General features: G+C 46.6%; 1 protein-coding gene and 1 long non-coding RNA gene across 4 annotated transcripts; one reads left to right on the top strand and one right to left on the bottom strand.

Annotated features, from left to right (window-relative positions):
• Window positions 1-52319: 52319 nt before the first annotated feature.
• On the bottom strand, window positions 52320-100508 carry TBX5 (T-box transcription factor 5). 2 transcript variants are annotated; one of them, XM_045534749.1, is made up of 9 exons: window positions 99667-100508; window positions 95565-95749; window positions 93779-93873; window positions 91481-91600; window positions 90511-90658; window positions 86711-86863; window positions 79203-79294; window positions 63450-63676; window positions 52320-54500 (listed from the first exon to the last, which is right to left on the bottom strand). In XM_045534749.1, exons 2-9 carry the CDS (start codon window positions 95709-95711, stop codon window positions 53926-53928), a joined length of 1557 nt encoding a protein of 518 aa, XP_045390705.1. In that variant the 5' UTR covers window positions 95712-95749; window positions 99667-100508; the 3' UTR covers window positions 52320-53925. The 2 variants fall into 2 exon arrangements, with proteins under 2 accessions (XP_045390705.1, XP_045390706.1); XM_045534750.1 differs by lacking the exon at window positions 99667-100508 and adding an exon at window positions 97401-97875.
• A 165-nt stretch (window positions 100509-100673) lies between these two features.
• Window positions 100674-104541, top strand: LOC123626009. 2 transcript variants are annotated; one of them, XR_006730716.1, is made up of 4 exons: window positions 100674-100897; window positions 102225-102297; window positions 103605-103701; window positions 103833-104541. It is a non-coding gene; the product is annotated as an uncharacterized LOC123626009 (long non-coding RNA). The 2 variants fall into 2 exon arrangements; XR_006730715.1 differs by lacking the exon at window positions 100674-100897 and having other exon boundaries at window positions 100935-102297.
• Window positions 104542-144179: the final 39638 nt, after the last annotated feature.

Genomic DNA, 144179 nt, shown 5'->3' with positions numbered 1-144179 from the left:
ACATATCTATGATAAAGTTTAATTTATAAATTAGGCACAGTAAGGGATTAACAGCAATAACAAATAATGAAATAGAACAATTATAACAATATGCCAGCTTCACTACTCTTGTGCTTTGGGTCCATTATTAAGTAAAATAAGGGTTACTTGAATACAAGCACTGTGATGCCTCAACAGTCGCTCTGATAACCGAGATGGCTACTAACTGACTAACGGGTGGGTAGTGTCTATAGTGTCTATACAACCATCTCTTTGCTGGACAAAGAGATGATTCATCTCCCAGGTGGGACGGAGCAGAATGGCACAAGATTTCATCACACTACTGAGAACAGAACATGATTTAAAACTTATGAATTATTTATTCCTGGAATTTCTCATTTAATATTTTCAGATTGCAGTTGAGCATGGGTAACTGAAACCAAGGAAAGTGAAACTGCAGGTAAGAGGGGAACTACAGTACTAACTGAAATGCTGTGACAAAAATTGGTATTTGTCTCTCACTATCCATTCTTCTCTTCTTCCTTTAGTAAGGGGGTCCCCCAAATTTTAGGTAGGAATATGTTCATCCACCTAAAGACACATTTCCCAGCCTCCCTTGCAGTTAGTGTGGTCATGTGACCAAGCACAGGCCAATGGGATGCGAGAGGATAGAACAAGCCCCAGCACGTGACACTGCAGAGCCGCCATTTCAGCCCAGGATGGCTTATGCTTGAACTGATACAGGACAGTGGGACAAACAATCTTGTTTAAGTTACTATCAATTTGGGTCTTTGTATCAGCAGTTGAAACAATATGTCGGTTAATTCAGATGTCAAACTAAGCCAGGATGTTTTTGCTTGGAAATAGGAAGGAATGTTCTCAAGGCATCTGAGTATGGAGAGAGGTAAGGCAGGGAAGTAGGAATATCAACTTCCATTTTGGTATCTTCCACCCTGAAATCTCTGGCTCAGATCCCCTTTGCTCTTGTACTCCACTTTGCCCATCTGTAAAATGCAGTTATCTCCCTGCTGTCAGGGTGAGCTTGGCAGAACAGTCATCAGCATCACTCAGGTACTGTAGCCCCAGGATGGGCTGTAATGGGTACCAGCAAGACTCAACTTGAGCTCTGAAGTCAGACAACTTGTGTTCGAATCCTGGCTCAGTCACGTACTAGCTTTTAAAAGAGATTAGTGGGATCTGTTTGATCGTAATTGAAAAAATGGTTGGAGAGCCAAAGAAGAAAGTGCTTTCAAATTCTGAAAGCTGGTTTAATGACACAGATCTGTCTCACGGGAGGAGATGATGGGGTGTGTGAAGAGTCCTCGGGGTGGTGGTCAGAGCCATCAACACCTTCCTCACCATTCTATTTATTGACTTCCACTAGATTTGAGGGAGGAGGGAGGGATGGAATTACTCCAAGATTTGAATCAGCTCTGAAGTCAAGTTCTGCCTTTTGTTAAAGGGGAATCCCTGCTCCCTGGATATGCTAAGGCAGTGATTCAAAGCAGATATGTCTGGGGAATGGAGGGACAAAGGGGGAGTGGTCTCAGCTAGAGTTCTGGGCAGAGTAAACACAGAAGGGTTTCTGCCCCATGAGAAAGAACTTTTAGTGAGTCATCATGCATGCTTTCTCTCCAAGGTTACAGGGAAGGGTTAAATAAAAGAAGGCAGTTGAGTCAGGTTCATTGTGGAGCTCAGGGACCAGGGGAAGAGTATTGATTTCCTCTGAGTCACTTTGGACTGACCTATTAGTTCAGGCTCGCTGAGAAGGTGGAAAATATGCAAGTTGCACTTGGTTGCATTTTTAATGCTCCCTGACTGGGACCATCCGATGTCTTCCAAATGAATGGGTGAGGGAGGGATTCAGAGTGGAGGACATAAGGTGAGAAGTGGTCAGGGTACAGTGAGCTTCTGACAGATACATCTGTGACATCACCCTCCCCGTCCCTGGTGACATAGCGGATGTTCACTGAGCGTTGATCAACTCCTGAACTGAATGTTGCTCAGAAAGAAAGAAGCCAACAAGTCTTAGACATCTTATAACTCTGGGCTTCAGGCTCTATGACTCCACCTTGATTTTCTCATCTTTCACTCACAAAGTGAATCTGGATTCACTGTTTTTTGATCTGGCCTGAAATAGTTTTGTTTGTTGCTAAGGTTGTTCAGAGTCATACTACGTCTGTTAGAGTTCCATTTCTACCACTTACTAGCATTACCATTCCTGAGCAAATTACTCAAATACTTCTATGCTTTTTTTTCTATCCCTAAGATGGAGATAATTATAGTATCACCTTATGATTTTGATTTTTTGTTTGTTTTTAAGATTAAATGATATTATCCGGAGAAGTGCTTAGTATAGAACATGGTTTACAGAAATACTCAATGTATTTTAACAACTTCATGATAGTATTATGTATTTTTTGCATTATATAACAAGCAGATTTCAAAGAATCAAGCACAAAGGAGGAGGAGAAGATGGAGCTATATGGGAGAAAACGTTTTATATATTACCAGAATTAAATTACTCTTAATATGAAGATTATAATAAATTAAGATCGTATTGTAACCCCAAGAACAACCACAAAGAAAGTGACTCAAAAAATATAGTAAAAATATCAACAGAGGAATTAAAAAGTACACAAGAGGTAGTTACAGAAGAACCAACTCATTCTTGCGGGCCAGTCCACACAGGTCACTAGTATTTTGTCAGACAATGGACTGTTGTCCTCTGAATTATCAGTGAGGCTGATGGATCACATGATCCACCCATCTGTGTCATAACCTAATCAGCCGGTCCAATCAGCTATGCTTGAGGAATCACATGATCGAATCAGCTGGGCCCTTAGAAAGAAACCCCATGGTTCATTGCCCACTTAGCCTAGATGTGGATGAGGATTCTTTTAGAAGGAGACATGAGCTTAGCATCTGAGTACGTCTGAGGAGGTGAACACAGCCAGCAGGAAATTCCGCCCCCCCAAAAAAAAATGAAAAATGAAGCCATTATGAAGACTTGCTTCAGTGAGGGACTATGACACAGAGCTGGGGAGAGAGAAAAGAGATAGAAAATTGGGCTCTGCAAGTTTCAGAGAGGAAAAGAAAGCTACGGCCCCATCCGAGTGTTGGGGCTCTTTGGCAATTCCAAGGGTAAGATGGGTCTACCTGGTGGGAGGGCTTCCAACCACGAGCACTCGGTGTCCAGGATCTAAGACTGGGATTGTGATGCAACCTCTGGGTCCCACGTGGAATGGGTCTTGGGAAGTCAGTTAGCACCCAGTAAATGTTTATCACTCTCACTAATGTCCTACCTTGAACACACACACCGGAGAAAGCAGAGAACCAACCAAACCCGGGACTGAATGTTGCGTTCCCCTTGCCCATCTCTGTCCCCACTGGCCACAGGCAGGAGCCCTGCCTGTAACTCCTGCTGCCTGAGCAACTACATTTTGTGCCATGTGATGCCAACCTCGTGACCTCTGTGGATTAGACCTGGGGCAGGGGGCGGGGCATGAACATGAACATGTCTGTGATCCTGTTATGTCCCAGGTGAGGTCACCCAAGTTGGTAGCCTGGGGATTGGGGTAAGGGTTCTAAAACCCTTTCCTCACATCTGCCTTATAGATCTACTTCTCTTTCCCTCTGTATAGAACACATCTCCTCCCCTTTATAGGAGTGACTCCCGCCAATACACACATCCACACCCACCAGGTCTCAAATAAAATGTGGAGCAATGACTACAGCACCTGAAAGAACTGAGATCCAATCCCAGTCCAGCCTTTTCCTCTGGGACCTGGGAAGATTATGTAACCTCACTAAGCTCAGTTTATTCATCTATAAAATGAGTATTATAAAATCTCTTTAGACTATTTGAAGAATGACATTTTAAAAAATGTATAGAATCTGTCACAGTGTATGTGACAAAGCATGTTCTTAGTAAATTATAACTTTGAGGGCCATGATGATGAAGATGGCAGAGATAATGATGATTGTGATGTGTCACCTCTTCCAGGAAGCCTTCCCTGGTTCTGGCAAAGATGTGTCCTCTGTGCTTTCCTGGTCTCCGGAGTATCCCCCATACTTACCCCATGCTTACTGCTTACCACACTACATTGCCATTATTTGCTGACTCGTCTCTCTCCATTAGTAGACAATAAATTCTTTGCAGTCAGCAACTGTGTCTTATTCACCATTGCCAAGCCTAGGCTTTGACAAACACTAGATGTTAAAGTGTCCTTTCAAAGACTTGGCCTCTTGAAGTTCTTTCCTTGTTTTTCCCACAGACTGTTAAGGACAGGGGCTATGGAATTACACGGACCCGTGTTTGCATGTAGAATCTGTCACATACAGGCTGTGTGACCCGTGTCAAGTTACTTAACCTCTCTGGGCTTCATTTCCCTCACTTATAAAATGAGGGTTCATAACAGTTTCCACCCTATTGGGTTGTCATGAACATTAAGTAATAGAATAAATGTGAAAAGGTTAGCCTATTCATTCATCAAACATTTACTGAGTACCAACTATGTGAAAGAAGATATTCTAGAAGCTGGGGAACAACACAGGGAAAAGTGCTTCCCACATGGGGGAATGCAGACCACAAAGAAAAATCCCAATGAATACATAATAGGTTAGAAGGAAACAATATATGGTAAGAGAATAGGGTGGAGGGGGTGCTAATTTATGGCACTCAATAAATGTTTATCATTCTCACGAATATCCTACCCTGAACACACTCACCAGGGAAAACAGAGAAGCAACCAAACTTTGAGAGTTTAGGTCCAGGGCTCCTTCTCCAGCCGTGGGCTGAGGCTCATTCTTACTCCCACACCCATGGAGCTGACTCTGCTGCCAAAGTCTGCCCCCTCCTTACTGGGAAAGAGCAAAAGCCCACTTTTCATGACACCTGTAGTAATCCTGGGTGGAATGTATCTGAAAAGATGCAGGAGAAATTCTTAAAATATATTTCCCTCCGACCACAATATATTCCATATGCTTGGAAACCGTCGGGAGGGAGGCTGGTGTGTTCGGTTACCTCTGGTAAATGTTTCTCTCCCACACTGGGGAAATCCTTATCAGGGGGCTCTCCTACCTGACAGCTGGAAGGAATTTAGGAGAAAATGCAAAGTGCTGTTGCAAAAGAGGAATCAAAACCGCAAGAAGACTTGAGAGCTTCTCTCAAAGTGAAAGGGTTTAAGGCTTCAGACTGTTTAGCTTGGGGGAAAAGGAATTGCTGGCACGAGGGTGTTGAGAGACCCTCCCCCCCCAAGAATTGGCTGTGCAATCTTAGGAAGTTCGCTGGCCTCCTCTGAGCCTCTGTTACCCCATTTGTAAAATGGCTGTGAGCTCTGTTAACTCCAGAGGACGTATTTATGAACGTATGGCTTTTGCTGTGGGTTTTCCCATGGATGCTGAAGGAAATACCCTCCAAGCCGGTGGTGGGTGCAGCACTGAGCAGAAATAAGGGGAAGTGGAAGCCAGTCCGCAGCTGGGAAGGAAACTCTCTAAACTAGTGACTTTTAACCTTAGCTGTACATCGGAATCACTGGGGAGTATTAAAAGTATTGCGATCCCACTATCCAGAGATGGTGATGCCCGGTCATGAGGAAGTTTAAAAAACTCCCCAGGGCCTTCTGATGCTTATACAAAGGTGAGTTTCCAGGACCCATCTCATGACCTTGCTAAATTCAATTCCTTCCCCGTCCCTTGTGCTTTGGAGCTGACAATTAGATCTCCCCCAAGAAGGGCAGTGTATGATGTGCTTTGGAACAGACAGATGTAGGACCTAGTCCCGGCTCTGCCACTTCATTGCTGTGTAACATCTGGCAAGTTAGTGTCTCTATGTGTCAGTTTCCTTATCTGTAAAATGGGGATGAACATCACAGCACCCACTTTGTAGGTTTCGTGGGGATTCACTGAGACAGGCGGGTAAAGCCTTCGGCATGTGCTTGGCACACGGGCAGTACACAGGGATGTTGACGGTGACTAATGATGATTGACAATGACCCTCTTGGAAACCAGCTCCAGGGGACGACAGCAGTGGTTCTCACACTAGAGCGTGCATCAGGATCACCAGTAGGGCTCTCAAAACAGATCACTGGACATTGGAATTACTCATTTGTGGGCTGTGGGGTGGGGGATGAGAATTTCTATTTCTGAGTTCCCAGGGCATGCCAATGCTGCTGCCTAGGGAACCACACTTTGAGAACCACTGTCTTAGAAGGAATATGAAGGACAAGGCATGGTTCACATAGTATAGTTAATCTCCATCTTCATCGAGTTCCTATCTCTTGGAGGTTCTAAGGACATGGAAGCACATAAGTTAGGAACTTGCATACCAGAAACCGGGTTTTATGATTGAACAAAGCCTTAGGAGATCTATTCTTCTCCTTTTATTTTGCACCCGGAGAAATTGAAGCCCAGAGAGGGAAAGGCATTTGCTCAAGGCCTCACAGCAAGTGAGTAGCAAATCTAGTACAAACACCAACCAGTTCTGGTTCCCACTTGTTATGGAGACTGTTCAGAGAGAGAAAGAGACTTTGAACCCTCCAGGGTGGGTCCATCCCAGGCAGTTTCCACAGGGGCTGGAGTCTCAGCGCCATGGCCGGCCACTGCCAAGCCTGGGGCGACCCACCCACCTGAAGAGGTGAGCTGTGGCAGCATGCTAAACAGTACGCTTTATCGCAAATCCACTGGCTGGAAATTAAAACAACGAGACTGGCTAAGAGGAAAAGCAGTGATAGCATTCCACATGGTACAAATGTGGGGGGCCAGCACTCTCATGCATTGCTGGAGGGGGTACCAACTGCTAGAATCTTCCTGGAGGGCAAGATTTCAATAGGGTACCACCCTTTTTGCCTCAGACCGTAATGTGGCTTGGTACCTTGTGTCCTGGGTAAATGCCTCCCTCTTTGCACCCCAGCCCTGGCCCTGTGAGACATCCCAGACATACACGACCTCGGGCATCGCACGTCATGGAGCATTTCAGGGAACTGCCGTTATACGGAGCACAGATTGGAATACACGTTGTGAAATCTATGTTATCATTATATGTGCTTAAAATAAGTGACGTGCCATGAGTTTTGTTATCTTTAAGTATCAGGAAGAAGGACTAAAGGGAGGAAATGAGTAATCTTTGTAGTTTGGAGATTAGGGTTTTGAAGCAACATTTATGGCAATATGGCATTTTCAGATGGCGCCCTAAGGATATAGAAGTCAGACACTTCTCAGTTATCTAGTGCCAATACAATGCCGTGTAACCAACCGCAAAGCCTGGTTGGTGGTATATGATAATGAGTGACTACTGCTCACATGTCTGGGGTGGGATTGATCACATGACTGGAGTTGGCTGGGGCGACTGGGATGGCTCAGTTCTGCTCTCATCCTCCAGCAGGGTACCCTGGGCATGTTCTCATGGCGATGGCAGAGGGGGGAGAGAGAGAGACAGAGAGAGAGAGGAGACACACAAGGGCTCTTGGTGCCAAGGCTCAGTACTGACACGCTGTCACTGTCACTGCAGGCCAAAGCAGAGCACACGGCCAGCCTTGCTCCCAGGAGTGAGCAAACAGACTCTGCCTCTTTAGTGACAGAATCTGCGAAGTCACACAGCAAAGGGCATGAAGACCTGGAGGGTCAATTCTCTTACCCCACATAAATCCTAAAAGATCAGACTTTCCACACCCAAACTTTGGCCTCAAGAGAATTGATCCTTCGTGAGCAAGAATGCCAATTCATGTGTCTTTTCCTCCCACTTGCAGGGATTCCCTTGGCTCCAGACATAATAAGAAGAAACACGTGGAGCTTATATGGAGTGCATGCTTCCTCTTAGAAAAACAAAACAAAAATAATTTACAGCTTTGATTTTTTTTAATGTCTCATTATTTCATTAGTGTTGGGATCAGGAATACAAATGAATCAAAATTCATGAAGATGTTCAACTCCCCTGCTTGGATGTTAAACAGCGTATACCTGGGCTGCGAACTCTATCGCTGTGCACCTGCACCTGACTTTCTACAATGCATGTACTTAGGCGCCATAAGGTTCTTAAAAGATAATTAATCATCGCTGCCCATCAACAACCCTGCAGGAAGAAGCTAGTTTCTTTCCTCTACCTCCGGGCCCTCATGTAAGCTGTTCCCTCTGCCTGAGACACTTGTCCATCCCAAACTCCTCTCGCCTTTCAGGTAACTCAGCCCAATTGTCGCTGCTTCTCAGAAGCCTCCCAGGACCTTCCACACTAGGTTAAAACCATTATATGCTCCCGTATCACCCAGGGCATCCTCCAAAACACTTTGCACCCACAAATTAAATTGTCTATCCTGTATTCACTTGTTATATCGGTAACAACTGAGATTCATCTGCCTGTGCCTTTATGTAGCCCAGCATATGACAAAGTGTTTGTCACACAGTGTTGCTTAAGGAGTCTATATTTCCAGTCCTACCTGTACCAACCTATTGTAGCAAAAATGAAACTCCAAGAGACAAGCCTTGATGGCTCCAAGCCTGTAAGAAAAAGTTTCCAAAAATGAGCGAAGGGGGAATATATTTTTCACAAAGAGTATTTTGATGGGTACCTCTTAAGTGTGCCTTTTCCGAAACATTCATTGTTCCCTAGCCTGAATCAACTTTCACTGATTCCCCGATTCCCACTCTAATACCCAAACCAGGGAAAGATCGTAATTCACAGGAGTGATATTTGCAGGTTAAAACAAAAACAGCCACATTCTGCAAGGAACATTGACATTTGGCAAAATGTCTCCGCCAGGAAAATATGTGAATGTCAGATGCTTCGCAGGACATGACCAGATTCCTTTTATTCTCCCAGAAATATAACAGGGCAGTGCACATTCTGGTTTGGATGTAGTCCCACTTTCTGGAGTAAGGAAAAATACAATAAAAACCTGGACAATGATCTCATGGACTCCTCAATTTGTCAAGATGCATCTCTTCTAAGTGGCTTTTTTTAAAGCTTGAGATGCTTCCAAAATATTTATAAAAAGCAGCAGGGCTCTTCAAAGTTGGGAGGCAATCACAGACCTCCAAGAAAGAGGAGGGGGCCATGGTCGCTTTGCAACTTCAGCAAGGGGGGGGTGGGGGAAGGGAGCGGGGGCAGAAAGCAGGTCTGAGCCCTGGAAGAGAATTGGGAAGCTCAGAACACACTTACTCCTGGCATGTCAGACTTTTCCTTTGGAATCACATTCCACGGGAGTTAACATTTGCTTTCGAACCTTATTAACCCAGCTGGTAATTAGGTCCTAAGTGTGAGTGTTGGCAAATGATACCTGACATTTAGACGGTGCATAAACCATTTTCTTGTCTAATTCTCTCTTTTTTTCCTCTTTATTACACGTGTTCAAGAGAATACATTTTTAGCTACAAAGAAGAAAAGTTTTAAATATTGTCCATTATCTTAAGACCTCAAAGGAAGTTCTGTTAACATTTTAATATATGTCTCCTCTGTCACCTCTGAATATATATATACACACACATACCCTCATTTATACTTTTTTTTAACCAAAACTAGATATTACCACATGCACTGTTTTGTTCAGTGATTTGTTTGTTTTATTTTTTTTTTATAAACCAGCAGATAGTGTGCTCAATTGCCTTTTACTCCCTGTGTAAATTTGAAGACATCATTTAAACACTCTGAGCTTCAACTTTTTCATCTGCACAATGAAGACAACATTAGTACGTACCTCCTAAGGTTGTTTGAGGACCAACTAACACGATACCAAGCAAATAGCGGGCACTATGTGTCTGTGTGTGTGTGTGTCCATATAATTATGTCATCTTCTTCCACACCATTTAAAAAATTCTACGTAAAATTCCATTGCATAGACGGTTGAATTAATCACCCCTTTTTTCAGACATAGATTCTTATGAAACATTTCAAAGTTCTTTGACATATTTATCCTCATTTTATTCTTATGTTTCTACAAACTTAGTATTAGTAATGTGGATAATAATAACAGCTAATATTCTACTGAAAGGATTAATAAGCATTTTCTATAATGGGCCAGATGTCGAATATTTTTGGCTTTTGGGGAGAGAGAGACCCTGTGGCCCAACTATTCAACTATTCAACATTGCCAAGGCGATATGAAGTCAACCATAGATGATGCATAAACAAATGCATGTGGCTGTGTCCCAGGAAGACTTTCTTTCCAAAAACAGGTGGCAGGCACATTGGGCCCATGTGCCACGGCTTGCTAATCCCTGTACTCTAAATGTCAGGCACTGTTCTAAAAGAGTCACCTGGGTAATTTCATTTATTCTCACAATGACCCTAGAGGGGTAGACATGAGTAGTCTTCCCATTTGACAGACGAGAAGACTCGCCAGCATGGCCAAGCCGATATATGGTTGGGTCAGAGCTCACACGCACCTGTGCCAACCCCCAGCTCCTGCCTGTTCCTTTTTCACTCTGCTCCCTGCCTCTCCAACCCTTTCTCCAAACCAAATCCCACCCTCCATTCTTCATCAGCCTCATATGAGCTGCTTGCATTTTCGGTTTACAGGGGTAGCAGTTCTAACAGGCAAGCCTTTTGCCTGCCCCTTCGCGGTGCGATTTCACATGCAGTTTAGAAGCATCTCCAGGAGGGGTGGCTGGGGGAATTGCAAGCCCTGTTTTTAAGTTTTTACTCTCTTCATTATCTATTCCAGCAATAAATTCCAAGTATGATCCTGCCCCAGACCCAATCATGTCAACATTTTTTGCTTTTCTGTGAAGCTCTGGTCTCAGAGATCAAAGTTGAAGGCACTGTCCCGGGGGGGATCTGGCAGAGAAGTTCCAGAAAGATTCATTCACTTCCAGCAGGAACTTGCAGCAACCCCAACTCACACATGCGCCTTTTTGCTCTCGTGAACAGCCACCGAGCACTTCTCTGCAGCAGAGCAGGAGAAAGCCCCTGTGCCTTCTTAATTTATTGCCCGAAGAGCCAGGGTTAGAACATCGGGGAGGATTTCTCGCACGTAGCTGATCTGAGACTTTCAAAGTTCCAAGGAAGGGGTCAAGCAGCAGCTACAGGACATTTTCCAAAATGCAACATAGAAATGTATTTCTGTCCTGGAAGGGAAGGAGACACTCTCGGATGGATGCTTCTCTCTTGTCAGTCTAACTGATGACAGGAAGGGGCTCCAAAGTGTAGATGTCACAATTAAATCCCATCCAGATGAGGACACCTGTCAGGGAACAATAGATCTAACCTTTAGTCTTATAACTACTCAATTAGGTGGCCCTTTAAAAGTCAGGCATAAATCTCTGGGCCAAGCATCTATGTATGACTTCCCCTCTCTCTTTTTTTTTCCTTCTTTTAAGTGTATATATCAATGAACATCTTTAATTTTGTTACAAAATATCTGTGTGAATGTGTGATGCACACATCTATTGAGTAATAGGAATTTTAACAGTCTGAGTCAGATGATATTCCCAACTTGATGTGATGTTTTGCAAAAAAAGAGGAAGGAACATGGCAGAGGATGCTTTATACACATTATGCCAAAGCTTCAAAGGGACCCTGCAAGGGAATCCCATTCTACAGGTGCAAGAATTGAACCACAGAGATGTAAACTGAATCATTGGGTTGTGCCAGTTAGTTGAGATAGTATACTGAAAGTCTCAAATAATGCTTAGCCTATAGTAAGTACTCAATAAATGGGGCACTCAATAACTTTTTAAAGAAGCAGACACGCAGAGATGAAAATATAGAGCAAATAGTAATAGTAATAACAGTTAAATGTATTGAGATGAGGTATCAGAAACTGTGATAAGCATTTTACAGATGTTATTGCATTTAACCACCCACCACTCTATAAGTAAGTAGCATGAGTCTTTCCATTTTATGCATAAGGAAATTGAGGGCTGCAGCTTTTAGCACTGGGGCCATCATTTGTTGGAGCTGGGGTAAAAGGAAGGGTCATGCCCTTGGACTTGGGCTTAGGAGGAAGGTTAGCAGGGAGGGAAGTGAAGGATACCATGGCAAATGCTGTCCAATTGCAACTTCACTTTGAGTGTGCCCTGCCCTCAGAATTGGGCACTAACTCCTCTAAGACATGAGGGACCAGGTCCCCTGTGATCACCTGATCTGAGGCTAGGGGGCTGGATGCTAAGCAATGCTCCCAGCCTGATAAGAGAAGGGGGTGGGGGTGGGGGAGAAGGAGTATCTTAGCGTGGCCGTCCTGGGGCTCCCAGGCAAGGACAAGCTCCCAGTTACCCCACGGTCCGTCTACAAAGTGAAATGGATTAGCGGCTCACTTTCAATCAGACTGAGTTACGAGCTCAGCGATTTGTGGGACATTTACATGAACCAGAAGATGTGTTATCTGATGAAAATTGCTTAATTTAATATCCTGGCTTGACAGGCAAAGAACTGTACCTCTCTGGGAGAATCTGCCAGGGCAGATGATTTTCTAAAAGTCTCCTGGACGTGTTGGAGAAAAGCAACTGCTAACCTTTCCTTACCCATCACGGAACAGAACACAGTTCTTGGGTCCAGCGAGCAATCTGCCATCAGATTGGGGGCCCAGGGAGGCCTCGGAATATCCACTTTCATTGGATGACACCAAGACAGCCACACCAACCTCTACCCTGGGATTTGAGTGGTCTGGTTTTAAGCTGTTGGAGGGAAAACCACTCAAGCACAGCTCTCCTGGGCTGGAAGCCTGGCTGCTGATGAATTATGATTCAGGGCAGAATCAATGTTTTTTAAAGATATAATAAAAGCAGAGGCTACCATGAGTATACTGTGTTTCCATAAGCTTTTGATTCATCGGTTCAATGCAAAAACACGTTTCTCAAACTTTAGCACCTGGAGGGCTTGTTAAATTGCAGATTGCTGGGCCCTGCCTCTAGAGTTTCTGACTCAGTGGGTTTGGGGTGAAACCCAAGAATGTGCATTTCTAACAAGTGCCCAAGTGATGCTGCTGCTGCTGTGCCAGTCTTGGTACCAGGCACACAGCGTCACCTGGCATGTCTTTGTCCCATACGTTCTGTACAAGACTGGCTCAAAGTCCCTATTCTGTGCCTTATAAAAATCCAAGGTCCTACTCAAGATGTCTGCAACTTCAAGACTGTCACTCTTCACCTTGAATGGCGGTGTTTGTTTAAATTGTTTTGTTTGTAGATTGCTGCATTTGTTCTTTCTTGTACTGTTCACCCATACGTGGTGAATGGCCCTTCTTTTTATTTCAAATTGCAAAGAATTAAAACAAAAGCAGTCTCATAAAATTCCTCGTGATGTTAAAGATTTTACTTAAGGATACCAAGAGGGGTTGTATTGCAAAAATATTTTTAAAATTCAAATTGATGATAGACAGCCCTGTTTTTGGAAGTCTGGGCAGCCCTGCTGGGACATCTGTTGTCCACTGGCCCTTCACAGCATGTGACAGCCTGTCCTCATGGCCTTTCCCCTCCTCCTCATTTCTGTTTCCTCTGCTGTCACTTCTCATTTCTACCCCAGCCCACCTCTAGGTGCCACCTTCTAGAGCTCCAGATTCTCCACATTCCATTTCCCAGAGTGATGCCATTCTCTCCGGCTCTGCCCCCAAATTCAGCTCATGGGTCCATTTTTGCAAATGCAAACCGATACCAGCACTAAACAAGTCAAAAGGGCTTGCCTGGAGCAGGAAGGCTGTGAGAGCTGCATATAGTCTGCCCCCTTCCCCTCCTGCATGTGTGCAGAGGTGAGTAGTGCAGGTCTGTGGCCAGGTCGGCGCCGTTAGTCTAACAGGAGAGACTACTACACTATTAGTGTGCATGTTCAAGGACTATAACCTAAGCAAATATTAAAGACTGTAAGAGAAAGGCCAGAGGACAGGAGCAACAGCTCTAGCTACAGGAACCATGGAAAGGTCCCTAAAGGAGGCCACATTCAAGCTGAGTTTTACAGGATAAATGGAATTCACCACTTGTGTGAAGGAGGAAGAGAAATCCCAGAAGACAGAACAGCATGAAGAGAAAGACACAATGCTCTGACAACTCTCTTTGAGGAAATCCTTAGGACCCAGTTATTTCTCCAGATTTGTCACCTTCTGTCCTCCTGGGTGATAAGAACCAGTTCCAGGCCTCCTGTAGGGAATCCTGCCAATAGGGTTCGGCCCCTTTCTTTAGAACGTGTGAGCACTCAACAGCCATTATTATCCTCAGCTTTGAAGTTTGGCCCAAATTCCAAGATAGGAGAAGCTTTATTTATAATCCCATTACACTGGTAAGCAATTCTGGAGCACCTGCTGTTTAAGAATCTGTGCATGCTGAGCATGTCAATAAGAGCCATTGGAGACCCCACAACTATACTGGAGAGGTCTGAAACATAAGGCAGGGGACAGGTGTCTCAAGTCTTTGTAGCCAGTGAGTACTATACGAAACTGTATGGTCTTCACTTAAACCCAACGCTGCCTTATGTCACCACTGGTATCATGGAGAGAGACTGTATTTGGAGAAGAGAGGGAGGGACGGAAATGATCAAATGTTGGTGTTATTTACCAAGACTCTTTCAGTTGCCCAAAACAAAACCCCCACCACCCAAAGTATTGTCTTATGTAACTATCCAAGAAGAGATCAGGCATTGATGGATCAAGGTGACCAAAACTAGCAAAACTTTGGACTCCAACTCTCTTTATCTCTAGTCTCTGTTTCCCTCTATTTTAGTTTCATTCTCAAGGGGGTTCGTTTCTTTGATTACTCCAAAATGTTAACTTTTTTTTGTTTTAGCAATCTCAGCAGAAAGCTTTCTCTTTCCCAATAGTTCCATTGAAAGTCCCTGGGCTAACACTTTATGGCAAGGATTGGTCTGGCTTGGACTATGTAATCACCTCCGAAACCAATCTCCATGCTAGGGGCATGTGGGCTCTGATTAGCCAAGTTAAGGACACACGTCTGCCCATCCCAGGAGATGGAGGCTGAAGCCAGGCTCCTCTGAAGCACCAGGACTAAAGGGAGGAGGTCCTCACGGGAAAGGACATCAGACAGGCCAAAACAAAAACAAAACCAAAAACCCAGATATCCACCTGAGTGTGAAAAATGTGAATTTTTTTTAATCAAGTGTGACATGTCATCATTTCCACAATGAATTATAATCAGGTCATTTTCATCAGGGTCCCTGCATGGCAGTTTGGGGTAGTAACTGGGACTGGGGACACTGGCCTCACAGTCCTGGGTTCACGTCCCAGTTCTCCTACTCAGCAAGCTTGGAAATAGGCATAATAGCAGGGTTGCCCTCATGACGTTTTAATAAAGATTCAATGAGTAAAATAAGAACTTAGTAGAGTGTCTGTGCTATTTTAAATTCTACTCATTGTTATTATTAAAATTTTATGTGCAATTTTATGTATTTATGTAGGTGCACTTTTTCCTGGTCAAGGGACCTATACATTTTGCCAGATTTTCCAAGACATTTGTGATGGAAAAAGAACCTCCCTTCTCTTTGGAGACAATGTTCCCCTGACTTGAGCCTACCCCCCATCACATGGATGAGGCATTGTTTGCATACTGTCAGCGGCAAGCAGGACAGAAAATCTTACAGTTTTTGTGGGCTGGTAAAATCTCAGGGCTTATTTGCAAGGCAGCCTTATCACAGAGATCCAAGCTTTAACGCAAGGCCGTAGGCGTCTCTCGGGGTTGTCTGGCATGCACTTTTAGGTTCGTTAGCGAAGATGGATGTGTTGGATGAATCTTCAGTTGCAAGGCTTAAACAAGAGACTGGCTCCAGACCTCTGAAGAAATAGCTTTGCGGGGCATCAATCACGTTGTCAGATTCCTGGGAGCTGGAAGCACCAGCGTGTATTTTGTGGTAGCCCACATTTGAGATCACACTGTGTAGGCGCACAGCTAAACAGGTCTTCAATTTCAATTAGACACTCTGTCCAGATAACTCGGGGAGGGGGAGAGAGAAGGAGGGCGCTATTAGGTGGGCACGCGGAGGCAGTGGCTGATAGAACCACAAGGTCTCCGAAATCTCTGCTGCTCTGCCTTTTGCCCTTCCATCCCTGCCTCCCCTGTCCCTTCTGACTTCCTCCCACCACCATCAGAGACACCCTCCACCCCCACCAACCTCCCCACAGTGGAGGAGAGGGAGAAATTGCTGGACTAGAGAGAAGAGCAGCCTGTGAACTTGCTCTATGCTACCTGTTTCCAACACGGGGCTTTTACAAGAATTAGCAAAAACGTCTCCCTCCCAGGATTAGGAATGTAGAGCCGTGCCCTGTGCCCTGTGATTTTGTAGGTCTCTGCTGTTTTTCCAGTGCCTAGAAGTGTGCCTGGCACATAGTAGGTACCCATTAAATGTTTGCTAGATAAAGGCAAGGCTTGTAAATGAGGAACTGCAGACTCACTTACATAGCACCGCTTTTTTCAACACACGGCTAATAAACAGGTATGAATCCAGTTCTGTCTGACTTCAAAGCCAATATGCCATACAACCTCTTATTGAAGCAGATATGTATATCATCAGAATCCTGTTCCCCAAGCCAGGAGCCAACCAATGGGGAAAGGGAGACAGATGATCCACTAGGATGCAAAAATAAAACAATAAAACTTTTAGACCACCTCATTTTATAAGATGTCTATGTCTGTCTGCATGTGCTTTATCATGTACAAAGCATATTACTGCAGTGGTGCATGTATATTTTACATATATATGATGCATGCGCAAAGATTTCTTAATGACAGGGTACGTGATCAACAAAGTATAAATATCTGTCAATGATAGAATGGATAAATACACTGCGATCTATTCATAGAACAGAATGTGAAACTATGGAAATGAATAAATACGTTCACACTCAACAACATAGCTGAATCTCAAACATAAAGTGAGAATGGCTGGACGTAAAATAGCAGGTGTTTTATGATTCCACTTGTATAAAATATGAAACCAGGCCCAATTACCCTCTGGTGTTAGTAGTTGGGATAATAGTTACCATCAGGTGGGAAGGTGGGTGATATGGGAAAGGGGGTGCCGGGGGAAGCATCTCAGGAGGTGGCAAGGTTTTATTCCTTGAATCTTGGTGGTAAATACGTGGGTGTGTCCAGTTTGTGATGGTTCACTGGGCTGTGCCCTTGTGCCATGTGCACTTTTCTGTTGTATGTTATGCATTAATAAAAAGCTGATGCTGCAGGTGAAGAGGGCGGGCACTCTCTTTGCTACTTCTCGTGTTGAGCAGTGGGGTCTAATTCTCTCCTCCTTACATCTGCCTTTGCCTTAGTGTGTCAGTTTGGGTCCCCTGAGAAGCAGACGGTGAGCTGGAGTTAGGAGTGTGAGAGGTTTATTGGGCATAACCCAGCACCCCTGAAAGGTCAAGGGAAGAAATGCAGCATTGGACAGGGACAACCTTATATCATGGTACGGATCTGATAAAGTCTTGAGCAGCTCAGTGTGGCAGTCTGGAGCAAAGATCGCTCATGAGAGGGGTCCTGCGCTGGGTAGAAATGGCCGGGCCCCGGGCCCCAGGCCCCCCACCATGCTGTCATTGGCTGCAGGCCCTCTTGGCAGTCTGAATTTTTGATTGTCAGCTGTATATTCCTTTTTATTTAAAGTTTATTGTCCTTAATGATGTTAACATTAATGAGAAAGAGAAATCAGTTTTCGAGGAGCACTTATTGCTAGAGAAATCATTTCAAAACATGGCATACACATGACAGAAGTAAAACGAAATAAGTGGACTTTGAGACTCTGATAATGAGACGTGTGGGAACCTCTGATTTTGTCCAACCCATTATGCTACAGATGGGAAAACTGAGGCCACTAGAGTGTAGAACTGAATCGCCAGGAGCTGCCCAAGGTTATCTGGCCGGATTCTATGCCGATAGGATGCTTGAGACTTGCTGACAAGCACAGGTAATGGATTGTTAATAAAACCAGTTACCCAGGGCCTGAGACTGAGTTTACAATCCCAATGCTAATGGACCCCAGAGGGGCAAAGGGTGCTGGAAACCACTTTCTTTCCCCTCAACTCCCTGGGCTAATGGCTTTATGGAGGTTGTAAACTACTGAGTATTTTCAACGATGAGAGTGACCTCCCTTGGCCCAATGACCCATGGTGCCTTGATTGACATGTAAGCCTGGAATTCCTTAGAGCTGCAAGAACCAGTTTTTCTTTGGGCCTGAGGTCTGAGCCACAAGACCTAGAGATTCCCCTGGGAATTTCCCAGGTGTCTCTGGGAGTTGGAAGTTTTTGCCTACCTCTCCTGCCTCAAGCCAGGAATAGTTCAGACTGGCAGCTTCAACAGCAAATGCATAGCTTAGTCTGAACTCAGTTCTCAGATGATTACCCCATCTCTACATAGAACGTTTTGGAAGGCATCTTCTAGTTCTGAGGCTATTGTTCATCCATTCAATAAATCATTTATCCAGCTCATTTTAATGAATGTGGCAGCCAGCCTTCAAAGTGGCCCCGGTGGTCCCCAGTGGTCCCTGCCTCCTGCAGTTAATAATGCCTTTGTGTAGGATCCTCCCACACTGAATAGGGCTGACCTATGTAGCCAGTAAGATGTGGCAATAACAGCATGACTTTCGAGGCAAGGGCATAAAAGAGACTGTGGCTCTCACATTGCCCTCTCTTTTAGATCACTTCTCTGGGGGACACCAGCCACCATGTTGCAAAGACACTCAAGCAGTCTTGTCCAGAAGTCCACATGGCAAAGAACTGAGGCTTCTTGCCAATGGTTAAAGTAATAGCTGTATGAATGCACCATTGTGAAAGCAGATCTGCCAGCCCCCATCAAGCCTCCAGGTGAGACAACAGCCCAGCTGACATATTGTCTGCAACCTCATGAAAGACCCTGAGCCAGAACCAGCTGGATGGCCCATTCCCAGATTTCTGACCCACAGAAACTGAGATAATCAATGTTTACTGGCTTAAGCTGCTAAATTAGGGGATGATTTGTTATGCAGCAATTGATAGCTAATACAACAAGCATCTGTTGTGTGCCAGACCCTGAACTAGGCAGTAGCATGGAAAAATGAACAAAGCAAATACAGTCTCTGCCTCCCAGAACGTATAGACCAGAAGCAAGTCTTACCATGGGGTGGTGTTTGTCTGGAAAGATTAAGAGTGCTTGGAAATTGGGATCTAATATCAGTATACAGTAAAATTATAATCTCTCTAGGAAGGAAAATTTTAAAAATGCCTTTTACTTTGTATTTATGAATTGTCTGTCTTTTTTAAAAAAAAATAATTTTTATCAAGGCATCTTCTCATGAATACTTCTCATAAGAATTTAATTAGTATATCTTTTCAGAAAACCTTCTTGGCAACATATATCAAACAAAAACTCATAGAAGTGTGCATACCCTTTGACCCAGAAATTTCACTTATTATAAATATACAGAAATGGATGTAAAGAGGAAAATAAATGGGTGCCCACTACACTGTTGTTCATCAGTGCCAAAAATTGGAAAGTGCCTCAATGTCAACGATAGTAAGTTGGTTGAATTAGTATTTAATCTTGAGCCATTCGTACATTGGAATCCTATGTAACAATTAAAAATGATGATGTAGCCCCACATTTCTTTTCAAGGAAATATGACCTGACATATTGCTAAGAGAGAAAGACAGGTCACATAACAGGATACACTATATAACTCTATTTTAATAGGAAACATATATAGTTATATATGAAATTATTGGAAAGCTAAACCACAACATGTTAATGATGTTATGTCTAGGCAGAAGGATTAGAAATATATATTAATATATATATTTTTTATTTCTTTTGACTTGCCCATTTTTTTAATTTTTATTTTAAAATCATGGATTACTTCAGGAATCCATATAGAGTTTCAAATATATTTTAGTTAAGACTCCCTACATGCTCATTAATTATGCTCACCTTTACTGTTCTTGGGCGGTTTGTCAGTCCCTAACCCACCAGGGCAGACCAGCCCCCAAGTTCTGATTTCCTCCCTCCCTCTCTTCCTGACAAGCTCCTGGGGAGCAGAGATATGCCTGGGTCCTCCAATCAAAGAAAGAATACAGATCTCCCTTGGGGCACCCCGAAACGACCCCCTCCACCCTCCACAGGGAAGACCTGCCTCCTCTCCGGAGAGCCCTTGGCTTGTTGACTAACTCTGGCGAGTAGCTGCTATCTTTGGCTTTAAGGGCAGAACGGACGGAGGAAACTGATTTAGTGCCCACCAAGGACCAGCACAGAAAGCTGGCTGACGGCGTTCCCCACTTGGCAGGGCCCTTGAAGGATTTGTGGCTTCGGCAGAGAAGCTTTTAAGAGATCATAAATGGACTTAAGTGATCAGGAATTTTATCCGATTAAAATGAAAGTCTGCAGGAAGGAGGCTAGACCTTAGAACTTGGCCAAGGTCCACTTCGGGGCAGGGAGAGTGTAACAGGCAGATCGATGTCTTCTCTGCGTACCTCAAGGAAGAGATGTTCACCCGGACCCTTTCTGTCTCTTGAGTTCACCCACAGGGTGCCCTGCTCTGGCTAAGACAGCCTCTCTCTGTTCCCATGACTGGTCTGACCCCCAACCAACATTCCAGCAATTATTCTCGTTCCTCCCCTTCACCTCCTATCCCCAAACGAATCCATTCATCCATTGGCCTATAAGAGGTCCGCAATGACACATTGAGAGGTTTAGACTTTCTTAAAACAAGGAAGAGCTCATTATTCCCTCAAGGCAATTGAGCGCTTCCTAAAGCATGAAGATGGAGCTTGCCCTGGACCAAACACTGGGCATAGCACCGTACACAAGTCCTGTAGCTGTGGGGCTCACCTTCTAGACAGGAGAGACATAGTAAACAAATAAATAAGGAAGATTATTTCCGATGGTCCTACGTGGAAGGAAACACACCTGTGATGAAGTGGGAGAATAACTGACACTTTGGTCCAAAGTCAGGGAAGATCTTTTGGAAGAGGAACATTGGAGCCAACACCTGAACAGACCACTGGAATCTTTTACAACTGCCCCAGTTCAGTGGAGAACTTGGGCTGGTCCTATTCAACTGGGGCCAGGCACCATACACACTGGGCTTTCTGGTGCTCTGGACCACGGCCCACTCAGTGATGCTCAGAGCCCTACCCTCCATCTCTGAGACCTGCAAGTGTCCTGGGAGGATGGAAGGAGAGGCTGTTCATAGGAGAAAGCCATGCAGTGAGCCAGCAAACTAGCCTTCTGGAGGCTAGTGAAAAGGAAACAGAATAAATGCTAAGAGCCTCCAACTCATCAACAAAGCCTCGGTCAACACACGGGGAGCTCCAGGGCAGAGATCATTGGACAAAAATGGCCAGAGCATGACTTGGTCCTGTGCAGTCGTCAGCTGGGGCTACCTGGAAAGGGTGTGGCTTTAGCTAGAAGCCAAGGTGGCTCTTGAAGGTGCCACAGCTAGAGCTGTGTGCTACTGCACTGATCCCAGCTGGGGCAACAAGTTCTTTCTTTAGAGGCGATCTGGCATGGGGCACCACTGTGACTCTTTCCTACCCTGTTGAGGGTGATTAAATGGGCGGATGAGGTCAGAAGAGGACCGAGCAACCTGGCCCTTAGGGCTGTCTCAGATAGCGTCCATGACCAGGTAGACCTACAGAGAGACCTGCAGGTATAGGAAGAGCCAGAGGAACACAGGGAGTAGTGAGAAGTACATAGAATTTGAAGCCGGGCTGCTCTGGGATTTGGGTTCAAGTCCAAGCTCTGCCACCCACCACCTGAGGGGTGGAAACAGGTTACTTCATTTCTTTGTATTTTAGCTTCCCCATTAGTGGAAGCTAAACCAACATCATGATGATGATGATGATGATGATGTTGATGTTGAGGATATTACTAACCCTATAGTTTTACTGGAAGGATTACAGAGATAGCACTAACCCTATAGCTATTTGGAAGGATTACAGAAGTAAATGTTCTAGAAAGCATGTAGAAAATGCCTGGCCAGGATACAGCGTTGTAACTGTTAGTAAAGTCCCAGGTGAAAAATGAAGGCAAACAGTGCTCTGGGCAGCGGCCACACCCGGGGAGTAGCGTGAGGACGGGAACAGAACAGAACGGAACCCAGATCAGTGGTACGAATCCAGCCAAATGACCGGTTCATCCAATTCAACTCAAGCAGTATTGAATTTATTTTTCAGGCACCAATTTTTAAGGAAAATAACATTCTTGGGTCTTGTCAAACAGTCCACCAAGATGTACCATGTGATTTTTCTCAAAACCCCATCCAGATCTTACCCAGATCGACTCAGAACTGAAAAACAACAAATGCCCCCGCCCTTCCTGCAGCCGCACATCCCTTTCTGGTTAAAGCTGCTATTTCTTTCAAAACGACAGATGTTGACACAAATTCTTGCTGCCACCCACAAGAAAAATTGGGTGGACTCCTGCAATCCCCTCCGCCCTGTCCAAGACTCAGATCCGCTCTCTCTCCCCATTCCCTCCCGGTCCCTCCAGAGTGACGGCCCGTTGGCCTGTCCCTCGCCAGCTGCTCATTCATCAGCGGGTGCTGCCCCTCACGCTGCCGTGGACCCCGCCGGCTCCTTCCCGGCCCATATGGAACGAGTTGCTGTTTTTACTCCTTATCAGAAATGGAACTACTTCTGCATCTTTGTGGAGTTTTTCTGCATCTATGAGCTGGATGGATACTTAACCCTTCCCATTCTGGGCTGCAGCGGGGCTGCTGCCTCCCAGAAGGTGGGATCCCTGGATGCAGAATCCTCAGGTCACAAGGGGGGCGGGTGGGGAGGAATCCAGTTACATCCCTGTGTGACTTCAGAAAGCTTGTTGAAGTAGCCTCTCCTCCATTTTATTAATCTTGAACCTGCGCCTCTAGGATAGAAATGACAACCGCCAGCATGCTTTGGGCGCTTACTATGGACACATTTAATTCATCTAGCAACCCACAGAGATAATGTTGTTATTATCCATTTCATAGATGAAGCTCAGAGAGGTAAAGTAACTTGTCCAAGGTCACACAGACAGTGAGGGGCAAAACTGAGCCGCCTGAACCACGGCTAGAATCTGCATCCATGACACTGGACACCTGCAGAGGATCACAAATGATCATGCCCTGTGATATAGATAGTCCTTCCATCCCAACCCACCGAATTTTACAGATGTGCTAGCTGAAATGGGGGGGGACACAATAGGCAGGTAATGTGCCGACGGGCGTACAGCTAGTAAATGAGAAAGCCCGTCTAAAAAAGACCTAGACGCTCTGCAGCACCCATTTATCCTCACTTTCTCCTTTAATAAATATGGGGCTGAGGCCTGGTTATCTGTAAGCGAGGAATGAACAAAACTGTGCAGCCAAGAGCCTGGAGTCTAGAGTCACGCAGAGCTAGGATTGAATCCCGATGCCACCATTTACAAGCTGCGTGCCCAGGGGCGAGTTGCCTCCCCTCCCTAAGCCTCCACGTCTTTAGCTGTACAATGGGCTCAACAACAAGGACTCACAGTGCACTGCAAAGGTCACGAAGTGTGGTCTCTGTCCTCGAGCAGTTCACCGTCCGGTGAGGAAGACAGATACATAAACAAACAGATGAAATACAATATGCCACCCGTGATGAGAAAGCTTCGCACAGACCTCTTTTCTCATACCCAGCTCTTGTTTCCCATATAAAGTTCCCTGAGAACTGCTCCTTCTTTGTGTCCCTGATGTCGCACGGTCTAAGGCACTACACATATACAGGTTGACTATAATTATAGACGGCCAAACTAACAGTGGTTCAGACAAGATAGAATTTTATTTCTCCTACACATACAACTCAGCTAAGTGGGCCAGGGCCAATGTGGTGGCTCTACAATCACCAAAGACCCAGGTTTCTCCCGTTGTTGCTTTTCCGTCTCCAACATACAACTCTCACCTCATGACGCAAGATAACTGCTTGGGAGCCTGCCATTATGTCTGAATTCCAGCCAGAGGGAGGGAAGGAAAGGGGAAGTGTAGGACATGATGTGGTTTGGATATTGGGCTCCTACAAATCTCATGTTGAAGTTTGATCCCCAGTGTTGGAGGTGGAGCCTAGTGGGAGGTGTCTGGGTCATGCAGGTGGTCCCTCATGAGTGGCTTGGTGCCCTCTCTCTCTCTTAACCTGGCCAGAGCTGATTGTTTAGAAGAGCCTGGCCCCTCCTCCTCTCGCCATATGACACACCTGCTCCCCCTTCACCTTCCACTTGAGTTGGAAACTCCCTGAAGCCCTCACTGGAAGGAGATGCTGGCGCCATACTTCTTGCAGTCTGCAGAGTCGTGAGCCAGATAAACCTCTTTTCTTTGCAAATGACCCAGTCTCAGGTATTCTTTTATAGCAGTGCAAAACAGACTAACACGGGGCACATCACTCCCCTTTAAAGGCACAAATCAAAAATTATACAAATCCCTTCTGCTCACACCCCATGAGCCAGGACTTAGTCACATGGCCACATTTAGCTGCAAGGGAGTCTGGGAAATGTATTTTTTATGCTGGAGAGCTGGGCATAATGCTAAAGATGCTGTTACCATCACAAAATGAAGAAACCAAATAATCAAGACTCTGCCACAAGTAGAAATAATTTTAAAAGCAATAATACGAATAATGGTAATAGTTAACATTCATGGAGTGTTTATTCTTGTGCCAGGCACAGTTCCTTTAATCCTCACAGCAACCCTATGTGTTAGATGCCATTATTATCCCCATTCTACAGAAAGGGAAACTGAGGCTCAGAGAAGTGCATGTGATTTACCTAGTTGCTCAACTGGTAAAGTCAGGATTAGACTGATTTAGTAAAAAAGAAAGCTCGGCTGTTTGTAACCCAAAAAGATGGGACATTATTACCCTCTCAGCACTGGGGAGCCATGGAAGGTTTAGACCAGGGTAGGTAAAGTCATAAAAGTCTAAGAGTTTTATGTGTCTTATCTCATTTCAACCTCAGTTCTGTTAATATCCCCATTTTGGTTGTGTCTGTTTTGTTTACTGCCATCTCCTCAGTGCCTAGAATGGTGTCCAGTACATAGTAAATGCTCAATAAACATTTTTTGAATTGTTGAAAAATCACATCTGCAATGAAATTACTACATGTGTCATTACAGTTTAAGGTCTGGCTCTAATAGATGGCAAATTCCATTTAGAAATTCCACTTGGGACAGGGTGTGAGTCACAGCCATGCTGTGTATTGCTTCCCCAGTTCTCGGCTCAGTGCTTGGAACGTGGTAAGTGCTCGCTAAATGCCTGCTGAATGAGCGATCACCCTTGTTACAGAGAATGAAGAGGTTGGGAGGAATCTCTTTAAAATACTACCCAGGGACTTATCCTTTTCTCAAGTTGGAAATGAAATAAAAACGAAACAACACGGCTGCCAACGAACTGATGAGGCTCCCAACTGCCGGGCTCCAAACTCATTCTGGATTCTGTTCAGAGCTGGCAGAACACCGCCGGCTGGTGCAGGGGCAGCTGCACGGATCGTGAGGTTTCTGGGGTACCAAGCAGTGTTGTGTGGAGTTCGAAACCAAACAAGTCAGTTTTGATGAGTTGGGTGCCAATGAATCCAAACCGTAGGAATTAAAATCCTCTGGATCATGAAATGGCTTTGGACTAAAGAAGGACTCAGCTGGAATACCTGCCATGTCCCTGAAAAAAAAAATTGTTTTTAAACTGCTTTCTGGCATGTTCCTGAACTTACCCAGTGCCTGTGGTCTGCCCCGACAGAAGGCACTTTTCAGTGAGTCGCTGGGACTCACTGTTCAGCAACTTGGAATGATCCATGGTGCCGCAGCTCCTTTTCATCTGAAAACCTCTCTGCTAACTGACACCCTGAGACAGCAGCATTAGGCAAACGGTCTAAGACCACCAAAGCCTTAGGAACAAAATACTCCCCAACCAGACAAGTCGAACCATTGAGCCGGGAAGGTAAAACTCTGTGCTTGGTGAGATAAAATTTTAAAGCTCGTGTTTCCACCACTGCACAGGCTTGGAAATTGTTACTTCTTGGTGAGAAACCTGGCGATCACTATTACTACTGACAGCCAGCCACATCACTCTAGACACAAGAAATCGTTATTTGCAACAGCGTAACCCAAAAGTCCCATGCTCCTGCCTGTGCCTCCTTCTTTACGTTTCCCCATCTGCGAGAAAAAAACAAAGAACATCTGGAGAATCTTCATCTCCACCCAAGTCCTTTTGTGCAGGACTCCTATCATACTCTCCTTGCATTTTCTTGAATTCCGGAAGCTCTTTCTTGCCTTGAACTCTTAGCATCCACCGTTCCTTCTGCCACCAAGCCACCAAGGCTCTTCCGTCCAACTTAACACAGAAACCAGAGACTCCTTCATATCTCAACTCAAATGTCACCTCCCCCAGGGACACTTCCCTCTACCCCGCCGCTCACACCTTGTTTTCCATTGTATCATTTACCCATATCTGCAATGATTTATTTGCCCTTTTTAATCTGCTAAACATCTCATTCTCCCACTTGTCTATAATCTCCTTGGGGAGGGGGCTTGTGTGTTTTGTTCATCACTGTAGATCCCTCTGCCTCACCCACTCATCTTCCATTTAGAAACCAGACGCTGCCAGCCAGAGGGGCTGGAATTCAGTCTTGGGGGAAGACACAGACGCAGCCAGCGCTAATAGAGTCAAGAGCCATCTATCACTCCCCCATCCATGACAGCTAGATGGATGAATAATCCTGGTTGGCCTGAAACTAACCGATAGACCCAACTGGTCTGGCCCACACTTCCCCTTGGCTCATGAATTCCTGCAGTGGCACAGGCGGGAGTTTGCCCACCTCATCCTTCAAGCCCTGTGCAAACCCCTTCCCCTTCATCATGCCTTTCCTGTTGTCCCCAGGATGAAGTGTTTGCTCCCATCTCAGATTTCCCAGAGTAAATCCCGTCTATTCCCTGCAATTGACAAGAAATCATGCAGGGGCCTGGAGCGACCCTTCCCATCTTATCTTGAACTCTTAAATCTCTTTTTGTTTAACTTTCAATATCCATTCATTCTTTTACCTTCTAACATTCACTTATTCTCTGGCTGATATGTAAATTATAAACCACACAGGAGAATAACAATCTTACGTTGCTCCCCACCACACAGCAGTGATCTGATCTAAAACATATCTGATCTTGTCTCTTTTCTCCCCAAAGCCTCCAATGGCTCCCAAGTCACTCAAAATGAAATCCAGAGTCCTTACCACGATCCTCAAGCATCTAAGGGAATGGCTTCATGCTGATCTCTTGACTTCCGCTACTATCATTCCCATTTTCCTTCACCCCACTTCAGGAATACTAGCCGCTGCTGTTCCTCCAGCATGCAAATTACACTCCTACCTCAGGACCTTCGCACTTGCTGCACTTTGCCTGGTATGCTCTGCCCTAGATGTCTGCATTGCTCATTCACTTAATTCAGTCAGGTCTGGGCTTAATTGTCACCTTCTTAGAGAGACCGCCCTTGACTACACTTGCCACACTCTAATTTCCTTACCGAGCTCTTCTTTTCTCTTTAGCCCCTGTACTTACTGGTTTCTTATGGACTTACTTATTTCCTTACTCCCCTAGCATTAGGATATCCATGCTTGCTTACAGCAATGACCTTCTCTGTTTTGATCACCATGATATCACTAGCAACTAAAACAGGGCTTGACACGAAGTGGGTGCCCAGCAGATATATGTGGGATGAATTTAATTAATTTGTTCAATGGGTTGTTATTGAGCAGCTACTATGTGCCAGTCTCTGTATCAGTACAGAGTATTCAGAGATGAATAACACATTGCTCCAACCCTTGAGGAGCTAAAAAGGTTTGGGGTGGGGAGAGAAAAACAGATATGGAAACAATTAAGTGTTTGCAAGTGTTTCAAGTATGACAGAAGATGTAGAGATGAGGCACTCTGGGGCCCTGAGGGTCAATTCTACCTTTTCCAGAGAGTTCCTGGAGGAAGGGAAACTCATAGAGTTGGATTCAAAGGAGGAGTTGGGTTCAGCGCCCACCAGGCAAATAAGGTTGGGAAGAAGATCATAGGCAGAGGTGTGAAATATTCCTGCCCAGTTAGGAAAGTGCGAGTGGTTGAGTAGGATCGGATGGTAAAGTGGGAGTGGGCAGAGCTTACATCATGGGGTGCTTGTAGGCTATGGGAGGAGTTTGGGCTTTGTCCTGAGGACAGTGGAAATCTTTGGGGTCTCAAATAGGGAGATACTTCAAAAGTTAAGTTTCTGCCTTAGTCAGTTCAGGCTGCTATAACAAACTACCATAGATTAGGTGGCTTATGCAACCAACATTTATTTCTTACAATTCTTAGGAGAGCTTGTATTAAGAGGAGCTACCCTGTAGGGCCCATGGAGGGACTCAGAGAAAGCTGGAACCAACAGGAAGTACAGCCACTGCTGGAGTCTCCACCATGCCCAGAGGGGCCCCCCCAAACTGGACGTGGTGTGGAGTGTGGGAGAATGACCTTAACATCTCCCACATCCCATCCTCCAATCTGCCCACCCCCCTCTGCAGCCGTCCACTGGCTGAACCCAACCAGAAGCAATGGACACGGGGAACTGTCGTCTGTAGTAGTCTGAGGAAGGCCGGAAATGGATTTGAGAAAAACAGGCACAAAAGGGATGAGAGGTCCCTCTCTCTAATTTGTCTCTTTTACACCCTTGTTGGCTTTTCAACAAGGCTTTTCTCAAAGGGGGAAAACTCAGACGGAGAAAGAAAAAGGCACATTCTGTCATCGTGCTGTCTGGTACAATTGTACCCTCCAGCAGAAAGTCTCCAGGTAGCCCGTTTGCTGTCTTCCGTCTGGGCCAATGGTCTGGCCAACCTCCTCCCCGCCCTCCCCAATCCATCGAGTCCACCGGGCCTGCTGGTAACCAGAGTCCCGGCTTTGGCTGCGTCCCAGATAACTGGAGGTGACTCAACTCCATCCTGAGCTCTGGGCAGTGCCAGGGCAGCCGAAACCAAGCCCTTTTCCTGTCTAGAGTTTGATGAATTCTCTAACAGTTGCTTCTACCCTCAGAATTAAAAAATAATGTTTGTGCAGCCCGGCCCATTAGCGTGCCTCCCTGGTGACAGAGCTCCCTCCGCCTCTCCATGCAGGCCTGCCTTCCCGCGTTCCAGCCAGAGCGCTTGTTAACATGCTCTCTGAAAGTCATTTTTGGACCAGAAATGAGGAAGTGGGGCCAAAGCTCACTTTGTGGAAAGATTTTATTTCCATCTGAGTCCACTTCAAGGAACAGCCAGGGATTAGTTTTGTTAGGTTTTTTTTTTGTTTTTTTTTAACCTCCAAAAAAAAAAAAAAAAAAAAAAACTGCTGGGCCTTTCTGAAGCAGATTTATAGAATTGCCCGGCAATCATGTTTCAAACTATGGAGACCAGAAGCCCCTTCTTTGGGGGATGTCTCCAAATTGGCTGGCACCACTAACTATAGGCAAATGAAAAACATTCATCAAGCTCGGTGTGGGGTGGTCTGTTCCGAGGCAGGTTTTATAGAATCTGGTGCAAGGCTGGAGAAGTCCAGCTAATTACCTATACCCTAGAATTTAAGAAGAACTCATCCAACCTCAAGGAATAAGGAGAAGGTTTAAGACAGATAAGCAAATTTAAAATTTAGGGGTCCTCCCAGTTATGTTCTCGAGACCAGTGGCCCCCAAACTTTAATGTGCACCAAATCGTCTGGGAATTCTAATTAATTCAGCAGGTCTGGGGTAGGACCTGAGATTCTGCATCTCAGACAAGCTTCCAGGTGATGCTGGTGTTGTTGGTCGAGGAGTCACACTTTGAATAGCAAAGACCTAGACTGCGGTGTGCAAAGTAGGGGTGCGTAGAATAATCCTTTGGAGTATGTGAAAAACATCAGAACTTCTGTTTATTTTGTAGCTTATCCTTTTCATTTCTAATTTTTGCATATAGTTGTGATAGTTATATTAACCTAATAGTACATAAACATATGTATATGTGTCTCCATATAGATCCATCTTCAATTTTTTATACTGATAAGAGTGTGTAATTTTAAAAGTTTGGGGACCTCTCACCAAGTTCACGAAGAGCAGACTTCCTCAGACATTTGGAGAAATTCTATATAACACAGAAAACACCTTCTCCAAGTTGCTCATTAGTTTTTCCTATAATCAAGAGCCACTTTATATGAATAGGAACTACTCAGTGAGCACCTATTATGTGCCTGACACTGTGCTAGGTGTTTTAACCCTTTACCTTTGGGGGTAAATAGTATTATACCCATTTTACAGATGAAGAAACTGAGGCACAGATAGGGAAAGTAACTTACCTAAGTTCCCTCATCTAACCACCAGCAGAGCATCAAACCTAAGTTTGACTCAAACAGAGAAAGTAGGAGCAGTCCCCAAGTTAACCACTGCTAAGAAGGGATGACAGGAGATCCTGAACTGTGGTGTCCACACCTTTACTTGCTTACTTATGTGCATCAAAGTAAACATCCGGTATGACCTGTCCTTTACCTCCCTACAGCAGCTTCTCAGAGGCAAACTCACAAAATTCAAAAAGCAGCTGTATGTTGAAATTGGTAGACTTTCTTATATTCAAATCAGAGACAAGACAGCATCATGCTTAATAACACCAGCATTGGTGTTGGATAACTCTGGGTTTAAATCCCAGCCCTTCCACTCTCTTAGCTCTGTGGCCTTGGGTAAACCACTTGGTCTCATAAATTTACTTTTCTCATCTGTAGAATGGGCGTGAGACCTACCTTACTGTCTTCTTGTGGGTATTAAACAAGACTTTCCAGCCTCTGGAACTGTGAGAAAATAAATTTCTGTCTTTATAAATTATCCAATCACAAATACTTTGTTATAGCAGCATAAATGGCCTTTACTATTTAATGAGATCTCTAAATCTTCAACGAGGAGGTATCGCATACATTGTGTCCTAAACATATCTGCCTAACATCGCTTTTATTCCAACAGAAATAACAATAGCAATAGCAGTAACAGCAATAGCTATTTATTGAGTACCTACAATGTGCTACACCTTGTGTCAAGTGGTTTATATTGTGTAATAGTCAGCTATTGTGTGATGATGCTATGTAACAAACAACCCCTGAACCTCAATGACTTACACTGATAACATTCTTTCTCACCCATTGGCCTGTGCCATAGCTTCAGATTGTGGATTGAGTTCAGTTCTGCTCTATGTATCCATCACTTTAAAATCCAAGTCAAAGCTTCATCAATCATCCAAGGCAAATTCTCATGGTTCAGGGCAGGAGTACAAAAGAATAAACCAAGTTTATATAAGCACATTTAAAGTTTCTACTCAGACGGAATATACATTACACCTGCTTGTACTTATTAGCCAGAATAAGTTCCATGACCAAGACAATGTGGGACAGGGAAGTATACTCCTGACACAATAAACCATGGCAGGCATGGGGAAGGCAGAAAGAATGATAAACAAATAATACAATCTATAATCTATAACTATCATCTATATACATTACCTCATTTAATTTTCATGATAACTGTATATGATAGGCAATTTTACCATTTGACAGGCAAAAAGAAAAAGACAAAAACTGAAGCCAAAGGGACTAAGCAGCTTGGTGAAGTTTACAAAAGTGTCAGACCTTGGACTTGAACTATCTGAATCCTAAACCCAGGCTCTTAACCTGTAGGCTGGCTACAGGAATCTAGTTTGATTTTGATGTTCCTTAATTTCACATTTCCCTTTAGTTCCTCTGCCACATGTTTATTTTCTACACGATGAAATATTTTACGATGCTTCAGCCCCGCAGCTCACCTATAACCCCACAGCATTTGTATAAATATTCATATCATTAATATTACATGAGTCATGCTCCGAATGTATGACAAAATCCAAGGTTGTCATCTTTAGAGCTGTGTCTCCTGGAAGTAATTGTTCTCAGAGATGAAAGAAGTACATGTGAGTTTATGGACGTAGCAGACACCAGCGGCAGTTCACCCACACGCTTTCGGCACACGCCCTTCCTGCACGTGCTGATGGCTTTTCAAGCACCTGTGACTCTCCACCAGACTCTCCTCTGGCTTCTAGCTCCCGGGGTAGACCAGCAGTTCTGGGCAGTTGACACTCCCAGGAATATATACTCCAGCTTTTTATCCTTCAGGTGGGACAACTCCAAGACATGTTCTGTATCGTGTCTCAGAGTTCCCCAGCATGATTGAGCCTCAGTTTCCCACAACAGTAACCTGCTCCTTTGCACATGCCGAATGGGCTGCTACCGCTTCCTACTTCCCCACGACCTAACTGGTGCTTACTGGGGTCACCTCCAAAAGCAAAACAACATGGAACAAAAATTGCAGGTTCTCAGATACATGTCTCAGGATTTACTTCTGGGGGAACTCTACCTAAGATAATTACTATTAATAAAAAGTAGTCGGTATGCTCTACCTAGGGTGTAACTGCTTGCATTTTTTTTCATTTGTTTATTCCAACGAGGTATATAACTTTTTCAAGGAGAGATCGCAGAGCCTCCAATGCAAGCTTTGGGTACTCGCAGAAGAAAAATGCACATTCACATAAAAATGCACCTTCCAGAACTTTGATGGCCCCAGATTGATGTAGTCAATATGCAGAGGAGAGAGAGAGTGAGAGAGAGAGAGAGAGAGAGAGAGCTATAGGCAAGCCAACAACCGAGGCGAGATCCCAGAGCTCTAACGCTGGGGAAGGCTCATAGACTACTGCGGAGTTCACACCCTCTTCCACTCCCGGCTTAGCCGAGTTTAGGAACATCATCCTTCATAGCTCTAAAAACTAGACTAAGCAAAAGCCAGGCAAGGACCCGCTGTCGGAAATTCCTCGTTCTGCGGCCGGGAGGGCGCTCGTGGTTGTTTAGGTTGCTTATCTGCTGGCCCCGCGTTCACCCCTTCCCCAGCTCCCCAACGCCTTCGCCCTCCACCGTCACCACCGACTTCAAAGGCTTCTCCACCCTTGGAAGTGACTCGCGGGTGTGTAGGTGGCGGGAGGAGGCTGATGCAGGCAAGGGAGGGAGGGCTGCCGCAGGGGCCAGAGTCCCTTGTGCTAGCCAGGGGGCCAACGCGTCAGAATGCGCCAGAATGCACCAAGCACGCCCTGCACACCCCACAAAGCGGCCTCCCTCTCCTTGGGGTAAGTCCCCCCACTCCACATTTATCATCCTGGCTCTGCAACGTGATAGTGGGCGGAAAACCGGGCTTTGGAAGCAGCCAGCCAGGCTCGGATTGGAATCCAGGGCTCGGTGGAGAATGACCTCACTTTTCTAGGCCTTTCTTCCCTCATCTACAAAAGAGAAAATGAGTCTCTCTCTTGCCGGGTTGTTTTAAGAATCAAATGAGAAAACTAAAATAGTCAGATGTTAATGAGAGTAGAGCACACAGTAGGCGCTTCATCATTACCAACTTCAATCACCGTCACCGTCTTTACTGCTTCCCCCAAGGCCCTTGGCCTTTTTCCCTCCCCGACCTTAATTCCATTTCTCTGCTTTCCTTGCAAATGAGAGAGAGCACGTCATTCATCTTGCTCCCTTCCCAAATCCTTCCCTGCTTGAGATATTCTCCTGGGCTTTCCCAGACCCAGGCTTCCACCTGGAATTAGCCCAGTGGCCTCTCTCGGAGGAAATAAGATCTTTCTTTATGAAAAAGACAGCCCCAGCCACAGCCAGTGGAAGCATTTGAGATGTGGTCTGACCACTGCCCGCTCGGCTCCCCCAGAACAATGTCCCTTCTATGGAGGCTGCGTCGTAAATATCTTACTTGCGTATCTGAGGCTAGGAAGTGGTCTCCGGGGCCAAGAGATTGCTTTCTTCTCATTTATTTATGGGGAGGACTTTTAAAATCCCGCTCTCTGTGTGTCTGTGAAGCCCATTATTGACATAGGCGGTGGCAAGATTTGCCTAAAGCAAGTTACCTTAACCAAGTGCCTTGGTTTCCTCGTCTGGAAATACGGCATGCATTGATGTCGCTAATTATGATAACTAGTAAGACTATTACTACCATCAATAACATTATTAAGAGGAAGCATAGCTCTCAGTTACTGAGGGTTTACTATGTCGCAGACACGGCACTAAGTGCTGTGTGTCATTCACACCTCCATTAACCCTATGAGATATGTCATCATTACCGTCCCCATCTCTCAGATGAGGAAACTGAGGTTCAGACCGGTGACATAAACCTAGTCAAGGTTGCATGCGGGTAAGAGATGGAACCAGGATTCGAATCTAGGACAACGCGACCCCAGAGGCCAAAGCCTTAACCGCCCCAACAATCACTCAGTGACTATGCTACCATAGTTACCGTAGTGATTGCGAATCCAGTCGGGAAAACCCATCGGGCATGAGCGGCAGCACTGGGTGGGATGCAGTTTGTCTTTCCTTCTATTATTTTTATTATGAGATTAGAACACCCTAGTAACTACTAGCCCCTGCAGCCCAAACAGGCGGTAACCAGGACTCAGTGCGTGTTATTATGGTCAGCCTCACCCAAGAGCTAATAATATAGCATCTGCGCCTTCCCGTGACCCTCCGGTCCCTTGGAGCTATGAGTAAGCTCATTCCCCTATAAAAACAGAGAAGCCAAATTGGTTTTAAAGCAGCTTTTTCTATCTGGAGGCAGGGAAAAGCTTATGATAGCGTTCTTGGGAGCCGAGCCTGGCTTGGCTGTCCTTCTGTAAAAGACCCCGAGGTGAGGAACTGGTGAGTTCATCCTCTTAGCCCCAGTGGAGTGTGGGCACCAGCTGCCTCCTGAAGCCTTTGCTTCAGGACTGACATGTCCCCGTGGTCCTCTGGGAAGCTCCAGGCTGGCCTCTGGAAGAACCAACAGACAGAGCCTTGAAAGCCCAGCGGGAAGGGCCCAGACTGCCCCAGCTTGAGGGAGGCAACTGAACAGGGAAGACCCAATTCTCTTTGCTCTTGGGCTGGTCAACATAATCTCTACCCTTGAAGCTGGGAGCCTGGTTTCTTCATCTTTCTCCCCTACAAGGAAGACAAAGCAGGTGGGCAGTCCCCCAGCCAGAGGCTCCCCTGGCTCTTCCCAGAAGTGCATCCTTCTCAACCGTCAAATTCTCAACCCAGCTGTCACCTCCTCCAAGAAGTCTTCCCTGACTACTCACCTTAGAGTAGCCTCTGCCCAAGAACACTCTGTCCCATCTCCCTGTTTATTTCCTTTTCACTATGACAAATTACCTTGTTTGTTTAGACATTTGATGGCTTCTCGCCAGTGTCCACGTGGCCCCCTCTGGGATGTAAGCCACAAGAAGGAAGAGCCCTTACCTGTCTGGTTCATGTCTGTGTTTCTAGAATCTAAAACAATGCCTGCTTCGCTGTCAAACAAGACCTGGTGAATGAATGACTTAAACAAATGAATAACTGATTGAATGAAAGATGGAAGAGGAGTGCCTGTTTCCATTCCATTCTGGAGGAGAGGGAAGGCTGATGACAGCAAAGAGAAAAGGACAAGCCAGCCATCTTCTGAGCTCCATGAACCCTCACCCTGCTCCCCCACCTACCACCCCTGGCCCTTCTCTCTGTCCCTGCTGAGCAGTCAGTTCTCCACCCGATTCTGAGCTCCTGGAAAGAGGGGCATTGTTTCATCTTTTTATTTTATTTTTATTTTTTATTTACTTTTTATCCCCAAAGCCAGGAGAGAACAAGGCATGACCAGGGCAGAGCCTCAGGCTTTCTGGGTTCAAACTCCTCTTACCCATGTGTGATTTGTGACAAGTGATATGTGTTCTCTGAGGTTTGACTTTCTCACCAGTAAATGGGGATCCTAACAGAACTTCCCTCGTAGAATCAATGTGAGGACTAAACGAGACAGCTGTGTATAGTCTAGGCCAAACTCAATAATTATAATAATAATTATGGTCATCACTAAATGTTTTAAGGTCCTAAACGCATTATTACAGTACAAAGTATTTTAATATGTATAAGGATTACATAAATATTTAAAACATTATTATTATTAAATATTTTCATGTCTTAAATGTATTATTATAAAATGTTTTACTGTTTAAAATGTATTATTAAATGTTTTAATGTTTCACATATGGGACTTTTTAATGTCTGCTGGATAAATAAATTTTTTTAAATGAGTCATTTCATTTCTGCCTCTTTCCTGTCTCTCTGCAAATTGAGGACTTGGATTCTGAAACCTGGACTATGGTGGCTCCATCTCTGTTTTTATGCTCAAGCCCGCTCCTTCTTTCCTTGCAGAAAGGTCTAAGATGAGCATCCTTAAGACAGAACAGCCCAGACAAGAACTCTGAAGTCTAACAGACTGGGATGTGAAGCCTGACTCTGCCGTTTATCTCTCTAAGTTCCTCTTTCTTTATTTGCAAAAAGAGAGTCGGGAAGTCTACCTGCCTCACAGGTCCATTTTGAGGGTTAAAGGTGAGAGTGTATAGGAGAGGGCTCGGCCAAGGCTACACATTTATTGAGCACATACTATGTGGCAGCTCCAGTGGTAGGTACTCAGGATACCTCAGAGAATGAGAACAACCACTACAGAGTTTGTGCAAAAAAAGTCCAGCTTACAATTTGGGTTTGTTTCTCTCTCTCTCTCTATCCATCACTCATGCTTCCCAGGACTTAACTTTCTGGAGAACTTTCAGTCTCCTCTGAAAATACAAATGGCACTATCAGCCAAGAAAATGTATGGGCATTCTGTGCATCAACTGACAGAAGTTTCAATAATCAGGGACCTAAAAACGTGCCTGGCAAATTCCTGGTATCTTTGCAAACTCAGCTCTAAGGTCACCACCTCCTGAAAGTCTTTCCTAAGTCATTCCAGAAAAGCATCCTCTCCTCACCCTCTTCAGGGTTACTGTCCCCTCCTGTACTGACTCCAAGAGATGCTCTCATCATGCTATATGGCTATCTGTTTATTTCAATGTTTCCTCCACCAACCTATGAAGCTATGCACAACTGAGCTTCTGGGAGAAATAGTCTCCAGATAATGGAAGCCAAGTATGGACTGACTCAGGCTCTGTTCTCCAACCGGCCCAAAGGAGTTTGGCCAAGGGGTGTGGAACCTGCTAAAGGAATCCTTACAAAGGTTTGTGGAGATTCTAGAACTTTTCTGTTTAGCAGAGCTGGCCAGGATCCCTGGGTGTGTGGTCAATGGTAGCAATTGCTTATGTTTGTGAACACTTCCTTGTGCATGCCCTTTATCCATCCTATTGTCACCAGCGGTCACTGTTTTATGTCTCATGTGTTGAGTGCATGATGGGTACCAGCCCCTGAGGTATGCCCCTGACCTATGTCATCATACTCATTCTTCATGACCTTAAGAGGTAGATGTGATTTATCTTATAGATGAGTAAGCAGAGACTCTCTCAGAGAGGTTAAGTGACTTGCTCAAGGTGACACAGCTAGTAGGGAGCAGAGCCAAGGCTCCAATGCACATCTGTTTGGCTCTAAAACCCTTAATCTTAAGCATTAAACCAGTATTACCATCTTGTCCTTACAAAGCCCAGAGAGGCAAGCGAGGAAGACGACCTATGTAACCCCATTTTACGGATGAGAATCTAAAGTACAGACAGTTAAAAGGAAAAGTACAGACAGTTAAAAGGAAACGTACAAAAGGTCACAAATATGCCCAAAAGGGCATGAGGATCCACTAGGCCTCAGTGAGAGAATGTTCCTACTGATTCAGAAAGAAACGGGGAGCGAGCTGCAGAGAGCAGCCAGCCCCAGGAACGCTTGCTCTCCCGGAGCTGTCTGGCTCCAGACACGTGCGTGAATTAAGCACTTGGCACAAAGTAGACTCTGGATTGACGTGAGCTGAGGCCGGAGTGACGGACGCCAGCAAGAGCAGAGGGCGCCTGAAGACGTGATATTTCACGCGGGACCATTCGTGCACATGACGGATGCGGGGCAGCGAGGCTGAGCGCGGGGTCCCAGAGAAACCAGCATCCGCGGGGAGCTGCCCCACATCCCGCAGCCCCCGCCCAGTTGGATTTGGAGCCCGGGTCCCAGTAGGGTCTGCAGCCTCATGCCCCTCCTTCCTCAGCAATGGGCTCCACCCTGGAACCTTATCAAGTGCCCGTGCCCTTCCTACCTCCCCCTCCCACCGCCCGCGCACCTTGGCCACGATATCTCATAAATCACACAGCCGTATTAACTGTCTCTCAATCAATCTCTTCCAGGTGTTGGCTCAGACGGTCTCTCCAGTACCGTGTCTCTCCCCTGGAGGCTTCAGGCGCTAAGAGCCTCCTCGTCTGGGAACAGTTTAAAGCCAGATAGCTTCTCTTCCTCCTCAGGGGTTTTGATTCAAACTTGAGACCCCCAGGACCCTCAGACAGCAGAACGCTTTGAAAAACCCCAGGAGAGGGTCAAACAGGCGCTCAGAGGCAGGAGACAATGGTCTTTATCAACACCCAAAGGCTTGGTAAACACAGCCAACATCTGATTTTCCCACCAGCACATGTTCCACACGGGAAATCTAAACCCCAAAGCCGGGGCACGATGCTGAAAGCGTTACATCTTCCAAATCCAGCTGTAAATATCAGTTTGTTTTACAGAGTTGCTGCTTCCCGTTGTCTGCTGTTTTTATTGGACACTCTGGTGGGTATGGCAGAGACGATGCTATGTGTTCACAAAGTTCCATGTCAATCTTCCATTTCCCACGATCCCTAGTTATGTTGAAGACATATGCCTAGGTCCTGGCTGATGGGAGGTAGACAGAAGCATATTGACTACTTCTGGGGTTGGCCATGGGACCCCCTGCACAAACATCCATAATGTTTAGCCCTCTCCTGGATGAGCTAGGAGACTGTATCCAGATGGAAGGAGCCTGGATCCCTGGATTACCACCTGGAGGAAAACTGCCAAAGATGGCTGCTTAACGCATAGTAGACTGTGATGAATGTGAGTGTTAAGCCACCGAGTTTTAGGGGTTCATCGCTGCAGCATTACCTAGTCTACCCTGACTAACACAATTCCATAAAGAACAGTCCTCAGCTTGCAAGGCATGACTGCAACCCACTTACATACCTTCCATAACCCACCTTACATTTGTAAATGCAAAAGCAGCTGTGATTAGCAGTATTTCTGGTGGCCAGGAACATTAACTATTGGAGTTATTGCAAATCAGGTATCAGTTTGCCCAACCATTAGACTTTAAATTCTATCAGGGAATCGCCAGTGGTTAAGCATGTTGGCTTTGGAATCAGGCGGACTTGGGTTTGAATGTGGCTTAATCATACACTAATGTGTGAACTTGGGCAAAGCTTAAGGTTCAACTTCCTCATCTGCAAAGAAGGACAGTACCTGTGGCAGATACCGTCAGCTGCATTCTGTCGTGGTGACTGTGTTCCTAGAAGCCTCTGGTGGGATTGATGCTTCCCCCGCCCCCAGAAAGGCTGTCAGCTTGCAGCCCCCAGCTGTCAGAAATCGCCTCACCAGGAGAAAGCCAGCTCTTCCATGGCCACAGTCCTTTGCTGGGGCAGCCCATATCCAATGATGGATTAATGAGGAGATCCAATGGCCTGACCTCCTTACCCCTGTCCCCAACTTGGGACAACCTGGAAAGGCCACCCCAGCTTCAGAGCTTGTGGTGGACAGACACCAAGCTGGTCCCCAATTATCTCTGCCTCTTAATTCTGGTGTCCCTGTACAATCCCCTCCCCACGGGCACGGGAAGGACTTGTGCCTTGATTCAGGAATAGAATTGCCTCAGGAATGTTTCTGCCTTGATCAGAGCAGGGAAAAGAGATGTCTTTGAGGGAAGGGACGGCAGGGGTCTGCCAGAGAGCCCTCAAAGGTGGGTATCTAGTCATCCACACCCGAGTCCACTGGGTGAGACAGGCAGCCACGCATGGAACAGTTTCAGGCCACACGTAGGCACATATGAGAAGACAGGCCAGAAACAGAGCCCCTGAGTACCCAGTGGCTGTGGTTGGGGGAACGGAGGTTGGGAGGGATCACAGGTGTAGGCTGGATGAATAGAAAGAGAACCCTGACCTCTGGCTCTCCCTGCCTGGGTTAAGGGCCTCTCCTTTTGTCCCCACTGTTACACTTACCATACCAAAATCTTCCATGTCCCCTCCCAACTGAGGTCAGCAGGGACTTGCCACAGTGCTCCCTTGCTGAAACCCCTGCCATGGTTGTCCACGTTCTGAAGCACAGAGAGCAAATTCCTCAAGCCAGTCTCCAACGCCTGCTGTGATCTGGTCCCTGTCAACCCCAGGGGCTCTGTCCACCCCTCACCCCCAGCTCCCTGTGCTCCAGCCATACTCACCTCTTCCTCTTCCTAGAATTGATTGAGCTCAGTCCCACCTCAGGACCTTTGCACATGCTGTTCCCTCTGCCTGGAGAACCACTAGCCCCTATTTTTGCTAGTTAATTCCTACTTGTCTTCCTAATTGCAGCTGAAAGAATACTTTCTCAGAGCAGCCTTCACGACTTCCCCACATTGTGACATAAATCAACCGTATTTACAGGTGTTAATCTGAGTCCATCCCTACTTCCCTCACTTCCAAACACATCCCCCACTTCCCAGACACTTTCCTTTCAGCTCCCAGAGGGCAGGGACGATGTCCATGTATCTTGCTAAAAGCATGATGGAGTGGTTAAAAGCAGAGGCTCCGGGGCCAAGCTGCATGGGTTTAAATCTCAGCTATGCCACATACTTGCAGTCTGACCTTGAGCAGGTTCCTTACCCTCTCTGTGCCTCACTTTCCTCATTTGTATAAAGACAAGAATAAAATCTACTTCATAAGGATTAGATGACTTATATATATTAAAAACTTTGTACAACACCTAGCATATTACATGTTATATAAGTAGGTGATATTATAATAATAATAAATTAGTATTATTATTGTTACCTCTATGGTCTCATATCTAACAACTGTTGGCACATAGTAGGTGCACAACAAACACTTGTTGAATAGATAAGTGGTTGTTTATTTCTCTCACGAAAGGCAGAGATAATTATACCTTTTCATTTCTTTATCCTCATTCCTTGGAACAGGGCTCAGCACATAGTAGGTGTGCAACAAATGGAGAATGACTCAAAGCATGAAGCTGGGAATGATTCCCCTGCTCCCCGACACACGGACTCCCAACGATGCTGTCTGCTTTGAGCCGCTCCCCTTCCTCCTTGAATCCAGGTGGGGATCTTCAGCTGCCTGGCCACAGGACAGCCTCCCCAGCCCCCTCGGTGTTCCTCCACCCCAGCCAGAGACACAGGGCAGCTTTGATCACTGACAGGAGCCTTTTTGGAAGAAAGAAAGAGAGAGAGAAAAATCTGGCAATTTAAGATCCCTGGATGTGACACTTTATTAAAAGGAACGGCTGTCAGCCTGTGCTCCAATTAGCCATCCACTGCTCGGGCAGACCCCCAAACTGGAATTGTGGGGTGGGGGCTGGGGAGTGAGAAGCTGCTACCGCCAGATATCAAAGACCTGAATAAGCTACTCTACCAAGAAAGGCCCAGTGCCTTTAGTACTCTCCGATCTCATTGGATTTTGACAGCCGTAAGTGACCACAATCCTAATTTTCTCCTCTTTTCCTACTATCATTAAGTTTTTTTAATTTTAATTTTAATTTAATTTTTTTTGCTAGAGACAGGGTCTTGCTATGTTGCTCAGGCTGGTCTTGAACTCCTGGCCTCAAACGATCCTCCCACCTTGGCCTCCCAAATCGCTGGGATTACAGGCATGAGCCGCTGTGCCCGGCCTAAATTTGAACTATACAATTAATACGTGAATATGTTCTCCACACTTGGCCCTACAGATAAGGCCACAGGGAACACCACCCCCACCTTGGTCCCCTGACCATTTCCCAAGAAGTGGCCTTTAATAGCATTTCAGAGTATACCTCTCTTCCAAGAACTCACTTTGACATTCCCTGCACCTCATGCAACAGGGAGTCTTGTTTCGCATGTGTATATACTGACATGCAGACTCTTCAGTTGGGCTGTATTGATTTATGCTTTTTTTTTTTTTCCCTGAATGGGACCCTCTTGACCACATGATACCACAACCGGTTTCTTTCGTTCAGTGATATATCTGGGGATCCTGCCTATGGGTCCATACAGAACAACCTCATTCTTTTTCCCTGTGGCATAACATTCCTGAAGGTGGGTAAAACCTAGTTTATTCAACCCTGGCTACATAATAATCACCAAGGGGTTATGTGTACATTCGGGGGTGGGGGTGGGTCCTTTGTAAAATACAGATGCCTGGGCTCCCCCCAGTAGCGCTGTCTCAGGATGCTGAGGGTGGGGCCTGGGCCTCAGTGAGCCCCGCCCTGTAATCTCCTGGTGGTTTTAAAGTGCAGCCAAGGTCAAGCCTTACTCACTTAGCCAGTCCCCTATTAACACCTATTTAAGCTGTTTCCAAGTCTTTGCTATTAAGAAACAAAAAAATAAAAAAAAAAAAGCCTCCTGGGCATCTCTTTGTTCTTTCTTCCCTGTGCATCTGTGCTGGTATTTCTACTTCCCTCCTCCTGCCCCCACCTCGAATTTTACAGAATCTGTTCTCAGTCTCTTTAAGGTCACAGTGTGTGTCCTGGTTGCTCTCGGAGCTTTATAAGGAATGAGGGTAAAGAGGACAGGAGGGAGGAAGGCGAGGGAAACCGGATGGAGAAACAGAGGGAAACTTCCCGGGTGTCCGTGGGTGGGTGTGTGCGTGTGTCTTTACGTGTCGGAAAGAAAATGAAACTCACAGGCTGGGAAGGAAGGGAGGGGGGGAAGCAAGAGGGCCCAGCCGGTCGTGTCTCTTTAAGCACGATAAGCCGCCGTCCCATCCATCTCTCCTGACACTATCGGCCTGTTGTCTAAAGTACTTACAGTCCTCTCCTGGAAGGAGGAGGCCTGACCGGGCTGCTGGGGGAGGGGAGGACGTGGGGCCTTGGGACAGGGCACCCGGCCTGGCCTGCTCTCCCCAAGAGCAGGGACGCTTTGCAGACTGAGGAGGTCACCCCCTCCCCGGCCCCCGCCCAGGTCTGGCCTGTTTTTAGCTCAGCCCTGAGTGCCGGCCCCCCACCTGGGGCTCCCTTCCCAGGGGAATGGAACCACTTGAAACTGCAACTTGTCTTTCTCAAGTGGCCGGAGGACAGTGTGAGGCACAGGAAAGAGAGAGTGAGCAAAAGGGAAAGGTGACCCGCCAGCGCTCTAGCCGACCTCGGCTTTCCTGCCCCTTGACCGTTTGAAAAATCCACAGTGATTCTTCCTTATGCTGTGAAATGGGTACGATTCATGTCCCTGTCCCGGAGATAAGGACGGTGAGACCCAGAGAAGTTAAGCAACTTGCCTAGGATCACACAGCTAATCGGAGGTGTCAGTGGCAATAGGACTTGGACTTCTCTAAGTTCCAAAGCTGACGTTTGACATCTTTAACAAGAGCATTGCATGCAAGCCCTCTGCGAGAGGAAACCATGTTGGTGAATGATTGTCTGAATCGAGGCTAACAAAGCCTGTTTGCTTGACTAAACTTGAGTTAGGGTCCTGATCCTTTCCCTAGGCCCGTCTGTCTACTTCCTTCGATAATCCATCTTTAGCAAGAGCCCTGCCATGTCAGTCTAGACAGAACCCCCTGCCCTCCATATCTGATCAGGGTCCCCAGGTGATGTCCTATGACGCTGGCACATCTTCAGCAAGAATCCTGTTTAGTGGCTTTATCCAGAATCCTCCGATCCCTGATGTTTCCTGTTAGTAATTTTCCATCCGCTGCCCCCACCTGCTCGTGGCTATCAACTCCCTCTTGCCCATGCTGTGCTCAGAGTCGGGCCCAGTCTCTCCCCCACTGTCAAATCCCATTGCAGTGGGCCCCACCTGTCCCTTTGACAGTGTACAACCATTTTTTCTTTATTCACTTCACAAAAATTGCAAATAAAACATTTCGCTTTTGGGCCAGGCTCTCCTCTGGGTACTCGTGCTAAAGGCCCGGCCTCCATTGCTTAGCGGTTGCTATAAAACATCTCCCTAGATTAAAGCGAGGCCTGCAGAAACCCTGGGAACCAGATCTTATCATTTTGGCCTCTGGAACACTTTATTTTGCCAAACTGTGACCTGGAATTTTGGAGGACGTCAAGGAAACCCGGGAGAAGCAGTCCTACCGTGCTTGCCAGTGGGTTTAGTTTCCCATGCTAGTATCGTGAAGAGACATCACCAAAAAATTAACACAGCATTGCATCATCTTCACAAGAACCCCAGGGAGAACTCCCTCCTGGTGTTTTGTTTGTTTGTTGAGACAGAGACTCACTCTGTCACCCCAGGTAGAGTGTAGTGGCGTCATCCTAGCTCACTGCAACCTCAAACTCCTGGGCTCAAGCGATCCTCCTGCCTCAGCCTCCCCAGTACCTGAGACTACAGGCATGTGCCCCCACACCCAGCTAAATTTTCTATTTTTAGTAGAGACAGGGTCTCGCTCTTGCTCAGGCTGGTCTCAAACTCCCAAGCTCAAGCAATCCTCCCGCCTCTGCCTCCCAGAGCACTAGGATTACAGGCGTGAGTCACCACGCCCGGCCTCCCTCCTGGTTTTTAGCAAACACCTCCATTTATTTCTCATTTACGAACTTGCAGACTCTCACAGCTGACTGTAATTCTCTCCTTGTTTTGGCTGCTAGGAAGCTCAGAGCCAAATATCTTACTATTAACTACACAGGACGTTCTAGCTCCAAAGACTGAGAAGCAAAATACCCTAAAACTCATTGGTGTAAAACAACTATTTATTAGGCTTCTGGGATCAGGGGTCTGGACAGGGCACAGCAGAGGCACCTTGTCTCTGCGCTGGGATGCTGACAGCTGGGAGTGGAAGGATCAGAAGACTCTTCCCTCACATGGCTGGTGGTGGGTGCTGGCTTGAGGCTGGAGGTGTCACCTCCTATCCATGTGAGTCTCTCTCGTGGCCTCTCCCTGTGGCTAGTTTGGGCTTAATCCTAGCAAGGCAGCTAGACTTCAAAAGTGAGTATTCCAAGGGGCAGAGTTAGACAGAAGTTGTACCACCTTTTATGACCCAGCCTCAGTGTCACACAGGACTGAATGAAACTCATCGATAATGGCTCTTGGCTTTATCATTTTGTCAATCGTTGTCTTTGTGGATTGCATGTATTTTTGCAAACAACCTCAGATCCTTCATGGAAACAGGCAGGAAGTAGCCAATAACTGCGACCTATGTCATGTTTATAATGTGCTTGGCACTGTGCAAATAATTCTCTCCTGGTATCTTTACTCATTTAATTCACAAACAACCTCTTATCACTATTTTGCACGTGAAGAAACCGGAGTGCAGGAAGTTGAGGAAATTTGCCAGATCTGGCATCACGAAGTGTCAGAGGTAGGGTTTGATGCCAGGCAGTCTGATTTAGCTCTGCCCAGGTAGCCACCCCATGCACCCCAATGCCTGTCCTTTGAGGCTCACCCCAAACTAAGAGTCTGGCATGATGTTGTAATATGAAGGCTACACAACATTGAGCCCTCTCCAACCCCAAATGTCTCCCCTGACCACTGAGTGTTCTTAAATGCAACATTCTCTGGGAAATAAGAGAGAATTCAATGACCTCTGCTTATATATCAAAATTCACATTCTCTCCCACTTAGATCAGCTAAGCCGATGGAAAGTTGGCAGAACGTTTCTGAGCCCCCACTTCCTGCCGGGCGCTGAGCTAAATCTCAGGAATCTAAGCACAAGACATTCAGTGTCACACTGGACTGGGAACTTGAGGGCAGGGACCCTTGTCGTTTTGGCTTTGTAGTTGGGCACACGACAAAAATGTGCCTAGTGTGAATGAAGAAAGTGAAAGTGTCTGTCTATTTCAGGAATGAAAGCTTTGGTAAGTGACAACCCTCTGAGACTCTATTTCCTCACCTGTGAAATGGGGATAAGAGTATTTCCTGCTCACCACACAGGGCTATATTGGGAATGCTTTTAACTGAGTAGGTCTCCCTTTTTGCTTTGACTTCTAAAAAGCTCAAAGGCAAATGCGGGGCCTATGCATGATAATCGTATAAAATATTTAGCACATCCCCAGCCCTCAATAAACAGGGCTTGGGAAGAGTTCTGTGTCTTGAGCCCCAAAGTCCAATGCAGTCGATGGCAAGAGGGAGAAGAGTGAATGAAGTCATTGGTCTTTTCCCTTCCTCCCCTCTCAAAGTGACAGCCTTAATGCAAGGGGATGGAAATTGGGGGTTTGGTGTTGTAAGAACAAATGGAAATCTTAAAACTATTTTTGTAAACCTTTGATCCCCCGAGCCAAGATCTCTTGGCCAAATGTCTGAGTTGGTGGATCTAACCAAATGCGGTCAGTGATGCTCCGAGGTTGCAGCCTCATTCGTGTGTGCCCAGCTGAGGAGTGTCAGGTGAGCAGGTGGGAATGGCAGGCAGCTCGTTTGCAGAACACGAGAAATTAGCTCCAATGGGGCTAGGTGTTGCTTTATCTCTCTTGGCCCAATTAGCACCGGACTTCTATTTTTATTTTTGATGTAGGCTGTGGCTGGTGAGTCAGGAAGAAAAGAGAGCCTCATTATTTGTTCTTTTCTAGCTCTTGGAAATATCAAGAATACTTGGCCCTCAAGACAAACCCCAGCTCTGGGCCTAAAAGCTAAGTCCAGATATGTTATATATTTATTCAAGGGAGCAATTGGCCAGGAAATGACTATAAAACACACATTTTGAATAAAAGAGGGAGATTTATGGTGCATTGGCGAATCTGAGTCATATCTCTCTGCCTCCCCCGGGCCAGGATCCCTTAATCACTAACATACCCCCAGCTTGTACACTCGGTGGGCACAGAATTGCTTCCTTCTGGTCCCGTCCTGGTTAAAGATGTGGTGGGGATTGTGCTACTTTATCTGACAGTTGGTCAGTAAATGAATTGCCAGTTCATTCTGAGCTTAGATGGGGGCTGCTTTTTTCCTGGGGAAGGAAAAAAAGTGGGGTCCTTTCATATGTATCTTTGATCAGTCGGGACTTGACAAATTATTTTCCTAGGAATTTCTCTATCCGTAATTCCACCGGGGGAAAAAATGGACTCACTCTAAAAGAATAGCTTTTATGTTTCAGAAATTAGAGCAGTGTAAAAGCTTTTCTTAGGTTCCTTTATCTCACTCTCTTTCTCTCCCTTCAATTGTGTCTTTCTCCAGGGAAAGGGGGCAGGCAGCAGATAGACCTGGGGGAGATCACTGGTGATAACTGGGCTTCCGGCTGGTGGTTTCAAGTATATAAAAGTAACAAGAAAATAAATCTCAACCCTGTAATACAATTGGTACTGAAAAAATGAAGTCAAATCTTCTGCCCCAAGTTTCCCTTGTGATAGCAGGTTTCTTTCTCCTTTGAAGTCCTGTTTTAGGGGCCAACTTTAACCTGGAGAATACCTGAATTGTGTTTCAGTAGGATTCAACTACCTTGCAAATATCTCTTGCCCATGGCTTAGACATTCCCTTGCCTAAAGGCAGAGGGCTGGGACAGAAGATCTCACAGTCATTTCTTTATCAAAGTTTTTATCAGCTGTAGTACAACCTGAAAGAAAAGAATGTGCTGAAAGTATAATGGCACAGGATGCCATGAACATTTGGGCAAGTTGTACACTGCACAACTCCAAGAAGCACCATTCAGATAGACTATCAATGTGCATGGCACACTCTAGCCGTGCACCACCTATACAGTTGTGGATGGCAGCTTTGAAAGGGAACTCGTGGAAGGGAAGGGAAGGGAAGGGAAGATTAGAGAACCATAATTATATTATAATAAAGGGATAATCTTGGGGATCTAGGAGGAAGGAACTAAAAAAAGAATGTTGTCAGAAACTAGACAGAATGAGCATCAGCAGGTTTGGTAGGTGTATTTCTCCACTCAAGAGTCTGTCTCTGGGAGAAAAAGTCAACAAGCCCTTCGTGGGTCAAGTACTCCCACTCCCTTGTCTAAGGGGAAGAAAGCTCTTTGATTAACAGCTTTGCTCTCTGAGTTTGGGTTTCCTCAAAGCGGACCCTGACACAAGGATTTGGATGCGGTGGTTTATTTGGGGGGTGGAGTAGGAAATGAGGTGAAGAAAGGAAGGAAGCTGGTGTGTTGATGTATGAATGTGTTAATGAGCCGGTAAGCTCTGTGGGCAGCTGGGGCGTGATCCTGCTGGGGACCCTCTAAAAGATGGTGTGGAACATGCTCCAAATTGTCCCGCCAAGGAGACAAGAGGCTCAGGGGTCTACATACCAACTCCCATCCCTCATTGCTTGGGGACACTCTGGGAGACTTTAATTTCCTGACACTTGCAGCCTGACCCACACCCAGGCTAAGCACACACCTGTGGCCAGAGAAAGACAGCAAGCAGCGAAGCACAGGCGCTGGAGGTAGGGAGTCACTGGCCTACGTGGGGACTGTTCACCAAGGCTGCAGGTGACCTGGGGGATGGGCCAGGAGAAGGGACTTGGTCCTGACAGTTTCTGCTGTACCGTCAAGATCAGACACGATGAGAGAGAGATAAATGCCCTCCAGAAAAACGGGGTGTCATCTCCCAAAGAAGGAGGAATGGGTGCAGGGAGGTCACAAGACACCCAAAAGCTATCACACAAGGATTCCAGAACAAATACAGCACTAAATATCTCGATGGCCCTGAGCGAGTCGCTGACTCCACTTTGGAAATACACTGGCCTCAGTTTCTCCTTCTCTCAAGTCTGTAGAATATTAATATCTGGTATTTCCAGGGGCCTCCAACCTCCAACCTCATTCATGTGTTGAAGCCCCAACACTTAATGTGACTGTATTTGGGGATTGGGCCTTAAAAAGATAATTAAGGTTAAATGAGGTCATAAGAGTGGGTCCCTAATCCAATAGGACTGGTGTCCTCATAAGAAGGAAAGACAAAGGCAAAGACACCAGGGATTGAACTCTCACATGCTCTCTCTCTCTGTCATTCCCCCCCCCCCCCCCCCCCCGTGCACACAGAGAAGAGGCCATCTGTAAGCCAGGAAGACAGGCCTCACCAGAAACCACCCCTGACAGCACCTTGATCTTAGACTTAAGATCCGACTTAGACAGAAAGGTGAGGAGATAAACTTCTGTTAAGGCCCCCAGTCCATGGCGTTTTGTCATAGCAGCCTAAGCTGACTAATTCACTGCTGTTCCTGATGGCTTGTCCGGTAGATTTCAGACTTACCTACCAGCCGCCACAATTGCATAAATTCCTTGCAATAAATCCCTTAATATAGACTTATATATCTCTTACTGGCTCTGTTTATGGGTGGCATCCTATCAGATAGAGCTACTTAAGGAAAAGGTCTATATGACTTACATACACACCACACACATTCTGGCTTCGAATGCAAGTGCAGGGCATGGGCCCGTGGAGGATGAGAAGTTGTAGGCACAGAACTGAGTCATCCACCCCAGGGCATTCTATGCCAGCCCCCAGCCGATGCATTAGCTGGTCATGGGCACATGAGTCCCACCAAGACCAGCTGTAATTGACACAGATCAACAGAACCACTCAGTGAACTCGAAGGCTAATGAGCAAAAATAAATATTCCTCGACATACGCCACTGAGGTTTCGTGGCTGAGTGCTATGCAGCTCTCATTGTGGCACAAATCTTGACTATGTCTTCATCGGCCCATTCCTGAGAAGCATTTGCCTCTGCAAAGGAGAACACTATTATTCCATATGTATCACAAGAGCTGAAAGTTTTAAAAATGGTGACAATGACAAATGCTGGTGGGGACAAGGAGAAACCAGATCTCTCCTACACAGCTGTTGAAAATGTAAAATAAAATGGTACAGCCACTCTGGAAGACAGCTTGGCAAATTCAAAAAAACAAACAAACAAACAAAAAAACCCACTAAATATGCAATTACCATACAACCCAGCAATTGCACTTTTGGGCATTTATCCCAGAGAGAGAAAACATATGCACACCCAAAAGCCTATACACAAATGTTCATAGCTAAAATTGGTAACAAACCAGATGTCCTTCAATAAATGAACAGTTGAACAAATGCTGGTACATTTATACCAAGAAATACTACTTGGCAATTAAAAAAAAAAGGAACTATTGATACACTCAACACCTTGGATGAATCTTAAGGGAATTGTGTGGATTGAAAAAAGCCAGTCCTCAAAAGATTATATACTGTGTGACTCTATTTATACAACGTTCTTGAAAGGATAAAATTATAGCAATGGGGAGAAGATTAGTGGTTTTCCAGGGTTGGGAACAGTGTTGAGGGGATAGATGTGGTTATGAAAAGGCAACATGAGAGATCTTTGTGGGGATGGAAATGTTCTCTATTTTGACTGTGGTCGTAGATACACAAACCTACGCTGTGATAAAACTGCATAGAACAGTTTTAAGAGATTTTCTATTTTCTCACTAGCAATAGGTATCATTATTTTAAAATGACTAAAAAAATATATTTAACTTGCATTTCATTGATTAAAGTCTTTCTTTTCAAGCATTTCTTATCTTCTATGTGAAATACTTTACTGGACATTTCTAGAGATAGTATTTCACTTAGACTCACAGCAGTCTTTTCAAGCAGGTAGAATATCTCCTTTTAATAAAGGGGGAAGCTAAGGCTTGGACTCACTTAGGTTCCATGTTAAGCTCTCCCACACACCAGCTATGTGATCTGGGGGGAATTCCCAACTTCTCTGAGCTCAAGAATACTAATGAGCTGACCCTCTTGAAAGCCCTGGCATTTCTTCTTTCACCTGACTTTGAGTCCCACATTCAAGTGGACCAGGAAGCCAGGAGGATGCTGTTAATGCTCCTCTCCCAGGTACAAAGAAGTCTACCAGCCCACACATCCAGATTCTGTCCTGTGCCAATGTGGGAACTAACTGGAAACGAACCTAACACAATTAGTAGTAGGTAGACCCACACATGGTAGGATCTTCATACATGTTGCTGAATAAATGAGTGAATGTGGACTAGGTGATTATTACCCGTGTATGAACCTGCATCTCATTCCTCCATCCCAATTTCTGTCTCAGGACCTTTGCACAAGCTGTTCTGTCTGCCTGGAGTGCTTTTCCTCTCAATTTTTTGCTTGGTTAATTCCTATACATTGTTAGGACTATGCTCAAAAGTCACCTCCCCCAGACCAGGTGAGGAGCCCTGGTCGTATCCCTTTATGGCATTGAGCACGTGGCCTTTGTAGGTCTTCCCACCAATTGTCATCCATCAATGACACAATCACCTAAGGGCTGTTTCTCTCACTAAACCATAAGTTCCAGGAGGACATAGCCCCATCACCTTGTTCCCTGCCATGTGTCCATTACTGACGCCATGTCCAGTCCAGAGGAAGCATCCACTACATATATTATAGGAATACAACAATCTGTGTTGTGCCTCTCAACATCAACATGGTGATAAAACTACATGGACATTTGGATATTACATCCTCAATTCTACCAATTCAGTAAAAAGAGCCATTATAACCATTGTTTGGAACCCAAAGAGGTCAATCTGTATCGGTTATAAAATGACAATGTCCCTTGTCTGATTTATGAAACTTGCTGTGGTCATAATTTTAATGATTTTCCAATGATGGCAACTGTTTGAGTAGTGGGGGTGGGGGTGTTCATTCGGTATTTGGATGATGTTCTTCTGAAAGAACAAGACTGACTGACTGTCTTATATAGTTGGTTAAATTAGTTTCCAAGGTAATTTCTTCAAAGGCAACTTTAAAAAAAAATTGAACTCATCAGAAAAAATATCTGTGTAGAGTACAGTCAGAACCTGTTCAGTGAAACTTTACTAATTCAGTCCCTTGGGGAACAGGAAACCCATTGACCTAGTTTTTCCACTGCACTTGAAAGAAGCTGAATTGTCATTTCTTTATAATTAATTCACACTTCTCAGGGGTTCTTTGCCTAGGAAAGTTCCCAGGGGGACATGATTAAGTGAATAATTTGTAATCAACAAGCCAATTGTTCCTACTTCAAGTGGTTGTGACATACTTGATGGCTCGTGATAATTTGAGGGGTGTGGCACCAAAATCATAAAACCAGAAAAGAAATGTGCAGCATTAATTGAATACCAATTTGCTGCTTTGTTCTGTCCTATATGTGTTTAGAGAGGACAAACTCACAAATCCTAAATTCATGACTTTTAAATAAATATCTGGACCACTGATAGTCCATAAAGTTGTTTGCATTGGTAGTCCCAAAACACCTGATTCCAACAATTCATTCAGAGAAAAAGATCCTTCAGAAAAACCAAGCATTAGGTGTTATATATATAGTAAGACCATTTTTACAAACCATTTTTAGATCAGCGTGGACTCTTAAATAATTTTGTTTTCCAAGGCCAGCACAAATGCAATTAAAACAAAGAACTTCATTCCAGGGATACAAACCAGTGGATAAATATATTCAGCTTCATCACACTCAAGTACAGTGGATCCTAACTACCTTTGAGCTTAGCAGAAGGCAGATGGGATAAGAAATTCACATGCAAGACCACTCCTTTCGGTTTCCTTCATCTAATATTTCCTCCATTCAGTCAGTAGAAAGAACAGAAAAAAAAATGGGTGTTCAAGTCCCTTGTACTTTTTTAAGCACATGGTATTTATTAGGCATTAATTGGCACAAAAATATAAGGCACGAGTACTTAATCCTCACCCTCCCCCCCTTAGCAACATAAAAAGACATAATCACTTGAGGACACTCACGTACAAACATACTCACACTCTCTCACGTACTTGGACATACTCAGCCTCACATCTTACCCTGTTCTCTTTATTAGGGTCTGTTTAAAAAAAAAAATCTTTTTAATCAAAAAAGCAAAGCACATTCGAAAGAAAAAAAAATCACAAACTTGGTTTTGAGTACCAATAAAATTAAAAGCTCTTGGCCAGCTCCCATGCTGGGTTTCATTCCATGTTATTACTTAATTAGAATTCCTATTTATAAATAAATAGTACCAGTAAAATATTACATCTGAAGAACCCTACCATAACACTTTACTTACACACTTTTTTTTTTAATACTGTTTTTCTGCTTTCAATAAACACAGTTTTGTGTCGGCATTTGGTGTTGGCATGATCTCTATGCAGAGAAATAATCGGTGTCTTGCCTCTTCTTTGAAAATTGTGGATTTTGCTTGGCATCCCATTAGGGTCGTCGGCGATGGTGGTTTGGAAGCTTGGGGCTGGCTTTGTTTTTTTGGTGTGTTTTTTTTTTTTTTTTTTAATCAGGAAGAATATTTATTTTGGCTTTTTTTTTTTTTTCACAACTCTTGTCAGCATAGAGCTCGTACCCTGCTTATCACAGTTCTGCCCGAATGTAAACCAGGGCTTTTTAAGTTTTTCAAAGCAAGCTTTCCGGACAGGAAGCTATAGGCCATGGTTTAGCAACAGACAGCTGGAAAGACGTGGAGCTGGGAAGACGGTAGGGAGGAAGGAGATATGATGTCAGATGGGGTCGACACTATTCTGACTCCATCGGTAAGTAGAGGCAAAAACCCAGTGCCGTGATGCCGGGGTAGGCAGGACAAACATCAAAGAAAATTGGAACTCAGGGAGGCTTTTCAGAAACATCACATGGCAGAGGTAGGTACTTTTCTTAGTCAAGGGGAGGGTGGTGAATTTAGGTTTGAGGGATGGTTTATTGGAGGGGAATCCTGCAAGTACATATTTTGAAACATACTTGCCTCGGACTTCCCCCCTAATAAGGGACTGGGTCCCGTTAAGAAAATGGAAAGGAAAAAAATATATTATTATTTATTATATAACAATGTCAACATTAACACCAAGACAGGGAAAGACTCCAACTACACACTAGGATAAAACACTCAATGAGGCAAGACTTTCTAGAGCCCAAAAGAAGGAATTGGGGAGGACATCTGGAGGTGGTGTGGATGTGGCTGGTTGATGAGGATGGTGGTCGTGGGGGGTGGGACTCTTTTTGTATGTTTGTTTAAGTTTTGAGACGAAATAACAAAGTCACATTTTTTGAATTGTGGGTTCAAGGTACTGATTAGATCAGCATCCTGCAGCCTCGAGTGCAGAAGTGAACCTTGGGTGAAATGAAAAATCTTGTCCGTGGGGTTCTCTTTTCTACTGTCTCTCTCCCCTCTCTCTCTCTCTCTCTCCTCTCTCTCTAGCAAATGTCTCTTGTGAAGCAGGCGTCCCTTTAGCTATTCTCGCTCCACTCTGGCACCATGCCAACTCCGTGCACAGAGTGGTATTGGTGTGGGGACAGGGTCCTGGGCACGCCGTGAGAGTAGAGGAATTCAGGGGGCTGAAGGGTGCCGGGGGACTGGAGGCCAGTCTGAGGCCCACACTGCCTGACCACAGGCTGGTGGGCCACGGAGGTCTGGTGCTGGAACATCCCCTCTCCGAGCTGCGGGGAGCCGTGGTTGGCCATGCCAGCCAGCCGGGGGACCAGGGGCCCCGAGGTGAAGTGAGCAGAGAAGTGCTGGTAGGGTAGCCTGTCCATGGGCTGCACGGTGGTGACCGTGCAGTTGCTGTAGGAAGGCATGCTGGGCCACGTGTTGCAGCTGATGTCCTCCAGGCTGGGCACCGGCTCGCTGGGGGGCGCAGAACTAGCGTACATGCAGGCCTGCCGCTGGGCCGACTCTGTCCTGTAGGAGGCGCTCAGGCCCTGCTGCTGGGGGTAGCTGGGGCGGTAGAAGGAATCCTCGTCACTGGGCGACGTCTCCATGTAGGGCTTCTTGTAGGGATGGTCTGTGGTGGGACACTCTTCATCTGGGAAGACAGGAGGAGAGAGACCAGTGAGGCCAGGACCAGCCACCACACAGCTAAAAGCAGAGACAGCCATTTGGCCAAAGGACTGGAGAATGAAGCGGGAGAGATTGGTAGCCCAACCTCTGCACTGAGAAGAGAAAGGGGCAGGCAGTGGTCGTGAAGACCATGGCTGTGGACTTCTAAGGTTGACCTTTCTGGGTTCAGTTTCTTCATCTGTTAAGATGAAAAGGGTAACAACACGCACTTCCTACAAAGAGCAGGGTGGAGAATTGAACGGGAAAATAAACACTAAGCACTTAGTTTAGAGCCTGCTACGAGGAAACACTCAATAAACAGCAATGATTATCATCTTTCCTCCTCCCCGCCATGTAAATTCCATGGAGACAGGATATTGTCTGTCTTATCCATCAATATATATCCAGAACGTGCTATAAACCTACTACTGCTAATAATAACAGTATTATCAACAATAACGGTAAAAACAAACACATAGAGTGTTCAGCCTGCCTAGCACGGCTATGAGCAAGCACTCTGCGTAAGGTAACATTCAATCCTCGAGACAAGCCTACAAGGTGGGTTTACTACTGTCCTCATCTTATAGACGAGAAAAAAAAAAGAGAGAGGTTAAGAAACTTGCCTTACATGACTGATAAACAGTGGAGCCAAGATTAGAATCCAGGTAGTCTGACTACAAAGTTCTTGCTTTTCAATGTCATGCTACATGGAGAACACATGCAATAAATATTTGTGCGATTGATGGATGGATGGGTGGGTGGACAAATGGACAAACAGATGGGAGCTTGATTGAATCCCCAAATCCTTTCCTGATGCCTTATATAAGCACATACAAGTTAATATTTGCTGAGTCGGTACAAATTAATGTGTTGCTGTTTCCCTGATGAGGTCATTTCCCTCTTCTGTGTACTATTTAACCCCTAGTGTATGGCAGTGGAGATAGTTCTATCTCTGAAAGAGGGTCTCCCTTAACCACTCTAGGGTCATCGGCACCTCTGAAAACTAACAAATGTACTGAGCTATTTCCTAGAAAAAAACACGGAAATACAATATTTTGAAAATTACATATGTAACACAGAGTTTTGCACACAATTTCAGGGGTTTCAAGGACTCCCTAAAACCCAGACCCCAGATCAAGAAGCCTGGACATGTTTGGGTTTGAATCTGGTTCTTCTACCTAAAGTCTGGGTGGTATCACAAAGGCATCTACCCTCAGAGACTCATCTTCATCTTCTTGAATCAGAGTCTACCTCTCTGGGTGGCTAAGAATTAAATAAAACAAAGCGTGGAAATCTCCTGATATCCAACATCAAGAGCTGCTCTTGTGGCAAGGGTAACACTGCCTGTCAATTACATGGCAGACATACCTCCGAGCTGTTTCCTTCATGGGAAGTCATACTTGGAGATATCTACCAAGGTGAAAATCTAACACAGATTCATTCCTTAGATGGAATTTTACCCTCCAAACTGGGAATCTTCTTTCCTCATCTTCCCATTTCTTTATAATCAATAAATGTTAAAAAAAAATTATGTCTGTCTTTGGGGTATGTGAAGAAAAACAAAACAATGGAGCATCCATGCAACTGACTGTGATGTCAATGCCTACAAGGTAAGAGGATAAACTCAATACTGAGAGAAAATAATAACAGCTCATATATCCAGCCCTTACTAAGTGACCTTACTCCAATTTCATAGTAACTCCTCAAGGTGTCTGCTGTCATTCCCATTTCACAGAGGCAGAAAGGAAAGCTCAGAGAAGTGACTTGCTCAGGGTCACACAGCTAGAAAGGAACAGAGGCTGGAATCAAAGGCAGATCTAATTTACTTTGCCTACCACACCTTACTTCCAGCTCTCCATACTTCTAACATCCAGTGCCACTCACCCAGTCATCCAGCAGATGTTTACAGAGCCCCTACCAGGTGCTACATACAGTGCCAGGTGCTGGAGATGGAGTGGCAAACAAGGGAGATGTGACCCTGTTCCTAGTGAACATCCTCACTCCCACTCCATCCTACGTTGAGCAGTAAGTGAGGGAGGCTGACACTCTGTGACCTAGAGGTGGTTCTCAGATACAAGGCTTTAAGTAAGTCATTCACTCAACAGTAAATCCTTTGGCTTTGGACTGGTTTGTAAAACAGCTCCCCAACTCCAATAGAGTAGCTTGGGTTTGGCTCCCACCAAACACCTCTATGTGCATCATTCTCCCAGCTACACCTGTAGGTAAGTCCAAAGTCTCCATCAACAAAACAAATCTATGCTAGGGTTTTACCCACTTAAGAGCAAGTAAATTAATTTTTAGCTACATTCCTTCTGGGACACATCTGGGACCCATAGGATGCCCAAAAATTTGTACCAAAAAAAAAAAATTAAAAACATACTCTTCCAGGTGTTCTATCTACATCATGCCAACCATCCAGATGTTTGAAGACATCCAGATGAGTGAGCAGCCACATTTTTCACCTTTCAACTGGGTGGGTTTTTGTTTTCTTTTTGGAGTCTTGAAGACATTGCTGCACTCTACTTGTTTTTGTCCTCACCACCTCCTCCCTTGATTCCTTCTCTTCCACTTTTCCTTCCACCCCCCAGATTCATAAATCTGAGTGTTTCCTTTGTCGCTGGAATCATAACCTTTGGGTTTTCCATTTAACCAGGGCGTTCCTCTTTTCAATAATAGAAAGTACAGCTGCAGGGTACCCTTGGCAAGAGAAAAAAAAGCAAGGCAAACTAACCATGCTCGAGTTTCTGATCCCCTTCCAGATTTGTTACAAGGAAAAAAAAAAAAAAAAAGGAAGAATAATAAGAAAAAGGCCGGAACACATTTTGGAAAATCGTAAAATTATACATTCCAGTTTTTAATACCCCAAAGATCTGATGCAGGGCCCTAAGAAAAACTTGATGTTGGCTTATTGATGAAAGCAGGTCCTGAGCATTCTCAAATTCCTCGCAGCCCTCATCACATTGTAAAGAAATTCCAAAGCAAGGATCTAAATTTCAGGTCGGTTATGATAAATGCTCTGGATGTAATCTCTGTGTTTATTTTGGTTATGGCTTGGTCTCTTTCTTTTTATTGGGAGTCTGATAACTGCTCCACAGCAAAGACCTCTCTCCAGCCAAACTTTGTTTAGTTTGCATGACTGGGGAATGGACCGTGGTCAAGTATGAAGTCTTCTGATGAGACAAGTCCACAACTCAGCTTCAGAGAGTTTAGTTATATTGCAACACTCCTGAACGCACCTGAGTCTTTTGGATAACAGTAAGTTACTTCCTGATTCTAACCAGCTATCGTGGCATAGCACTATGCCAAACTCTGGTCCTTTGAATTTCTCCAGATGATTCTGATTCTGGATAAAGTGACTTTAATTATGATATTAAAGTGCGGGGTTATGGCTCTGATGCTCACTGGCTTTGTGACCATGGGCAAGTCACTGGACCATTCCAATCTCCGTTCTTGATTGCAAATGGGGATAATACTTAAATTCTTTGTGAAATTTAATTGAGATAATACAAAGTGCAGTCTAGTTTATATCTTCCTTGCACATTAAGTAAGTGTTCAAATCTTATCTGTCCAAATAACCCAGGTCTGCTCTCTTCCCTCTTTTCTTTCTTGGGAGACTGGACAGATGGCTCTCTGACGTCATCTAATACTTGAAGGTATTCAGGTGGATTCCAGACCTGGAAAGCTCACAGAACTGCTTTCAAATCAGTAACCCCATAATCATTGTCGCAATTCCCAAATGGGACATTTCCCTTGCTGAGTCAGTTCATTCGGGTGAAAGACTGTTGTTGTTGAATCTTCATAGACAGAGACCCTGAAACTCAGAGTGGTGATGGCCACTTTCCAGGTGAGTAACCTTCAGTAAGTTGGGGGGAGAGGGAGGGCAGAGACACATGGTATTATAGTTCAGGCCTTCTGATTCACAGAACAGTGCTTGTCCTGGCAGGCTTGCCCCAAGCTGCCCATTTTCATGCAACCCCACGTGCTCAGCTAACATGGAAGGTGGCCTTTGACACTTATAGATGGATGGGTGAATGGGTGGGTGGATGGATGAATGGATGGGTGAGTGTGTGAGTGGATAGGTATGTCAATGGGTGGATGGATGGGTGGGCAGTTGGATTGGTGGGTAGATGAGTGAGTGGCTGGGTGAGTGGATGGATATGTGGGTGAGTGGATGGATGGATAAATGGATGGATAGATGGAATTGTTGGTACCCTCATGCTCTTAGCTCTTAGCATAAAGTGGGGAGGACTGGAATGGTATTATGGGAACATCCTCAATAGAAATCAAAACACTCAGGTTCAGATATCACCTAGCCACTACCTGAAATCATCAAATATATGCCCTGTCTTATTATGTCTCTCCCATGAGAATACAAGTTTCATAAAAGTGGGGGCCTTTTCCACCTTGTCCTCTGCTTATCCCAAGCACCCAGCACAGTGCCGAGTACACACTAGGTGCTTAATAAATACATGTTTATTTGATGACTCCATCCCGGATCTGCCACTCATCAGCCACATAACCTTAGAATCTAACCCCATCTCGGTCCTCCATTTGCCCCCTGAAAAGGGGGGATGGGCAGCGTCTCCCCAGCCATGGGGATGCAGTGAAGGAAATAATGTGGAATTGCTTTTAAAAACACACAGCACTGAGAAAATGCACCCTGCAAAGCCCTTTACAATACCTAATTCCCCTTCCCCTCTTGATCTCTGGCTTTCCTTTGAATGTCCAGTTCAGCGCACAGCTTTGCTAAAATCTTTATTTGGGTTGCTTTTCACTTCTAATGGGGGTGGGGGTGAGAGCCAGGGCGGGGGGTGGAAAGACAGACAAGCTCTCTCCCAGGCCCCAGGGTCCTGAATTTGATTGAGTGGCATTGATAAAAGACCATCCCAGCTTTTTTGGCTCAATCCATCGGGAGAGATAGTTTGGAGACAGCCGGTTCCAAACACAAGGGAGCCCTCTGGCCCGCCTGGCCCTTTGACATCTCACTGGGCCTGACTCCTGGGCTCGCTGGAAAGGAGACAGACAATGAGGGGAAGTCAGATAGTGGGGCAGGCGGGGGCCGGGGGAAAACCACCCATGGAGTTATCACTTAACGGGAATCCCAAACTGGAAGGAAACCTCGGCTGATTCCTTATCACTCTACAGTGTGGAGGCTGATGATGAATTGCTATTTGTTGTCTCCCAGGCAGGACAGACAGAGCTTGGCTGGAATGTCCCCTGTCACAGAGAGCTCCCTTTCAGGGATGGAGGGAGGTGAGAAGGGCAGAGGTTTCTGGAAGGGTGAAAGGTCTTCTCCAGGGTGCACACTCCATGCACCCGACTCCACAGATCTAGCAGTGAATCTCGGGCCGGGCCATTCACTAGCTGGGTGACTTTGGGCAAGTTCCTCAATCTCTCCAAGCCTCAGGTTCCAAATCCGTGGAAAAGGGGTAATACTCCACCTTGTAATCTCCAATCAGTCACTAATGCCTGGTCCCACTCACACCCGGGTCTGAACCACCGTCTCATGCCTCCGACCCTACAGTGCCTCTTAATACGTCTCTGGTGTCAAACCCAGTCCCCTCCTATCACAGCAAAGGACTGCTTCAAAACGAAAGACTTAATCAGAGATAGTGGGCAAACTTGCCTGCTTCCATTTCTATGTGGGAATCGTTTCAATTTTTCCCCATTCAGTATGATATTAGCCTTGGGTTTATCATATATGGCCTTAATAATTTTAAGGCATGTCCCATCTATGCCTATTTTGTTAAGAGTTTTTATCATGAAGACTAAAAAAACAAAGACTTAATCATGTCACTCATGAGCTTAAATCCCTGCCGTGGCCAGCTATTAGGGTAAAAGCTGAGGTCCTTCATTAAAATGGTTTCTAAGGGTTGGCATCGTTCTGGATCCTGTCTTTCCCGCTGGCCCTCATTGCCCACCACCGTGTCCTTGCTCTGGGCACGAGGGTACCAGCTTCTGTACACTCCCCAGAGAGGGCAGGCTTCCCTGCACTCGGGGGGCTTCATGCATGCTTTGCTCTATGCCTGGACACCCTTGCACCTCCCCTTCTCCTACTCAGCACTCACTCTCCTCCGATCTCAGCTCCAGTTCTTCCCTGATCTCCCACCCCGGGCTGACACTCCAGTTGGAGATCCATTAGCACTTTGCCTATCTCCTTGATAGCATTCAATCACATTTTTAATTAAACAATTCTATAATGACATGTATGATGTTGTACCTTCTTGTGACAGCGTGGGCTTCGCAAGGGCAGGATGGTGGCTAGCAAACTTGCCTTGAGCACTCACAGGTGCCAGGCACTACTTTCCGCAGATGACCTCATTTTGTCACGTCACAACCCTGTGGCTACCCCACATTTTGCACAAAAGATAGATGAAGCCCGGAAAGGTGAAGCAGCTCGCCCATGGTCCACACACCTGCAAACTGTCAGCCTCTGTGATTATCTCTGCAATGAACTGGCCACCCATTCCAGCTCCCCCAGCAGCCGCTGCAAGTTGCATTTAAGTTCACCTGAGAATCCTGCATGCCCCGTGAAAGTCAATGGCTCGCATCGTCTCAGAGGTTCACGAACCTTCCATTCAAAGCCTTCCCGCTACATCCTCCGGGAATGCATGTATAAAGCATGCTGCTGTAAATACTGAACCGGAAAAGCACCTTGATTCTTTTCAACTTCTTCATCCCTTTCTTTTGGTCTGGCATTAATTTCATCGACAGACCTCTCTAATTCAAACCTGGTGAGCTCTTAATCAGCACGTTGGACCCAGTTTCAAAAGCAGCTCTCCAGTGGAAGATGAAATTTGGAGGTTGTAGCTGATAAGCAGGGTAACAGAGACAGTATAGAGTGGTGGTTAAGGGCACAGGTGTAGAGTGTACAGACCAGGCCAGGCTTGGGTTCAAATTCCACCTTCAAGAACCTCCAGCACATTTTTTTAATCTTTCTGAGCCTCACTTGCTCCATTGGTAAAGTGGATGAATATTAGCACCTGCTGAATAGTGTTGAAAAGGCTTGGTCTGGGGCCTAGCTAGAAAGGGCATCCTTAAATAGAATATAAAACATAATCTCCGTGCTAGGACTTGTGTTGCATGGGACATCCTTAACCTCCTGCTCGTGCCTAACGAGGAAGACGTGTTTGCAGGCATCTGGTCTCCAGCCCAGCCAGCAGTGGACGTGCTGGGAGTCGGGCCAGGGGGTCTTTTGGGGAGATATTGTTCAGACTTTTGAGATCCAAGCAGTTTGGATGGGCTTCAGGTAAGCCCGGAAGTCAGGCTTCAGCCAGCTCGGCTTCCCGGTCTCGTGCTCAGACCGACACAAAACGCAACATCGGGAATTGTCAAATAGTCAAACTGTGACTTTCCTCATGTAACTCCAGCTCCAGAAAAAGCTCCCAGAGCATCCAATCCATTTCCATTGGTTCTTGTGGGTGAGCTGTTTTTTCTAAAGATCCAGGAATTGGGCGCTGGACTTCAGAGACATTGTGTTGGCTCCTGAGGCTGTGACGTACAACAGGCTAAGATTCAGGCCTTTTAGAGCAAAACAGCTACTCCTTACTTAATCAGCCCTGAGCCAACACATGACAGGCATGTTTTTTTACATCTTTGCACCAAGTATAGGAGGCAATTCCTACCATGAGCCCAAATTTACAGTTGTTGTTTTTTTTAAATGAGGCTTAGAAAGGTTAAGTAACGTGTCCCTACTCACAAACATTTGGAAATGGCAAAGGTGAACTTCATCCTGACTGATTCTGCGGACCACGGGTGGGAGCTCTAGACTACACTGCCCCTTCTGCATTCATCTTCTCGACCTCTGACCTTCTCTTTGCTTCCTCCTGGCTCTTTCCTGCCTTCTGGAACAATCTCTACCACTTATCCCATCATAGCTATCACCTACTGGGTGCTTACCAAGTATCAGATGCTCTAGGAAACTTATTGCCATTTACAAAGTGGGAAACTGAGGCTCAGAGGGGCTAAGACACCTGTGTGAGGTGAGATCACACAAGAAGCAGGCAGCCAAGTCGAGATTTGAACCCACATCTCTCTGTCCCCGCTGCCTGCACTGTCCCCACCACGCCACCTGCAGCTCACGCCAAGCAACTGTTGCAGCGAGCTGAGCTCGTCCACACCACCTGTGCCAACCACTTCAATTCTGGCTCGCAAAAAACACCACCAGAAATCTCCTTTTTTAGCATAGCCCCTTTGGACTCAGATAACTTAGGAAAAAAGTCATCAGACACTAGTTTTGTAGATTAATAGAGGGGATGAGAAGGAGGAAAATCAGTTGTGTGTGGTTACTGATTTTGATCTGGAAAGGAAAAAAAGCGCTCAGAAGCCACCTGGGAGAGAAACCCTGGCACATATACCAAAGAGACATTTACAGCTACAAGGAGGTTCCCTACCTCGTGGCTTGTAACACAACCAGCGATCAACCTCCCTGCCTACTAGCGGGGGTGGCCAAATAAACTCCGTTTTATCCTTTGCAATCAATTCTCCCTCTTTAGCAGTTAAAAAAAAGTGAGGCCGTCTAGGTTCATGAAAAGATATCTAAAACACATTCTACAGTTTAAAGGTGGAAAAAAGCGAGCTTCAAAATCCATACAGTGGGATTTCATCTATGTTAAAAGTAAAAAAAAAAAAAATCTATTTCTGCATGTGTGTGTGTGTGTGTGTGTGCAAGCATGCGTAAGTGAACACAATAGGTCTGGACACTTCAAATAAGTTTTCTCCAAGGAAAGGGCTGGAGGTGGGGGAGACAAGTCAAGGGAACCTTTAGTTTTACCTGTATGGTTTGAATTTCTTACAATCTCTATGTATTTTTGTGTGGTTTACATTTTTAAATAAATAAATGTCACTGAATAAATGAATGTATACGCTCCCCCCCCCTCCCCCCAGAACAGGCAGGAAGAGGAAGGGGGAATCGGTCCGGGCCTCTCGCACTCACCTTTCCTCTTGGTGCAATGGTAAATTTGGCCGTGCTCCTGGGGCAGTGGGTACGGGTTGGGTGGGGGTAGAAGGTCCTGGGAGGGGCCGGAGACGCCATTCTCACACTGGTACTGGGACCCCAAGTTGGATGAGATGGAGAGAGCTCGAGACTCGCTGCTGAAAGGACTATGGTTGGAGGCCACTTTCTGCCTCACTGTGCTCCTGGGAACCACGGGATATTCTTTACTGGAAGAGAGAAGATGAAAAGTAGCATTTATCAGTGCCCCGATACAGATTCCCCGAGCTGCAGAACCATGCGTCCAAGAATCCGCTAGAACTTTGCCAAGCAAAGTGATCCAGTTGTATTTATGTCCATCATATTCCAGGGACATATATCTGGACACTAACTTTACATGTCTTATGTACCATGAGTATATATACTTATGAGTAGATTTACTGATAGTCCTATAAGCAATTTCCAGGCAGTATCCTTTTTATTCTTACAAAGATATTGTAAGTTAGTTATAGGTACACCTCTTGACTACCCTGCTTTCCTCTGAATAGTACCTGGCATCAAGTGGGTTTTGGATATATTTACTGACTAAATAAATAAAACAAATATTATGATCACTTCCATTTAACACATTAGAAAGCTGAATCTTAGAGATATTAGGGGACACATTGGAGAGTAACAGAGCCAGAATCTGAACCCAGATTTATTTGACTGCAGGATCCACACTTTGAAACACTCTCATCACCCTATTTGCTCGCAGACCCCAAGTTCTCTGAATTTAGAGAATGTTATTTCTTATACTATTATGCTTAATTTTGAACTCCCCAAAGGTCAGAATTCCATCCATTGTATTTCTGTTAAGCCATTTGTAATTTATTAAAGTCAAAGAAATTACAGGCTGACTCAAGGAGATATTTGACTCTGGTTCCTTAAATATAAAAGAGTTTCATTTTTAAAAAGTGAAGATGTTTTCCCAATCAAGGTGGGAGTAGAAAATGGATGTGGGGCCAGGTGTGGTGGCTCACGCTTGTAAGCCCAGCACTTCGGGAGGGTGAGGAGGAAGGATCACTTGAGGTCAGAAGTTCAAGACCAGCCTGAGTGAGACCCCATCTCTACAAAAAATAGAAAAACTAGCTGGGTGTGGTGGTGTGCACCTGTAGTTCCAGCTACTCAGAAGGCTGAGGCAGGAGGATCGGTTGAGCCCAGGGGTTTGAGGTTGCAGTGAGCTATGATGACGCCACTACACTCTAGCCCAGGTGACAGAGTGAGATTCTGCCTCTAAAAAAGAGGAGGAAAAGAAACAAAAAGAAAAAGAAAACAGTTGTGAAAGAGGAAAAATGATCTGACTACTCAAAGTGTAGCCTGTGCCTGGCAGTGTGGATGGTACCCGGAATCCTTTGAGAAATGCAGAAGCTCAGGCCCACCCAGATCTACTGGATCATCATCTACATTTAACAAGATCCCCAATGTTCTCCACCCTGGCTACACTTCAGAATCCTCCATACTTATAAGTGGATTTACTGCTTGTTTCTGTGTGTGTGTGTGTGTGTGTGTGTGTGTGTGTGTGTTTGTAAATTTAATGGGTACCAGTACAATTTTCTTCCATGGATATATTGTGTAGTGGTGAAGTCTGGGCTTTTAGTGTATCTGTCACCCAAATAATATACACTATCCCCATTAAGTCATTTTTCATCCCCCTATTCTTCCCACCCCTGTAATCTATGTATTTTACTTCATGGATTTAATCATATTATTCTGATAAGTGATCCATAGGCTTCAACGCACTACCAGAGAGGTCCGTGGCATTAAAAAGCTTAAGATCCCCTTCCCTGGAAGGAATATGTACCAATAAATCCCAAACTTCAGTCTGCCAATATTTTTGCCTTAACCCATAACCAAGTACTCTTTAGCCTATTACATTTTTTTAAATTAACCTTTTACCCAAATAAATTTAGCCTTACTGTAAGTGATAATATCTGCAAAATTATGAGTTTGTGGTACTAATTATAGTTCCTTCAATACAATTAAAATAAACACTTAACTGTTAAAATGAAAGAGCACACCTAAAATCATCGCATGTGCAAAGAGCTACACGTAACACATTTTGAAAGATGCTACATTAGCCCGTTTTATCCTTTCTGTGACTCTATGAGGTAGAGATGGTTTTTGTTCCCATTTTACAGATTAGGAAACTGAGATTCAGGGAGATGAAGCAACTTGTCCAAGGTCGCAGAACTAGAAAGAGACACAACCAGAATTCAAACCCAACCATCTCCTAATTACTTCTATACTCTTTCCTAATTACTTCTTTCAATTTTTAAAATACAGTATGCTTTTAGGGGAGCCAGAGTTTGGGGCCCAAGACTCCCTTCCCACTTCTTATAACCCTCAGGGGTGTGAACAGCCCCACCCACCCCATGCCTTTGTTTTTGTTTGTCATGCAAAAGCACATCAGAGTGGCCAAGCAGGGGACAAAGAATGTCTGCCAAGTTTCCATGAAGCTGCAGACACCCTCATAGCACCCAGGGCTGTCCTAGCCCAGCTTTCTTGTGGCGTGCACCATCTCAGCACCAAACTGGAGCCACCCTAAGTAGCCACAGCAGTCAGAATCTTCCCCTGGGGCCAGGAGGCTGAAAGGAATGAAATTAGCTTTATAGCTCTCGCTTTGTGGTTCAAGCTATGTAATGGAAAAAAAAAAAAGAAGAAGAAAAATTATAATAATAATAAAACATTATAAAAGTTGTCAAATCTTGCTGGCAATTCTATTTAGGTCTGCTTAATTCAAGTACTGAGCTGTCAGAGTGCCAATAGGAAGGGGAAAAAAATCTCTTTTGGTTTTATACTTTTAATGAGGATGGTTATTTTTTTTAATTAAAGAAAATAACCCCTAAAAAATGTTGGCTGAGAGAATTTACAAGAGAATGTATCAATGGACTCTGTGGAATTCTCCGCTCCAGTGCTGCCAAATTGCAAAATTACTCTCTGGAAAGGCCAAATTCTGCTTTTGATTACTAACACTCACAGAAGTGGGAAAGCAATATTATCCCAATAACCACTTGCCCCTCACAGCTTGTTTCTCTCCGAGGAGCCTGAAACATCATCCCTGCCATCAATCACGAACATCTCTTTTAGTGCCTGAAATACAATGTTCCCTAGCCCATCGGACACGTGTCGAAACGTGGGCACGGAAGGGTGAAGTGACTTCCCGATCAGTACAGGGTTATAGAGACAAAGAGGAGGAAATGTTAGAACCAAACAACAGCGGGTGATTTTCAGTGAGCTCAACAATGGATCAAAGGAACCGTCAGTCAAAGGTACATGGTTAGTATCCATACGGCAGAAATCTCTAAAGTCTTTGTGACGAGAAGATAAACTATTTTCCTCTACAGCTTAAGAACATCACTGAAGAAGCAAGGGCACCAGAGTTGAAAAGCCCATGTGTCTCTCTCTGGGTTTTCATCACCATTGTCACCATCCTCATGTTCCTTCTCCTCATCCATACTGTTTTGTGTTTTTGTTGCTGTTTTTGGTTTCTGGTTTTTTGTTTGTTTGCTTGTTTTTGAGACAGGGTCTCACTCTGTCACCTTGGCTACAGTGCAGTGGCATCATCATAGCTCACAGCAACCTCAAACTCCTGGGCTCAAGCAATCCTCCTGCTTCAGCCTCCCGAGTAGCTGGGACTACAGGTGCATGAGACCACGTCTGGCTAACTTTTCTATTTTTTGTAGAGACTGGGTCTCGCTCTTGCTCAGGCTGGTCTCGAACTCCTGACCTCAAACGATCCTCCCACCTTGTCCTCTCAAAGTGCTAGTATTACAGGTGTGAGACACTGTGCCTGGTCATACTGTTCTTAAAGTGCCTCTTAATGTTCTGGCCACTATACTGGTTGACTTACATGCTTTCCCTCATTTGATACTGGCAAGAACTTTATTTCATGGGCACAATTAAACTTGCTTTAGTGATAAGGAAATGCAGGCTCAGAGATGTTAAGTAACTTATCCCAGATCACACAACTAAGAGGTAAAGCTGAACTTCCCCCAGAGTCAGTCCTATTCCAACACACATGTCAACTAACTAATACTTGATAATAGGGAATTGCTTCCTGCACACCAACTGCTCTGCAAACACAACCATCCTGCCATCTAAAGCAGGCTGGTAATGACAGAGTTGGATATTGGCTGCACCAGGGCAATGTCAGGATCTACTGGACAATCCTGTTTGAGGAACCTTTAATTTACCAAATGTCAAATCTCACCATTGCTCTCTGCTGTGTCCACCAGCGGTACCTGCATCCCCCAGACAAGCTCTGATCAGAGTCTGGGCTCCTCACCAGACACAAGCCGGGGTGCTGAGTATCTCAGCTCACCCTGGGTGTCAGACCCTGCAGTCCAGCTTCTCCCCGGCTCGCCCCCGCCCCCACATTCTGTTCCACGTGAGCGAGTGCAATGAATGACGCCATTGTCGCCGAGTCTGGGTTGTAAAACGTTACAAGGGAATATTGAAGTCCACGGCCAAACTGCGTCCTCAGCCTCCAGCTAACGAACACCCGCAGCCAACTGAATTGGCCTTTTCACAGGAGCAGGTGGCAGGGGTGCTGGTGTGTTGGGCTGTTTTTTTGTTTTGTTTTGTTTTCCCCTGGTGATGCTTACCCAATTTCTGGCAGCCTTTTTCAAACAACTGAAAGCAGTACGTTGGGGCAAAGCTAGGGACTGTAAAATCCCTGTTTTCTGAGAGCAAATTCCTCTTCTCACTAGTCCTTTAATCTACAATTAAAATTTTAAGAAAGGGCCACAGGACCCCTTGAGAGTTTTCTTGATTTATTAACTTTCTCACACACTTGGGGAAGTTATTCTGATCTAACACGCATGGACACAGCAGGGACTGAGAACGGCTCACCCCAGGTGGGATCTAGCCGAGTGCAAATAATAAATAATCGCTCCCTCCTTCGTGTCTAAAGCACTTTAGTCAGTTCACACCACACCAGCAAGCTGGAGAAGGGCACGGTACCATCTTGCTGGTAAGAACTGAGGTCACAAAGAAGTTATGCAAATTTCCCAGTGTTGATTCACCCAAGTCTTAGAGCTATACGACTTCAGGGGTGCTAAGAAACTCGAAAACATCCCCCTCTCTGGCTCTGAGCACCCATCTCTTATGACAATTTTAAATTGAGGCTTTGAGTCACCCTGGCTAAATCTTTAGACAATATAATGTCAGGGTGGTAGCTTCAAGTTCAGGCTCTGAAGTCAGGCTGGGTGAATGTGCCTTCCTTCAGCATCCAGCCATGAACTTGGCCACTGGGTGTTGGCTAGGTTCTTCCTTTTTCCAACCTTCAGTTTCCCGTCTGTAAAATGGGGATAATAAAATAGCCATCTCTTGAGGTTGTCAAGTGATATAATGCATGGGAAGACTTAGCATATATTGTGCACACATTGCTCAATAAACACTAGTTTGCACATCACACATTATTCTATTTTAGAACAGAGGTTCTTACCCTGCAAGGGCTTTGAATGACCTATGAACCCCCAAAATGTCAAATATTTAGAGCTGGTCAATTTTTCTGGGAAGAAGTCCATATTTGCATCGGCTACTCAAAAGGGGTCTGTGATTCAAAAATGGGTTTTGACTGACACTAGAGGCAGCTCTGAAATCATGGGAGAAAGTCCTAGAGAATTCATAACATCTCCCTTTGCCTCAGTTTCTCCATTTGCAGAGTGGTGGTGGGGGAGGAGGCTCATCTCACAGGGTATCTGCGGGCCCCAAAGATAAAACCTGGATGTAAAACTACAAACATAAAAGGGCAATAGCCAGGCATGGTGGTGCACACCTGTGGTCCCAGCTACTCGGGAGGCTGAGGCAGAGGATCACTTGAGCCCAGGAGTTCCAGTCTACAGTGAGCTATGATGGTGCCATTGCACTCTAGCTTGGGTGACAAAGTGAGACCCTGTCTCTAAAAAAAATTTTTTAAATAAAAAATTAAAGGTCAATCCAAGCTAAACTTTTGATAAGTTCACAGTAATAGTTTGCCAAATAGTCTTGCTAGGTATCTAGTACTAAACTGAACAGGTCAATATTTTAGTTCGGTCATATAAAACTAAGAATTTCCACCTGTTTAACCATGTCTTAGTTTCAGTCCTTTTTTTTTTTTATGATTTGGGGTGGTGGAGAGGAGGCTCCTGAGGCTGGCCTCAGTTCTTCCGGAAGATGGAAGGCTCCGAGGGCCTGGACTAAGTGACCTTTCTCAAACAGTTGTCTGTACTCAAAGAGATTGTGTTGAGGCCTCCTTTGTTCTGAGGGAAATCATGTGGGGGTCATTGGTCAAGCAGAAGTAAGTCAAGGACCTCCTGGTGACCTTCAGTTCAAATGATGACCGAGGCAAAGTCACCCAAAGCTACTACTTCTGAAGGAATGTTAAATGTTCTGTGTGCTAATATAAAAGTCTGCTTCCCTCCCCCCGCAAAAAAAAGAAAGAAAAAAAAAACCTACAGAAAAATGGGTCTCTAGGAAAATAAAATTTTGATGTGAGGGTATTAACTACTGGGGTGGGGTAGTTGGGAGAGAGGGCTTGGGGCAGGGGGAGCGGGGATGGACAAAGATGTGGCAATCTCTCCAGGCAAGTGGGTTTCAAACTTGGCTACATAGTATAATCACCTGGGGAAGTTTTTTAAAAATTACTGACCACCCCCAGAGAGTCTGACGTCATTGTTCTGGGGAGCAGCCTGGATATTGGGAGTTTTAAAAGCTCAGCAGGAGAAAGAAGCCTTCCACAAGAGTACACACTGTACGATTGCATTTATATAAAGTTCTACAACCGACAAAAACTAGCCTATAGTGGAGAAAAATCAGGACATCAATTACCTCTGGTGGGGAGGAGGAGGCAGGGAGAGACTGGGAAGGGGAATGAGAGAATTTTCTAGGGTGATGGGAACGTTCCATATTTGGGGGCTTGAGTTTCACAGGTATGCGCATGTGTCAAAAAGTGAAAAGTGTACTTAAGATTTGTGCGATTCACCCTAGGCACATTTAACCTAAAATAAAGAATTGTGAACAGAAATTGAATTCTAGTTAACGATGTGCATGTTGAAGTGTTTAAGGGTAAAATGTACCCATGTCTGCAACTTAGTTTGAAATGCATCAGTAAAAATAAGGCTGGCTGGCTGGATGACAGAGCAAGTAGATAACAAAATTTTAATTGTAGCCTTTAAGCAGTGAGGACGTGGGTGCTCACCATTCTTCCATGTTTCCTACATGTCTTAGATTTTTCATGACAAAACATTGTCAGGGGGAGTATTATAGGTAATTCTAATGTCCAGCTGGAGTTGAGCACTAAGTTGGGCTCTGTTTCCAGAAAATTAGGTCATGCATTCACCTGTACATCATTCCTCATTCTCTAGGGCCAAGGGATTCCCCACGTGTCACAAGGGACATCTCCATCAGTCACCCGAGCCAATTTGTTAAAGGGTAGTTTCTGACAGGTCTCTGGAGCCACTGACTCAGCACCTCTGAGGGTGAGACCCAGAAATCTGCCTTTTTAACAAGCTCCCCCAGGTAATTGTGATGTCTACCAAAACTCTGAGAAATGCTGCTCCAAAGTGGATGGGTGAAATTCAGACAACTCAATAGTAAAATAATAATAATAATATTAAAAATGGGCAAAGGACTTGAATAGACATCTCTCAAAAGAAGACGTGCAAACAGTCAACACATATACAAGAAAATGCACTACTCATCAGGGAAATGTCAGTCAAAGCCACATGAATGTTAGAATGGCTATTATCAAAAAGACAAAAGATAACAAGTGCTGGCGAGGGTGTGTAGAAAAGGGAACCCTTGTACACTGTTGGTAGAAATGTCATTAGGTACAGCCATCATGGAAAACAGTATAGATGTTTCCCCTAATATTAAAAAATAGACCTACCATATGATCCAGCAATCCCTTTTCTGGGTATATATCCAAAGGAAATGAAATCAGTATCTTAAAGAGATATCTCTACTCCCATGATCATTGCAACATTATTCACAAGAGCCAAGACATGGAAAGGAATGTCCATCAGGGGATGAATGGGTAAAGAAAATGTGGTATATATACACAATAGAATCCTATTCAGCCTTAAAAAAAAAAAAGAAAGAAGGAAATCTTCTCATTTGGGACAACATCAATGAACCTGGAGGACATTACGCTAAGTGAAATAAGCCAGACACAGAAAGATACACACCACATGACCTCCCTTATATGTGGAATCTGAAATAGTCAAAGTCATAGCAGCAGAGAGTAGAACAGCGATTGCCAGGGGCTAGGGGGCGGGGGAAACGGTTGTCAAGGGGATACAAAGTTTCAATTCTGCAGGGTGAATGAGTCTGGAGAGCTACTGTAGCAATGTGAATAGGTTTAACAACACTGTATCACATACTGAAATTTACTAAGAGGGTAGATCTTAAATGCTATCACCACAGGAAAAAGAAGCAACAGGAAAATAAAATGGTAACTATGTAAGGTGACAGATACATAAATAAGCTTGATTGTGGTAATTATTTCATAGTGTTTATGTATATCAAAACATTAAGTTGCATTACTTAAATATATGTAATTTTTGTCAATTATGCCTCAATAAAGATGGGGGCAAAATACGAAACAGGGAGTGAACTGCTCCCAGCACCGTCCTCGAATGGCAGGTGTGCTGGAGCAGGGGTGGGCGGGAAGGGCAGAGGCAATATTGCAGCTGCATGGGGGCTGTTCTGAGCATCATGTCCTTGATAGATAACAATGATCCAAGACCCAAGACGGGATCTTTTCAGACAAACCTCAATTTTACAACTTCACTTAGGCTGTCTCAACTTCCCAAACACAACCCCTCTCTTGTTTGACATAAATGCACGCCTCTGTGGAGGAAGCCGTGTGGCCAGGCAAAACTACAGCAGTAAGTGGGGAGTTAATGCCATCTCCAGAACGTCGTCTTGGAAATCGCTTCTCGTTAATTGGGCATTTGGATTACCTTGAACCACAAGCATGCGGACATGAGAGCGCTAAGCCTTCAGGTTGAAAAAAATGACCATTTGAGGTTAGGAGCTGAAAATTAATTTAAAATCGGGAAGGAAGGGATAGAGGAGCGAAGGCTCCAATGGAAAGATTTTAAGTTTCAGGAGTCCCAGACCCTATAAATCATTTGAAATTGTTTGAAATTTTTTTTCTATTTATATAGTATGAGTTTTTCAGAGAGTCTCTTGCTTTAATTTTCAAAAGGGGTCTTAGATCCAGTTTAAGGAACCCCACCCTAGAGGAGGAACAAGGTGGAGGGGGTGAATATTGCACCCACAGAGGTGGGTGAGAATAGTCAGTTTCTAATATGGGTGTGAAGAGTCTCCTGATGTTCAGAAACTGGAGCTGAGCGATGAGTGGGCTTCAGTCTAGCTCAGACATCCTGGGCTCCAAATGTTCCACTCTGGGTGGCTCAAAGCCCAGGCCAGTTAAAGCAGAGCCCCAAAGTCCCCCAGGTCCAGAGACCACCTGTCCCAATGCATTGGCAACACACCAAGATGGGAAGGAAGGAAAGACGACTTCATTCCTTCCAACCAGAACTCTGAGGCCACCCAAGTCCCCCAAGCCATAATCTGCTAGGCCCCCAAGAATGTTCCATAAATACAGCTTAGGGTGAAAAGACCAGTCATTGTTTATGACCATTCTGTGCCAGCTGAAGCAAGAAGGACCAAGGGGAGATATTTTGCTGCTGCTCATTCCCATTCTGGGGTGTGATGTTACAAAGAGACAAACAGCAGCCTGGCATAGCATAATAGAAAGGAGGTTCTCTCCATCTTGAAGAAACCAAGCGGCAGCCAGGCAGGCCTCTGCATCTGACCTAGCTGCATGACCCTGGCCAGGTGCACCTGGCTTCACCAGGGCACGGACCACATCTCAACACCTAACAACGATCCAGCATCACTCTGGGCCAGACATTGTGCTACGTCCTTTTGTGATGCTAGGGCATTGTTAAAACACGTTGGCACATTCTCTGACACTCCTTCTAGGTTGAGAAGGGATCCTTGTCCCTCCTCCTTGAATCTGGGCTCACTTTAGTGAGTCACATTCAACCAACAGAATGCAGGAGAAGTGACTCTATGTGACTTTCACTGCGACATCAGCAAAGTCTAGGCAACGTCTGCCACCATGGAAGAGTCCAAGTACCCTGAGTCCACCATGTCAGAGAAGCCATGCTCAGTGGCTCCAGGGGACAGCCAGCTGAGGTCTCAGCCAAAAGCCAGTATTGTCCGTGGGTCGTAGGAGTGCACCAAGCCACACGTCCAGCCTGACCAACCTTCAGATACTTACACCCCAGCCAACACCTGCCAGCAAGAACTGCCCAACTGAGTTCTTCCCAAATGCATGCCTGGCCCACAAATCATGAACAAAAAAAAGCACCTTCTTGTTTCATCTTGCACACAAGGGCGACCGGCCATGCCTGGTTTCTTTGCAATAAGCAGTATTTATGGACCACTGCTGGGGGCCAGCAGATTGCAACTGTAGGAAACTTGGGGACTTTGATAGTCACAGAGCTCTGCACAGAAGGACTGAGGTCGCCTGTATGTCCTTGCCCCTTTAGTGGGCTGCTGATGCATTGGGGGGCGGGGGGCGGGGAGGGAGAAGTGGTCTTGGGAGCTGGGGTGCCCTGAGGCCCTGCTGTGGCTGATCTGGATTTAGCATCACACATGGAAAGCAGATGGGATGGTGTGGGAAGCCAGGGCTTCCCAGTGGGTCGGAATTAAGTTTGCGAGTCATTTGTGATGCAGCAATGACAACCAGTACACAGCATGACCTCATTGCATCCTTGCAACAGCCCTGGAGGTAGGTTCTGTAATTATGTCCCTTTTCACAGGTGAGGAAACAGAGGCTCCATGGAGCAGGGGAGCCTCGGAGTCATTCAGTGCAGTAGCCTGGACCCTAACTCCAGAGCCGGTTTCCCACCCATGGACCCTGCTCCTACGTGTGCTGAGTCATTTTTGTGTCCCCAGTGCCTGGCATACAATAAGCACTTAATAAATGTGTCAGTTGAATAAATAGATCAAAAAATGAATAAATAAATGGGTCTCTCAGCCTCAGTTTCCCCTTCTGCAAAAGGGAGAGGTTGGACCAGATGCTGCCTCCTGAGGTCCCTGCTGTCTCTGGAATTCCATGCTTCTAGGAGCAACTCTCCTCACAGTGGCACCTGTCACAGTGCCACTCCAGCGGGCTTTCAGAGATCTTCAGAATCTGACCCTAATCTAGTCCCCTAGACTTCAATACCGCTGCCCTCCTCTCCCTGCTCCAACCCAGAAAAACCTTCCTTCTCAGCAGATTCCGATCCCACGCCCCCTACACGGTCTACTTCCATCCTCTCCGTAAAGCCTCCCCGGTCCCGGTCCCAGTTCAGAACTTGTCCAAATACATCTTGAAGATGGAAGCCACGTGCAAAGAAGGGAATGTGCTGTGAAAAACCAGGGCCTAGATTGTTCCAAACAGCAATGGGGCTCCCAAATCTTGTTTAATACATGGTTGAGCTTTTATGTGTATTTCTATTGTTTGCATATTATCTTGACAGTGGTCCCGAAATCTTAATACCAGCTTTACTTCTATTTGGTTAATATTTTCTCTTCAATCAGCCCGAAATTGACTCCCTTCCCTTCCCTCTCTCCCATCCTCATTTCCTTCTTTTCTTCCTTCCTGAGAACTTCGTCTCATTCTAAGCAGTAACATCTGTGAAATCACAGGCCTGATGTGTCTGTGCACCAAAACCATCTCCATCGTCACCAGTCTAGGGGCCCGGCAATTTGGGGACATATTGGCTTTTAGGAGAAGATGTTTTTAAGTCACAAATTAACCTTTCTAAATAACCTTGGCACATCTTTTCATGGGTCTGTCAGAGACAGGATGTTTAAATGATTTTATTTTCTCCTTTGTGCTTTTCCATAGCTCTCACATTTTTATAATAAGCAGTGATTGCTTCTGTAACTAGAAACCATAAAGGCATGTTGGAAAATAACTAAGACATCATCTGCATTTTCCAAACACAGGGAGTTGGGCCAAGAGATAGTGGGGTGAGTGCCCAGACATTTGCCAAGCACATCCAAAGGTTATTTATGTGGACTAACTTTGAGGTAATGCTCAGCTCTCCATAACCTCACTTCGCTGCCTTCTTCCAATTGTTGGAATTAGAGGAAATTTCATCCCTCCTGCTTTTCTCCCGGAGCCAGCTGTCACCGGGTGTGTGGGGGACAGGAAACAGGATTACAAGATTAACAGTGAGCCTGCCGTTCCCGCCGGCCGTTATCACGGCTGACTCCGGAGAGCCATATTCTCCACTTGTCACTACCTCCTGCAACCTGGGGGTTGGGACTCTGGCCCAAAATAAATCCTGAACAAGGGAAAAATTGGGAGTCATGTGGAGTTTTCCCCGAAGCCGGGTCAATTTTGTTGAATGTAGACCGGGAATCAAGCTCCTTTAGGCATTTTCTTGTGCAAATCTTAGAGAAACCCTAGAAAGTGGAGGCTGCATTTCTTTACACCCCTTTTGCAGGTGAGGATATTGAGGCTCCATGAGGTTATATCACTTGCCCAAGGTCACATGCTGATAAAATGCAGAGCAAGAACTGACCCTGGGTTTGTCGGCCTTCAAAGCCTCCTGTAGGAGCCACCCTGCATCACTCCCCTCCCTTCCCCAAGGACGTGTCCAGAAAACCAGACCCCCAACCTGGTTAGTTCAGCCCCTTGGCTCACTCCTAACATGGCCACAAAGACACACTTTCTCTTAGGCTGACAGTATTGATCAGTGTCAACTACTGAGCATCTCCTGGTGACCAGCCATCTCCTTCCTCCCTTCTGTCAGCAAAGTTCCTACCCAGGAAAGAGACCTAGGTAAGTTCTCAGTCTGCAATAATTTGGGGAATGGTTAGGACAGCCAATACAGACCAAAGAAGAATCATCTTCCTAAATATCTAAACAGCTGTGTTGTCTAAAGCTTATGGAGAGGATCCTGAAATCGCTGACATTTGATGTCTCAAACACCTGCGTATCCCCACCTGTCTTCTTTGCATGTCTATCATCTGTCCGATCAGCTTCCAAAGCGCACAGCCCTGGCCTGACATAGAAAAGCTGTGGGGGGTCCTGGGAAGAGACACATGCTGACCACGTGGCCTGTGGCCAGGGAAAGCTTCTTGGAGGGAGGAAGAGCCACAAGGAGACCCGGTGATGGTTGGAAGGTGCCAGGTGAAGGAGGAAGGGAGAATTAGAGGCAGACCAAATGTGCATTCAAAGGGACAAAATAAAGAAAAGAACACAGGTTTGGAGCATCTCCTTTAGCATGGCTGAAACATACTAGGGGACATTGGCAAGGGATAAAGCTGAGGGGGGGGGTGGCCAGGCAGATGGGAAGGGCGTGGCCAACCAGACAAAGGCGTCTGGACCTTATACCGGGGGCAACAGGGGGCTTGAATGTGTTCTTGGTTGCAGAGTGACCTTGTCTGATTTGTGTTTGACAAAGATCTCTTTGGCAGCTTCCTGGAGAAAGTCCAGGAGAACAGGACTGAATTCGGTCTAAGTCAGTTAGGAGGCTGTGGCTGGTGAAGATGGTGGTGGCTGAAATTAGCAGCCTGGAAGGAGAAGGGGGCAAATTCTGAGATATCTTAAGATAGTAGAATCAGGCCTGGTGTGGTGGCTCACTCCTGTAATCCCAGCAGTTTGGGAGGCTGAGGTGGAAGGATCACTTGAGTCCAGGAGTTGGAGACCAGAGTGGGCAACAGAGCAAGACCCCATCTCTAAAAAAAATAAAAAATTAGCAGGGCGTGGTGGTGTGTGCCTGTAGTCCCAGCTACTTGGAAGGCTGGGACAGGAGGATCGCTTGAGCCCAGGAATTTGAGGCTGCAGTGAGCTATCATCATACCACTGTACTCCAGCCTGGGCAGTAGAGTGAGATGCTATCTCAAAAAAAAAAAAAAAAAAAGACGAAGGTAGAATCAGTAGGACATGGTAATTAGTTAAGTTTGAGGGGCTGATCTGAGATACCCTAAATCCATTATTCTCTTCCTGCTCTTGACCTTGTGGGAAGGAGGCAAGAACTGAGGTGAGAGATGATGAAACCCCTTGACTATAGGCTCGAACAGGGCAGTTTCCCTCAGTCCCCACCTGCACAGTCTGTAAGTCTGGGACGTGACTTTGTGTGGCAATGACTAGGCTGCCTTAATGGCAAATACCCATCAGAATGGGACAGGAACAAAAACTTGGCACTCTGAGCCTAGCTCGGTCCATAAATAATTGGACCCCTCTCAGCTAAAATGTGATACTTGTTGTCAAATTTTCCACTGACCATATGACTAAATCAAACTCCAATTTTGAAATGTTGATGTTTAAAACAACAACAACAACAAACCCCTTTAAATAATAATCTAAGAACTTGCCTATTTTATCCACAAAAAGTACCTTTTAAATTCACAACCGTGAAGGAAACCAACTATGAACACAGAAATGCATAGGAGTATGATGTGTGTGTGCACACTTGAAGGTAATGTCTTTTTTTTTTTTTTTTTAATTTTTAGGGAAGGGATCTCACTATGTTGCCCAGGCTGGAGTGCAGTGACTATTCACAGGCATGATTCTAGCATATTTCAGCCTCAAACTCCTTGGGCTCAAGCGATCCTCCTGCCCCAGCCTCACGAGTAGCTGGGACTATAGGCATGCACCCCTGTGCCCTGCTTTATTTTTTAAAAGCATGCAAAATTAGATCTGGTAAGCCTGCTATCTAAAAACAATTTCTCCATGGCATGTATTTCTAAACCCAATGTTAAAACCACAAAGCTAAGGCCTTTCTTTCCCTTTCCCTTTCTTATTCCCTTGTCTTTCTTTGAATGAGTATGTCTGTCTATCTGCCCGACCCTGCCTTTTCGTGTCTTCCAGAAAGAATAAGGGAAAACATCCGAAATGACCTCATTTTATTTTGAAACACTAAACCCACCAACAGGAAAAAAAAAAAAGAAAGAAAGAAAAGAAAAAAAAAAAAAAACCTCCTCTTGGTCAAAGGAATCAAGATGTATTTCTAATTCTCTTGCCATATGGTAAGTTATTTTGGAAGCACATCAAGAGGTAGAGAGAATGTCTGACAAAATTGGCAATGCTCGTACAATCCTTTCAAATCAGACCAAATTCCCACTCTGTGCATTTGCTGCAAGGCCTCCTATCCATCATATCAGCGACTATGACCACAGGATATGTAAAAATACCGAGCAATTTTTAGCACCAGCTTCCAATCCTCCAGTGCCCTGGACACCACATGGTGTCAAATTCGTCTGTATTTCACCCCCAGGAAATCAAGCCATTAACTTCTCTTTCATTTACCAAGAGCGGTTGCCAAAAGCAAAAGCGTGCATTGGCTGCGACTTAAGGGAAGAAAAAGAGAAAAGGCTTCACTACGGAGAGAGAGAGAGAGAGAGAGAGAGAGAGAGAGAGACAGGAAAAATAGAAGAGAGAATGTTGTCGCTTTTGTTCCCCAGGCAGGTGGAGAATGCCAAACTCCCGGCACCTTCTCCACGCCAGGAGGTTCACTTGTCTAATGGTGGCAACCACACATGAGGGTTATCAGAAAGTGGGACAGAGGGGGCTTATTCTCCCAATTTCTCTGTGCCTGGCATTCTATGGGCAGGAAGGCAGGCGGAGGGCGGTGCTAGCTTGCTGCCGGCTCACCTGGGGTATGGGGTATGGGGTCGTGTGTGCAGAGGGGGGAATTAGGGGGTCCCCCTTCCTACCTTTGCATTCTTGACATCCTATGCAGCTCCATGTCATCACTGCCCCGGAATCCTTTGGCAAAGGGATTATTCTCGATCTTTAATTGCGTGATCTAAAGGAAAGAGGGAGAGGGAGCGAGAGCTGGATTTTACTTGATTGCTAAAAGACCACCTCGGGACATGAGCTAATAATAAATGTCATGGAAACGCAGCTTCTGGCAACCAAAAGAAGCAAATTAAGTCAGGCACATCAACGGGACCCACCCACCACTTCATTCAAGTGGAGGCTTTGAAAAATGTCCTCCATCACACTGCTTTTAAAAGGGGAAAAAACCTGGATTTAGTTTGCCCATTAATTGGAGTCATACTCTGCATCATTCCAGGCAGATTTTTTTTCTTTTCTTTTTTTTTTCTTTTCTGTCTTTCTTTTCTTTCCTTCTTTTATTTCTCTTTCTCTTTCTCTCTTCCTCTCTCTCTTTCTCCTTTCTTTCCCTCTCTCCCTCCCTTCCTTCCTTCTTTCTTTCTTTCTCCTTCCTTCCTTCCTTCCTTCCTCCCCTCCCTCCCTTCCCTCCTTCCCTCCCTCCCTTCCCTCCTTCCTTCCTTCCTTCCTTCCTTCCTTCCTTCCTTCCTTCCTTCCTTCCTTCCTTCCTTCCTTCTTTCCTTCCTCCCCTGCCTCCCTTCCTTCCTTCCCTCCCTCCCTTCCCTCCTGCCTTCCTGCCTGCCATTTCAACTCTTGACATTTTGTGTTGCAAACACACTCTAGGCCTGAACACTTGGACCCCGTCCCTTTGGAAAGTGGTGCATGTTGACGTTGTTGCACATCCGGCAGTGTGGTAATCTCTATTTGGAAGGGTTGGCCCCGTCACGTGTTTCTGGGGAAAATATGTCATGATTGTTGCTTTCAAAAATCCTACACTGCCTCATTTCATGTTTATTTCATAGTTTCACAGACAGTTTGCTAGCTCAGGTGGAAAACAGTGCCTAATAAAATAAACACCAATGTACATAATGATAACGTATATGATAATCATTGCACAGCACCAGACTTCTTTAATGTCCTAGGCAAGGAAGACAGAGCTCTATCTTAGAAATCTGTGCTGTAACGTACAAAGCTTAGTAATACAGCAGGGTCTTTTTGAACATTTTGGTTCCAGGCCCAGAACTTTAATTTAAACCATCAACACATTATATTAATATTAGCGTGAATGTACAGTAGCAGACCCAGGTGACAGAATGCATCCACATGGAGTTTGCTAAAAATTGCGTGTGAATTCAATTTTCATATATAGAATCACATTAGAGACACCAGGGCGACATGACTCAAACTTCAGTCATTCAAGGTTTTTCTTCACAATCATTGCTATACCGATTATGGATCACTTGTACACTGGCTTGCTTAATATTTTTATTTAAATCAAACCACTTTTTAAATTCATTTCACACAGAAATATTATATCACTTCTGTGTATGACAAACTAGAATCACTTGCTATTCAATGAAAAAAAAACCAATATATCCAATTGTCTCTACTGGTGCCCAAAGCTTGCCTGTTCTCTGTTGCAAGGGGAGATCAGACCCTTTTAGAGAAGTATTTAATGCAAAATACTACTGAACCAAGACTCTCTTTGATACAAAACTAAAGAGATAATTGAAAAGAAAACAACTTTCCCTGTGATTTCATCACAGTCAAGTACCCCTAAAAATCATCTCACCTACTCCAGTGGTATATGTACAGACTTCTGAAAGACTGTCCTGGAGTGATAAGTGAATGCACCCTCTAATTTCTTCATTTGAAGAGGGGCATTCTTGTCTGTTCTGTTTTCTGGAAGAGATGACTGATAAGGTTTGCCTCTAACTCCAAGACTCTCTAAGGAACATATAATTACTATTTAATACATGTATGTATACATGTGTGTGTTCATGATAAAAATATAAATCTAATTAACATTTTTAAAATATATGATTGCAAATATATGACATTCTGGAAAAGGCAAAACCAAGTAAAGTAAAAAGATCAGTTGTTGCCAGAGATTGAGGGGAGGGAGGGATGAACAGATGGAACACAGAAGGTTTTAAAGCAATGACAATGCTCCGTATCATACTATAATGGTGGGGACACGTCATCGTACATCTGTCCAAACCCATAGAATGTACAACACCATGAGTGAACCCTAATGTAAGCTGTGGACTTTAGGTGACAATGATGTGTCACCATAGGCTCATCAATTGTAACAGATGTCCCACTCTGGAGGGGAATGTTGATGGTGGGGGAGGCTGGAGTGGAGGAAAGAGGATGTATGGGAACTCCCTACACTTCCCACTCAACTTTGCTATGAACCTGAAACTGCTCTAAAAAATAAAGCCTATTTCAAAATACTTTTAAAAATATGCATGTATGTATCTGTGCATGTGTGTGTGTGTGCATGTGTAGACATTCCTCCCTGCCTCATTTTTTTTTTTAATTTTTCCCATTCCTGCAGCTTTCAGATTTTGCCTTGACTCTGCAGAATGAGTAGAAAAGTCTACAAAATCCTTTTGGAAAATCAGTCAGTCTCTAAGATGTGCACTCCCGAATTCAGTTATATTTTAAGAGTCTAAAAGCCCATCACTAATGGGACTTTCTTTCTCACCCAGGATTTGTCACAATAAAATGCCACCCAATTGACCATAAATCATTTTTTAAATGAACTAACAAAAAGTTAAGTTAAAAATAGATCATTTAAAAAGGGGTGTCACAGCCTGAGCAACATAGTGAAATCTCATCTCTACAAAAAAATGGAAAAATTAGCTAGGCGCAGTGGCTTACGCCTATAATCCCAGCACTTTGGGAGGCTGAGGCAGGAGGATCCCCTGAGCCCAGGAGTGAGCTATGGTCTCAACACGGCACCCCAGCCTGGGTGGCAGAGGGAGACCCTGTCTCAAAATAAATAATTAAATAAAAATAAAAAGAAGTGGAGGAAATCCTCCCCGCTTCTCCCAGCCTACCCCACCCCACCCCAGTCATGAAAGCAAATGTGGAAGACAGTGAGGATGTGGCATCAGGGTGGAATTAGTGCCCAGTCCACAATGTCATTGTATCACCAAGAACTCAGGACAAGAAATTGTCCCAAGGGGGGGAAAAAAAAAAAAAGAAAGAAAAGAGTGAATTTTATTTTATCAGCAAAAACCTTTTGCTCAAACCCATTCCTTGCACTTCAAGCAGGCTTGCTACTACCTGGCTCTTATGCTTATCACCATAGCTTGCAAAAATGTCATTGCATATGATAAGCACAATTTGCTACATATATGCTTAGGTACGTGGATCTTAGATACAACTTCTGCAGAGTAAGTATACAGGCCTACAAGACATAAAAATTACCCTGGAGAAATGTTAACATACACACTTATCTGCAGGGGAAAATATCTGTCTTATTTTGTATATGTCCGCTCCCAAACTATAATCCTGTTTATAAAATTCCCTTCCTGATACGCTGCATGTTAGCTCCTCAGTACATGTGCTGATACACCTGGATGTCCGAGTTCTACCAAAAGGCCCCACTGCAACGACTTCTATTCACCATACAAATGTACTCCCTTCAAAATCAACATAAAACCGGATATCCGGGGGAGAGCAGAGGGGTGGGGGAAAACGAATATAAATGCCAGCTCCAACCTGTAAGACAGAGGTTGTAAAAATTAATGAGAATAATTGTTGTGAATTCTTGCTTTTGAAAAAAATAAAAAAATTTAAAAAACCCTCACGAGGGCCAAAAATCTTAATTATGTCTCTCTATTAAGGGTTCATTTCCTGGCCCCAACCAGAAAGCTCATACCTCATAAATATAGACCCCTTACACAATGATTTAAGCAGGAGGAAAATGCCTTTTAATGGCAGAGTGAGTTAATATCGGGGGATAGTCGTGCTTGCATACACAGCCATTGTTGCAAGAACAGGAAAATGAAATGCCCACGTGACCTTTTTTTAACACCTAAATATTTCTAGGGATTGCCCTGGGAGTTGCTGACAACTGCAGTGAAAACTTTACAAAAACGTGTTTCACGGAATGAACGTCACTGGGGAAGATTTGAGTTTTTAAATATCTTTTTCAAGCTGTCAACCATCTGGGGAAATAACTCCCAAATCCAGCTTAGGATCACAGCTGGGCTGAGGAAATATGTCTAGTCATTAGGAGCCCTGTGGTATATAGGTATGTGACTGCAGTCTAAGAAATGAACCCCTCGCCACATACCTGCCTCCACCTGGTACCTGCCTCCAAGTGGAGAAGGATCACACCGAGCCCTTGGACCAAAGAAACAATGGCTCTTATTTTCCCAAATTGTCCTAGCAATTTAATCACATGGAGTGCTTTTCTTTCCCTAGTCATTTATCCAAAGCAGAATGGCTAGACAAATAGTCCTTGAATTGACGACATGATCAGGGAATGAGCCAACTAAACCACAAAGACTAACATTTGCAGTTGTTTTTCAACCACAGTAATAACGACTTATTTAAAATCTCAGTCTTTCAGATTCTAAAATAGCCAGGAAAGGAGTTACAGTGAGTAGGCAAAGAGTTTTCTGGAGCCTGCGTTTTGGAGGGAGATGCCCTGTGAATAAACGAATCAGTTAAGTAGTCAATCAATGATCCAATCAATCATTACTAACACACTGTGCCAGGCCCTACCCTACACACTTTCCATGGGTTACCTCATTTCATCCTCATAACGACCCTATGAGGTGAGTTCTTTCATTAACCCCATTTTACAGATGGGGAAATGAAGTTAAGTCATTTGCTCAAAGTCAAACGGATTTGAACTTGAGCAGTCTGCCTCCAGACCTTAACCCTGCTCCATGGTGAGTAAGAGCTCAGCTGGCTTCTACCCATGAAGTCAGAAGTCTCAACACTCCGTACAGGTGGGACAATAAAGTATCAAGACTGAGTCCACAAATCACAGGCAACCCTGGCCTGCTTATTTAAATCACACATCATATATCCATGCAGGAAAGGTTTGCAGGGGCCCTGAACTTGACTGGGAAATCATGCTGCTTTGGACTCTCTCCTTACAAAGAAACTAGGTGCCTTCAGTATGCTACATGTGAGAGGTGGGAGAGGTAACAGAAAGTTGTCTCCTGTGAAATCCTTCTTCTGGGTGTCAAGAACCCTGTGAGCCTGGCTAAACAGACTACGTATAGCTCATCTGGGATCCCTGACCCTACCAACAAAGAAAAAAAAAAATAGAAATTTCTATGTGTGAACCCTTTGTGTGGTCACCAAATACACATATATCCAACCGTGTATTTAGAGACATACATTTTTAGATCTGTGAACATTCAGACATGATTTCTTAGATTGTACTAAAAAAATCACACATACACACCCCATTGGGCTGCCACAAATTCATCCACATAGATCACAACATGCATGCATTGGAAAAGAAATTTGCTTTAAAATAGAAATCTGGGGGGTGTCGGGTGCAACCTGAAGTTATGGTGACAGTTTTGTAGATACATACATATGTCAAATTTATCAAGTTGTGTACTTCAAATATTGCAGTTTATTGGGTGGCAGTTATGCCTCCATAAAGCTAAAAACAAAGAGAGAGAAGGAGAGAGAGAATGTGTGTGTTTCCCCAGACCTCTCCACATCTGATGGGTCCCGAAGTGATCACTACATAGAACTTAAGAATTTCCCCTGAAGACCCTGAGCACCCACATGGCTTTTTGGCAGGTCACTTTTATATGTCCGCCCCTTCCTGTCCTTCCTGCATGAACCTGGGCTTTCTTGGGGGAAAGAAAAAAAAAATCTGACATATTTTTGGACCCTCTGTCAGGTGGGGGAGTCTATAAGCATATATATATATGGGGAATTGAGCTTTCTTATTTCTATTTTTTCCATTTTTTTATTTCCCGAAACTGTCACTACAAAGTTAAACACAGGTTTACAGCAGCCGTCAAGGAAACCGGTTTCAAGGAGCCAGACTCCAATTGGCCTAAAATAGCTTTGCAACTTTCAGGGCATTTGACCTTCACTGTTTTGCTCATGCTGGTTCAACAAGCAGGGGGAACTCAGAAAAATCCTCCTTCCACTTTAAAACGTCACTGTGTTCTGAGGGAAGAAAGGTTTTTCTAGACCTGGGTTCAAGACAGGCCTTGCAGCCTGGGGAGGACCATCCATCACAGCTCTGCCCAGACATAGACAACCTGGATTGGGAGATAACCCAAAAGCCATTCTGTAACAGCCCTGGCCACAGTGGGGGCGTTATCTGCCAACCCAGCCTGCACTGCAATGACTTTCATGGGGTGACTGGAGGATTTAGGGTGCAAAGCCTGCCTCTTGCCTTTCTCTGGCCTCTCTTGTGAGGCTCCACAGCCCCTGCAAGATGCTTGCTAGTGGGAACAGGAGTATGAAGGGGGACGGGTGCCACCATCCCTACATCCGTCTAGGCAAGTTGCAGATCCCATGTGGACCCGCCTATTTTGCCCTCCCACAGCCATCTAAGCCCAAATCATGACTTACTACTCCAACACCTATGACTTGCCTCTCCGATTCCAGATCTTTTCATAACAAGGCTTAGGAAACATTAAATCCCTCCTGCCATCCACAATCAAATGAATCCACATGCACTCAGGTATCTAAAGAACAGAGGTGAACCATGGCAAGTCAAGACAAGCTCTTTCTCCAGAGGAAAAATAGAAGATATTCCCACCCAATCTGTGGTTATGGGTGGCCTGCTCCAATGTCATTGTCAAACTTTGAAATGCCAAAATCAGGGCCTGGATTTTGAACAACATGGGGTCTGACATTTATACAACCCATCTGGCACTGTGCCACCTCTACACCAAACTGCGGCCACCTTCTCCCAAAAAATGCATGTGCTCTGTGTGCCCCACGGCTCCCCTCCCCAGGCTGCAGGCTGACATCTAAGTCCCAGGACCACCAGTGGCATAGGTTACTCCATTTGTGTTTTAATAAGGTAAATCTTGCTTGAGAATGTGGTCTGGGGTCAGTAGTTGCTGAAACAATTGGGAAGGCATCCAGAAAGTCCAATCCCAAGGTTTCCAGAGAATTTGCCACCTGCCCCGCCACCAGCTGAGATACATCTAAAAGGCAGAGTAGAGGAAACTGACCCCGACAGAAAAGGTGGCCCCACGAAGGGTGGCCCCAGGCCCCCATCCAAGAGAACAGAGCCACACAATAGAGTGACTTGTCTTTCCACTAAGCATTTCATGAGTTCCATGGGCATTCCCTTCTTGTGGCATTTGAGTATGTGGCCATCTTTGGTTTGGCAAGTTTGTTTCTAACTGGTGTGTATATACATGTAGTTGTAACAGCTGTGCCAAGCCTGTGAATTAGCACAAACAGCTGTGATCCTTAGGCTACAGCTTTGTCCCCGCCCCAGTACCCTGGGGTCAAAGTTAGTGCGTGCTATTTGCTAGCTATTGGAAGAACCAAGCCACCTTTAAAGCCTGAAGTTCCAGAAGGAACCCCCTACAGATCCATGCAAAAGAGCAGGCAGCCCCAGGGGCTGGTTCCTGGGTGTAGGGCTTACCTTGTGGTTCTGGTAGGAAGTGACCGCAATAAACGCCGTCTCAGGAAAGACGTGGGTGCAGAACGCCGTATTTTTTGAGCCAAATCCATTATTTTCGTCCGCTTTCACGATGTGTAATCTGGGCTGGTATTTGTGCATGGAATTTAGAATAATCTAAAAATAATAAAGAAAATGAGATTGTAGGAAAATCAAAACTCCCTTTGTTTCCAGATAAAACCCCGCTCCCCACCCCCCAAATTAGCCTCATTACATAGGCTCTCTCGGAAAAACAGATTTTTTTTCTCCTGTTTTGAAAAGGAGCCAGTGATTTCATTAAAAAGAAACATTTCAAATATGACAATTTCCAACCCAAAAAGCCAGGGTAATATTCCAGGAATCTACCCAAGGCACACAGGGCAGTAAATCAGAGATCTTAATAAAGTTTGCTTAATAAATTAACTCCCTGCGTAGGGCACTTCCCGCCCCCAACAGGAGCTGAGCGAGTTGGGAGCGAGGAGGCTGGGGGAAGCCTGGGTGGCAATTTTGGAAGGAAGGGGAGAGAAACAAACAAATAAATAAACATACAAATAACCCCGCACCCCACCCCCCCAAAAAACAACCTCGAAGGGATGCAAGGTAAGAGACTAAATATTTGCAAAACTGGAAGAAAAATCACCAGTTCATTGCACTGCCCTTTTTAGAGACTTCGGGTGGGTGAACAAACCTCAAATCTTGGCTCTTTGTTTGGAGAACAAGCAAAGTGCAGTTCATGAAAAAAAGAGGATATGAGGAGGGCGTCTGGCTTCTAAGGATGGGGAGATGATGTGGGGAGGAAGTGCCCCCGACCTCCACCCCTCAAAGAAGGGGCTGTTTTCCCTGGAGGCTCCCTTTCCCCAACTTTACCAACATTTCTGGAGTCACAAGCAGAATTATCTCCAGGCTTGGCCCCAGACAGAGCTGCTACGTCTGCTTTTTGGGGAATAATCTCTTTCTCCTTCCTTCCTATCTTCCCCACGTTAGGGGCGCTCCCAGGGACAAGTGGGGTCTTGCTGCCATAGCCGTGCTGTTATTCTTACAACTACTAGTATCATTTTTAGGGGGAGGACCTCCAGCCCGCACGTCCCTGCTGGAGCCAGGACTAGTCACAGGAAAAGTGGGGTTGTTGTTCTGAGGACGGCTGGGTTTTGATGCTCCGGGGCGGCTGCGAACGCTAATATTTACCAAAACGCTACCATACTTGCGCACCGAATTGGGGGGATATCGCCGCATTTAACGTCCTGAAAGTCTGGCCTGCTTTTTCCCCACCGCCGGGACCTGGAGCGGCCGAGGTTGTCTCAGTGTCTTTGATTATTTGCATTGATGACCCTGGAGCAGGACTCTGGGACCGACCCCGGAGACCCGAGCGGGGGGAGGGGAGCGCTGCGGGGCCGGGGGAGGGGCGAGCAGCTCGCGGCCCCCGGGCTGCCCGACCCCGGGCGCGCGGCTCTAATCTCAGGCCGCCGTGGCCCGGCCGCCTCCCCGGCCGATAGCGACGCCGACCGGGGCGGCGTGGCGACAGAGAGACGCAGCGGGGCCCCGCCGGCCGCCACAGCCCCCCGGCCGGCGCGGCCATCGTCCCGGCTTAGCCAAATTGCTTTGACGGCTGGGGACAGTGTGGAGACATCAGCGCGAGGGCGATCTAATGGCTCCTAATTTCATTAGGGCGGCTCTGGATTAAAAATCCGGAGTTTGGGGTGGAAACGCGTAGCAGCCGGGCAGTTCAGAGTAGCTCCAAGCACCTGAAACTCGCGGGGTTGCTCCGAATTTGCGCGCCATCCACCCCAGAGTAGTCCCAAAGGCACAGGCAGGGGAGCAAAGGCTAGGTAGGAGCTGAAGTGAGGCTGGGCACAGTCCCACTCCCCAGCACCGAGGTCCCACCCCCAGAAGGAAGCCAGCAGAGAGATGCATAAGGCACCTTTACAAAATGGTCCTGTTCCCCCAGGTGCTGCAACCCAAGCGTTGTTGAGTACCAGCAGATACGCACCCAACACTGGTCAGCCCACGCCCAGGAAAGCGCCAGCACCAGCTGCGAGACACAGCAAGAGGGATGCTGTGGGCAAAACACCGCGTTTACACAGAAAGGAGACTCCGAATTTTCCCTAGGAATGTTTCCTGCGCCCTCCCAGCCGCACAGAAAGAGAATGGGACTTCCTCCTCTCTGGCCAACATTCCATCTTCTCCCCACCCGCACGTTGAGAGCAGCATTAAGCCATCCGTGGAGGACCCTGAGGTTCTCTTCCGACCCCAGATCCCAGTGGCTTCAGTGATTCAGCCCTAAGGCCTGGAGGGAGCAGATTTCTCATTGGGACTTTCAGAAACCACCCTCCCTCTTCACCAAATCCATTCCCACCCAGTCCCTTCCGCACCCTAAATGGGGGACCATGTGTCTATTTGTTGCTTCTCTGTGGAGCAACCTGGCAGGACAGGAAACTACTTCTGGAATTAGAGCGAAATACCTCAAATCTCTATTCCCAAATACAAGCTATATGACCCTGGACAAGTCACCTACCCTGCCCTGGTCTCTTTTTCACAAAGGCTGTACCTTTCTCTCCTGGCTGCCATGAAAATCAAATGCCCTAAGACAACGAATGAGCCCACTTGTACGGAGGAATCCTTGCGCTAAAGTTTCTAAAGGCTGAATTCAGAGACTGTGTTCTGTGCTGGTGATTGATTATCTCCAACAAAAAGATTTAGGAACATTTTCCCCCAAATCCAAAAATCAGTGTTTTGTTCTTTGTTTTTCTTTGAGGAAGAGGAGTGATGACCTACTGAGAATCCACTAAAAGCTACACGTTTCCTTGGGTGTGTGTGTGGAGGGTGCTGCAAATTCAATATCCTGCATTGAGTTTCAGAGAATTCATCGGGCTCCCCTCGGGCCAATCCAGACTCCAGGTTTAGGAGCCTGGTTTAGGTTTGCCTGCTCTGGGTACGGGGTGGGGAAAAGGCTGGATGTTGGGAAAAATAAATCTGCTCAAGAGTATCAAGCTAAAAGGGGGCACTGGCACCAGGGTTCCCCTCTTGTGGGTTCACTCCCCATCTGTAACAGAGGGGGCAGGTGACTTGGGCTCTCGCTCCCACCTGGGACATCCCAATAATAAGGCAAGATTGGGAGGAGGATAGGGAAGGTATATGGCTCCCACTGTGGTCCGGCCTCTGTGAGGTGTGTAACAGGTGTGTACCTGCTGAGCTAGAGGGTCCATGTTTTCTGCGAGATTGAAACAGCCTCCCACCCCTAGCCAGGGATTGGGTTCGCCGGCCCCAGGATCCAAGCCTGGAATGGGCAGCTTTCATCACACCTCCAACCCTGTCCCTCAGCAAAGGCAGAGGGTCAGGTGCGGCAGCCGGGATGCAGCCCCGGCAGGAAAACCAGGGGTCCTACCTCCCGCCACCAGGGAAAGACAGACCCAGAGCTGGGAGAGTGGAGCACAGGGAGGACGGCAGGGCTGCAGAGGGCAGATATCCGAGTAGGAGAATAGTGGAGACCGAGGAAGACATAGTAAGAAGAAAAAGAAAGCAACGGGAAAGCTGAATGAGAAGGTGAAAGATACAAGAGAAAAGGAAAGAGAGAAGAGATGAGAAAGGAGGAGAAATAGGAAGAGGAAGGAAGTTCAGATCCAGAAAGTGGAGGAAAGAGACCAAAAGGGGAACAAAATGGAGCAAAAAAACAAGGAGAAGCACGTGGACGCAAGGAGTGAGAAGATGGAGAAGCCCAGTGAGAAGAAGGGAGACAGAGGAGAGAGGACAAGAGGGAGAAGGCGCAGACTCGAGGGTGCGGTACTCACATGCCCAAATGGGTCCAGGTGGTTGTTGGTGAGCTTGAGTTTCTGGAAGGAGACGAGCTGCCGCATCCAATGCGCCCCAGTGGCTGGGGAGTCCGGGTGCACGTAGAGGCGGCCGGGCATGGCAGGCTCGGCTTTGCCGGTCACAGACCTAGACCAACGAGAGGTGTGACCGGAGGCTCCGCGTGGCCCAGAGGTAGCGCATGGAGGTGTGATCCATCGGTTCACGCACCAGGTGAGGGTTGCTGAGCTGGAAATGATCTAGAAATGGCCTGCCCCTCCAGTCTTTCTTAGGTATCTGCAATCTCAGCTACCCCAGAGTGCCTGGAGCCAGGGTCCAGGCAACCCCCAGCCCCATCTCTTTCTTCTTTCACCCATTCCTCCCCCAGTGCCAGGGCTGCCCGGGCCCAGTAGCCTCTGCTGCCCACAGACAATAGGCTGGTTTCTGAAGGTCTGGATGTGCAAAAACTCTTGAAAACTCCTTGAGGGCTTTCAAAGGGGGTTTCCTCTTCAGGCCCCTGCACTATTGGCAGCCGTGGCAGCAATCCACCCAAGGAATGGGCCTCTCCTCTCTCGCCCCTTTAACTCAAATACCACGGGCAGACTTTGCAATTTCATAAAAGCCATGTTCAAAGCAGGTAACTCATAAAAAATAACTGTAAATGGTTTTACGCCCCCAGAAATAACTCCAGCATTTGGTAACAATAGCCCTTTTAAAAATCCACAACTCATGGGTGCAGCAATAGATACAGGCACCTCGGTTCCTCTGAGCCCTAGTTTTCTCATCCATAAAATGGGAGCAAATAGCTGCTGTTTCTTCCTCTCAGAGCGGCCAGCAGGAAGCAATGCAATAGGCACACAGAAGCCTCTAGCACACAGTAGGAGCTCAAAAAATGTTTATTGGTTCCATTTTGGGGTGGGGGTTCCAATTTCCTCCCTCTCCTCTCCATCTGCCACTCCAGTGCCTACCTACCATTTATTATCTGCGAACTTGTATCTGTGGTCGTCCGCAGGAACGATGTCCATGAGGAGAATGTACTTCGTCTTGGGATTAAGGCCAGTCACCTTCACTTTGTAACTGGGAAACATCCGCCTAGGAGAGAGGGACAGGCGGAGAGAGAGGGGCGGGGAATCAGCGCCAATATTTTGAAGACAGTGTCCGCAGATTTTAATGGCAGCAACGGTTCTTTGAGAAAGGTGGAGGAGAAAACTGGCCCCGCTCCGCCCTCACCAAGATCCACCCCGGGATTCCCTTGAAGTTGTTAGGAGGAGAACCGCCAAGAGGGGAGAAAGCTGCAGGCGGCAGCTCTAGGTATCCGAGGAGGAAAACAGAAAGCAGGATGCCCGTGCTCCTAGAGAACTGCTTTCAAAGAAGCCCGAAAGGGACCCCCATTTCAACTCTCGCTAAATGCTCTTTTCAGAGCCAGACACCTACTATTTTAGGGGAGCGGAGGCTTATTAGGTACAAAGCTAGCCGCCTTCTCTGCCCAGCCAGGTGCTTCCGCCTGTCCTCCCAGCGCAGCGGTGTCACGTGTACACCAAGGTGCCTGCGCCCTGGGGATGCACAGGTGCGGGTGCACACGCGCTTCCTGCTCTGGCTTTGGTCCTCTGCTCCCAGGAATGGGGGACAGCCGCGGTTCCCGGTATACCGCCCTCGGTGCCTTATGACAAAGGTCTCTAGCAGGAGTTTATTCCTAAATTCCGCACAACTTCTCCAAGGCGCCTGGCACTCTTCCTTGGAGGAGCTAAGCTCCTTGGCCCTCAGCAAAGAAATTCCAAACGCACCCGGATTTGGTTTCAGAAAGAGTTGGGGCCCCGAACTAGCGTCTGGTGATTAGAAAGCCGACGGCGCGGAACTGCGCAGTCCCGGCTACCTCTCCCCGCCCTGGCGCACCCCGAATTCCCATTCGGCTCCTGCGGAGTACGCCCCAGAAAGCAAAGATTCTCAAGGTTGGCCTGGGGCGAAAGGACACGTTGCTGGATCTTGGCTCGCCCAGCGATGGCCGGAAGGGGTGAATGGAGGCGTCTCGCTTCTAGCCACCAAGCCGAAGCCTTGCGGTGTTTATCTGCCTGAGCGAGCGCGCCTGGAGGCGGAGGCGCAGGAGGCTGCGCAGGCCTTTTATAGTTAAATCCTCTCCGCCCGGACTGGGGGAAAAAAGGAGCCCGGCGGTGTCTTTCCTTCCTGGGGGAATGGGAAGGGGACCGCAGTTCGCTGGTATAAACAGAACGCGCCTCCTAGTTCACTCAGGCCCTGGGCCGAGCGGGGAGCAGACATTGTTTAATTTTAAATAATAATAAATGTCACTGTTGTCAGTTTATGGAGGGAGGCTTCAGCTGGAGAACCGGGGGCGTATGGAGAGGCGGCTCTACCCTCCCCCTTCACACAGTCGGTGGCTCTCGGGCCTATCGGGCCTCTGGCTTCACACCGCGCCTGCTCCGGGCAGACTCCGGCTTTTTGCCCTTCGGGACGCGGAGGACCAGTCTGCAGCGCCGGTAGGGACGTGGCGAGGCCTGGGCAGGCGCGCGCACTCACCGAAGCGCGGCTCTGCCCCACTCTCCCACCGCCTCCCCCAGAAGTCTAGCATTTCCAGCTCAACCTCCGCGAGCTTTTAAGAGGAGCTCTGGGGCGAGTGTCTTGGCGAAGCTGCCATGTTTATCGGTGTCTGTATATAGAGCCCGGCCGAGCCCCGGTTGAGTTTCAAAGGCTTCGCCTACTTTCTATAAACAATGAAAGAGGTAGCGAATACATTCAACCGATTCAGAGTTTGGCAATCGGGTGGGGCCCTGGAGCCACTCCAAGGTCAGAGAGGGTGGGGATGGGGGTGGGGGCGAGGAATCCAGTCCGAGACCTATGAAACCCAAAGCCCTTCTCGAATCTGTCTTCTCTGCGCTTCTCTGTTTTCCCTTTCTCTCTTCTCCCTCTTCCTTCTTTCTCCCATTACTAATCCGTCCAGATAGCACGGCCTCCCAGGCTCTTTAGTCTTTTTATATACGAGGTGGAAGAAATGCCCAGTTTCCGGAGTCGAACATTTGGAGTGTTTCCCCGCCCTGCGGGCGATCAGTGGAAGAATTCTCCCTTTGCCTCTGTAACCAGAATCGGGTCAAATAAAATATATCCCTTCTCTCTTTCTCTCTGTCCTTTATTCTATTCTCTTCTGTCTGTCCTTTCCTCTTGCACCATCTCCCTTCTCTTTTCTCTCCCAAGCCACCTTTTCTTCTTCGTCTCTAACACGGTGTCCCTGCGCTCCTCCTGAGCGACTAACCGCCTCACCTTCCAGCCTTGGTGATGATCATCTCCGTGCCCACTTCGTGGAATTTCAGCCACAGTTCTCTTTCATGGAGAAACACCTTGATTCCTTCCATGCCCTGCAGGAAGGAGAGAAAAGTCACAATGAGCCCTGGCAGCAGTGGGCATTCCTTCCCCAAACTCCCCCAAAACGCAGGGACAGCTCCTCCTCCCCCCTGGAGCCTGTGGAGCTCAGAGTGTGCGAAGTGCCCCAGCCCCCTGCAGAGTTAGCTGGGCTCTGGAGCACCCAACACCCTTTGCACAGGACTCCCTGTGGAGGCTCAGTCCAGCAGGAGGTTTCCAACAACCATTGATCGCCACCAACGCAAAGCTACGGAAGAGTCACCAATCATTGGGGTGCCCCCGAACGTCAGTAGGGAGGATCAGGCTGAGAAAACATGGGGCCAATTTCAATCTGCTTTAGCCAAGATACAGTTTTAAAAAACCCAACTCAATCAAGAAAATCCCACTCAGGATGCTCTTACATAGACACCCAGATGCTCACAGGCAAAACATACAGATGGGCAAATACCCTATATGTGTTACCTTATTCTTGACCATGGCCGGTGCAAATATGAACATGTAGGACGTTTTAAACTTACAAATGTTTATATTAACATATGCTCTCATAGACCAGAATAAAAATTAACTGATTCTCACTGTCTGTATTAATAAATCTTTCCAGCTCTCCCTGCATCCAGCTCTGTTACCTTTGAGCTATTTTGATTATGGGGCAGGGCTGAAGCCATTTAACATTTCCACTTTCAACTATTTTACAGAACCGATGCAAAAAAAATTATATACCAAGTCTTCGTTTTGAAATAATTTGTAATATCTAGAAAGTAGATTTGCTTTTTCTTAAAAGAAAAAAAAATTCTGTAAGTTTCCCAAACTGCTCATGTTCTCTGATTCTGAGCAAATATACACACATTTTCCTGAAACACGAAGGCAGAGAAGAGAAGCTATGAAAAAGCCAAGAAAGACATCGAAATCCCAAGGAAGGGTTTTAGCTAAATGCATGTATCTCTTCTGGTTAAGGCAACCCGCTCTGCGGCATGTGACACCTATTTAAAAATGATCCGAGTCTACAAGGGCCTCCTTGAGCACCCGGTGCGCCCGGGTTTAGGGCACAGCAGAGCGCAAGGCGAGGCTCCTCCCTCTGCTCATGCCCAGCTGGTAGCCAGGCGAGCCCGGCCCGTGGTGCCCTCCCAGCCCAGCCCAGCCCTGCGCTCCCAGCGGCCGGCGAGGGCGCGCCAGCCCGCCAGGCCCCGACCGCAAGACAAATGGTGCGGCGCGCGGGTCTAGGCGGCGGCGCGGAGGAGGCAGGCGGAGGCGAAGGCTAGGAAAGATCTGAAGAGGGGTCAAGCCATCGCTCATGTCGGCCTGAAGCGGCCGCTGACCGGGCCCTTATTAAGATGCTCAGGGCCCATTCTACGCCTCGTGCAGCAGGAAAGGAATTATTTGAGCATTAGCTGACCCCAAATAGCCAGATAATTGAGGCTTCTCTAACAATTTAAATAAATTTCAAAAATCCTCTGGCCATAAAGATAATTGTCACAATAAAGTGGCTGGGAATATACTGGCACTGGGGGAAACAGGTCAGAGAAAGGTGGGGTTCAGCGGGAATAAAAAGGAGAAAATAATGGGCAGTGGGTTCTTTTTTTTTTTTTTTTTTCCTTTGCTTTTCTTTCTTTCTTTTTTTTTCCTGCTCCCAGAACGTTGGCTTTGGTCTCTGCAAGAGGGATCCCTCAGGGGCGAGAGCTCTTCTTACCTGCTGGGTGAAGGCGGCCTGTGGGGACGACGGGGACTTGCTGGGGGCCCCTAGTGCGCTCTCTGGTTTTGAATCGCAGGGCAGGTCTTTTGAGTCTGGCTCCAGAGGCGTGTGCGCCAGGCCAAAGCCCTCGTCTGCGTCAGCCATGGTGCACCCGGGGCCCTGTGCCCGCGCCAGGTTCTGCTCTGAAGGGGGGGGGGGAGAGAGAGAGAGAGAGAGAAGGGGAGGAGGAGGAAGAGGAGGAGGTTGAAGAGCTTAGGCCTAAGAGGGAGCAGTTTCACCTCCAGTTTCCAGCTACCAGCACCTCCCTTCCCAAATGAAGGAGGCTGCAGAAGGTCCTGTTATTATTATCATTACTGTTACTTTACGACCAAGCCAACCTCTTGCAAAAGACCCGAGTCAGACCTTCAGGAGGCGAGGCCCGCATCTCCCCTGTGCAGGCTCTCCCTGATAAGCAAGCTGCCAGTCAAATTTGTCTGGACTTCTGGAAGAGCCAATAAAGATAAGGCGTCGGTATTTTTGGAAGCCATTGGGTAGGAACCAAAAACAAAACAAAACAAAAACTCACTGTCCTTTTGAGAATTTCTTTTTGTCAAATTACAGAAGGCCCTCGGAGCTCTTTTCCTTAAACCTCACAAGAGGAATCATTCTCTCTGCAACAGGCCAAATGTCTGCGATAACCCGCCTCTTGCAAAATCAAAAACATAGGAGGGGAAGGACGTGCAGACTGACACACTAGGTTCAAAAGAGAATTCGTGTGCATCTTTTATCGGTTCTAAGCCTTAAAATTAAAAGCCATTTAAAGTTAAAAGTCCTTTCCTTTCCTTCAATCTTAAGCAAGATTCGTGAAAAAATAAAAATAGCTGAACAGAAGACAAGACGAGCAAAGCCACCGCGCAGCAGTTCTGAGGGAGGCGTGGGGCTGGGTGCCCCCCGCCAGCGCCCTGCTGCCGGCTGCGGTGGCTGGCGGGCATTTTGTCGAGAGGCCAGGCCGGACTCGCTGAAACTGCAGGCCCAGGCTTGGGGTTAGAGAGGATAAAACCAGTCGCAGCTAAATCCTCAGCTACAGGCGTTGAATCGGCCGCCCCGGGTACCCCCGCGGTGCGTAGAACCGCCCAGATTTGCGGGCTACGGGGTTGGAACACGCAGAGTAACAGTTGCAGAACTGTTCAAGCCCGGATGAGCCTGTCTCCTGCTCTCTGATCTCCTAGTCTCCTCTACGTTTTCAAGCAGGGATTCCTCCCCCCCAAAAAATAACCCAGAAAGACTTTAAGAAGGGGGCGCAAGCGGTGGCCCCCAAAATCGTAGCAGCCGCTTAAGGAAAAGGCTGGATCCCACTGTGGTCTGTAGTGGCTGGAGATCTAGAAATGAGGCCAAAGAGAAGGACAGCTTCTGAGGCCTGGCTCCCAAGCAGCTTCCTTCGTGTCGCCCTTGGGGTTTCCGGAGGCAGTGATGGGAACCCCACAGCCTGCTCACCGCAAAACAAAGCAGGGCTGGCAGCCCCCGACATGCTCCCATTCACTGCCGGCCACAGGGAGAATCCCACCCCGCGCCCTCGCCGGGGTCCTCGGGAGCTCTGGGCTGGCGGAGACGAACAAGATGCGCTTTGACAGAACCAGGCCGTGCGCCCTGCAGACCTCAGCGCCGCTTCCGCAGCCGCGGCAGCCTCCCGGGCTCCACTTGCTGGGGAGCTCCGGGCCGCGCAGAAGCGCTGCGAACCGCAAGCAGGGCTCTGCAGACTCAAGGCAAGGATGCAGTCCGCCATTCGCGCCGCCCGCGCCGGCTCGCCCAGCCACCTCCCGCCGCAGCCTCCCGGGCCCTCCGCGGGCGGGTTACCTCGCTCGGCGAAGCCGGTGCATTCACCACATCCCCTCTTCCTCCTAGCAGGGAAGCCGGCGGCCAGGCGGGGGTGCAGGCATGGTGGCTTCGGGCTTTACGCGGGGAACTGCTAGCCCGGGCTAGCAGCTACTGCTGCCTACAAAGGCGCACCCACCGCTGGAGCCTCCGCGGCGACTGCCCACCTCCAACACACACCTCCTCCGCTTTGCGTTCCCGCTCCCTAAATATTTCCAAGTTGGCAGGCGCCAGGAGGGCTCCAAAGAACACAAAACAGCAGCCTCCGGGAGCACCCGCCACCATATAGTCCCAGTGCCCTGCTCTTCCTAGCACCCCCAGGGAGGGAAAGCAGGGACACAAGACTCAGCCGTGAGAATAGTCGAAGTCCTTTCGGAGAGCTGCTTTCGGGTTAAAGTTCCTGAATTTGAGGTAAGAGTCAGTCTCTCTCTCTCTCTCTCTCTCTCTCTCTCTCTCTCTCTCTCTCTCTCTCTCTCTCTCTCTCTCTTCTGAAATACAAGCCAACTCAGCTGAGCAGTGACGTTAGGTTGCCTTGATGCTCACAAAGTACTGAAATCGCCTATCCAACTAGCTCTGACTGCACGCTGCACCTCTCTCTCTCTCTCTCTCTCTGTCTCTCTCTCTCTGTCTCTCCCCCTCCCTCCCACCGTTCCTTTCTCCCTCTCCCCCCACCTTTTCCACTAGATTTCCCGAACACTCAAATCACAACGCGACTCTCCCCCCCAGACCTGCGATCACCCCCTCCTCTCCACCCCCTTCCCAACCTCCATCCATCTCTGCTTCTCTGAGCAAGCAGTGGCTGCAAAAAATCCTGTACAATTCATAGCAAAGGCTGTCGGCTTCTACCCGGAAGGTAATCTCGGTCACTCAGGCCAGGCGGTGCGGAGAACCGAGTCTGAACACACTAGGCGTGCACACACCGGCCAGGGGCCTCTGCAGCCTCCCGGGCATTCTCTCTCCAACGCTGACCTCAAGCCAGAGAGCTGCGTGACCCCGCCTGGCCGGCGCTCGCCGCCCTGACATCTCCCCTCACCCCCCACTCATCACCCCCACTCTCAACGACTCTGGGGTGAAGGCAGGGTGAACGTGGGTCGGATCGGGACTGAGATCAAAGATGCCAAGAAATCGCTGTGGTCCCCACCCCCCACCCACTGGAGCCATCAGACCTCCCTTGCTCCAGGTGTACACAAGGCAGTGCCCAGTTTATTAAAATAATCAAACAGTCATTGGGGACTGGCTGGAGTTTTCAACTCCACTTGCTCCTCTCTCGGCCCTTCCCCTCTCTGAAATGCATTATTTTGAGGGTGGGTTGAAGAGGTCGATAAAAGCGTAAACACAGTCAGCAGGTCTCAGTTTGAGCAGACCCAGATTGGGATATCTAGATATTGCTGCTGGGAAGAGATGTCAGGGGCCCCCTTCTGCTTCCTACCCTCACCGCCTGCACCCCTTCACCTGGATCTTTTCTGGGGCTATGATTAGAGACTTGGGCCTGCAAACCAAGGTCTGGAGAGAAGGATGAAGGGAGCAGAAATGTCCCAGAGATCAGCAGCCAGTCTAACCCTCTGTGGCTATTCCGATAAAACCCCAGGCCAAGCCATCACTTGCAATATGCCAAAGTGGATTGTCCAACCCTAAATGTGGAGCAACAAAGGAGAAAACCAAACCTCGTTTGCTACAGTTCTCACTCCACCTTCCAGGTTTGTTTTCAAACAGACCTTTGCCAAGTTGATTTATTTATTTGCGAAAACACCCTCACCCTCCAAGTCAGCTCAGAGGCCTTTGAGCTTGCTAACAAGGCGACCCCAGGTCGCAGACAAAAAAACAAATATGGCATCAGGATGAGCTTCAATCTCTGCATCTCTGGGAGAAGGTAGGGGAAATCCAGAAAGACCTCTCCAATCCCTTTAAATTCTCTGAGATTTGTGGATAAAATTAATTCCCATAAATAATCTGCAGGCCCCTCCAGAGAGGGAGAATCTGGACTCCCCCAAGTAATAGCTCAGCCAGATTTGCTTAGTTCATCCAGCTCAGATGAGGAGAGACATAGAGTGAAATCAGGATTTTTAAACCTTTCAGAGAAAGGCCTGCCAGGTGACACTGGGAGGTATATTTATGTCCGCCCATGAAAAGTAGAAACACAGGGAGGGGGGTTCAGAAGGACCAAGATGGGGAGCAAAGGGGTGGTGGGCAGGGAAAGTGCAAAGAGAAACTTACTCCCCTCTCTTCAGTTCTCCAGGACGACACTCACCTCCAAAAATCCCACCTCTTCTTTCCAGCGTAAAAGCCAGGAGTATGCCTGGCTGGAGAGGAGGGTTCAGGTGAAGACTTTGCAAAGGAACCCCAAAAGAGACCCCTTTAGGCCAGGCTCTCTTCCAGCCTCTGTCAAGAGGAGCGCCTCCCAGCTCGAAGTTGGTTTGTGGTCTCCAACAAATTAAATATTACTGTTTATTACCAGGCATACCCCAATAAAATAAAGAGGCAACCAGGCGATACCGACTATCTCACCAGCCGCTGCACCTATAGGACTTGGAGACGTCACGAGTCACGCAACCGGCCCGCGCGCTGTCACGCTTGACTGGGGGGTAGCAGCAAGAGAGGTTAATTTCTCTCGTCTTCGCCTATCCGTCCCGGGTCTGAGCAGCCACAGGTCCCGGACGCATCGGCCCCCAGAATAAATAAAGAGATAAACAAACCCTGCGCTCTCCCGGAAAATGGGGGTGGCGAACATAAGACACAAATAAAGCCAAGATCGATTTTCTTAGGAAGGGGGAAAGGAGGGAGCGGTTAGCGAGGCGAGGTGGGAGTCCACCCCAGACCCCGAATGGAAGGAAACCAAGTTGTTCCGGGGGGAACGAGGTCTCTTACAGGAGGCATGGGATTCTTAATATTTAAAAAAAAATTTTTTTCCTCCAAGGAGCTGTTGGCAAATGAATGTTGGGGCTCCGCTCTAACTGGTTTTGTCTGGGACGCGATAATTCAGTGCCCGCTTGCAGAGCCGCATAGAAATAATTACTGGGTTATGGTGAAGGCGAAACAAGACAGACGTTCAGAGGGAGGAAGGAGAGTTGTCCGCAATGTTTCTTGCTGAGAGAAAGGCCATTGTGCGAATGCTCCTTAAGCTAGATCCGGGAATGCAATTTGTCCCAGAGTGGCCCGGCGGGGGCGGGGTGCGAGTGGGTGGTGGGGTGGGGGTGGGGGTGGAGAGGGGTGATTTCTTCGAGAAAAATTATAGCACCGGGGCCTGCAGAGAGACGAGGTACTCTATTTTGTTTGGTAATAACGACGACTATTATTTTTAGTCCGATCAATGGGCATAATTTCTAAGCCGTCCTGTAGCGGATGCGCACAACCTTTTGCGCGCAGCTGGAATCCCACTAGGTTCACTTGGGAAACGTACCGCGTAGACGCCCCTGGCGGCGCCGGGAGAAGAGCTAGGCCTGCCCAGCACAGAGCCAGTGAGCGCCGGGCCTTCGAGAAGGGTAAGTTCCCCGCGGAGGAGCCTCGGGGGAGCTGGACGTCTCAATCCGGACTTGCCCCCTGCTTCAGGGTTCGATCCTGGGTTTCGCGCGCTCCCAGCCCCCAGGGCTTTCCGAAGCATGGCCTGGCTCCAGGCCTGGTCTGCTCCGGACTGAAGCGGCAGCGAAACGTGCAGGGATGCAGTCGCCGAGCAGCTGCGGGAGCCAAGGTCAGGCCCGCGGGGAGAGCGGGCAGTGGCTTCCAGCGCCGGCCGCGGGCGCCGGGGCCAGCTGGGCCGCAGACCCTGCGGTTTCCAGAGTGGAACCCGCGTCCTTCCTCTCGGCCAGGCCGCAGTGGCTTCCCTAGCTTCGCTTTCGTTTCCCAGGTTATGCACAACTACCTTCCCCCAAATCTGAGGGTCGTTCGTTGCTGCCTTTGCTCCCAGATGTCCAGAACGCACCCCGAAATCCTTCCCCCAAACCCTGCTTGGATGAGATGAGTTCCTAGTTGACCTCTGGGCCGTTGTGTGCCGGAAACGGAGGCCTGAGCCCCGCTGGGGCTGGAAGGGAAGCACAAAACTCTGAGCGCCGCGAGTTTCTTTCCGTTTGTGTCTTTTCTCTCGCATCCCGGACGCGGGCCGCAACCACCTGGACCGGCTCACAAAGGATTCTACAAACCCAGCTTCACAGACCGCTGCCCCTGGCGCTCCAGACCCCGCATCACAAATAGAACAAAACGAACACCTCAACTCGGTTGCAGACTCCCCATTCTTTTCCCCAACAATCTGGGCAGTAAACTCCAACACGCGCTGCTCCCCCTTATTTCGGGGAACTGCCTCTTTCCCGACCGGCTCCCCGCTCGGTTTTCTCTCAAAGTGTATTTTTCGCATTTTGCAAAATTCCTGCTCTGATTTTCACACTGCCGTGGGTAGGAGAGCAGAGGTTCCTACTTAAAAAGCGAAGACCAAAAACAAACCAAAGAGCCGATTGCTGTTAATCTTTTTTGCTCTTCACTTTCTCCTTCCCTTTTTAAAAAAGTCACATCCAAAACAACCATGTGGCTTTTTTTCTCAAAAGAGAACTCGCTTAAAAATACACCCCCTTCTGTTTCTCTTCCCATGTGTCCCCACCTGACCTGGGTGCCACTGGGGGGCAAAAAGCAGAGAGAAGTGTGGAGGTGGCTGAGAACATTAATAAGAATTATAACAATAGAAATGATGTCAAAACTAAATTTTGACCAACTCAATTTGCAAAAAAAAAAAACAGCCTGAGGCTGAGAAATTCTCTCCTTTCTCAGGGGGTCACTTTCCCTCTCATCTAGTTAAATCTGGCTCTATTATATTTTTTCCAGGGACACAATATTTCCCTTTCCAATGTTTTATTCAGTTCCTAGTTTCTCTTCCTTTTCGGTGGAAGTAAGTGAGGTAAGTACTGGCTGTTATTGTTGTCATTATTGAATACCCAAAATTCTACTCCAATACTTTGCCCAAGAATTATTATTGCAGTTATCCATATTCATGTGAATATTGTCTCATGTGCTTGGGAAATATTCCCTCAACACTCCCCAATTTTGGTAGGTGAGATTTTTTTTTTCCTTCTGTCCAGGATAAGGAAATAAGTGGAAGAAGAAGTAACAGGCTACAGGTCCAGCTGAGAGGATACTAATGCTAGGGGTTTGCACAGTCTACAAGAGCTGAAAAGGTGGGAGAGGGTGGCGGTAGGACATACCAAAGCCACGGCTCCTGCCCCCTGCACTTTGGGACGTCCGTGGTGTAGAAGGCTGAAGGTCCTAGCTGGGAGAACATGGAGCCTCCATGAGCTGTGCCTTTCTGAGAACTTCAACCGTGTCGACAGCCCAGAACCCACTGATAGGCCTGCAGTGTATGCGTCTACACCATCAGCAGCCCCCCAAAACGTGGGATAAAAATATATCAAATTCGGGGGCTCTAACCTTATAAGATGGAGACTTAGACTAATACTTCTAAGTCTGGGGTGCAGGTGGGGGGCTTGACTGGATAACCACCATCCCCCCACAACCAAAGGGTGTGTTGGAAACTTGGGAGCCCGCTGCTTTCCAAGGCTCTGGAAAGACAAATTTTCTTTGGCAAACTGAACGGTGTCGCACTGTCGACAGGGCAGACTATTTTTCTTGTTCCCTCACCAGGGGTGGGGGGTGGAGGGAAGAAAAGAAAGCAAGAAAGAAAGGGAAATTAAATCCACACGTGTTAAGCTCGCTCAAAGGGCCGGATTCAAAACCAGAGACGAAACTGTGACTCCAGCGCTGGCTGCCCGCGGGCCTCTTTCCAGCCAGTCCAGCCTTCCCGAGCAAAGCATCCCCACCGGAGAGAATTCGATCCGATGTTTTATAAAGCCCTTTATTTAAGGGGGAGGGGTGTGGGTCTCTCTCAGAGTCTATGCAGGGGAGATTGAGAACACACAGGGCAAAGGAAACAAAGGAGATAGCAATTGTGATAATAATTGCCCCCTTTATGAAAGCTCAGCTCCAGATCTTCCCAATCAACCCAATGATTGGGGCAACATTCAGGCTATGGGCAAAATGAGTCAGGCCATTGATTTTGGGAATTCCTAAATCTGGTTAGGCTTTCAGACTTGGGCCTGCCTGAGTGGAAAGAACCTGAAACACCGTTTTTATTTATGCTGAAATAGCAGCATGATCTGCAGGGCTAATCTGTGGGTCCTTTACATCTCTTTTTTGGGGGGCTGTTTTCAGGAGAGGAGGCTACAGGCCCCAGCTGGAGAGGTGCTCTGGCGTGCACGGGAGGGGGTGGAGGAGGCCATTGCGCCTGGAGCTGTGAGTGAAAACTCCGGTAATGACCTTGAGGAGGTGAAGGGTGGTAGGTGGGGGTGCGGGTGATGAGGGCAGCCAAACCCTAAACTGGAAGGACCTGTCACCGAAAGGATTGCTTGGTCGAGACCTCTAATTTTTCTTCCCCTTCAGCCAGTCTCCTCTAGTCTCCTGATGCTGGATTTCTGGTCTTTGGGGCAGCCCGACAGAAGGGTCCTGAAGCCCGGACCACAGATGACTCGATCCCCCTCCCGAATCACATCCGGAAAAACACTGGGGTGAAACAAGTGACAGAGGCTCGCTGTGGGGCGCAAACTGACCAAGGTTCCTGGGGGAAAAGTTCCTGGCAATTGTTTCTGCAAGGGCCCTGAATTTCCTGGTCACTATGGCAATTCCAGAGTCACGTCTAATGCTCTCAGCAATGGGGCACCCTGAGGACAATTGCTTCTGAGGCCTGGAAAGCGCCTCTGCCAGTGGCTCTTGCCTTTCCTGAGCCGCCTCTGTGAATTTATCAGAGCAGGGATTTTAAAACTTCCCCTTTTTATAAACAGGGAGAAAACCGAGGTTTGGTATTGGGTAGGTTCTGGTCTTAAGCCCCTTCTTGGAGTTCAGAGCGATGACCCTGGAGAAGCGTGGGCTGACAATGGGGTACCTTAATCACCTTAATGGAAACCACTGCAGCCAGAACATCTCAGCCTGGGTGTAGCCAAGTGTGTTCACATCTACTCCCCAACCCCATCCGCGCAGGAGGCTCCCCGCATCCATCCAAGCAATGCCTTTCCTTGCCCCGAGTAACTTCTCCTAAACGGAAGGAGGAAAGTCGGGCACTAGAAATTGTGGCATTAATGTCTGCAAGGGCTGATGGAAGGAAAGAATAAATGTATACTTCTTTTACTTTTAGAGAAAAATTGTTTCATTGTGGTTGTAATAGAAATAACATTGAACCAATATTTTTTTGGTCGCATTATTTTCTTCTTGAATCTGCGGGGGAGGGTGCCCCTCTTTCTTTTGGGAATTGGACAGTGGACAGTGGACAGTTGGACAGTGGACAGGCAGCAAACTCGAGAAAGAACCAGGGCGCTGCCAGCTCTGCCCGCCCAGCTGGGCAGCCAGCAAGGGATGGAGGAGAGAGGGCGGCGGGGAGAAGGTCTTTGGCCAGTGCGGTCAGAGGCCTTTGGCGGCAGGATGGGAGTGACTTCTACTCTGTGTCCTCCCAGCTTTGTTTCTCTCTGCAGCCACCCTCATCCATCTCGCAACTGATCAGAAAAGGCAAAACTTAGGTTCTCTTCCCTCGCTTCTGGTGTGGCATCTAATGTCCCCCAGTGCTCCTGGCTGGCTCTGTGGTGTCCTCACCCACTCCTCTCCCTTCTGAGAGCCTGGAAGTGGCTGCAGAGGTTCCCTCCCCTAAGCCAAGCCCGCGCCTTCTTTCCTCCCCAGCATTTGCATTGACATTTCCAGAAGAGTCCCGCTTGTGTCTACCCGGCTGCCAAGAGAGAAATGTGGGGGTGTTTTAGGCTCACAAAACTGTTAGCATTTGAGGTGCAATAATAGCTAACACGTATGGCAGGCCCGGCAGGAGCTGGTGCAACATGGCTCGGCTCACACTTTCAGCTCTGAATAGCTCTGTGAGAGGGAGGCTCAGTTCTCCCCAATTTTACAGAAGAGGTTTCTAGAGCTCAGCCACCGCCACACCCCGGTGGGATTTGAACCCAGGCACCTGACTCCGGAGCCCAGGAACTCCTCTTTCACCAGCGAGGGCTTCTCCTCCAAGCCAGGGAAGGGGAGTGGGGAAGGGGTCTGTTGGATTGGGGGAGTGTAAAGGGCACTTGCTAAGCATCTAGAAGCACATTCTGTCTGAAACTGAAGGCAATTTCTCCTTGAGTAGTGGGACAAAGACTCACGTTTCTTCCGATGTCTCCATCCCTTCTCCTCACTCCACGGAGGAAGCAGAGGGACCCAGAAGAGGGGCTGGGGGCAAACAACCCAGACCCACTGGCATTTTGCAGCATGGGGTGGAGGACAGGAAGACGTTGATCTCCGTTCCAAGCCTCACAGTTCTCTTCCTAAATCCTGGCCTGTATTCATCCATCACAGCCTCCAAGCCAGTACACACTGTCCCCTGGAGGGAGGAAGATTGGGTGGGATGGAGGGGGACAGGGGAGGATGTGCTTGGCTCTATTTTTTTTTTTTTTTTTGAAACAACTAATTAGGCTCCGAGAGGGTGAGAGATTGCCCGAAGTCACACAGCCTCTGCTGGACATGCACCCAGCTCCCAGTCTTTCCCTCCTTTCTGGGGCCTTTAGGTAGAGCCTAGACAGGAACCCAGCCGCTTCCCGAGCGCACGCGGAAGCTGCTCTCTGCGTGCTCGGGAGGCCGTGGGCTCAGCCCGCCAAGTGGCCCCTGCGTTCCTCTCCCAGGCACTGCGGTCTCGGGGGCAGGAGCGCGCGCGCCAGGCGCGGCCCTTCCCCTCTCTTTGCTGCTCTTCCTGGGCCCAGGGGAATCCCGCTGCCTCAAGGCCCCAGCGCGGGTGGAGGGTCATAGGAAGGTTCCAGACCTCACGGAGGCTCCCTTCAGACTCGCGACCCGAGGGGACCTGCCGCTGGCGCTGGCGCCGGTCGCAGGCGAGCCCTTCGCTTCCCGGTTTCTTAGACTCTTCTTCCCGCAGCCCTTTTGCCCGAGACGAAGCGAGGGCTGGGACAAGTCAGGAAGGAAAGGACTTCTTCAGAAGGCGGAGGACTCTGACATCCAAAGCCCTCAAGCAGCAACTGAAGGGGAGGAGTGAGGGGTCCCCACTCCCTCACTTCTGCCCCTTGGGTTTCCTCCGCCCCTGTCCTCTCTGCTTGGGGAGTGATTCTTCCGGGGACTGAGTCCTCCCACCCCCATGCAAAATTTGTCCTCCCTGAGGCATCCTCAGATGATCCGGGCATCTCCAGGGTCCCCAGCTACGCTCCCACCCAACCCCCGTGCCAGCAGCCAGACCCCAGGCTCGCTGTTTGGGGGATTCCTCCCGAGTCTCACACCGCCCAGCGCCTCCCCAAGAACAGCTCTCAGGAGGGCCCCATGCACTGGCTCCTGGTCCCAGACTGGTGAGTCTTGGGGAGTGCCCAGGACCCAGGAGCCCAGCTCTTAGGGACAAGGGCCAGTCCTACTGCACCCCTGCCCCCCTCCCAGTCTCCGTCTTGCAACACAGCAAGCGGTTCCAATACGCCCCACCTGGAGACCTCAGCTTGTGTGCCCCCTCTCTGTGGGGCTGAGTATGACATCATCCTTGAGTATTTCTGTATGACTCTGTCACTTGAGGAGGGACCTTATATTGTCTCTGGGCTGTTGTGTTAGCTGTGTAGGTGTGCGTGTCATTGCATGTGTTTCCTTGAGAGGGGGCATTTCAAAAATATTTATATATAAACTTTTTCTGTGGACCTCCTTATGTGAAAATACCTGTGAGCCCACAGTACATGGGGCCCCATGCATGTGTGTGTGTGTGTGTGTTGTGACGTTTTGTGGGTCTGTATGTCATTGTGGAAGGCACTGTGCGTGTGTAGAGGGAATTAGCTTGCAGGGCAGTCACCACCCAAACGTCACCATGGGTCAGATGGTGTCCTGGCCTCATAACCTAGTGCTCAGCACCCCCCTTTTATTTGCCACTGTTATGATTATTATTTCTACCCACAGCTCCAAGCAGAGGCCTGTGGGCCGGGGCCTCTTGGAGGGCAGCTGCACTTTCGCCGTTCAGCTTGGGAGGCCAAAGGGGCTGTCTATAGGCAGCTGGGCCGCACGGCTCTATATTTGGAAACAAATTCCACAGTCACTTCCTGGGAACTGGGCGAAAGGTGCCCGGGAGTGGAGGGGACAGTGTTACAAAAGCAACTCTGTCTCTGTCCCCCAGCGCTCAGGGGAAACTCCCACACCCTTGGCAGCTTGGGGCATCGGGTGCAAGATCCGTGCTGGGGCACAGACACTGGCAGAAATGCACACCTTGATGGTGTGGGAGGCACAGCTGCTTCCCCCACAGGCAGAGTTCAGGGTGCGGGTCATTAGCACACAAGCCCAGCTCACCGCTGGCCCCCAGAGCACCCTCACTCACGCTGTGCATGCCCTCCCTGTACACACCTGGTCCCTCCTCCTGCCCCAGAGGACAGGGGAGTTGACTCTAAATCTTAACCGTGCTTACTTCTTAGAAGTCAGTTCCCAGAGATCAGATGCACCAGCCTGGCTGCCCACAGGGTCTCATCCCCAGGTAGCTTTTGATCTTGTCCCCCAAGTTCACGGAACTGGTGGGCCCCAGGGAGGGTCTGCTTCTGCTGCTCTGTAGATGCCAGGGTGACAGCTCCAAGACTGGCACAACTGGAGACATCTGCTTGCAGCAAATCTTTCGTGGGTTGGGGAATCTTTCCCTCGGCTGCTGAGCTGGTCCCTCTGCTCCCAAGTGGTCAAGCAACAAGATGCCCCAGTCCCAGCCACTTGGGAGTCACCGAGAGCATGCTCAGCCATGCACAGCCACACACAGCCACCCACTGCATATACAGGTGCAGCAATTCTGGCTCTCACACACGTACACACACACAATCACATCAGGCAGTCACACACCACGTGTCCGGGTGCAGCAGTTTTGTTGATGGCACTCATCGTCATCATCATCCACTCGCGTAACTATATACACTATACATATATATACACAAATGCATGTGTACTACATGTATATCACACACATTAATACATGCATATACATATGCAGTCACATGCATATTCCTGAACTCAAAGTCACACACAGCCACACACACACACCCACATACACTCACACACAATGGCCCAAGCACAAGCATGTTGCCCCTCTCACAGTGGTCACATACAGCAGCACACCACAGAAACATACCTATGCAATCCCACCCACAAATACACACACACACTCTTTACTCAACCTCACACAACCTTGCACAGGTAACTACTCACAAATGCACACCTATTCAGTCACATATACATACTCTCATGCTCATGATCACTCAAAGACATACACCCACAGACACACACCAGTTCAGACACATGATCTTGGTCATACACAACCACCTGCAGGATCACACCTCCACTCCCAGTTGCTCACCCTCACAGGCAGCCACACACCCCACCCCCAGTGTAGTCCCCCCTTCAATGTCAGGCACGTACACACAACCAGGGCCACATGCACACCCACATGGAGCAGCTCATGCCCACCCATAGTTAGCTGTATACACAGCACACACACAATCACATTCACTCGCAAACCAGCCACACTCACAATTATAGTTCTTCTCCTTGATTCATACACATTAGCCCACGCACACACATGGATGCACGCACACATGGTGGTATTCAGATCTATCCATTCATGATTGGCCCACAGTCACTGCATCATCCTAGGGTGCACAGCACATCAGCCTTGGTCCCTTGTGTCTCCTCTTATGTGGCCATGAGCACAGGTACACATTCACACTCCGAGGGAGGCAGCCCCTGCCAAGCCTGGCGGAAGTGCTTGGGTGGGCACACTCAGGGATTGTTCCCCAATGGCATGGTGACTTCACCTACAGAGAATCCCTTGATTCAACAGGTCCCATCCAGACCAGGACCCACCAGTTCAGGAGGGTTAGGGACATGTGGCTTTGGGGCAGGCAAGAGAAAACCTGTCTCTAGCTGTACCAGCCCAGTCTCTCCCTAGGCATCCATGATGTCCCAGGGCTGTGACCCAGACCTATCCCGGGGGTGGGACCCTTAACAATAACCAGTCCAACTCTTTAATTTTACATATGGGAAAACTGAAACTGGGAGGTGCAGAGAAAAAGAAGGAACTTGCTAATGTCCTCCAGGACTTCAGAGCAAAGTTGACAGTAGGACCCCCGTCTTCTGCCCTCCATGCAAACCACACTACAGTGACTTCCAGGGGACTCCTGGATGCATCACCACCACTGTCATCACCCTTCCTCCCGGTGACCCCATCTGGTCACCAAGGATGCCTGATCTACCTGCCACTGACCAAAAATGTGGCATCAGATCATGTCCCATCCCTTCTCACAACCCACTAAAGGGCATCTCAAAAGTCTTAGAATAAAATCCCAGCTCCTTCCCATGTTATCAAGACACTATAGGAGCCAGCTTCTGCCTACCTACCCCACCTCACATCCTGCCTCTCCCTTCCACCTGCCTTCTTCTCTGGTCATTTGTACCAGCCCTGTTCCTGCCTCAGGGCCTTTGCATATGCCATTGCCTCTGCACCCAGCTCTCCTCAGTGCTTCCTCCTCTATGACTACCTCCTTGGCAAGGCCGGCCCCGACCCACTGACCGACTAAATTCCCTCTCTCCACTGCATCACCCTATTTTATTTCCTTCACAGCACTGACCACTATCAGAAGCTACTTTGCTCATATATTAGTTTGTTTCCTCACTTGTAAAATGGAACTAACAGTGGCACCCCCCCCTAGGGTTTTTGTGAGAGTTAAGTGAGTTCCTAAGCCCTTAGAAGATCCCCTAACATCTAGCAAGCGTGACACACAAGCTGTTGCTTTTGTGATGCGCTTGTTTACTATGTTTCCACCTCGGATTCTGAGCTGCTGAAAACAGAATTCGTGGCTGTCTTATTCAACATTGCAGCCCAGGTATCCAGCACTGTGCCTTTCACACAACTGACACTCGATACACACGTGTTAAATAAAACCTCAGATGGCATTATAATAGACAGACTCAGACCCAAGGATGTGGAGACATATACAAAAGCTGTACAGACACTCCTCAACTTATGATGGGGCCACAGCCCAACAAGCTCATAGTAAGTTGAAAACATTGTTAAGTCAAAATGTAGGTGGGGCGAGTTGGCTCATACCTATAATCCCAGCACTTTGGGAGGCCAAGAAGGGGGGATTGCTTGAGATCAGGACTTTGAGATCAGCCTGGGCAACATAGCAAGATCCCATCTCTACAAACAATAGAAAATTATCCAGGTGTGGTGGTGCATGCCTATAGTCCCAGCTACGCAGGAGGCTGAGGCAGGAGGAACACTTGAGCCTAGGAGTTTGAGCCTGCTGTGAGCTATGATGACGCCTCTGCACTCCAGCCTGGGTGGCAGAGCAAGACACTGTCTCAAAAAAAAAAAAAAAAAGAAAATGCATTTAATACCCAGATAAATCCATTGTAAAGTCAAAAAATTGTAAATCAAACTATCAAACCATCATTAGTTGGGCACCATCTGCATAAGGAACCAATAAAGTGCGTAGAGCTATAGAGCCCTCCTCCCTCTGTGCAATAAAAATAAGAATAGAAGAGTGGTGATAAGTTTGGAGGGGAAAATAAACCTCTCAGCAGCGTATTTTTAGCTTTCTGAGCCTTGCTGTCCAGAGGTGCTTTCTGTATCCCTGCCCTCTCCCTCCCTTGTCCTCAGAGCCTTTCTTTTGTCCCTCTTCCATCTCTTCCCAGGAGCCTGGAGAAGGAGCCAGCAGATAAGTGAAAGTGGTATTTTTATAGGCTGATAAAACCCATGCTTATCTAGAAAGCTCTGTCCCATCTCCCCAAGTGTCCCTAATTGGTCATTTGCCCAATGTCCTCTCTACCAGGCTGGCAGACACCTTGGGAAAGGTGACTCAAGCCACCCTCTCCCTGGCCTCCTGGCTTCTGTTCGATCCCCCTCTGCCCTTTCCCCTTTGCCCTTTCCCCTTGGGGACAGCTGCCCCCCATGAAAGATTTTGCCAGGAGGATTTGAGGAACCAGGAGGGAGGTGAGAGGAGATGGGGAGAGCGACAGTGGGGAGGGAGGAGTCCGGACTTCCCCAAGTGGGCTCACTGTGCCACTATTTAATGATGCTAACTATATTAAATTCTATACTCTAGCAGCCTCTTAAATCCGTTTATGGCCCATGCTAGACCCTGAGCTGTAATAATAATAAAAATAAAATAAAGGATTTATGCATCCAGGGTGTGGACCCGTCGCTGGCAGAAAAGAAAGAGCTGTTTCTAGCTGATTTTGCTGGCCTGTTGCCCACACTCTGACCTCCCGTTTTCCCGGGGTGGAGGCTCCCAGGAGCCGGGAGAAGGACTGGGTTCCTGGCAGGAGGGAAGATTTAGGGAAGTGAGAGAAAAGCCCACTGAAAAGGAGCATCGGCTGGGCCCTTCTCAAGCCAATTTTTCCCAAGCTACAGTCTCCCCACTTCCCTCTCTTGGCTCATGGAGAAGGATGTTTTTGTGTTACAGCCTGGGCAGCAGCTCTAAACCCAATTTGTGACTGGGAATCAGAGAGAAAGCAGATAACTGGAGTGGACAAAGCCTAGAGAGAAAGCTAGGCATTGTGGTGAAGCTCTTAGGCATTGCCGTGTGTTCAAATCCTGACCCTGTCACTTCCTAGTCATATGAACCGAGCAAGCCTTTTTAACCTTCCTTGGCCTCAGTTTCTCAGTCTGTTAGAATGGGCCTCATAAGAATATCAGCCCCAGGTGGGGGTTGTGAAGGAATAAACCATGACATAGCACAGTCATGTGCCACATGACGACATTTGGGTCAATGATGGACCACATGTACAAGGGTGGTCCCATAAGATTATAATAATGTATTTTTACTGCACCTCTTCTATGTTTCAATACACACATGCTTAGCATTGTGTTGCAACTGCCTACAGTAGTCAGTACAGTAACATGCTGCACAGGTTTATAGCCCTGGAGCAGTAGCCTTATACCATATAGCCTAGGTGTGTGGGCTGTACCATCTAGGCTTGTGTAAATACACTCTATGATGTTTGCACCACGAGGAAATTGCCTAAGGACACATTTCTCAGAATGCATCTCTGTCAGCAAGTGACTCATGACTGTATATGTAAAACATCTGGCACGGACGTATAGTAGGTCTTGACAAGTGTATTCTTCCAAAAAATGCCATTCCTCTGGAGACAAGTAGAGGCAGGCTTCACCAAGGGCCCAGCCCATGGTGGGAGAATTGGGCAAGAACAGGACTCAGCAGCCATCTGTGTCACTGGTCCCTGGGGAGCATTAGTACCAACTTACTAGTATCTGGAAGGAGGGGCTGAGCCTCTTCTGATCAAGGTTTCTGAGGAGCAGGAGGTAAGGACAGAAAGAGGAACATTCACAGCCTGGACTGAAGGGTCTAGAGACCCCTGGCCCCAGTCCCGGCGGGGAGGAGGGGGAGGCGGGGCTGTTCTGTAGCCTCATGGCTGTGGGGCAGGGCCTTCCATGGGATGCTGTGGCCCTTCTCCCATACCTCTGTTGAGCACATAAGAACCTAAGTTGTCACCTTTGACTTCCCATAAAACATGGCCCTTAGGGGGCAGGAACTGTGTGATTGCTGTCCCCCAGCTCTCAGAGCATCAAGAAATGCTCACTGAGTGAGCAGCCAAACAACTGAATGAGGACTGGGACCTCTGGCTTTGTGGTCCCAGTTCAGTGTCGATGAGGCCAGCGCCAGGGGCTTGGTGTGAAATGTTCTGTTTCTCTGCTAGTTGCAGTGTGATTCTCACTGCCTTATTACCCCATCAGGAAACTAAAAGAGCACATTTGAAGCTTATGGAAGATTGGTTGTACTTAACACCCCGATCTTACACGCCACCTTATACCCTTCCCCTGGGTGATCCCTTCTCAGGCTGGCTCTGGACGTGACCTGTGTAACTTGCTTTGGCCAGTGGGACAGTAACAAAGTCAACACCTTGTGTGTTTCTACTCTCTCGTCCCTCTGACTTCTCCGTGTGAACAATTCTGGGCTAGACTGCTAGAGGATGAGACACATGGCTGAGTCCACCTTGTTGTCATGGCCAAGGCCCTAGATAAGTAAGAAAGCCCAGCTAATATCAGCAAAACCACCTTGTCAGGTCAACTGTGGCTGACCCACAGCTGACCACAGACACCTGGGTGCGCCCCAGTTGGCAGACCCATCCAGCTACCCCGTAGACTCATAAGCAAAAACAAATCTTTACCCTTGTAAGCCGCTGGTGTCAGGAGTTATTTGTTATGTGGAATTATTGCAGAAATAGTGATAACTGGTAGAGATATCTGGATTTAAATCCAGCTAAATCCAGCCCTGACTAACCCTACATTCCAGTTGTTGGCAAGGAAAGGAATTTTGAGGTTCCAGTTGCAAACTTTCAGGTTCTGATTTTAATGTCAGGGGTTGACTATTTAAAGCATCATAACTAGATTGGTGCTTCTGGCTTCAAAACCATAGAAACTGGAGTTGACAAGAATTCCACGGGAGGCTGAGACAGGAGGATCTCTTGAGCCCACAAGTTCGAGGCTGCAGTGAGCTATGATCACACACTGCACTCCAGCCTGGGCAACAGAGCAAGACCCCATTTCTATTTAAAAAAAAAAAAAAAAGGAATTCCAGTAAGGCCAGGTCTACACCAAAGCAATTTCCTGATTCATCTAAATTACATAGACCTGGGTAAACCTGAGTGAGGGAGCTCTGAACAGTCACATGACCTTGAAAACCCAGTGCCCATAAGGGCTTGGCCAATGAACCTCATGAAACCGTGAGCCAGTAGACACAGGAAACTGGCCAGGCTTCCTCCAAAGACCACGTCTCTGGAGTTCATAGAAGCCAAAGACCGAGAGCAATCCCATATTAAGTGTCTAGTGAAAGAGCTGTCATCTTCCAAAGGATTAAACATCATGCCTACAAAAATGTAAGCAGAAATATGAGATAAACTCAAACAGAAGGATGTTTTCCAAAGCAATTGGTCTGTACTCTTCAAAAATGTCAAGGTCAAGAAAGACAAAGAAAAATTGAGAACCATTTCCAGATTAAAGGAGAAAACATGTTACGTCAATGAAATGCATAATTCTGAGTTTGGATTCTGAATCGGTTGGGGACGGGTGGGATAGTCACGAAGACCATTACTGTGGCAATTGATGGAAGTGAAATGTGAACTGTGGATTTTTTTTTTTTTTTTTTTTTTTTGAGACAGGGTCTCACTCTTGTTCTGGGTAGAGTGCAGTGGCATCAGCCTAGCTCACTGCAACTTCAAACTGCTGGGCTCAAGTTATCCTCCTGCCTCAGCCTCCTGAGTAGCTGAGACTACAGGCACAGGCCACTACAACCATTTAATTTTTCTATTTCTTGTAGAGATGGGGTCTTGCCCTTGCTGAGGTTGGTCTTGAACTCCTGAGCTCAAGTGATCCTCCCACCTCAGCCTCCCAGGGTGCTAGGATTACAGGTGTGAGCCACTGCATCTAGCCTGAACTGTGGATTTGGTAATGGCATTGAACGTATATTGAATTTTCTGATTTTAGTTATTGTGCTGTGATTACATAAGATAACATCCTTGTTTTTAGCAAAACTTGCTGTTGTATTTAGAGTAAAGAGGCACAATGTCTCTAATTTACTCAGATGGGTCATTAAAAGTTATTTATAGGAGGAGGTGGGGCTACTGTCTCCAAACCTGACCTCACGTGACTGGTTATAGTCAAAACAGTCCAAACTTTATTTCATGCACAAAATTATTTAAAACATTATATACATTTACCTTCAGGCTACGCATATGAGGTGTATATGAAACATAAATGAATTTTGTGTTTGGACTTGGGTCCAATCCCCAAGATATCTCGTTATATATTTGCAAATATTCCAAAATAAAAAAAATTCCAAAATCCACTTCTGGCCATAAACATTTCTGATAAGGTATATGCAACCTATGCAATATCATCTGATTTTTCTTAACCTCTCATCCTTGTTCGAAATAATCTCTCTTTGCTCCACCTGTCCAAATTCTCATCCTTCAGGGGCCAGCCCAGGTTTAACCCTCCTTTATAAGCTTCATAAACCACCGCTTTCCTAGTGATCAAACCATGAAATATCCCCTTATATGAGGCACAGTAAATAACTCTGCATGCCCTACCCTGACAACTGCATTCATAGCTCACTGGGAACAAAGTATAATGAGCCTGGTATGTCATAATAAATAAGAATTGCTTTGGGAATGTATTAAAGCTTATTAATAATCAATTTGGTGGTTGGATGAAAGATGTGGATGGGCGGGAGGTGAGCGACATTTTCCGAGAGAGTAGCTGAACAAATTCTTAGACGAACATGAATTTCCCAGGCGTAATAGACCATTAGAAACATCTGACAACATTAACTATGCCTCGAACCATGAATGTGGGTCAGAGGCTCTGTAGAACATTTTAGCCTCATTAGAAAAAAAAATGACTGCATTTCCCAGAATTCTAGAATCCTTACTTAAAAATTACAATGGGGCAGAATCACTGGGGATTAGTCACCCTTCCCGTGTGATAATTGTATTCTTGGATGACAACATTTCTGTGAATTTGCCAATGAGGCAACAAGGAGGCCCTGCTTCAATCCAGACTCCACTGTTACTTTTGGCGGTTTGTGTCATCCTCCAAAACTTGGATCTAAACAGAGCCTGAGCCCATGTCTGTACCCAGCTAACCACCGAGGGTGTAGACGAGAGCTTCCCATGGATATGTATTCTATACGCTTTGCCCGGGTTTGCTAGGGCTGGCATAACAAAATACCCCAGACTGGGAGGCTTAAACAATAGAAATTTATTTTCTCACGATTCCAGAGGCCACGGATCCAAGATAAAGGTGTCGGCAGGGTTGGTTTCACGCTGAGGCCTCTCTCCTTGGCGTGCAGAGGGCTGCCTTTTCCCTGTGTGCTCATGTTGTCTTTCCTCTGTCTGTAGTTTTCTCTGGGTCCTCATCTCCGCTTCTCATAAGGACACCGGTCATACTGAATCAGGGTCCACCTTGATGAACTCATTTTGCCTTAATTGCCTCTTTAATGGCCCTGTTTCTAAATACAGTTACGTGCTGAGGTGCTGGGAATTAGGACTTCAAAATATGAACTTTGGGAGGACACAATTCAGGCAATAACATGCTCTTACTTACTTGTTGAAGCACTTAATACATGCCAGGCACTGTGATAAACACTTTACATGCCCAATCTCGTTTAATTCTCCCAACAAACCCATGAAGATGGCCCCACCATGCCCATTTTACTGGTGGGCAAACTGAGGCTCAAAGGGGTTAAGTTACTTGAACCCAGTTACACAGTTGCTAAATATGAGCTGCTGAGACTTATATCAGGTCTGACTGACACCAAACCCTGCATTCTTAACAGTCACCCTGACGTCTCCGGTACTCTGGCCATTCTCAAGATGATTTTAAGTGTAACCAGATGAACTCTGGAAGAAAATATTCCTATTTATATATTTATTTCAATGCATATTATGGAAAAAAAAAAAGACTAACCCACAGAACTCATGATGGCTTCACATGAAGCCAAAGTAGATATTTAGGCTTACGGTAAAAGAGAAAATAGAATAGATGGTGCTCAGATATGACAAAAATTATGAAGTGAGTTTAACAAAAGCTGAATTTGGGGAAACAATGACTTCCACAGTATACAAATCCATACAACCACATTGCAAAGCCATTGCTGTTTACCCTTCGACAGCGTAACACACGTACTCATCTCTGTATTTGAGAATTAAACTGTATTTAATCTCCAACTAAAGACAATAACAAAGTCATACCTCTCCCTAACGTGGTACAACTACCTGACATACGGCTGAAAAAGTGCTAAACCTTTTTCCCACAAGGCAGATAAACAGGTACACAAGGTAAACTCCCTTTGGCTTTCAGTAATGCCCATTCCTTTCCTAGCTGATTTATGCAAATATAAAGCACCTAATTCATCATTCACCTTTCCTTCCATCTCTCTCTATGTCTCTATGTCCCTCTGTCTGTCTCTTTCTCCATCCTTATTGCTCCCATCCCACCAGCCTTTGGAAAAGTCAGCCAGCCATTATACCATTAGGACTTGGCTGCAAGAGCAGGTTCGAACCACTGGTTAAGTTTCATTCTGATTTTTTTCTCTTCCCCCAGGATATGTTGCCTTGTTTTCCTGCCACCAACAGCAGCCAACATCTTTCATCAGTTCTTCACCATGGATTCTGGGGCTTTATTCACAAATGAAAATGGCCCAGCTCCAGCTGACATCAATGGGGTCTCAGCTAGGAGCAGGACCAGAGCATTTCCTGTGGCCCCAGCTTCAGACAAACCAGTTTGAAGAGAAGCCAGTTGGCTTTACTCAAGCTACCAGTGAGCTATTTTTGACTTAAAAAGAAGCTGAATTTAACTGATAACTGATTAAAGAAATCTTAAACACAGAGTTTGGGTTTTAATATCTTGGCAGTGGTGGCAGATCGACAAAGAAAAGATACTGGATTTGTTCGGGCAAGTTATTTCGAAAACAACTAAACGAATCCCATCAAGTAAGCAACTGTTTGCAAAACAACTGTTTGATGGAATTGTGTCTGTGTATTTTCTTCTCTCCCCCATCATTCTACTACCTAAATCAGTGCATGTCAGTAAACAAAGCCTTAATATTTTCAGGAACCTGACGCTGGCACAGCAATGAGAAAAAAAAATCCATTAACACACTAATATGATATGTTTCCTTCCTCTCCTAAGCCAAACTAACTTCAAAAGTTAAGACAAAATTTTCTGAAATGTTGTAGGTATTCATTCAACAGAAAAAATAGTTTCTCGGTATCTGGCCAGAAAAATAATATCTTTAAATCTACTTCAGATCTTTTATTTTCAATAATTCAGAAAGGATTCTCCCAGTTCCCCCCATCTGTGTCTTCATAATGACCTCATCTTGCAAAGTAAGAAAGTGTTATTTTCCCTTGAGACACCCAGAGATCTGCCTCGGCTCAGTAGTTGTCAGCTGGTGCAGAATGGGTCAGGTCTGCATTTCAAATCTCTGCTTCATTTTGCCTCCTCGGGATTGTTTGTAGTGGTTTGATATAAAAACTTAACAGAAGTTCCTTTTGCTTATTTTCAAGGATATAAAATGAGGCAACAACTGGGAAGAATCATTCAGTTCAGTTCAAAAGATCATCTTTCAACTTTGGAATGTTTATCCTTCATCAGGGTCTGGCCAACATTGTCACAGTATAATGCAACAGTAATATTCTTATTACTATACATAACAGTGACTAGTTATGGCATGTTTATCAAGTATGGCTCCTTTAACATCCACCTTAACCTTTAGGAGCTAGCCTATGTGTTCCATTTTACAAAGTGAGAAACTGAGGCTCAGCAAAGTGAAGGTTGCCCAAAATCACACATGCAAATGTTGACTCTGAAAATGGTTAGTCAATTCAGCAGTGTGCACACTCAAAGACCCAGCAATTCTATTTTGGGGTATGTACTCAAAACTGTCACACATAGAATAATAAATGACAATATGAAGAACCAAACATAAAGATGTTCATTGTATCATTGTTTGTAGTGGTTATAGAAAAAAATCAAACCAATTTAAAAATCCATCAGCAGAGAAAGTGACCTTGGGCTAGGTACTTAGCTCTGTATGCCTCAGTTTTCTTATCTGGATGATGAAGATAATAAAAAGCAACTATCTCAAAGATGTTACAATCTGTTGAGTTCATTATGTTGAATAGAACCATGCTCAGCACATGGAATGTGCTATGCAAGTATTAGCTATGATTATTATTACATATGCTACATATTATTACTATGTAGCAATTAAAATGAATTAAATATATTTATATGATATTTGCAATTATATATTATCTAAGTGTCAATACATATTAAACTCAGAAATATAATGTTGAGTGAAAAAAGCAAAGTGTAGAGCTGAATATATAGTATAAGTTTATGCAAATTTAAAAACACAAACCAAAATTTTGTATTGCTTATGAACAAGTGCATATTTTATGAAACTATAAAACAGTGGGCTGAAAATAATTTACCAAAATTACTACAGTGGTTACTTCTAAGAAGAAGAAGAGACAGAGGGAAGAAGGCAGAAAAGGGAAAAGCACTTCAACTTTATAATATTTTTGCTCCTGTTATTAAAGAAAAAAAAGATTTGAAGTAACTACAACCGCATGTTAACATGTGTTTTTTCTGGGTGTGAGTACACAGGTATTTGATATATTAATCTATGTACTTTTCTGTGTTTAAAAAATTTTTTCAAGTATAAGGAAAAACCCACAAAGTTTATGTTTATGTTGCTATGAGAAGCTCCCACTCAGCAAATTTGTGATCTTGCTATCCTCCTATTTTCTTGGCTTTTTTCCCTGGCAGGAAGGAGAGATACATTTTACTTGCTAATGACAAAAAAAAAAAAAAAAAGCATCATTTACCACCCAACTGTACAATAATCTCTGCAAAGAACCATGAAGTCATTTTCAAAACTCATCTGCAGGGGAGGGAAGAGCCCAGCATTCACTGTTGTATCCATAAGGCACAAGGGCCATCACCCTAAACCACAGACCGAGCATCCAAAAGTCCTCCATCACCAAGGAGACCGCAAAAGAATGCAGGGGAAATACCATCTTCCAAGGGCCACCTGATACGTCATGCAAAGTGAGAATTCAATTTAAGTAAAAAATATTTCAACACACTTCTAAAAGGGAATGAATTTTTAGCCAGAAGAATCCATTTCAAAAGGCGATAAATATTTTATAGTTTGTGCATAGCCTTAAATTTGTAAATGCCACCCTGCTTTTTAATATGACCACAAACATCTTCAAGTTTAATGCAAATTTCCTTCCTTATTGAGGTCTTGAGGTCTACCCACACATAGCATGGCCAGGTTCTGGGTTCAGGCATTTGCTTCGACTGCTGATGTAAAACGTGCACAAACACACACATACATACACACACACACAGAGTAGTAACAGAAATACCTGTTCTGTTTTGTACAGCATCACCCCCGATCTCTCTATTTGGAAGAAGCCAAGATTAGAAAATTTTAATATTTTTTCCCTTTCTAGACATTGCAAGTTGAAAGATATTTCCACCAACGGTAGAGACTTAATACCAAAGTTAACAACCCTAGATGCTTCACATATTTTGTCACATTTAATTCTCATAGGAAATCTTTCAGGCAGGTAGGTAGTAATGTTATCCCCCTTTTACAGATTAAAAAGCCAAAGCATTGAAGGTGGACAACTCGCCCGAGTCATAGAGACAAAAAGTCATGGACCAATGTGTGGATCCAGGGACCTGGGCTCCTACACACTAGACTGTGGCTATATATTGAGTCTAAAAGGTTACAATTAAAAAAAAATTAATCATGCATAGGTTATATCCAGAAACTGTACAAAAAAGTGTTCACACTGTCTAAAGAATTGCCTTAGAAAAAAACAAATTGGTGGACTTGGAAAAGAGGCTGAGATAGAGACATATTTTCACTGTGCATTTTTAAAAATAGAATTTGAATTACACTTTTATAATATACAAGCATATACAAAACCAAGGCATATTTTGGTATCTTGGACGTGCAGTGCCTTGGACATCCTAGGTGCTCAAGAGCAATTTGCTGACTTGGCCGTGAGTTAGTTCTGTGTGCCAAAAAATATGATTCCTCGCATCTTCCTGGGCATTGCTCTGGTAGCAGAGGAATGCATTTGAAGTTTGAAGGCATCACCTGCAGAAGCCCAATCCTCAGATAAGAGGAAATTTGGTTAACAGCCCCAGCTCCTATGTTTAAGGGCTCCCCGCAGGAATCTTGGCCCCACATCCGGATCTTAACCGAGAATTTTTCCAAAGCCAAATTCTCACACCCCATTACCTTTCAGGGCTTAGAGCTGGCACCAGGAATGAAGACCTGCTAGGATTTATGGGAACTGCTGTAGGAGCTAGAGAAAGGGACAGGACTTGGGACCAAATTCCTTTTGAAGCACAAAATACATGGGTGGGTTTCCTATGAATAGCCGAGGAATATGCCTGAATTATTTCTGTCTCCATCAAAGCCCACCTTTCCATGCGGTCTGCTACCATGTGTTCCAGAAAATTGTCATTTGAACCATTTGGGCTGCTTTGGTCTGGACTTAGCTGTTCTCTTTCCAGCATTTTGTTTTCATTTATTCAATTGTGAGTGGTAGGAGATGAGTTGGAAATTAAGGGATAGAAGAGGGGCTGGAAGAATTGAGGGGAGAAAAGGAGGAGGATGCTGAAGTAGGAGTCAGTTAGATTGTAAATATTTAGTTTAGGAAACACACCTTCTGGGTTTGAAAGCATATCACTGGGTATGGGAGTTTAGGCAGGAGGTTTGAACCTCAGTTTACACACCTGTAAAATGGGACTAAGGATGCCTCTCTTGCAGAGCTGCTGTCAGGATGAAGTAAGACGTTGTTTTGAAAGTAGTTGGCACAACCTCTGCATGAGATGAGTGCTTATCAGATGGTAACAACATGGGGGATGCAGAGAAAAAGACCATGAGGACAGAAACCATTTTTTATTATTTCTAAAATTCATTTAAAAATTATGTACAGTATAAGTAGGGCATGCAAAAGGCAAAAAGAACCTAAAAAATACAAAAGAGTATAGAGTGAAAAGTAAATTTTCCTCTCTTAACCATTCAGTTAGCTCTTCCTGGAGGTAGCTATTGTGACAGCAGGGTGACAATGTCTTGTATACCCTTCTGGAGAGACTCTAAAACACACACACACACAACACACACACACACACACACACACACAGTTGCATGCTCTACAAATCATCCTGCCCATTGCTTTTCATTTTATTATCTAACTTTTATCTAGAGATCCTTTCATATCTGTACATACAGAAAGCCCTCAATCTTTTCTATAGTTGCATAATATATCGCTGCTCATTTTACTATAATTAATTTAACCAGATGCCCATTAACACCCATCCACTCATTTTCAAACTTTTGCCATTAGAGCAGTGCTGCATTGGACATTTTTATACACATGTGATTTTGCAAATATATGATAAACACATCTGTAGGATAAACACCTAGGATGAACATTTGATGTGTCCAAAGGTTGTACTCTCCTCATTTTGATGGATACACCAAATTGACCCCCATCAGGGTGGTAACCATATACCACCCATGTTTGAGAATGCCTGTTTCTCACATCCTCAACAGCACGGTGTGTTAATTAAATATTTTCTGTACCGATCTTCTTCTAAGCTTCAAAAGAACTAGTCAATGGCTAGAAAAGAAGGCTCGACAGCTAGCTGCTTGGGTCATTCCACAAAGCCAAACATAAAGGGCGTGTGCTCAGGAAAATGAACTGTGATGGAGCCAGGATTTCTTTCCTGAAGTCACTCCCTGGATCTCCACACAGGAGTGCCTCTTTCTCCCACCTCCAGAAGCACAGGTCCCCAGCACAGGGTCCTCAGGGAGCCTCTCCCTTTGATAAGGACATGATCACCCCAGGATTGCCACTGGCTCAGGTATGCCAACACTTTCTCCCTGTCTGGTCTGAAGTGCAGGCTGAGCTTAAGGCCTGGAAGGAAATGACCTCTTATTAATAAGCAAGCTTTGGGAAGGTGGATAGAGGTGGAGGCTACTCCTGGGGGCAGAGTGGTCAGACGTTAATACTCTCATCACTTAGGAAAAGGGGCAAGAGTGTAGAATTCCTTCACTCTTTGTCAAACCAAAGAAGTGAAATGGTTGGAAGATGAATGTTGTTGGCTCTGAACAGCGTATTATGGAACATGAAGCTTTTCATTCGGGTGTATTTATGGGTTTATATTTACCTAATAAATATAACAATGGATGAACAGCTGTTGAGAAGGGGAGACCTGGGCTGAAGGGAGGGAAAATAGAAATCTATCATCCAGAAAGGGAGCTAGGTGGTCTCTAAAGGATTTTAATCTTGGGTGGTTTGTTTGTATTCTTGAAATTCTTGCTAACTCTTGGCAAAGTTTTCTCCTGGGCTCCCGGAACAGACAAAGATGGAAATCAAATGGGCAGCTGATATGTGCAGACCTTGGTATGCACACATGAATGTCGACATATAGGTGAAACTGCCGATAACTGGATAGCTCACCCTTGCAAACGGACAGTCTCATTGACCATGGAAAGTTTGAATTCTTATTAATCTTTCAGCCCCCCTCAGCGTTCAGATATATATCCAGTCCCGGCAAGCCTGGTGCTAACTGAATGCAGGACTTCACAATGCTGTTATCGAAGTCCTCTCCCCTTTCTGGTTATTTCCTGGCCAGTGTGACCTGATTGTAGTTGGATTTGCCATGATCAAGAAAGTTTAAGTTCAACTGCACCACACTGTGAGCCAAGAAGTGGAAAACTAATAATGAAATGGGAAAAGGAAGGAGAAAAAATTGAAAGAAGAGGAGAATTTGAGGAAAGGGGGGGCAGGGATTGCAAAATAGTGTAAATAAGGGGGGGAGATACAAGAAAGGAGGAGGGATTTTAAAATATTGCAAACGTGGGGGGAAAAGAGACGGGAAGAAAGAAAGAAAATCGGGTATAAAATGGGAAAGGAGGGAGGAAGGAGGGAAGTGGAAAGATGAAAGAAATTAAAGAAAGAAGAAAGGTATGAGGGAGAGAGGAAGGGAGGGAGAAGGGAAGATAGGAAAGAGAGAAATTTAAAAGGTAAAAAGAAAACAAGAAACAAGAAAGCCATGCAGGAAAGAAGAAAGACTGAGAAAAAGATAAATGATGAGAAATGAAGTCAAGAGAGCTTTTTGAACTGTACTGTTTCCGAAATTCTTTCCAGGGAACCTCTGTGCCGCGCTTTTGCGGCAGAACTTTCCTCTTAAGCTTTAGCTCTTGGCTGGTCATTTAAAGGCATTTTCCATTACGCCTTATTAGCGAGCGGGGGCGGAGGATGGAAGGCAGCGGCCCCAATTCGACCGGTCTCCGCTACGAGGTTGTCGGGGCCTCCGAGCCCCAGAGGCCAGGATGTTAGGCCTGGCCCCCTTTCTAGCCTGCTGGTGGGGCCACCCGGTTTGGGACAGAGCCCTAAGCCTGCGTCTGGGCTCCCCTTCCCAGCGCCGCGACGCCTGGGCTGCCCCGGCCTGGGGAAGGAGCCGCCCACGCCCAGGGCGCACTGGCGCGCGGCGCCCGGCTGGGAGTCCGCTGAGAAACCCGCAACCCCCCTTTCTTGAGTGGCCAGGCTTGGGCTTCTTTACGACACAAACCTATAATTTACACATTAAATTATATTATATATTTTATATATAATCATATTATATATTATATTGAAATTTGCACATTTTGATTCTGCCTGTAATTTGCCCTTCGAGCTCTGATGCCATAAAATCCGTGGGGCCTGGCAAAGGGACCCCTATCCCACCCCCTAAGGCCCCAGCTCTCCCTGAAGTTCCCTACGCTGCTACAAATAATCGCGTGGAAGGCGGCCAAGAATAACTAGAAAATAAACACAGCTCCCTGGCCCTCTGAGCGCCGGCGCGGATCCCTCTGGGCCCCACCTGGCTCTGGGGAGGCCGCACCAGGAGTTCTGCACTAGAGCTCCCGGCGCTGCCCTTAACCCTGGAAGAATTGCTTCTGGACCTCTTTTCAAAACAGGGCGACCCGCTGGCCTTTGTCCCCGCTGCCTTTGCTAGCAGGAAAATTGTTGGGCATCCGATCTATGTCAAAAACACCAAACACAAACAAACAAAATTCCACACTTCAACAACAAAGAACAAACGCAGACTCAGGAAAGTTTTCTCCTTTAAACTCGGGAACTTTCCCCGAGATGATGATAGACCCAGTACTCCTCCGTACACTCTGAGGTCTGCGCTTGTGGGTGTGTGTGAACTGTTCGGGAGCGCATAGTCGCGGGTGTGCCCTTAATTTGCGTATATATAATGAAGTGCATGCGCGCCAACACATATGCAAAGAATGTGTGTGTGTAAACATGATTCTGTCTACAGATAATTAACTTATCCGTGGCTCAGAAAGTGCAAACAACATATGCAAACGATTATCTATGTGCAAATAATTCCATGCCCACGAGCCGGAGGATATGGAATTCCCGAATACCTCTGTGTGCATATAATTCTGTGGGCAAATTCTTCCGTGTGCAAGTGATTTGGTGTGCGCGCCAATGATTCTACTGCTGAAAACAATTGCGTGGATGTGTTGATGCCTTTAGAGGGCTGAAGAAAGGGCTCCAAGGAGTCATTTCTCTATGGCTGGTCAGCTCGCGCATCTGCGGCGCTGGCTAAATCCCGGGAAGCAGCGCGTAAAATCGAAAGATGCCTGCTTCCAACTGTGAGCTCTCCCGGCTGGAACCGCCCGGCCTGTTCCCGGCCTGTTCCCCACGCCGAAGGGAAAGCTGAGGGCGGAAGGAGGGGTAGGTGTGTTCTCTTTACCTCCCCCAAGCTTCATGCTGGGTGAGGTCCCCCGTGGTCCCGTTGTGGCGTCCATCGGTTCCAACAGCAAACAGCACCGTGCCACCGCTTGCGCTCAGTCACAAATTCCCCCAGACGCAGGATTTCCTCGGTGCCGGAGGACTTCTAGCTGCTGTCACAGAGCGGCCAGACCCTGCCAGAGTCTCCCAGTGCTCAGATGCCTCCAAGAACCCTCACTAGCCAGGCTCAGTGGGCCCTGAGCAGCGCCACTGGGATAAAGTTGTCGCGTTTTGCCAAGCGCTCCCTCGCTCGCACTTCGGAACCCCAGTCAGTGGGATAGCAAGACCACGTATTCCCCACGGGCACTGAAATGGCGAAGCATGTCCTGGCGAAGGCAGGCAGTCTCTGCCAGCACGCACACGTGTGCCCAGAATTATAATACAATATAACACATCGTAATAGCCGGCCTTATCCCACGTTTACCTTCCATTAGGATGTGTATATTGTGTTAGGCTGTGCTTATGTGTTTGTTACGATGTGCTGCGACACTGTATCTCTCAATCCACTATCATGTGCAACGCACCTACTCGATTATTCAATCCTCACAACTCTATGAATCATGACTCAATTCTAGCACTGTTACTAGTGGCACAGAGAGGAGAGGGCACTCGCCCGAAGTTGCCCAGCCAGAAAGGGGCAGAGCTTGAACTGGAACCTACAGCCTGAGGACTGGCCTGGGGCGAAAACGGACATCCATCCACACAGCTCTAGCAGGAAGATGTCCTACACTATGCTCTGCTGTTTCTGGAATAGCCCAACTATACACACACACACATTTGTTTTATCACATCCTCACCATCGGGCTAAGAAGAGTCTCCACCAGCCTGCATTCTGCAGGCCCCTGGCTGAGAAGGCAGTGTGGACAGGCCTTTAGTTCTCCCGCAAGAGATCAGCCCCATCTTGATGGGGCCATTCCCTCCTCCTGCCCACTTCATGGGCTCCTCCTAACAACCTTGTGAAGGAAGTACCGTTATCCTCACAGTTCTCAGATGAGAACCAGGTTCAGAGACATCAAATGGCTTGCCCAACATCACTCAGCAAGTGAAGAAAGAAGTTCAGCTCAGTCTTTCAGACTTCAGAGCACTTGATTTTGAAAACTACATTCCTGACCCCCCTGTGAAGTGTCCCCAGTTTGATTGGAGTTGGAAAGTTGGTCAGAGACCGGGGTGGGGAATAGGTTCTAATGAGCATATTCTTCATGTCTGGGAGTTGGGAACATCCTTGGGATGCAATAAAAGCTCTGGATCTCCTCTTTAAATGGGAGGCAGTTCCTGAACTCCAATTAAGGTCTTTAGAACTACGATCATGGTCCAAGACCTTGCCTGTAATTTGACTGGAGATCTGCAGGCTTCTTCCTGGATAACAGGGCACAGGATGGATCCTTGACATAATCTAACCTTCCCTACTCTTTGTGTGCAGCAGGAGGAGGAAGAGAGTGTGTGCATGCTTGGACACAACCACAGGACATGTGTTTAGTGTTTAATCCCTCCTCTGGCTGCAAAATTAAGGGGTCACTGTGCCCTCAAAAATATCCCCAGCAACTGGAGGACAATTATCAACCCCAATCCTCAAGAAACTCCCAGGGAGGGGACTTCTGGATCTTCTCTCAAACTTTCCTGCCTCCACGCAGAGATCTACACTGGCTAAAGGAATCAAGATCCTACCCAGCTGGATTATTCAGACTCTTGCGCTGAGTGACCAAGTGGGCTTTTTTTTCCAAATGCCCAAGTTGTTGAGGAAGAAACTTTGTGGGCAAATTCACTGGACTTTGTTAGTATAGAGCCAGCCTCTGTTCTTGAGCTCTGGCATAGGTTACAAGCTTTGGGAGAAATCTCTTCCCAGAGGAAAGGGAAGGGTCAGAAATTGGTGCCTCTTGGGGAAAATAAAACCCTTGGGGGACGAGATCCCACAGAGATTTCCTAAACTGAAAAACTCTATGAAGTTGTCTCATACTCTGGTCCCATTCTGCCATTGCCCAATGACCTCAGCTCAGTTTGAGGAACACACAGTCTAGCCGGAGAGAGTTTAAAATAAACAAATACAGGGTTTTGTTTAGTTTTTCTTTCTTTCTGTTTTTTTTTTTCTTTTTTGGTCTTTCTAGATCAAAGGAGTGTATCTACACCTTTCATGGGAGAATGGAGATGGAAGAATATTGGAAAATGATCTGGAAATTTTGGCAAACCTCCCCGTCTGCCATAGTGCACTTAACTATTTGGATATTTGGGGAAAGTTTAGAGATGTAGTGTTTGGGTGGTTAGAGTGATTGCTTTAATTCCCCATTTCTGTGTATACTGGGGGGTTGTGGTGTGTGGGGAGTTCACTTCCATTTGGGAGGTGTGGTGAGCAGCCTCTGAAGCTCTTCCTCAGGCCATAAATGCCCTAGAAGCACAGAGCTCTGAGAAGAGACCAAGGTAACCACCACCCTCATCATCACACCCTTCACCACAACCATCTCTCCCTCCCTTCTCCATCCTCGCCTCAGGAGCACCCGGGAATTTGGCAGGGAAAACAAATCCAGAAGTACTGTATCTGAAAAATTCAGGAGCGTGAGGATCTTTCTGAGCATTACCTGCAGAAGGGATCATTTCACTCATGCTAGCACAATCCAGACAGTTGTCCCATAAAAGTAGATTTTGACTGCCTGGCAAATCCAGGAAATTCTGGGTAATTCAGTATAACATATGGATAACTGGCAATTTTGCCTGGGTGACTCAAGAGTCATAGAATGGGGCAATCTGTAACTAGGCAGCAAATTCAAGCTCCTGTAAAGGAGCTTAGTGTAGCTGCGTTTTCGTTTCGTTTTAATTCCAAATGCACGGTTTGGGCTGGAATTTGTGCCTGGGCCACACTTAGGGAGGCGCTGAGAACAGCCCATCCCGGTGGTTGGTGGCCACTTTTTTTTTTTTCTGGCCAAGCCCCCCAGAGCAAATCCCTGGGGGCTCAGCGGGGCCCTCAGTGGGGACCACTTGGAGGGGAGGGTCGCTGGGCGCGCAAGGAGCAAATTTGCCCTCTCGCACACAGAAACGATGACATAAGTGGCGCTGACGAGCGCTGCGCGGCTGAAACGCAACTAAATAAAGGGTCCGCCGGCAGCGTGGGCCGGAGGGATTGCTTCACACTCCGGAATCGGGCCCAGACACGTTCAGAAATGTTTTGCTGGACGCGTGCCCCGCGAGGGCGACAGCGGCAGCCGGCAGCCTGGGCGAAGCTGTGCTGCTGGTCCCAGGCTGGCGCTGAGCGGCGGCCACAGAGGCAGTTCTCTGCCTTAGCCGTTTCGTTTTTGTTTTGTTTTTCCTCCTCCCCTCCTCCCTGCCCCGCACGTTTGTGTACCTCCTGGGGGGCAGAGGTCTGTCTGCATCGGGCAGCAACCCAGCTGCGACCAGAGAGGCATTAAGGAAACGCGCGGGCAGGAATTTGGCACCGAATGAGGTACTGTAGGTTTCAACATCGGTCTGTCCCGCTGATCCGCGGGCTCTAAGGGGCAGAGGACCCTTCCTGATCACAGCTGGGTCTCCAGGGCGCAGCACAGAGCCTGCAACTCATGGAATCTTTATCGAATCAATGAATGAACCCAGAAATCGGCCTTTCAATCTTAACATTATCCTCGTTCACTGTGGGACACTGAATGTCTCTCTTTGGCCCGTGTCCTCTCGCTAGAATAACAAGGTAATCTGTGCTCTTACAATTAAGCCATAATAAGTGATAACCGCAGAAACATCTGACACTAATTGACTACCCACACTCTTCTACGAGTTTTACAGCCATTTAATTTCCCAACAACCATTAGGGTAGGTGCCATTATATCCCCATTTTGCAGATAAGCAAACTGGAGCTCCAACCACAGGCTAACTAACTGGGATCACCTGGCTCCTGCGGGCGATTTGATGACTGTGTGAATCCTTTGCTCTGAAGGCTACAAGGCACAATGCGTACTAAGTCCGTGGCACCAACTTCACCAGAGTTAACAACAATGCGTACACAAGTCCTCCCAGCAGCGAAGAGGGTCAGCCTCAGCCCTCGCTTCTCCGCTAGCTGTATGTCTGGAGCCAAGCAGTTGAGCCAGATCTCCAGCTCTGAATGCACAGATCTGGGCTGGGTCCTGGCCGGGCTGGGCACCTGTGTTCCTGCGCGCTTACTCTGGAGGCCAGAGGAAAAGGGTTTGGCTGTGATCTTGCCCGAGGCCACGTAAAAAGACTGCTTAGAATTGCTAAAGGCCCTAAGAACCTAGAGTAACCACAGATAACGGACAGAAAGGGTCCTGAGAAAGGTCACTCCAGAGGCGGATGTGATCAACGTAAGCCCCTCGCCTTCGCTCCCCGCGCACGGCAGCGTTTTTACGCACAGCTGCAATTGCGCCCGGGCGCGTGGGCGCAAACCTGGATCCTGCCCTCGGGTTTCTAGTCCCACCCGGCTTCGGCCACTGCTCACTAGTCAAGGTAATGAATGGAGAGAGAAAAGAAGGGGCGGGGAGGGAGGAGACATTGGGAAGGGGGTGAAATATTTTGGAAATAATACACCAAGAGAAGGAAATATGGACAACAGTTTATCAGCACCCCCGCCCCCATTGCCCGCATGTTTAAAACCCCTAAGTAATTTTAGATTGTGTCTTCAGTTAATATATCTCTCTCCCTTTCCCGCGGGCTGACAGGGAAGCGCCGTTGCTGCAAGATGTCTGCAGAAAAGGGTCTTTAAGGGTTTCCACATTGTTTAGCTACACAAACGTGTTTGTGGTTCCCGAGGCCCTCCCCCTCCCCCACCCGCCTCCGAATCTCATTTCACTTTATGACTCCAATTGTTTGAGGATGCCCGCGCCACATAAATCCTGCTTCGAGATTAATCTCCCTGCTCACTACGCAGTGATTTTCTTCTTCTTTTTTTTTCTTTTTTCGAGTTCTTTAAAAGAGGGCGCCGGGCGGAGATTTATTAACAAGGAAAAATAGTTTATTTTTATAGCCGACCCTGAGAAGGTGGGGGTGGGGGTGGGCTGAGGAAGGGGAGTCGTTCAGATGGATAAACAGTGAGGCTGAGCTGGCCGGCGGGTGGGTGTTAAAGACCACTTCAGCTGGCGACTTGAACTTTTCTCCTGCCTACCCTCAGCTTGGCTGGAGACGCTTAGCTAGGGGGTTGGCAGAACATGATGGCTTGTGGGTGTGCACGTGTGTGAACGAGGATCCCATACACTACCCAGGACAAGCCTCTTCAGAGACACGGGACCAAGGCGGGATTCCCCCCGAACTGGCCTGTCCCGTGGGGCTATGATGTTGGGGTCAGTTAAAATGGAGACCTTAACATGACTGCACGGCTGGCCGTCAAAGTTCTTCCAAGCCCTGATGTTATTTTCAAAATTGTATCTGTTGGGCATATTTTTCTGGAGAAAGTCCACCGCTTTCATCAGCTGCTCCATGGGTACCCTGCCATTCAAAAGGTTACAAACCCACTAATTAAGGGTAGAGCTAAACTGAACCTCTCACCTTTCCATGCCACAGGCAGCCTCACACTTCACACAAGCTTTTGTTCTTCTGACTGCCTTAGCGCATGCCATTAAAGAGTAGCCATAACCAGGAGCCTCAATCTAGGGTATTCTGGAAGCCAATTTCAGTCCCATTTGGACTGGGGATACTCTCTTAGGTTTCTTAGGAGCATGAGCTCAAGAACCACGGGGCCTATGCATTTCTTTTGGTCTCTAGCTGGCTGTCTGACCTTGAGCCAGTGGCAATACCTCTCTGGGCCTCAGTTTCCCTTGTGGAAGGGGCATTTTTGAAGAGTGTGTGTGTGCTCTCTTTCAGCCAGCTGCCTAAGGGGTACATGTCGGAGAAGATCACATAATCTTGTAAGGGTCCACTTTGAGCCGACGATAACTCCCTGAGCGCCCGGTGGAGACGGGTGGTTCTTAACCTTTGAGGGAATATGGATCCCACTGGGAAGTTGATAAAAAAGATCAACCTACTCCCAACCAATAAAATAAAAATAAAAAGGCACTTAAATAGGCAATTTTGCATACAATGTTTCTGGTCCCTAAACAAATGACGGCCCCTAACCTAAAGACCAAAGAGATGCCGCTTAAACACTAACCAATGCCTCAGGGAAGGGCCCTAGCAAATCTCGAGGCTCCAGGCCTTGGGAGCTGACTGGTCCGAGATGGGCTCAGTGCTCCCGGCGGGCGAGCAGAGCGCGAAGAGAGGGTGAGAGAAGTAGGCTCCTCCTTTGATGCGCAGACCGGGTGCAGCCGGAGACCGCCCGGCACCGCGGCGTCTGTCTCTCTAAAAGTGTCTGCTGGGAGTGAACCCCAGGCGCGCCCAGCGCGCGCGGCTGGACCCCCGCGAGGGCGCGCGGTAAGCCTGGGCCACGCGCTGGAAGGGACCAGCTGGGGGCCGATCTCTGGCCTCGATTTCCCAGGGAGCTCTCCCAGTCCTGAGCGACTTGTTTGGGATCCTGGGATTAAAGGCCTTGGAGCAGCACATGGCTGAGGTCTGCGACCCTGGGCGCATCACTGACTCCCGCTGCCGCTCCTCCCAATTGTCTTTCTCGAGCCTGGGGACACCTGTTCAGAGCAGAAGAGGGCCGTGGTTCAACCTGTTTGACCCCGCCCGGGCCCCTTCTGGGGAAGTACACGCCCCGTCAGCTGTGCTGCCTGCTGGCTTTCCAGTGCAAACATTTTCTAATAATAATAATAATAGACCACTCGAAACAAGGCTCTTTCCATTTTAGAACACTCTTTCAACCCTTCCTCTTACTAAACTCCAACAGCTCATTTAGTTGCTGTTAGAACTTCAAGACGAAGCTGGGCCCAGAGAGGTTAAGCAACCAGCCCAAGAGTGCACAGTAGTAAGAAGAAGTGGAAAGCTGGGACACAGACTCAGCCCTTCAGACTTCACATTTCTGTCATTTTTTTTTTTTACTGCACCACGCAGCTTCTTACGACAGGTCCTCTCACCGCATCACAAGACACCCCAATATGCATGCCCGCGTCGTGTTGTAACAGAGCGAACCCCACGCCTAAGCCTGGGATTTATTCAGGCTGAGCTGTGGGAAAGTGAGAAGGCGCATCGGAGGTCAGGCGCACCTCGCAGACACGGCGCACCCTTACCGACAACTTGGGGTGCACAGCCTGTGTCCCAGAACCTCCTCCCCTGACCCTGCGCTCCTGTCACTCTGAGGTCCTCGCGCCTAGAGATGGCACTGACCCCAGGCAGCCCTGCACTTGCCCCCATCTTCACTCCCCTCCCCTCCCCTTGGTGTCCATAAAATACCAGCCTTTCACCCGCCTATAGCGAAGGGAGCCGAGGGGGGAGGCGCGCCCACCGCCCTGCACCCACCTGGCGCCTTACCTGGAGGATGGATGCGGGCCCCGCACGCAGCCGCTCCGCGGGCATCCACTGGCCTCCAGCCGCGTTTCCGGTTGTAGCACTGGGGGCCCCCCGAGTGGGCCTGATAAGCTATCGGCGGGCCCAGCAGGGGCGGCCAGCGGCGAGCCGGGGCACCTCGGCCCGGCTCCCAGCTCCTGGCCCGGCTGCCTGCCAGCGGCGCTCAGGACAGGAGCGAGATGCCTGCCGAGGCGTTTCTGGTTACAATCACCTCACACACCGGCCTGCATTCCGCCCCCACCCCCTCATCCTCACCACTAAGTCTGAAGTCACACCTTCTCCGGGGCTGGGGAGCTTTGCCGGGGTGCAGGCGATGAGTGCCGGCCGAGGCTGTTAATCTATAGAGCTCCAGCAGGTCGGTAAAAAGGAGTATTTTTGGTGGTCAGAAAAATCAACATTGAGTTCAGCATGTCGCTCCCTCCCCTATCCCCCAGGAGTTAATGTTCTACCCATTGAGCTGGTACCGCGGTGTGTTCGATTATTTTCTGCAAGGGCTGGAGCACAGCGTTTAACGGACTGATCTGTTTTCTCTTTCTGAAAATGCAGGTCTTAAGATAGAGGAATGGTTTCTCAGGAGAAAGCTCATTGTGGTTCTTGTTTAGCCCGAAAAATAACAATAATCATCTAGGAGCTGCCATTTATCGAACGCTTGTGTGTTTTCATCCTTCAAAACAGTCTATGAGACAGAACCATGATTTCCCCCATTTTGCAGATGAAAAGGCGAAGTGACATCCCAGAGTTGCAAAGCCACAGGGACATCACCTGGCACACAGCAGGTCTGCGATAAAGATTTATGAAAAGTCTCCACCTTGACAATGGAAAGAGAAGATGCCCCCACTAGCTTGTCTTGGGGAGCAGTCTGCCACACAAGGGACAAGGAGTCAGAACTCAGAGGCCCTGCACTGTTTCTTCCTTGACCTAGGAAATGATTCATGCCAGAGAAAAATTCCAAACAGAACAACTCTTAACTCGCCCTGGGAAGGGGACTCAGCTGGACTTGTTCCAGGTAAGGTGAAGCCTGGTGCTGTCCCAAACTTTGGGAAGCATTGCGACCAGACCATTTGGGTCTCCCTGGTAGCCCAGAGTCCCAGGGGCAAAAGCTTAGGCCCCAGCCACCCCTTTCTTCTTCCCTCTCTGTGAGTCTTGTTTCTCTGTTTGGTAAAGAAAGGTCTAGGAGCTAGGGCCTTAACCATGCCTCTGGGGTCACGCCAGGCTTTGTTGAACCTCCCCTCATCTGGAGAACAGGGCTGCCAGGATCCATAGAGCAATTAACCTCACCCACCCTCTCCCTACCAGTTTCCTTAAAATAAATGTGACAAACGTGAGCCTAATGATCTGCTGGGGAAGATCTATATGCTTCAGGACTGGAACACATGGCTCCCTCCCTCCCTGGGTAGAGCAGGCAGCCCTACTTCAAAGGACAGGCTGGTTAGTGATATTACAGGGTTTCCTGGCTTTCAGGAAACAAACAAACAATCAAGCGGGTTCTTTAGGTCAGGATAACAGCCACAGACAGTAACGCTAACGATGATGATGATGGTGATGATGATGATGATGAAGATGATGATGATGATGGGGTCCATATTTATTGAGCACACGTGTCAGGTTCTGTGCTAAGAGCTTTGCGTGCACTAACTCATCTGTTCTTTGCAACAACCCTAGGAGGCAGGCAATAGAATCACCTCATTTTACAACCAAGGATTGTCTGAAGTCACATATTCCCACCACCAGAGCCGGTAGGTGGTAGAGCAAGATTTGAACCAAATCCACCAGGCTTTAAGTCTAATAATCATAGGATTTAAAAAGTCAACCCTAAAATGTATCATGTGTATTTATGCACATGATAAAAAATATCAAATAGGAAAAGAGCATGCAGTGACCTCTGCCCTCTACTCTTCTGGTCTCCCCTCCCCCCAACCACTGATATCAAGGTTTGTGTTTTGTGTATCTTTTTACCTTCTACATATATATATATAAAGATATATATGTATATATATAGAAAAGCATCCTTTTAAGTTGCAAATGAAGCTCACGATACAAACTACTCTGCACTTTGCATTTTTATTATTTGGTTAACTTGATGATATGTTTTCAAAGTATGGACTTTTAATCCCTAATTGTTGTGCATGAAAGGAGATTTCCCCAAACAAAAAGAAGTGGGTATTGATGGGGCTTGTTTTGTGAGGCTGGTACAGGGTCAAGTTTTGCTCAGGGTCAGAAATGGGGGGGGAGGAAAAAAGAGAGAGAAGGAGAGAGACAGAGACAGAGAGAGAGGAGAGAGAAGGGATATCGGGAAGCTCAGACATCTCTTACATTCCAATCAGAGATAGCAGATGTCCCAGGAACAAAACATGCTCATCCGCTCTCGGCATGGGGATGTCACTCAACTTCCAGGAGATTTTCAAAGCCTTAAATGGTCTCTCAGAGACCGGGCAGAGCCACGATCATTTTCCGTTTTGTGCGGAGGGGCAGGCACACTTTTGGGCGGAGGGTTGAGCAACACCAGACTCACTGGACAACAGGAACTAGGGGATGAGCCTTGCCTATTTTGGTCCTGGCTTTCCATGTGGCCTTCCCTGCCAGGGTGGAGTAAATTTAAGGGGTCATATCGTCCATTCCATTCCTCACCTTCAACAGCCTCCAGTTATATTTTTTAAAATTTCCCTTTTTTGTTTAAATAATCGACACCAAGGTATTTTTCCCAGTTGGATTTGTGTTGTCTGCCATGTGGTTTTCAAGCACAGTGCCTTTTCAACGTACCTGGGAAGCTCCAGAAGCTCCAGGTTGCTTCACTGGCCTTTCTCACCTGTCCCTGGGGTCTGTGGAATCCATTCAGAGAAGTTGGAGGGGCCAGAACACAAGGCAAAGGGTAGCTGCTTGGTGAAGATCCACACTGTCTTGTCCCTTGTTTAGAAGAATAATGACCAATGGCTGCCTCTCACTGTTTCTCGGTCTCCCAGTTTTCTGCTCTTAGCAAAGGATAATGACTCTCTCCTTTCTCTTGGTCTCTTCCATTTACTACTTCCTCTTACTCTTATTATCTCTTTCTCTGCCCCTGTGTGAGCCTTCCTTCCTCCCTCCCTATCCTCCTTCCTCTTTCCTTCCCTCCTCACTTCCCTCCTTCCTTTTTCCTTCCCTCCTTCTCCTTCCCTTCCCTTCCTTCATTTTTCTACCTCTTCTCTCTTCTCACTATAGCCATCAATCACCTTTCTCATTTCTTCCTTTTCTCTCTCGGCAGAGCTCTCTTGTTTGAGGAGGGAACATTATAATGAGAAATGCATGTCAAGTCTCCAGGGCCTTCCAATCAACGGTTTTGGGGAACAAATCTTAACTGAAACAGCAAGTCCCTTTTATAATACTGGAGGGAGTTTAAATAGAAACAACCTCACTGGGGGCACTTTGGAGCTTTGCAGTTTATTTTAAAGGTTCATTTATGGCTGGTTTCACTTCTAGAAAAGTTTTCTAAAGGAATAATAAAGAAAGAGATGCGGGCAAATATTTATCTATAAGAATGTTTATGGCAGTGAAATATATATAACAAAAAGTTAAGAACTCAGATGAGCAAAAATAGGTTGGTAAAATTATGGTTTATCGAGAGATGGAATACTATACAGCCATTAAATATCCCATTTTAAATGAGAACAGTAGATTAAAGATAGTACTATATGTATTTTTATGATTTTATTTTCCCAATGTGTGTGTTTGCACGTATGTATTGTATACACACTAAAAAGATGATGTATATACATCAAGGTGTTAACACTGGGAGGTAGGAATACAGAATCTTGGAGGGTTTGTACCTGTCCATACTCTTCCCCCAAATGTCTACATTTGAAGCAGAGTGATGAAATTATGGTGGTTTATTATATTCTTCTTTCTACTTCTGTATATGTTTGTAATTTTTGCATAAGAAGATATTTTCAGTGTTTACAATTAGACACAGCTTTTTTTTTTTTTTTTTTGGTAAATGTCATTAAGGGAAAAAGACATAGCTCAAGTTCATTTCCCCTTCAGTGCTCTTGTTTTAGAGTTCCTGCCAAAGCTTTATTTGCCCTTGCAACTAGAATTCTAGATTCCAGGGGCTTCTAAGCCCAGATTACACCCTGCTAACCTGAGCAAGATCACAGTGGGAGGAAGAGTGTGTTTCCCACTCAACTTCCACTTCCGGCAATGAGCAGGCCGGGAAGACTGGCAAAGATCAGAAAGGGGGTGTGGTCTGGTGAAATCAAATAGGGAAGTTTGCAATAGGATTTAATCGTGAGAGGCCAGGAGTTAACCCAGAGAAGCTTTTCACTAAAGGGAGCTAGAAGAAGGGCCTTTTAGGCTGGGGGGACATTTGGTTGCTATTATGAATGAACAAACCCAACGAAGCTGAAATGGGAAAATGGCAAAGTTGGGCATCTCAGTGGGCTAGAGAGAGGCCCAGTGACCCTGAGGCTAAGTAATTCCAAATGGTCTTTGAAACCTGACAGCCAGGGCCACTGAGACCCCGGGGTAGCGGGGTGGGGGGTGGGGACAGAAGGTCCCATTGGAAAGGGGCTGAGGTTCTAGGCACTGAGCCATTTTAAAGAAAGTTAATTATTGCCATCTCTTGTCCTAAGCCTTAAAGGAACCACCAGGAGATGTCCTTGCCCACTAGTCTGCAGAAAACCTACATGCCAGCTTTTGAGAGAAGGCAGAGGAGATGTTTAATACCTAGAAACAGAGCCTGTTGGCTTAGTCACCAAACCACAGCCTATAAACTCCCAAGGAGGGACCTTCCACTTGTTCTGTGTGGTCGCTCCTTTGCAGTGCCTGGAATGCAGTAGACACCAATAACTACTTGGTGTATGAAACGATTAGTGGATTGATTACTTAATATTTTGGGCTTCATGGAAAATGGCCCCACCTTTATTGCAAGAGTGATCTACAACCACCTGCTTCACTAGCAGCTGACTTATTGGTTCCAACCTCATTGAATCAGAATTTCTGATCTGCAGCATCTATAATTTTAACAATCATCTCAGGTCATTCTTATGCCTCCTCCCTCCTGCCATTGGAGCACTATTATAGACAGCATTGCCATTCATTTCTAGAAAGTCCTGCAAATATTATTTTTACCACTCATTTTGTGACATCGCAGGTAAATATTGTACCTACTATTTATTTCATGTTTATGATGTGTTGGACACTGTGCTGAGAATTGTGTATATATTATCTCATTTCATCCTCAAAACAACTCCTTCATGTAGATAGTATACCCATTTTACAGGAGGGGAATTCTTGCATAGAGAGGAGCAGTGACTCGCCCAAAGTCGTGTGCCTTTCAACAACAGTGACAACAAGAGTGGCAGCAGCAATAACAACAACAGGTGCTATTTATCTAGGGCATCTTGGGAGTTAAGCCATGTGCTAAGCATGGCTTTTTTAAAAATGTCATTTAAGGCCAGGTGCAGTGGCTCATGCCCGAAATCCTAGCACTCTGGGAGGCCGAGGTGAGATGATAGCTTGAGCTCAGCAGTTCAAGACCAGCCTGAGCAAAAGTGAGACCCCATCTCTACTAAAATTAAATAAATAAATAAATGTCATTTAATCCATGTAATTTACCTTTACACAGTTTTTTTAAATTTCATTCTCATAATTTTACAAGGTAAGTATCACTATTATCTCCATTTTATAAATGAGGAAGATGAAGCCTAGTGAAATGTCACTTTTCATGGCTACAGAGTTCAGAAACAGGGATGGTAGGATTTCAACCCAAGTCTTAACTTCTAAATGCTCCAGGAAGTGGCATGGGGGCTAAGGCTGCTTTCTGGCTCTAGCCCCAAACTCTGTAACATTTCTCTTATGTAGCCAGATATTTTTAAATCCTAGACTGACTTTTAGTTCAACAGAATACGGAAATGGGCTCCAGGGTTTCTGAGCAGCAGAGATGATGTAGAATGAAAGTAGGCATTCGGGATATTACACTTGAGTTTGTGTGGGGCCATCTCTTTCTCAGTTTATTCACCTGTTAAATGGGGAGATGGGCTCTTGAGAGTAGTCCAGCAAGGGTTAAATAGGAGGAGATTCAAGAAACCACTAAGGCGAAGGGCAGTGGACAAGAGTCAGGAAGCCCGGGTCCTAATCCCAGAGCAGATGCCAACTCATCACGTGCCTTGGCAATTCAGTCCCCCTCCTTGAGCCTCAGTTTCCATGACTATACCATCACTCTGAGGTGTGCACCCTATGTTCTTGAATCTTACTTTTCATGACCTTCCAGTTTGGAATATGAGCCCTTTCTGGTTAGCTCAGAAGGCTCACTTCTTATAGAAAAAAAAAAAAATTAAGATTTTGGGGGAAAATGCTCCAAAGTGCAAGTGGACTCAGATAGTTTTCCCAGGTCATTAAAAAGGGAAAATCGGCCTCCCTAAGAAAACAAGTTCTCCTCTCACTGTAAGTGCGGGTTATCAATCGGAATTCTGATGACTTTGGGGCTGACAATTTTAACAACCACTTAAGTCTCACCCTGCGCCTTTTATCTGAGTGCTACACAAACATTGTTAAACACACAAGCTGAGGCTGGGGAAAATGGTATCATCTAGGAGGGAAGAAGACTCAGGGAACTGAAATATCCACAGCCCTCCCCGCCCCCCCCCACTCTCCTCTCAGCAGAGCTAATCAATGGCCTGCTTAGGCTTACCATTAATAAGTCTGGACTCTTGCACTTTTGACCTAGCTGTTAGATAACAATTCCTTTAGCGAGGCCGTGGGTTATTAAGCATGAAGAGTCAATTTGATAAATAGATGACATTTTATTTATCTAAATTTCTGGAGGAATGGTGTTTATTTTAAAAGAGAGGAATGCAATTTATAAATAATTTATTTGCACAGGATGAGTTGAAACACTGGATCCCTATTGGGGGAAAAGAATCATTAGAAAGTGTCTCTCATACTTTTATGGATTACAAAAAAAATACTGACTTTTTATACCTGGATTTTTCCCATTCTTTTTTTAGGCTCCTTGATGCCTTGATTGAATGGTATTTTGATTCACTGTTCTAATATTTCATATTCAGTTGCATACTTGAAAATGCCTTTTTTATTTGACACAAAGTAGTTGTAATTCTACAATGATTTATAGTTCTGCAAAGGTGAAAAAAGTCTATCTATTTCCAAATTTAGGATGGGTTAAATAAAGGATTATATACCTGCAAAATGGAAAGTGTTCTAATATCCCTGATTTCTCTCTCTCTCCCACCCCAATACACACACACATACACACACACACCCCTACCTTTAAGTAAAAACAAACACAAAACAGGTTACAAAATAGTTTGATTGTATTTTCTTCAAAATATCTAGATGTTTTATCAAAATAACAAGTCCACATGCCCTTTGACTCAGCAATTCCATTTCCAGATACATTTGCAAATTTGTACAATGGCGTATCTGCAAGGGTGGTCATTGCAGCATCATTTGGAGTCACATAAGATTGGGAACCTTTTCAATGCCCCACAGTAGGAGCCTGGTTAAAGAAATCATGGTTAAATCCCTACAGTGGAGTACTACACAGCCATTAAAAGGAGAAGAAGAACCATCTCTGAGAGATATTGCTAAGAAAAAAGCAAAGGCCTGTAACAGTGGGTCTAGTGTGAGCCAGGGTGTGCATAAGAGGGGACAGATTCCTGAGGAAGTGAGGACAAGGGTGGCTCTGGGCTGGGGAACTGAGCTTCTAGGACAAAACCAGGAGGCAGATTTTTCACTCTTCATGCTTTCACAGCTTTTAAAATGTGAACCACGTGAGTACTTTCTGTTAAAAATAAGTGAAATTATAAGTAAATATTCAAAGACTGAACTTTTTGGATAGAAGATGTTTAAAAAGACATACATAGAGTTGGTCATCTCTAGGTGGGATGGCCTGTGGATGGTTTTACACTTTTCTTCTTCTGCTTGTCTACATTTTCTGCTGTTTCTGAAATGGACATAAAAAAGAGTTCTTTTGTAGATTTTTTTTTTTAAAGAAAGAAAGGACAAAAATGACTTTCCCTTCTTTGCCCTCAAAGGTATGGATTCTTTTATGTGTGTGTTAAATATCTCCAAGTAGTCATTGTAAAATGACTGTGGGAGACAGGAGGCCAGGAAAAGACTAATAAAAAAGAGGTTTATGGGCATTTGGGTGAGAGGAGGACTTCCAGATGCACAAAAGCCAAGATTTGAGAGGAGGGAGAGGAGCCTTGTACCAGGAGGAAGTGAGATGTGCTGCTGAGGTTTATGGTCGCCTTCTCTGGGCCTCCCTGCTGAAGACCCCAAATGCCCAGTGCTCATGACAACTGCCCAGGAGGAGAATGGGGGCAGGTGAGAAGCAACTAGATCCTCTTTTCTAAGAAGAACAAACCTGGACATTGAATGAGACCCCTCAAAGTTCACTGAGGACCAGGGGAAGGAAATTCCGAGTCTCCCTTCTTAGAGAGTGCTCTCCCTTCCTTTGCAGTGATAGTGATGACAAGAATATTTAATTGCAACCAAGAGCTTACTACATGATAAGCATTAGGCAAAACACTCTTATATATGTTATCTTCTCTAACATCATAGGTTGTTGTGAGGATTAAACACGAGAATGTCCCTTGGGCAGTGGACAACCCTTGCAACTGACCATGACTACACTCTTCATACTGTCTTGTCAGTAGGTTAGATGTAAGAGATAACTGTGGTCGTCTATTATAGAGGTATCGTTAGTGCCTGCCTGCATCTGTTCACATTTTCTTTTTCAGCTTGCTAGCCTAACCGATAACTTCCAGAGACTGAAATTCTTTGTCTGAGGACTTTCTCTAGCCACTGAAGCCTACTCTTCCTGCTCATGGGCAAACTGGAATTGCCTAGGAATTAATGTCCCAGCTCTGCCCCCAAGGTGGCCCTCAATCAAAGACCAGTGGAACATGGTGGGTAAATTCTGCAGCCTCTTGGATGTCTTATCTCTGGGGTGTGTGGTCTACACTGACTCCCACAATTCCCAGTGGGGTTAAGCTCCAGTTGCCTACAGGGCTCTCTTGCATGATTATTCACCCTGTATTGATTCCATCCCATCCCTGCCTCACTTCCTGGCATCATCTCCAAAATAAACTACTTGTGTCACACTTGAAACCTTGTCTCAGGATCTGCTGCTGAGGACCCAGCCTAGGACATCAACTATAACCCATCCTGTGCTCTCCTAGAAAGTCTGCTCCTCCTTCTTGCTGCCTCTTTCATAGTAACTCCCATCAATACAGCATCGAATGGGTTTCAAATCTCATTGGCAGCTCTTATGTCCATTGTGCTTCCCCCAGCTCTGTGGGGAAGACATGTGGGCTTTGCTACCCTTCCCTCCTTTCACAGGTAAAGAAACGGAGGATCAGAGAGATGATGTCATTTCCCCCAAGAACACACACAGCTGGGAAGGGGCAGGACCCAAATGAAAGGCTTCCCATTCTATATCTCCCCTCTATTCATTATAGTACTCTCCTTTTTCCTTTTTTCATGAGAATATCTTCATTCTGGGAGGCCACAGCAGGAGGATCACTTGAGCTCAGGAGGTCAGATCAGCCTGAGCAACATCGAGACCCCATTTCTACTAAAAATAGAAAAAACTAGCTGGGCATGGTGGCATACACCTGTAATCCCAGCTACTTGGGAGGCTGAGGCAGGAGGATTACTTGAGCCCAGGACTTCGAGGATGCAGTGAGCTATGATGACTCCATGGCACTCTAGCCTGCAAGACAAAGCAAGATTCTGTCTCAAAAAAACCAAAACAAAACATAAGAATATCTTGTATCTATATATATCATTTTATATATTTTCGGGTAATATCATGCAAATGTCACTACAACTCTGGAAGAATATTATTATTATCATTTATGGGTGAAGAATCCAAGACTCACAGAGATTAAGCCACTTGCCTAAGATCATCTGGCTGATAAGAAGTCTTTTGACTTCTGGTCCAGTTCCCATTCTGTGGCCCCAGGCTACACCCTTCTTCCTCTCCCTTGCCTGTTTTATGAGTCATGCTTCTAGAAACACCTGTGTACATAGGAGGGCTTCCCAGGAGTGCAGAATCTGAATGAATTATTGGGGCAGTTCCTGAAAATAGCTGGTCCATGCCACTTAGAGGAAAAATTGAACTTAAAAGACTATCTAAGAGAACCTTGCTCTAGCCCTGCTATATTTTATGGCAGGGGATTAGTAGCAATTCAGAACTGAGCCAAGGCCTTAGCTCTTGATTCTCTGGTATGTTTTGGGGAAGATAAGGGGATTTGGGGGCCTTAGGCAAAGAGATCGCCATAAGGACCAACTGTGATGAATTCACAACATTTGTGCACCTTCCAGGGATGACTTCTCCCAATACTATGATGGTAACCCCCCACAGTGGCACCTGCCCCAAATGGTGGCCAGTTGCACTAAGCCCATTCCCCTTGCCAGTCATTGGCTTAGGAAAGGGCTTGTAATCGAATTCTGACCAACGACAAATAAGGAGAAGTTTTCTGCCAGGAAGGGGGCTATGGTAACTAGCTTCCAAAGCACTCCCCTCCACCAATGAACCAGGCCTCCCCAGTATTCATAACCTTGTATTTCCTCCTCCTCTCAAGTCTGGGCTGGCCTGGTGCTTACTTTTGACTCAAAGGATATGATAACAGTGATGCTGTGTGACTTCCAAGGCTGGGTCATAAGAAAGCTTGCAGCTTCCCACTAGATCTCTTGCTGTGCTTGCACCAGGGGAAGCCAGCTGCCACGTGAGGAGCCTGGCTGCCCAGAGATAGCCATGCTGTAGGGAAGCCCAAGTCAGCCACACAGAGAAACTGCACAGACACAGAGAGATGCCTTGCCATCCCCTGGCTGTTCCAGTCATCTCAGCTAAGGCACTAGACAAAAAGTCATCTTGGGCACTGAGGTCAGCTGGTGTTCAATTGGCTGCAGCCCCAGCTATCATCTGACTGCAACCTCTTGAGAGACCCCAAACGAGAGCTGCCCACCTGAACCCAGTCAACC

Source organism: Lemur catta, chromosome 21, assembly GCF_020740605.2.
Source record: "Lemur catta isolate mLemCat1 chromosome 21, mLemCat1.pri, whole genome shotgun sequence".
Classification (NCBI taxonomy): domain Eukaryota; kingdom Metazoa; phylum Chordata; class Mammalia; order Primates; family Lemuridae; genus Lemur; species Lemur catta.
The sequence above is the reverse complement of the archived record's forward strand: the minus strand, read 5'-3'. Positions and strand labels throughout refer to the sequence as shown.

What these genes read in the sequence shown, in the direction of transcription:
- TBX5 (XM_045534749.1), bottom strand. Translation starts at nt 95,711, where the DNA reads ATGGCTGACGCAGACGAGGGCTTTGGCCTGGCGCACACGCCTCTGGAG. An exon ending in AGGCCGCCTTCACCCAGCAG is followed by an intron (nt 93,874 to 95,564) that starts GTAAGAAGAGCT and finishes TCCTTCCTGCAG; the next exon opens with GGCATGGAAGGAATCAAGGT. An exon ending in AGGATGTCAAGAATGCAAAG is followed by an intron (nt 63,677 to 79,202) that starts GTAGGAAGGGGG and finishes TCTCTCTTCCAG; the next exon opens with TAAAGAATATCCCGTGGTTC.